This window comes from Plectropomus leopardus, chromosome 9 (assembly GCF_008729295.1).
Source record: "Plectropomus leopardus isolate mb chromosome 9, YSFRI_Pleo_2.0, whole genome shotgun sequence".
Classification (NCBI taxonomy): Eukaryota; Metazoa; Chordata; class Actinopteri; order Perciformes; family Serranidae; genus Plectropomus; species Plectropomus leopardus.
This window is the reverse complement of record NC_056471.1, coordinates 28,689,145-28,827,172: the sequence shown is the minus strand read 5'-3', so window position 1 is coordinate 28,827,172 and position 138,028 is coordinate 28,689,145. Positions and strand designations below refer to the sequence as shown.

The window sequence follows — 138,028 nt, the reverse complement described above, 5'->3', positions numbered from 1 at the left end:
CAATTTGCAGAGGTTTTAAAGGGTTAAAATGACTCAGTCAAACATGAGCTTTCATGTAACACGATGATTATTATTCTTTTTGTCTACAAGTGATCTTTTTTCCTGCTGTTGCACCATGAGAGAGACCAACACAGAGATTCTGTGATACTCACCACAGTGTTTGAGTGTCCACGGCTCTTTTCCTCTGAAGATCCAGTAGAAGACTCCCGTGTAGACCATGCCACCGTACAGGCCAAAGTAATTGTGGAAGGACGGCCTGATGTTTCTTACTGCGTGCAGCTCTTTCCACACCCACGAATTCTTCAAGCTCTCAGCGTATTCAGGTACATGGAGTCCTGAGAGGATTTAAAAAATAAATAAACAAATTCAAGGATTTCATTTCTGCTCTGCTGCTGTCATGTTTACGTTTCTACACATTTGTAGCACAAAGCCTTGATTGATTTTGCCCTTGCCGAGTAAAAATTTGAAAAAGAATGACTGTATTTTGTCATATTTGTACAGGTATGAAGGTTAAGTTTTGACGTTAGATTTCTGTGAGGCAGCTCGATTAAAGCAGAATATTTCATTCAATAAATACATGTTGTGAATTTTGGAAATGATAACATCTATCTTTTTTTCAAGATTTTTTCAGTTTTGCACTTGAAAATGCTCTGAAGTTACTGGAAATGTTTGAATAACACAAGTGATCAATGCGTCACAGTCAACACTGGAATAAAATTCTATAAATAGTATAACACTAATAGTATTAGTCTGGCCTAATCTTTATCTGCAGCTGTGCAGAAATACCTGAATTAAACAGAACGTACAGTCGTGCAAAAGTTACAAAAGGTTAAAAAAGAAAAGAAAAAAACATGCTGCACAGAATTTGAATATCTGTCTAGAATTAATGTCAACATTATGAATTAAACTTCAAAGCTTCAACAACTATTTGGTACAGATCTACAACTAAGAGTAATGAAGTCATTTGGGTGAAGTCAACTATACCTGAAAGAATTTAATATTTGTAATATTTAATATTTTGTTTCCCAACTACTGACAATTTGTATTTAAAAAGTCTATTCTTGTTCTAAAAAAATTATTAAAAAGATTTCATAAATAAGTCACTGCAGTGCCACAAAGACCATAGATCCTTTGGTCATGACTCTTGAGATTGTTCTCAATGACGATTTTATGACACAGTAACAGTTTTTTATTGATATGACTGCCAGAATTTGTCCCCTTTGTTAAGTTTTCTAAGGTTGCTTTAAAAAAACTCATATGAAAAGAGTTTATTACTTCATTTTTTATGGCTGACAAAAGTTACAACATCTGACATTCGACCTCTTATAGCTTTTTTTGCAGAGTTTGATCTTACATAACTTCAGAGTTAATGTCATTTTCCCTGTGAGATGTTACCAGCATGTTATTTACTTCCTGTATAGCATGGTTTCTAAATTTCACTGACCATAACAAGCTGCAACCCATCATGCAGTATCTGGAATGAAATACATACATGGTGGTACTATGATGAACACTACTGGGTCTTAAATTCGGTACCTGCTGTCTCTGACTGCGGGTCCTCGGCTGTGACTTTGGGGAAAATGGCCTCAGCAGCCAGCATGCCGCTCTTCATGGCTGTGTGGGTGCCTTTGATCTTTGGCACGTTCATGAAACCGGGGCTGCAGCCGATCAGCAGCCCTCCAGGGAACGTCAGCTTTGGGATGGACTGGAGAGGAAGAGGAGAGAGTTCGTGCCCATTTGCAATTTTTTTTGCCATCAGCTTGCTGAGATCTTAAACTTTTACAGTGAAAAATTCTTCTGAGTGACCTCCTGTTAGTCCTTCATCCATTTTCTTGTCACATTTTTTCCTAATATAACAGCACTTCATTAGTCTGAGGAGAAAATTACTCTATATTTTAAACAGCTGATATTACTTGGCTGTGAATTATGTTGATAAGGAGAAAAACATTCTAGTTTAATCATTTTTGAAATCATATTCCAATCTGAAATCTTTGTCCAATAAGAGTGATATCACTTATAGATAGAAATTACTGATTACACTTACTGATAGATCAAAAGACGTTATCGGTCCTTGCCTTAAGATTTTCAGAATAAAAATGCACTAATAACTAAAATTACTGCCTCTGCCAACCACACACCACTGCAGCACAGAAGATCTATACAACAGGTGAGTAATGGCCAAAAAAAGTGTTTTTTGCAGAGCACTACAATGTCACAGTGAAGGTGACCTTTGACCTTTTGGAAATAAAATGTCATAATTTACTCATTTCGTCCTCTTAGACATTTGTGTGCAATTTTGTCAGAATTCATGTATAATTTCTTTAATTGTGGTCAAAACATGTTTTGTGAGGTCACAGTGACCTTTGACTTCAAAATTCTTATCAGTTCATTTCTGAGTGCAAGTGAACGTTTGTGCCAAATTTTAAGAAACTTCTTCAAGGCTGTCTTGAGATATTATGTTCACAAGAATGAAATGGATAAAAGGTCGCAGTAACCTTGACCTCTGTCCACCAAAATCAAATCAGTTCATTGTTAAATCCAAGTGGACTGTTGTGCCAAATTTTTAAGAAATTCCTTCAAGGTGTTTTTAAGATTCTGTATTCTTCTGGGACCCTCAAGACATCAGGAGCCGTCCCAACACTGAGGACAAAACATGGTGAAGCAGCATTTTGTTATCATGCAGCACAAACCTGGAATAACCTGCCAGTTAATGCTAGAAAAGCCTCGACTCTGACCGGTTTTAGGTCAAAGCTAAACATTTTTTACACGGCCTACTCCACCAAACGAATGACTGCAAACTTTTTTTAATCTTGAGTTTAAATCATTTTAAATAATCTTTTTAGCTTTGCACCTCTTGTTTGCACTTTTAATAGGGATTTTGATTTTTAATAATTCAGTAATATCTTCTCTTTTATTGCAATTCTGTATCCTTTATTATGCTTTTATATTTTTATTGCTCTGTAGAGCACTTTGAATAGCCCTGCTGTATGAAATATAACTATACAAATAAAGCTGCCTTTCCTTTGCTTTGCCATTCACAAGAATGTGACAGATGAGGTCACAGTGACCTTGACCTTTGACCCATGACCACCAAAATTTAATCAGTTCATTGTTAAGTCCAAGTCTCTAATCTGTGGCTTTTGATGATTCCTCCATCTGCATCAGGCTGTCCATCACATTCTTGTGAAGGCAATATCTTGAAAGTGATGGACAGCCTGATGCAGACGGAGGAATCATCAAAAGCCACAGATTAGAGAAATCAAACCGACCACTTCAAATACTCAAAGATGCTTTTGATGTAAATAATAACTAAACCAAACACTCAGTAATCTATCAGTGGTAGCAAAAACATTTCAATAAACAGATCTAATTAGCAGCTTGTTTCAACATTGATTTGCTTGCTGAGTAAATTAGATTCTAAATGACTTCTGCTGATGAATTTTTGAACATCCCTGTAGAGAAATTGCCTACTTTAATGGAGTCACACGCAACAGTTTTCCCCGTATTACACAAAAATATTCTTCCAGTACGTCTGTCGGTTTCTTCAGTGACATAGCTGCTCTCACATTCAATCTTTTGACATTTAGATTCAGTCAGTTTTAGGGTTTGAGCTAGTTAACAGGTACATGTGATGATCAGGTTTTCTGCCAGTATGCTTATTGATAATGATAATGATAATGATAATGATAATATCTAACACAGACATATTACCTGTAATCCTCCCTCGTTCAGTGCCCTGGCTCCGTATGCAATCCTGGTGCCTCCCTCCAGTGTGGGAGCTACAGAGGGATGATGCTTCCAGCGCTGAAACTCCCTGAAGGGGCTCAGGTAAGGGTTGGTGTAGTCCAGACCAACCTGGAGTGGATAAAAGTGCCAGTCATTAAAATAATAGTAATAATAGTAATATAACAAACACAGCAGACAAATATGGGTGAAAGGTTAATCATTTTCTCAATCTAATGTTGCTTGGAAATTAATTCAAATTCAATACATTTTTTCATATCTTGTGTTTGTGTTGCATCTTTGCCGTCAATCTAGAACAATGTTTCTCAACCTCGTGTCAAGGATTCCCAAAGTGATACACATTAGGTCACGGACCCCCATTTGATAAGATTTTTGCTACAGGGACCTCCATCTGAGAAGAGTTTGGTTATTAGACATAATTAAGACCATATTTCTATAGGAAATATTTGTAGAGGAAGTGAAACTTGTCACTCAGTCTTTTGATTCTTATTCACATTTGGCTCACTTCTATAATTAATCTTTTTTAAATGTTTTTTTGGGGGGGATTTTTGCCTTTATTGGGACAGGCCAGCTTAAGTGTGAAAGGGGGAGATAGAGGGGATTGTGATAAATAATTTAATAGTGACAATAAACATTTCCCCATTTTTCTAAGGAACCCTTCGAACTCCCTCAAGGATCCCTGAGGGTCTTTTTCTTTTAATCAACTTCAATGCCCCTAAAAAACTGGCTTCCTACTGGTCCAAACACATGGTCCTGATTTATCTTTAGTCATTAGTTCAATCTCCACAAATTGTAAATAACCACATATTCAAATTTATTTAACAAAATATAAAATGTTGATCTAAAACACATAGAAATAAAACTTTTTGCAAGAATAAACAAAAACGGCAATTCAATGTACCTACAAAATACTGTGTTTTTTTGTATCACTTGACATGTTCACAGTCACAGGTCCATTCAGAATGGACCCACTTTAGGACCGCGAGCCAACAATTTTGGAACCACTGCCCTCGAACAAATTTAAGTTACAGGATATAATCTTGAGAGGCATGACTTGTCTTTATATAGCTAACAAAGTTCACGATGCACGTCAGTGGATGAAACAGACAAGGTCAAAAACCTCTGACGTCCTCTTAATTTATCTTGTGATGAGTCTGAAATCGCAGGAAGCAGGGGAAAGCTTTTAGTGGCAGGAACTGGAGGACTGGTTGGTCAGGATACTAAAACACAGCTGAGAATATGGGCCTTTAAAAAATTGTCTGGCAAAGCTCAAGAGGATCTGTAACAGTGGAAGCAACTTTCTCAGTCCATGAGTGCAGAATGGCAGAGGTATACATAATAATTTAAGCTTTTATTTTTGTTATGAGGGGTATTGCAAGTAAACAAATGCTAAATGTGTAACCTATTTGAAATGAACCACTTGAAGCCTGAGTAAGTTGCAAATAGTCAAGAAAAAATGCTTTAAAATTGTAATAATTCTGTTAAATAATTTTAAATTAATAATTATGATCAATATAAGCATACTTTAGTTTAAAACAGTGTCCCTAGCTTTTTTTTTTAAATTCCTCTTTTTTTTTATACAAATTGCAGGACATTTCAAGTTGATCATTGCCTTTTCCCCATGTTTTCAAGACAATAAACCACCACAACTCAGCACAAGAAAGCGATGTTGTTCCAGGTTTTAAAGGGTCAAACATATAACAGATTAAAGGGTTTGGATACTGTAGGCACACACACATACATTTTGTGCTGTATTCTAATATGATAATCTAATGTACATTTACACACTAGATTTCACAGTTAAATGTAAAGGATCAAGTCAAGGTTTTATTTGTCTTTCCTCTGCAGGATAAAATACAAACAAGTGATAATGTAAAGCTGCCAACGGCATGACTGTTTATTCAAAAGCTCAAGCTGCAGTTATTTGCTGCCGGTGTGACTTTCAGCTGTTATGTGTGTTAACATCATTTGTCAGAATGTATTCAAAGCTGCTCACCACAAAGCCCAGCGCCACCAGTGGCTCTCCCTCATTCAGGTGATACAAAAAGGATCCTCCATATGTGTTTCTGTCCAGGGGCCAGCCCACTGAATGCTCCACTCTGCCCGGCCTCCACTTCTTCTCATCAATCGTCCACACCTTTAAAAAAAATTAAAAATAAAATATCCATGTCTGTGAAAACGAGGACGCTTCACACGTCCTCCTCCCGGCAGCTCAAAAGATCTCTAAAATCAGCAGTTTCAATTCAGTATCTGACTAAATGTCTCCCATTCTCTTTTGCCGAGTTATGATGCTGAGTAAGGGCCAGAAAATGTTTTGTGAGGTTGCAGCAACCCCGACTTTTGACCGTCAACCACCAAATTTTAAACAGATCATTCCTCAAGTCCAAGTGGATGTTTGTGCTAAATTTGAGGAAATTCCCCCAAGTGTTTTTCACCACGATAATGAAAAGGATTCAGGATCACCTTGATATCTGACCACCAAAATCTTTTTAGTTCACCCTTGAATCCAGGTGAACGTTTGTGCCAAATTTGAATACAATTTCTCAAGGTGTTCTTGAGATATCACGTTCACAGCGACCCTTATCCTTGACCTTTGATCACTGAAAACCAATCAGTTCATACATAAGTCCAAGTGGGTATTTGTGCCAAATTTGAAGAAACTCCCTGAGGGTGCTCATGAGATATTGCATTCAGGATAATGGGACAGACGGAGAGAACACACAAAAACATAATGCCTCCAGTCACGCCGATCATGCGCAGAGGGTCAAACAGCGAATAAAAGTTATTGACTCCTTTAAATTCGTCCATTCAAACTTTCCAACTCTGCTGTACAAGGGCGAGCATGCCATTTTAATTTTTGGAACTGTTTTTTAGTGTGACTTGACGCATGAATTCACACCAGATATTAAACGCAGTGTTAAATCTCCAGTGTCGAAACAAAATTACCTCAACAACCCTTTGATCGTCTCCTCAGGACAGACTTTACTCATTAGGAACATCAGTCAAACCAGATTAAGGGGAAACTAAATTAAGGCCACAAGCAAAGTGACTGATTACTCTCTCCAGCATTAGCCTTCTGTGTGTGGTACATGATTTTTACCTCCTTCAGGCCGATGGCGTACGTCTGAGGTTCACAGTTCTCACGCAGGTTGAATTGCTTGTAAAGCTGCTTGGCCAAGTGTCCGTGACAGCCTTCTCCAAACAACGTGACTTTAGCATGGAGCTCCATTCCTCTCTCAAAAACATCCTGAAACAAGGACACATATTTTAGATTGGGTAATTTATTTAGAAACTTTTATTTGTTCTTAGTTTATATTCCTCTTTTTTCTGTAAATAATAATGTAAAATTATTGATGTTTGATTTTGGGTATGTGGGTGTACGCATATATGTTTATATATTTAAAATAATTGGGAAGCTGTTGATTAAAATTCAGTTTATGGAGAAGGGGTTAAATATGTTTGTACTTCTTCTCACTCCTTTTTGACTGTGTAAACCAAGTCATCATGTGTTTGACCATTTATTTTGCTTTATGTTTTTCATTGTCTGCAAATATTACTTTTCTTTTTTTGTCTGTGTGCTTGTTTACATAATCATTTCTCTATTTTCTCGTACATGCTTGAAATTAAATCAAATCAAATTAAAAAAAGCTACATAAAAAAGATACATGTACAAAAACATAAAATCCTACTTTCCTAAAGAAAGTTTCTAAATGGAAATGCTAATTTACTGAATGATGTACACAACATAATACTGCCCTAGTATACAATAAACTGCTACATGTAACAACATACTGCATTATACACTATTGTTATATGACTGAATACATTTTTTTTTTTTTTTTAAAGATGGTGCCCCTTTGAAGGATAGTTTCAAGGAGGTCAGTATATAGACATGCTTAAGTGATGTGTCAAAACAAGTTCTTGTGCTCTTACTGGTTTATTTCTCCTTTATGTACTTTTTCATAGATGTTTCTGATGTATGGGAGCTTTCTTATGTGGGATCAGCTGGACTGAATTATTAAACTAATTTGTTCTGTTCTGCACAATACCTTCGGTGAGCCGTCTTTGGCGATGCCTACGTCGTTGGTGGCGATTCCTTTTACACTTCCGTCTTCGTGAAACAAAACCTTAACAGAAGCAATATAGATACAACACTTTGAACTGTGAATGTGTTAATTAAAATGACACAAACCGGAGCGCTGATTATATTGTTATACGCTCGACAAATGACGTGCACTGATATAGCTCAACCTATAATAGTTGATACAATCATTATTTAAAAATTCAAGTGTTTGTCTGTAAATGATTATGGTCTTTTAGATCTTTTGTGACCATGCATATTTTTTTAACTGGTTAACCATTTGTCCTCTTTGCATTAATTATGGTGGGGGACAAGAATATGAGGTAGCCCAATTGTTGTGTTAGCATTAAATAACACATCTGTATCTATTCACAGAGATAATCACATGCATTACAAATGTGCATAAATCTACATTTAAATAGTGACATGGAATGAAACACAAAAAAACGTCTTAATTATACAGATGAGGAACGTTTACTCAGGGGAACCCAGGATAACCACATTAGTGTGATATGCCCAGCTGAAACTTTTAAACAAAATTAAATTGCACAGTATTCAAAATAATTTTCCAACCTCCACCCCTGCCCACCAATCAGTGTATTTGTTGTGTAAGGTATAAAATTAGAATTGGATCTATATGTTATATTAATTTTATTCATATTTTGTTTATTTCTTTATTTTACCTTTTATATTTTATTTGTGGTTTTATTATTTTCATTGCCTCTGCTGTCGTTTTTATATTGATATTTTACATCCTGCATCTTGCATTATTTGTCCTCAACTCAAGCCTACTTTCATCTCACTTGTGTTCAATAGGACTGTTTTGCTTTCTATTGTTGTATTGCCATTTATGTATGCCATTTCTGCTTTGCTTTGTTTGTCAAAGCTCTTTGTAAATGCAAAGGTGCTATATAAACTAAGGTTTTTATCATTATTATTTACCCCCTTTTTCCCCCTTAAATAACAATACAGACCATAGATAGAAGTGCTTCTTATGGGTTTTTGTATACTGCGATTTGCATCGATGCAATAAGCATTGATTAACTAATATGAATATAAGAACATAACCATAGCATAGGTTTTGTCAATTGTCGCATTCATAACATTTCTTAACTAAAGGAAAAATGTGTTTAAGGGTTTGGGATTTGTATCACAAACTGTCATACAGTGCATCAAAGAAATTCAGAGGAGGTCTCACCTCAGCTGCAGCGTATCCTGGGTACAGCTCCACTCCGAGCTCCTCGGCCTGCTCCCCCAGCCAACGCACAAAGTTCCCCAGCCTCACTATGTAGTTACCATGATTCACCATGGGCAGACCTGCAGGCAACAAGATAAATCTCAGCCCAAAACCACTGACTGTAATGTTTCCACCTTTTTTGTCAAGACACACTTTTCTTGATAGAAAGTTTCCTCAGTTTAAAATTTTAGTGGTTTGGCATCCGCTATGATTATATTCAGACTGCGCCTTTGAATAATGTTGCATCTTTCTCTCGTATTTATTCAGAAATATAATATGTCTGCACACTCTAAACACCAGCACTGAAATCTAGATGCATCCACTCTGTTCGTTTAAATTGCCCTGCTCTGTTTGGAGCACAGTCATTTTTGGAAATGTCACAAAATCAGCGAAGCTCATCTCAGACCAAAGAAGTGCAACAGGATGAGTTGAAAGCTTTCAGCCACTTGCAATGTGTCGATCTGCAGCGTTCTGACAACCTGCCAGTTTATATCAATCTCACTAGACGATACAGTGTATTGTCTCCATAGCAACAAGTCTGTACTTCTGACTTCCAGCTTTTCAGGCTTATTTTCCTCCAACCATTGTTTATTCTGAATAAACTGACTTGGCATTAAGCTGTTTTACAGAAAAGCCCTGAATTCACATTCAGTGGATTAAACGGACATGTATCATTTGATAGCAATCGCAATAAAACAACAGAGTCCATAAAAACAAATAACCAACGGCAATGCCTGCCAAGAGGCATAAATAGCAATAAAAACAGTAAAAAGATGATTAAGTGAATTAATGAATGAATGATACATAACAACAACAGCAAAAAAACAACAAAAGACAATAAAAAAAACTATCATGTCTGTGAATTAATCAGAGCAGGAGCACTGTACAATAATAATATCATCTAGCGTACACTTAAAATGATCTACTGACACATACCTGTCTAATTTCATTATCTCCTGTATCATCTTCCATTTATTTGGTGACCCCCCCCCCAATAAATATCAGTTTATCAAGCTCAGTAGTGAACTGAGGAATTTCAAGTAATAAAAATTCCTGTGAATGTGTGTGATGAGAAATGGATTTGATTTTTAAAAAGACAGGTGAGGTAAACAGAAGCTCCCCTTATTCAAAGGTGATGAATGGCAAAAAAGCTCTACAGACCACCGATGTAGGTCACAAAGTGAGAGAGCAGTTCAACATTTTTCTTTCAATTTAAATAGAATAAACAGGATTTTACCTGGCAGAATGGGGATGGGGATTCTGTGTTTCTTCGTTAAAATGCTGAACACATCTTCTGTCACTGGAGTGTTCAGGGGTGCCTGAGGTAAAAGCGCAGTGTGTTTTGTTGAGAGTTTGACTTATCAGGAATTTGTGAGTACATGCTGTGTTCCAGTTAGTACAGTATGTGTAGCTTTGTTAAATATAGCACTGCTGACGAACAGACGAAGACAATAACATGGAGCATCTGAGGTAACCATCTAATGAAAGGTAAGGCACACACCAACTCTCACTGTTGAATAAGACACTCACCCCTCGTTCCTTCCAATCAGGAAAGAGTTCGTTGAGGGCGGTGGGCTCCAGACAGGCACCTGACAGGGTGTGTGCTCCAATCTGAGACGCCTTCTCCACAAGGCACACTCGCAGCTCCTTCTCGTGTTCGTTAGCTAGCTGTTTCAGACGGATGGCTGCTGAAAGACCAGCAGGGCCCCCGCCTACTATCACCACATCGGCCTCGTCTGCAAACCTCTCCATTTCGACCCCTGGAAAAGGGACATAAGAGAGAAATGCTGAGGAACAAGAAAGGCACTGCATTCTCATTTAGCTTGTAATATTTCAAAATGATAAGTAGAGCTGCATGTGGCACAAAACTTGACAGGATAAGTGAGGGTTCATTTTATGGTGGGGAGATAATGACAAAAATTGTGAATTTAAGAGTTATCAAGCTTTAAAAAAATATTACATTAAATTAATTTTCTACTTTCATTGAGTTATTTTTTTTTTCAGCATCAGTACTAATCAGGAATATCAAATATTCATTAATTTTCAGAATTTTAACGCTTTAAATGAAAGGTTTTTATCATGATGCCACTATGTTTTATATGAAAAAAAGAACACATACACAAAAAATAATTTTTTTCAATTTATCACATACAAAGTAAATTATTTTTATTTTCACAGCCTGGTATATGTCAATGATTTGCAGCAACATTGATTTTGACATTGCACTTCTCATGGCATGTATTTTCTTCATAAGCCAAACATGGTTAAAAAAAGACGTCATCAGGTAGAAAATAGTAAAAAATACAAAAACCCAGAAATAATACAGTGCATGTTTTTATGCTTTGATGGCTTTGGGATCAAAAATTGCAGTTTGAATGGGGTTCAACAACACTTTTTTTTTTAACCTTATGAATGCCACAATTTTGTTTACACAGTGTATTTTAGGCTTATTGGGGCTGAGCTGGAAATTCCAAGATTAAACAAAATACACAGTCATACAAATGTTTATGCCATATGCATGAACACAGCCAAAATGATCAAAAAGTAAAGAATGAAAAGGGCGTTAAGTGCGCCAAACGGTCTAAGGGTTAAAACAGGCAAAGAAAAAAAGACTTCTAAAATCCTAAATCCTAAAAGTGGTGTTCATTTGTGAAAATGAACATTTGTTTTCCACAGAGCTTATTTGCTACAGTCATCAAACATCCAACGAGGAAACCAGGGCAAAACTAACTTCTGTGTCAGCCTACAGTAAAACGCAATCTCCGGGGCACTCTGTCATACAAAATGATATAGGCCAAAATTTAAATTTTAAAAGGAAATCATCAAATGAAGGGCATAAAAAAGGTTATATTTTATTAATGCTTCAGTTGTCGAGCATGTCTAACTGGCATGAGCACTTTCATTAGATGCATATCATAAGTTAAAAGCAAACTATAAGCTTTATTGTGCTGCAGAAAAATAGACAAACATATAATCAATAGCCCTGTCCACATACAACTCAGAACTCTGGCTAATGGATCATCCTATTATATGAAGACAAGGTTACTTTTACTTAATGTAAACACCGTATCCCATGTATGGGCAAGAACAAGACTATTTTCATGACAGTGACATGGGAGTGTGCATAAAGATGTTTTTGTGTCTAGGTGATCAATTAGGTTTTGAAACTGGTGAAGTATTTAGAGAGTGCAAAGAAAGTGGTTGTTATGTAATCACTTGAGGCATTTAGGCTACGTCAATATACGCCCACTTAAGTTGCTTGTTTTTTAACAAATAGGCTCAGATTATTATTCATGGTGTCTGACAACATTAGGGAAAGGATCCCTACAGAGAAAGACCTTTTTGTTAAAGAGTAAGATCATTTTTGTTTAACCAGGATCAGCCACAAAATCACCATGGCCAAAGCTACTGCACTTCATTTATATAAAAAGTAATTTTAGTGTGTATAGAGGCAGCACATTTTTACATCTAACTGGGTGAATTATGGGTTTATCTCAACCAAACCAGAGTTGGTGATAGTTGGAACAGTGGAAAGACGAACAAAGACGTTTTTTAGATGGTTTTTACTGTTTGTGTCAAGTACTGATTATTTGAATGGAGTCTGCTGGGTTTGGCAATTGCAATCTGTGGGGGAGTTTCTGATTAAACAAAAAGGATCTTACTCTTTCTCAAATATCTCTTAAATAATGTTGGCAAATATTTATGATAACAATCTGAGCCTGTCAGTGGCAAAAACTAGCACTTTTAGTGGACAGACATTGATGAATTGCAGCCTATTTTGCAGCTGCAGCACTCTTTCTAAATAGATCACATAAGACACAAAAACATGGGTAAATAGGGTCCAAGTTGGAAAAAAACATTAAACCCTTTAATGACAGGACTCAAAGAAGATCAAGCTGCAAAGAGTTTTATTGGATGTTTCAATCACCACAATGGCCAGAAGAAGCCTTGATTTTAAAGCTACTTTAGGTAGTGCAGGGTCTTACCTTCCCATCTTGAGTCTTTGTCTCTAGGATGGATAGTGTAGTGTGTAGTGATGCGGGTTGTTGACACTGAGGAGCACGTCCGCCTGTTTAATGCTGTGTACATCTGAGGGGCAGCATGATCTGTCTGTACAGTCTTCAGTGCCCTGATGCACCTGTGGGCTGCAAGAGAGAAAACAGCACCCAGTCAAAACCAGCTGAAACTGGTGGGCAGCATGTGTCTGTATACCATAAAGATAGTGTGCTCACTGGTTTGGTTAACCCTTATCTGGTTACTAAATAATACACATTGAATAATGACAAATAAATGCAAGCATTAACAGTGTAGGTGGCACAATGTAGCAAGGGGAGTTGTGAGAACATGACACCTAAACAAGATCAAGAAACAGCTGTAGATGTGGCTAATTAAGTGAAAATGGTAAGCAGCTGTGACACCAGCAGCAGTAGCACCATGCTAGCTAGTTTTTTTTAGACCACCGCTAAGCTATAGTCAAAGTGACCAAACATCTTTTTTAGGAAGCAAAACACTTCCCATAACTCCCAAAACAATGATTGTCGACTAACAACAGCAGTACATTTCTGAAACAGCGTAATTTAGACGTAAAACTACAGACAAGGGCACTGTTCAAGTGACCTATATATTGGTTCAACTTTAACCTACATTTTAGCTTAATGCTAACACATAAATGCAGCACTGTTTGGCCACGCTAGCGTTTGTTAAAAGCCTCAAAACATATTAAGGTACGTATAAAAATAATTTCCACTATCTATAACAGACTGTAGTAAGCATATCAATGTGTAGCGACATCTGTCAACACTGTCGGTTCAAAAAGTTACTAGCTTCGTCCACGTCAAACACAGCAGGCTCTCAGTGTTAGCTAACTAGCCGTTAGCAGACCTACCTTTACTTGTATATCTGCTAGCGGGAAACATAGTGTGTCAGCTCGTGCACGCTCACGAGACACCAGCGGTTTTTCCTTTTTTAAATGAGCAGAGTTGGAGTCGTGGTGTCGTCGCCTCGTAGCCAGTGAACAAGCTTGTGTAACCCGCCTGCTGGGCAAACAAATGTTGAGCGGAGACACCTTACAAAATACGTCTCATAACACAGACACTCAGGAGCGTCAAAAGCTGCGCTGCTGCTGCTGCGCAGAGAGGCAACTGCGCAAGCGTAGATCTCTATACGCCTCTCTGTCTGAGCTCAGGTAAATGTGAGCTGCTGATGTTTAGGAATCTGGTATTGTCTAAAGTCATCCCAGGACAATGTCTAGTAGACAGTGTCTACCCGTTGACCATGCCTAACTCAGAGATTAGCAGGGACACTTAATTTGCTTTGCTTGGGGGCCACGCTTGCAAAATGACTGGAGGCCAGGGGCCTCTCAAAGCAGCCCCATACATTTTTTTATTGATTTTGAACATTTCAAGGATTTTAGCATAATTCTAGGATTTTAGAGTGTTTTTTGAATGTTAAGATATTCCTAAGATTTTAGGTAATTTGCAGAATTTAAGATATTCCTTGGATTCAGATGTTTCTAGGATTTTAGGACTCTACTAGGATTGAAGGACGTTTCTAGGATTTTAGCAAGTTTCTGGGAATTTAGGACATTTTGACGACTTTTGGAAATATCTCTGACTTTTAGATATTTCCAGGACTTCAGTCACAGCAGCCTCACATGTGTTTCTAAGGTTTTCGGACATTTCTAGGAATTTTCCAATAGTAATGTATGCAACTATTTTATCTGACCGCTCTTTAAGAAATGGGAGATTTTTTAAAGGAAAAAGCACACATATTACATAATTTATTATAGCCAGAAACTGTAAAAACAGAAATTATCTCTGGATTTTTAAAATTTCAGACATCCTTGAGCACATTATATGTGACGAACGCTTCTGTCAGTAAAAAAAACATGACTACATCTAAACTCAAAATAGTGGTATTTCATCCAAATGCTTTATTTCGCATGTCTCATTAAATAGGGCCAAAAATAAACTGTTTGCACAAACTAGCCAGCATGCACAGCAGGAGAGGAAAAGCGGGGCTTTTTTCAGTTTTGTCCTAAACTCTTAACTTTCAAACATCGAAAGGTAAGTTTTTAAAATCTAATAACTAATTTTTGGTGGTGGAAGGGTCATGCCAAGGGTCAAAATATTTGTAGCCTCAGAAGAATAAAAAAAGAAAACAGAAAAAAAACAAACTGAACTTTTTTACATGTATTTTTTTAATTATCACTTTGACTTATTCAATATTTTTTAATTTGTCAGTTATTATTTAATTTGTTTTATTTTTTAACTAATAAGATAAATAACCAATAAAATGTAATAAATAAGTCAACAAGCCGATTTGGGGCACAGATATATTTACTGTCCACAATTCAAGAAAAACAAAAATACAATAAATATTGTAAGACACAAGTCAATACAACAAATTAAATAACATGTTTAAGAACATTTCCCTCCCATCAATATATAAAGCCTGCAGACATTATCGATATATCAAGAAAACCACTGGCTTCTTTTTCTTTTCAGCGTGAACGGGGATGTAAACACAAATGGCATGTACAATGTATTCACATGCCATAGATGTAACTCATTTATTCTCTTATGGCACATTTGCTGTACATTCATACATTTACAGTGTCTGAAAAGGTTAATTTCCACAGGAATCAGTAGTTATTTGAATAAAGTATGCACAGACGAGTTTATGATGTCCTCACTGTACAGATCTGAGTGTAAAAAATGTGTCCTGTAGCGTAGCGGTCGACTGAGTCCAGGTTCAAACCCCCAGACCAGCTGGAGGATTTTCTTCTGCCCAAGTGAAGTACATTCTTGGTTGAACATACTGAACACATCTCATACATTACATTCAATATTTCCATAAGATATTTTTTGGTGGCACAGGCAACACAGAAACACTTTTAATGGACTAAAGACCAAACACAGAATAAAAAAGTAGGCATTTAATTCCTCCTCAGCAGACTGAATAAATGCTAAAATTCAAATTACCTTGATTTAAACATGTTCTTTGCAGCAAATACGGTACAGGAGATTGAAGTGGCACAGTGCAACATAAAATGTATTCTGAAGTGCCTATTCACTTGAAAAGTGAAAGGCATAAAACAGGGCTGAATCACCCCATCAAGTTCTTCATTAGAAGTGTCTATAATGATTTAAGTGTAAAAAAATAACAAACTTGAATATAATCTTCATTCTGTTCATGTATTATTTTCTGTCAAATTGCTCACAGTTACCTGAATTCTGATGCTTCAGAGACTTTAGTTGCGCATTTTTGAGTTATGGCTGAGTGTCCCCATAAGACAGGCCAGAGTAAGACAATCAAAACTACTATGAACTTACTGCAAAGTTCAAAACAAATGCAAGTTGTGGTCCTTTTCTGATTAACGTCAGATAAATTGTGAGCAGCATAATGAGCTACGTTAAGTGCATGTTTAGCATGATAACACTCTGTAGTTTAATTTAGCCACTTGTTGGCAGCCGCCTTTATTAAGACACGTAAAGGCTTCAAAATTTACGAGTGCTGTATTTACCGAAGTATTTTATGTCATAGAGCAAAATGTGAAAGTATCTGTTAACCACAGACTTCATTTTAGGCCTCTAACCAAAAACCCATTCAAAAAACCCAGTGATTTTGAGATTGGTGCTAAAATACTAACTAATTTCCATGTTTTAAGACTCTTTCCTGCAGCACTCTATAGGAGCTGAAGTTATTGGATTCCAACATATTATCTTGTCTTATCATTGTTTGAAATTATACATTTTTTCCTTGCCAATAATATAGTAGATTAATATTCAGCTCAGAATATGGACAGAAATCCGATCTTTCAGAAAGACGCCCTCTTACACTGACATTAAGTCTTCATTAGAGGAGCTGTACTGCTGCATAAGGGATTTTTGCAGCAACTTCATCCATTGCCGTGATGGCTGCTGCTTGGCCAAGACATGCACACGGTGGGATTTTCAAAAAAACTAATGAATTTTTACCCACAAAGGAGAAATCTGGGGAAGGTCAAGGACTGTCCCTTTGAAAAGTGTTGGCAGAGATGAATGAGCCTGGATCACATGTAATCTGCTGAGATGCCTCTTTGATGAAAACACAAAGAGATCATTTGTTTGTGCATGTGTGGGAGGTTGTTTGTTTCTTTGAGCACACCGACAGCGCTAAATGTTGCTTCTGTAGCTGCTGTGTGGACGAGTTAATGTCATTGTATCCCTCGTTGGTATTTTCCACAGGGGTGAGCTTCGCTATCGTGCCTGTTGCTTGCGGTGGATGCCCCGCGGCGAGGCCGTGGCTGTTCTCCTGCAGGGGCCACATTTCCTGCCAGGTAAGTGACCTATGATGAGCTGGGTGACCGCTGAGCAGAGGCCGCCTCTGCCTGTAGTTGGCCCATACCTGCAGAATGGTCTCTTTAAAAGGCCGTGTGGTCAGCGTGTAGAGGATGGGGTTAAGGGCGCTGTTAATGGGGAGAATAAATATGACCACCCAGGAGCTGATGGTGCCTGCAGAGAGAGAAAAGACACAGAGATGCAGACATAAAACAACAGCTAATCTAAATGTTACATTGTTGAACATCATGAGTTGGAAGAATACTTCAGCATAAAATCCCTTTATTAAATCCATTTAATAATTTATGAAAGTGGTTTTTATCCCACCAGGGGAGCTAATTAGGGGGACTACAGCTCACCAGATTGTGCCTATAATAGAATCTACACAACACTAAGGGGTCATTTGGGTATCCAGTGCAAACTAAGGTGACTACAATTCAATGACCTTTATACAGTAATGAATACCTTTTGAAAAACTGTTTCAACCTCTATGGAAATATCTGCTAGACTACACTGAAATTTAATAGCATACAATGCAAAACTTTAAGGGTATGCTATGCAGGATTTTCCTAAAACAGTTCTAGGGGCTCCCTGACAGGGTGCTCCCCCAATAACCACATACTTTGTAGAGCTTTATTTAGTAGAAATGCTAAAGCAGAGTAGTGTAAGCCAGCCGTTGGTTGGTATAGAAGTCACTCACACTTTGACAGGGCAAAATAATGCTGTATTCCCACTGTTGCATATAAGCTCAGCAATGCATGGACTTAGCTGTCTTTTTTTTGGTCTTTTTTGTCCATGTTTTCTTCAGTTTTTGTTCCTATTGTTTACATGTCAATGCGTGCCTCCACGAACCATCCAAATCGTGCTTGTATAGCATGAAATCTTGAGTTTTTGATTTTTGGTTTTATCTAATGATTTTATGATTTTAAGCGCTTAATTTGAGTTTTAAACAGTTTTTAAATATCCTTTCATGCTGAATTGCCTTACTGTCCTAATTGATGCTCATTCTGTCTGTTCTCATGTAAAGCACTTTGTGCTGCATTTCATGCATGAAAGGTGCTATATAAATAAAATTTATTATCATTAATATTATTATTATTATTATTATTATTGTTTGCACACACCTGACCACACCCTCTGTTCCCGATTTCTGACATTAAATGATGACCAGAAAAGTGTTTTTACAGAACACTGTGGTGTCGCAGTTAAATTGACCATTTGGATATAAAATGTCATTTTATTCACTATTTTCTGTTTTTATTAAAAATATTTTAATTAGAAATTTTGTGAAATGTTGCCACAATTTGTGCATGAATTCTAAATTCTTCTCCTTGAGTCCATGAGTTGAAGTGGACGTCTGCAGAAAATTTGAAGAAATTTCCTTGAGGTGTTCTTGAGATATTGCGTTTACAAGAATGAGACACATGAAAGATCACAGTGATCTTGACCTTTGACCTCTGACCACTAAATTCTAATCTGTTCATTGCTGAGTCCCAGTGAATGTTTGTGCCAAATTTGAAGAAATTTCCTCAAGGCATTCCTGAGATATTGCGTTCAGGAGAATGGGACTTACGGAAATAGAAGGACAACCAGAAACCTGAGTAAGACTGAATCTGAGGTTGGCTTTCCCTTTCTCTTTGGCTGGCAATACTGTTTACAAACAGTAACTGATAATTTATGCATAGTTTACCTTTTAAGAAACACTCTTGAGCACTCATCTCCCTGTAAGCGTGGAAGTTTGCTGTAAACGTAAATATCTGTCGCTGTGGAATTCAGCAGCTTTGAATTTCATCACCCTACAGCTGCAGTTCCTGTGCAAAAGAGCAAGCTGCAAATTTTTAAGAACCACACTGCTTGCCTACTAACTGGTCATATTTGATACTCAAAATATAGACTTTCAGAGGAATATTCCTTTAAATGGTTATAGCACTTCTACTGTACCGGGAATCTCCACCTGCAGCAGCGACAGGATCTTGAGGATGAAAATGGGGATCCAGCAGAGGGAGTCGGTGATGACGATGGAGAAGAACCTTTTGGCGATGGTCACCTCTTTCTTGATGTGGTTGCTGTATTTGGTGGTCTGAGTCCCTGTTCTCTGGATGTTATAGAACATGCTGGCATAGGATAAGACAATGATGAGGAATGCCACCAAGTTCAGACCTGCAGAGAGATATCTGGTTAATTTGTGGACTGAAATGCAGTTGCAATAGCTCATACTGTGGAAGTGCGATTGTAACAAAGCTATGCATCAAAATGCAAAAAAAAAAAGTAAACCATAGACTGCATTAAGGACCATGGTTAACTATGATAATTCTAATGCTAATTTTTGCTACCAAGAAAACCCTTAAAACCAATAAACAAAGTGTAAATGTAAAATGTATGTACTCGAAAAATTTAACACAGGACTTCTTAGTACAACCAGGTGAACAAGAAAGTTTTTGGAGACTAAAATGTTAGATTTAACTTTCATGAACTGAAACTAGCCTACCCCGAAGTAGCAATGCTACGCCTATACTTTGTGAATCTGGCAGTACACCATAGACTGTATGCAAAGGAAGACGGCGTCACAGCTCCAAAAAACTGAAGTCAAAACATCTCGATCATCTCCTGTTGCAGTATAGGTCATAAACCCCACCCCCTTCATGTTAGCAAATGGGACTAAAAACTCAAAGCACACATCAAATACATTTTTTTCTACAAACATAGTTTCTGTGATTTAAGGTGGTTCTTATTAACCTGATGTATGATCAAGTGTTCATTTTTCTTTTAAGTTTTTCATTTTTAATTTCTTATATGCTGCTATAAAAAGGGGATGTGTCTTCATGATTGACAGCTTTTTGTACCAGGCTACAAAGTTTGTCATTATAATATATAGCAATCTATGAAAATTGACTTGCTTTTGGAACCAGCCTCTAGTTGTGATTCGAGGAACTGCAGTTTTTGGTGACCCAAAAGTTGCAGCTGTAAATAAATACGAATATGCTCTAAATAATGAGACTGCTTTCACAGCTAATGTTAAAGAGTAAGTGACTGTAGAAAACAACAAGAAAACACAAGAAATGACTGTAGCAAGAACAAATACCTACCCAGGAAAATGACGATGGAGTAAACATGAGCCCAAAGTGTCTCTGGCTGCTCTGAGTGCAGCGGGAAACAAACTCCATTGGTCCCATAGAAGTTGCGAAATAATCCCTTGCAGGCCAGTGGCAGAAGGGCCACAATGAAGCCGAACACCCATATCCCGAGGAGGATGGTGACAGTTCGTCGCCAGCCAGGCGTCAAGTACTTAAAGGGATAGACGATGCAGATGTATTTCTCCAGTGTGAGGTAAGTGAGGAGAAGGACAGATACCTCCGTGGACAGCATGGCCAAAGAGCCAATGACCTGACACTGACTGCTGTCCATCCAGGCCTGAGCGTGCCGGTTGTACTCGCCGCGGAACTTCAGATCATACGCGCCGATCATGAAGAGGTAGATGCCCATCAGTCCGTCTGCACCTGCAGGGAAGGAGAGCTGTAGTTTACAACATGTTCATTAGATTTATTTATTTGAACATCTAATAAAAACAACACTCCTGTTTAATAAAGCAGGTCTTCTTTGAGGAGAAAAGTGTCACATTTAGGCAGATTTGGTGGCGTCTAGTGTTGGGGATTGCAGATTGCAATTACCTGAAACTTCCCCCTGTTAGGATTCCTACAGTGTTCATTGTTAAGGAGGTTTTTACTGGGAGACAAATGATCTGCAGAAGTCTCTTTCACTCAAAAACAAACAAACCCAGGGATTTAAAACAGTGAAAACTTAGAGGCAGTTTCATGTTATAGATCAGTATTTCTTTGACGATGTTTGGCATTGACAGGTGGCTTGTCCATCATGTGTTTTTGTGAACTTTTTTTTGATCTAGACATTCAAGGAGTTTTGACCAAGACCCGAAATATCTGCAGAGATCTCCCCACATCTCCACAACAGACCCTCTTGATTATTTAGACCAGCAAAAACACTGAATAAAGTGGTTTCACGTCACAAATCAGCGTTTCTCCAACACTGTTTGGCATGTTGGTGCAGGTAGCTTGTAATCACCTGCTAACCATGTTTATCTGATAACTAAGATCCAGATGTTACAGAAGTTTTCTACTGGCAGTTCTCGCAAATGCTAGATGTGCCAGCCACCACAAAGACCATCACCAGCAATGTCAGGAAAAAATAAGAATAAAAATTGTAGGTTAGACCAGCCAGCTGTGGCCCATTTGATGTTGGGACAGCCCATCTGATCAGCAGTTACACGTTCCCAAAACTGTCTATGGCCTATTATAAAGCAGGTGCAGTTGTACTGGCAGTCGTCACCTCCCCCCGCCCCTTCAAGAGGATCGGCCCATCGTGTAATGTCAGAAGCCGAGCAGAAGAGGTCAAATAGGAAATAAATAAAATCAAGACAGTGAGAGCAGAGTAACAGGATGTAAATACAGATTAGACGGATGAAGGAGGTAAAAAAGAAAAGGTGAAGCAGGAAATTTCAGAAACAAAAAGAAAAAGCACCCAAGGCTGATGCAGCAAAGTGTCTCTAACAGCAGCGGCAACGATAACGCCACAGCATTAACTGAAGAGGAGGAAAGAAGGAAAATGCCAGGGGTGAATTTTGTTCCCAGTCTGACCCCACACACTGCACCTTTGAAGCAGTTCTCAAAGGGAGCCGCAATGCCAAGTCTGAGAATGAATACAGAATGAAACCAGAAAAAGATATGGCCCTATATGTGAAGCCTGCTGTCTATGATATGGAAATGTTTGATAATAAGCAGCAGACAGATGCCACTCAGCCCTCCATTTCCGTTATTTCACTGTTGCGATCAATATACTGTGCTTTGTTGTCAAGAAAGACGCAAAGAAAATATGCACAAGACCTAAACATAACTCTGGTCTAGAACGCCTCTTTACATTCTGAATATAGAAAATATAGCTGCATATGAAATAGGCATGACACCATCATTTCAATTTTGGTTCGGCTGAAGTAATTCTGGTCTTTTATTTACAGAAGTTAATTCTGTTTGCCATCATTTGATGATTTCCAACTGGAAGTCCTGCTAAAATATATAAGACTGAAATCATGCTGTGGGCAGGCGACCAGAGAGCCTAGTTGATTATGACATTTTTAAAATATTTTTTAAAAACATTTTCAATGATGTGATATGTTATTATTTACCTGAGACAGCTTGTGTTTATTACAAGCGGCACATGTGGGTATGTTGCCCAAATCATGTGAAAATGAAACATGATTTGCTTTCCATCATATTTATTTTGCCCTGTGGATTGTGTGGACCAAAACATCGCTCCTTAAGGACGCTGGTATTAGCTGACTGCAGGGAGATGGAGAGACATCGACTGCTGAGTGAACTAGATGGACTTTTAACAAGAGACAGCGGAGCACAAGCTTGTCTAAACAGCAATGGTCTTTCATTTCAAGGCAATATAGAGGCAATCAAGTCAGGCAGGAGATTTTCAGCTCTGCCACCCGTTTTGCCTCCTATGTTTTATGGATTCTATTCATCTCAATAGGAAATGCATTCACAGCTATGAAATTAGATAGTGACTCCATCTGCATCCTAAACTGATGTGATACAACTCCGTTCTAACTCTTTTAAGGTATTTTAAAATTGATGCTTGATATGCCATGGCAATTACTGAATTTAGCTCTCACCGCCACTATCAAGTAGATTTTTTATAACCCTTTAACGAGTGGACCGTCATCAGTTTTCTTGTGCTTCATTCAGACGCCTTTCAAAAGCTTGAAAACCTCTGAAACCTGAAACAAAATATTGGTTTCTTTTCAAAACACCTGGGGGAAAAAGGCAATGAGCAACATCGCATAAGGTGCCCTGCAAACTGCAAGAAATTGGGAAAAGATGTGAAGAAAATGACCTAACAATCTGTTGTTTGTTCATTTGTTGGTTTTTTTTGTGTTTTAAAAAATATAGGGGGCATTTTCAGAAAAGTGATACTACTATTTACATGTTTAGAATCATTTCATGGAAATATGTACATGTTTTTGTATATTCGCACTTTTTTCAGCTCATTCCTTTTCATTTTATTCTTGTTTTTTTTTTTATCTATTTGTGCTAATTTTCAGGTTGATTTATACACTTATTTATTTTACAAATTTCATGCTAATTTTGAAAAATTTCTTGTCAAGTTGCTCATTTCTCTCTCCCAAAGTTTTTTAATCAATTAATTAATTTATTTATTTTTAACAATAACAATTTGCTCAGCTTTTAAAGGGTTAAATAGTGTTTTTGGTCATTATATTCTTCTGAACAACCTTTGGACTGTGATGTTACACGTAACAGGCCTGGGCCAACAATGACCTTTCAATGACCGATTAATCCAGACTTAACACATGATAGTAGCGAAGCAAAGTTAGTTTTTTACTATTTTAGAAAGGGAGGCCTTTTTATATTTATTATGTATTTAAATGTTGACTTTAATATATTTTTTATCATTATCTTTTTATTTGTGCTTTAGAAAATAAAAGATACAAAAATGATACTTCCCCATGGAAGCATACAAGAAAAACAATGTTGCCTTCATAAATTCATTGTAACAAGGAGTGAATAATTGATATGTAAGTATTCCTTTAAATCCTGTTCTGGTTCAAACTTCATTTGCATGTCACTAAGACCTCCTTTCCCCTCATTTAATAACTGGATTAAAAGCAACATTCAGACACATTAAGCTTGCACAGTGAGACATAGTCCATTGTTGTTAAAAAAACTAATTAAACTATTTTGATGGCGTTAATTAAGTTCTGTTTTTGTCTGGATCTCAGCCACCAGGAATTAATGTACTACTGAAAATAGTCCCCACAGATATTCTAGTAATAAACTTTTTAAAAGGTTGACACATTAAATACGAAAGTCCCACAATGAGATAATGAATAACATCTGCCATCCTCCGCTTGGATGTCATCCTGGATGTAGCAGGAAGGACAGAGCAGTCATTAAATGTAACACCGCTCTGTATTTCTGAGCTGTTTCATCTCAGCTGCTTTGGGACTTAAAGTAAATCTCAGAGGATCCTTTGGACTTATAAGTTGCCTATATGTTTTGTGGATTTATGTTTTTTTCTCTCTGTGTATTTGGATTAAATTTTACACTACCTGGTTTTTATAGCTACACGATGCATTTAGTGACTTCCAATACCTCTAATTTCCTTTAAAGATAGCTTTTGTTTGCTTTATATTCTCTCCAACAACATATAGTCATGATTCAGTTTCCCCCTGTGACCAATAACATCACTGTGAGACCCAGGCTGTATGTGAAGGAAAATGCATTCGATTTTTAGCAGATGTGACTGTAGCTTTTTTTCAGACCTTGACCTGTGCAGTGTCAGTGCTATCGCTCTTCTTCAGATAATTAACTGTCTTTTCATGCGGACCCACATATCTATCCTAATCTCAAATGCGATACTCCGTGGACAGATAGGATTTATTACCGTTTAACCGTCCATTTAAACCATTGAGCTTCTGTATCTCCTCTAAATTCTGCTTTATTTCCCCTAAGAACAGTCTCCCTGCCGTCACACATGTAAGCTGTAGGACAGCTTACATATCCAAACACTACTCATAGATTTTTACTACAAGCAAATTCATGCACTTTATGTATGGAAGATGAAAAATTACTAAGTTTCAGTCAATAAATAATGGAAATAATTTCATATTTCTTCTTGTATTTCTTTAAACATTTATTTGAATTATTTATACATTCATTTTTCTACAGTATTATTTACTTATTCCTTTTTTTATCTACTTTTTTATATTTATTGATACTCATGTCATTTTTCATCCTCCACAGTTAAGACATTTTGTGTGTACACCACAAAAATAGCATTTGACATTAAAAATACTGTACATGAATATCTATGCATATCTTTTATTATCTTGGTAGATGAGTCAGCAAAAGTACTATAATCAACCGCTGACTGCAATCCTTGAGCAGTTTTTATAAATTATGTCACTTGTCTTGGAGTGAGTAAATCTTTATATCACATTTTGGAATATTCCCAAATTATGGAATATTCCCCCCAATTTGGCTTATTCATGAGGGTGTCTAACATTGCGTGTAATATGAAATCATCACACTTGGAACCAATTTCAAAATTCCTACTCAGTTTGGAGGCCTGTTTACTTCACAAGCAGAAAATTAAAGTATTTTGCAGAATTTGACACTACTGCAATTGTATCTGGCATAAATCCAAAGATTACAGTCAGGTCTATAAACATATTTAAAATGGTAAAAATCAATCTGGGTAAACTGTGGACTTTTGCTCAGGAGGCAAACAACCACCAATTTATCATAATTTCACAAATGTGTGTTTTGAGGCAGCATATACCACTCCCTCTTTACCTTAGACTTACAAAAAAAGAATAATTGTTGTCATGTATTATATTGTAAGTAATGTTTTTTGAAGGATATTCTATAAATAAAAAGTTAGTATCACTCTTGCCTTTAAATAGGGTGTAACTTACAGCAGAGGGAGATGATGCACATAGCATGGAGTTTGTTCTCAGATCGGATGTACGAGCGCATGCAGATGACGAAGATGTTGCCGAAGCAGGTGGTGGCAGAGACCACCCACACGAAGACCCTCAGCACGATGTTAGCTAGCAGGTCCTCAAAAGACGAGATGCCGTCAGTGTTGGGTTTGCAGCTGCGCACGTGAGGGGCGTAGCCGCAGTACTGGAACTTCTTGAAGTAGCTGCAATATCAGATTCAAAAAGAAAGTAAGTTAAGCAAAATATAAGGGAGCCTTTTTATTTACCTCTGCAAAGTTGGTTTTGTTTTCAACAGCCAAGCACACATACCACCCTCTTTCACATGGTTGTTCTTTTTTTGAAGTGAGGAACAAAGCTGAAACTCTGACTAAAAGCATCTCCAAAAACAAAAGAAAAGTTTGAGTGATTTTGACAGAGGATTTTTAAACTAAGGGCAGCATCTGGTCTGGGGCTTTGGAGGCAGTGAGCTATATCCAAAAAGCTGTTTGGAATAAAATGGAATCATTTCCTCTCTCAAAACTCTTATTCGCCCATTGTTTTGAGATATCTGAGATAAGTGATATTGATTTAAATGCCATTTATGGTGCTCACAGCATCTTAAGGGAAACGCTGCAAATTTTCAACCACCTTTGTGTCATCGAAGTGTGTGAAGTTTGTGCGAATAAACAATGTTCGGCTCCTCCCCTGCGCATCTTATATTACATTATTACCAGCAGCGTTTCAACTTGGCGCTGTTTAGCAGCTTATCATGCTGCTGCGGCGTACCTTAACACTGCGGATGGTTTTGTCCGGGCTTATTCTCAGCTGACATCACCCAGTGGCAAATCATACAGCCGTGAAAGGTGCCGATATCACTGCAAAAGTGGCGGTAATTGACGACTTAAGAATGACAAGGGGCTGCAACATTTATGGCAATCCATCCAAAAGCTGAAGAGATATTTGGGACTACTATCTTTGTGAACCAATCAACCAAGAGGCACATTTCTACCATCTGTAGAGCCACGTCGCCACCTGAAGAGCACCATGTTTCTCCTGGAACACTGTTTCAGTTACTCTGTTGACTTCACACGGCTCAAAGTAAACAGTTTTCTGGAAGTAGTTCTGATGAAAACATTTTACAACTCAATCTGTGTATAATGCACAATGACAGTAACAGGGACAGTGTTTCTGTGAACAGATGTTGCTTTTCAAAAAATGTCAATATCCCTTTTCATCGCTCTGAGACACAATGAATGAATTGTGATCATTGTGTCGGCACAGGAACAGAAACAGACTCAAGATCGGAGGCTGAGTGAGAAATTATGTCTTTTGTAGTTGAGGCGAACTGCCCAATTTAGACTCAAGACATTTTAGATGAGAAAAACAAATGGCATCTTTCTCAAACCCGATAGAAACTCTGCAGAATAAAGAGCTTCGAAGAGATTCAGCGATTGTATTCAAGGCTGACAGGGCAGTCATTTTCTTTTTGTTGCATCTTTTCCAAGAACTGCATGGGTGTATCTTGAGCTGTTTTACCCACAGAGAAGATGGATTAGACTGAGCTTGATTTAATCATCTCCCAGTTGGAAGTGAAGCCTGAGCCTCGATAAGATTAGCTCTGGATTGACCACTACAAAAACATGTGAAAGACCCACAGTCAACATGACGGTCCAGACCAAATGACACGGATTAACAGGACAAGCACAGACACTGGAGTACTTACATATGAGTCAAGTACTTGAGAGGTTCAAACATCCTCCGCTGTATGTTTCCAATTTCAATTCCTTCTATGCTCCTGGAGAATATAAAGACATATTGATTAAGTCGTAGTCATCTGCCACACACTCGCACAGAGACACATGACATTGTATTGATTCACACCTCTCCTACAAAAGGTCCCCAAAAGCACAATAGCTGTTTTCACAAAGGTTTTCCTCACCAAAAAGATTTTTAAGGACAACATGAGAAACATTTTTACCAGCGCAGGACATTTTCTTTCATTTTTTAAAAACAGATTTTGACTTTTGTGTGAGCTCATGTGTGTCTCAAAAAAGAGCACATAACACAATATCTGAATAAAATTGAAAAACCATCATTTAGCACATGCTGAGAGAATAATAAACTTGTCCTAGCTTATCAAGGCACCCCAGTTTTATTATCCAGGTTCATCACTCACTGCGTGTGTGTTTGCTGCTCTTCTGTACCTTCAAGCATATAACAGGAGAGCTCGAATGTCTCTCAACACAAAACAAGCCGAGTTTTCAATTTGCAGGAGTCAGTCAGTGTGCAGCAGGGTATACTTACAATGACTTCAATTTATAGAGCTTGTCAAAGTGGTCAACTTGGAGCTCCATGATGGGGTTGTATGATATATTCCTAGAAGATAAAAATGAGATATTCTCACTTTGACAACATTTAAGTGAATTCAATTTATTATTTACATCATTCTGTGTGTCAAAATGTTATATGCATGTTTCCTTCAACTCCCACAACTGTCTTGTATGACCCTCTGTTGCTTGTCTTAAAGATGTGCCCTTGCAATATTCCTCTTTAACTGACATCTTGTGCCTACTACTTAAAAATTATAATCCTTTAGATTTTCATGAAATCTGACCTTATTTTTAATAATATTTTTGGTCTGCCGTTTGACCTGAAAAAGTCAAATAATGTATTTTCAAGCAGTTATTATAAATTTAAATATTCATTTTTATAGGTGGTGGTTGAGTCTGCCAGTCCTGCATTGGATTAAGATGAATTACCAAAAGCCTGATTAATGGTTTGGTGCTTGTCTCGTTTGCTGGTGTCGCTCCACAGAAATGACGTATTTTCTGAGAAAAAGCGTCGCACAAATTGCACATTTGTGATGTCACAAACAACACCATATTTTGTCCTGCAGTGTGACTGGTCATATTGCTGTCAACACCATGGCGAAAGACGTTTTCAGTCCACACCAACTCAAACCTGCAGCCAATGTCTTTATCCAACACGTTCTCACTCCGAACTCGTCACATGGTGACACTCTGTCAGTGACCTTCTGCGTCAACTTGTGACATTTTAGGTATCCTTGTGTGTCAGCTGTTTACGCATTGGGATGCTGCTATGGTGATGTCAACAAATGCACATGGTGGGATGAAGGTGCGATGGGATTAGGCACCAAAGTCACAAATGGTTAGGTTTAGGCAAAATAGGCACATGGAAGGCACATGGAAAAAAAAACACACACACACACACACACACACACACACACACACACACACACACACGCACACACGCACACACACACACACACACACACGGTAGCGAACTCTTGACTCCCACACAAAAGTCAGTTGTTTGTGGGACCCATCCACCTCCCTGTCCATTAGCCTGATATGAGCACTCATGCTCCCTATCTAACGTGGTTCCTTTTTTACCTGACGCTGTCCTTCAGCCTTTCAGGGGCACACAACCAGTTTCGTTTGGCTGTGTTATCATCTGTCGCAGAAGGTGGCTTTTAGCATCACACTCCTGTGCGAAAGGTCACTGACCAAGCTTCATGGGAGGAGTTCAGAATGAGAACTGGCTGATGTGTCCACAGAAGCAGCCGTCTATCAGCAGCAGCTCCTGAGGAGCTGAGTGGACAGCAGCCGGTCAAACTGCCTTCATTAGCCTGACTGAAAGCTGAACCAAAACACTTTTCATTTCAAAAACTCGTGAAGAAATCAACAGTGTTTGTATTTAATGATTGCTTGATGGCATTTCCCAGCCCACCGTAGTGACTGAGGGGAATCTGCTGCGTACAGTCAGACTGGAAGCAGATCAATCAATATAGATATGGTTAGTTGATTAAAAACATATACATTAGGATAATTGTTTGATTTAAAAAGCTGTTTGTGCAGATCACTTTTCACTAAATGCAACAGAAATTGACTTGGACTGTAAAAAAACTTGTTTTTATCATGGAGATGACTGAAACCTCTCGCTGAAGCATACATTGAAAATGTTGCACTGCTCTATCATTTCTGTGAAGCGAAAGTCACTGTTCAAACTCTTCCCAACATATTAAGTTACCGCTAAGACAAACACAACATCCTCCTGCTGCTTCACATAAAGTGTTCAACTGGGAAAAAACAAGGTGGCTTTTACTGTGAGGCAGCCGCAAGAAAATGCACTCCGATGGTCACAGTGTTTAATCTGGATGAGTGTATTTTCAAAGATAAACCCTGTTATATATTCATGGAATAGTTATTATTGTTTATAGAATTGGACATCTCGATGTGTTTCTGTAAACAGAACTCACAGTTGGAGCAAATCCCCCAGCAAGACGAAGAGATTGGGAGGGATTGCCACCAGTCTGTTGTTGGACAGATCTCTGCGCGCCGGGACAAATCCACATCGGTTCGCCAAAACACAAAAAACAAACACATTTTGATGACTTGGTATCTGACAGATGCAAAGTAGAAAGTAAAAAAAATCTCTTTGATTATTTTAAAGTACAGGAGACAGAATGTATATCATACACACTGAAAAGATAAATTAAATACCTTTGTTTATATGTTTAAAATGTAGTTCACCTTTCTGATGCACCCACATTAGTCACAACATTCAGAGAGCTTTCCAGGAGACAATTTTTCAACCACGCAGCTAAAAACACTGACATCCTATAGAATCTGTTTCTATGTCTTTCACTTTATAATTTATATATATATTTACATAAACATGTTATACCAGCTCCCTGAGAGGAATTCATTTATTTTGACTGTCAGTATGTTTATAAAATTACTCTGAAAGTAATTCAAACTTTATCCTTCTCCACTGTTTTTGTCATGGCTGTGTGGACTCCACCATTTACTTGAGTTAGAACAATTTTTAAAATAACAGTGTTTGCTTGTTATCAAGTTTTTAATTGTTCTTGGATAATAATGGAGCTCTATGGCACATAGAGCCTGATACATCCGGATTTGGCTGCACCTGTTAGTTGGATCAATTGATTGTTGGTTTTGTTCTTTTTACTTTTTTTTGGCATAAAAAATACAGACCATTGCACAAAACTTTAAATTTTCATTTATAAGACAAAGAAATTGCTCCCTAAGTGTGATCTAACACTCATCTGCGTCATTTTAAAAGATAAACAGTTACACTTCTTCATGTGTTTCTTGAGGACAGGTTCAGCGTTCACTGCCTTGCTTTGAAAAGTATGTGAGCTTCTAATACACAGAACATGTGCTTTTATAAAAACGTGGTGTCTGTCTTAAAAACCTTCCCAGACTGTCCTTCAAAGATCCACTGAGGCAAAAAATTCAAAATCAATAAAGAGTTCAGAAGAGACTCATGAGGCTTTTATCAGCTACTAAAGTGTCTGAAAAGAATCCAACAGAAGTGCAGAAAATGAAAGAAACACAGCACTTTGCAAAGATCACAGACATTGTGCAATGCTCAGGAGTGTGACAACGACCTCAAAGTAAAGATCTGCAGCTTCCAACTCTTAACCTTATAAGTCAGTAAAAAGGAACAAGGTCTGCTGAAGTATTCCACAAAGCAAAGCACTGATACGAGCATTGATGTAAAGTTTAGATTACACCTGGATGTCTCACATTTCTACCATAGCAATGCTTTTTTCTGATACGAAGCCAACCATTCACGTAAATTATCTAAGGAATGAGACTGAGGGGAAAATCTGTAAAGATTACAACATTTTGGTCAGTTTGCTTCTTTTTTTCCAATTGTCTCTGACCTGAAAGAGCTTGAGTGTCAGCAATTATAACAGCAACAGCAAAAAAAACTCTGTAGATAAGTTCAGAATCTCACTAATTCCTCATTTGTCAAAAAATTTAAACGAATAATAGAAATTCAGTGAAGCGTTTATTTTAAATGTGAGACCATTAGACTCATGTTGAATCTTGAACATGGGGTTAGTTTTTGCTTGCAGCTTTTTGAAATTTTTATGGCCTAGAAATAAGGTTCCTGCGTCTTAAAGCTCACACTCTTTAATAAGTAGGGCTGGCAATACGCTATTATTATCTCGATACTGTGATATTCAACTATATTGTGTTAGATATCCCTGCTGAGTCATTATGTCCACATTACTGATGATTCATTGAAAAAAAAAAGCCAACTGTAAGATATTGCTAATCGATCATCAGTTTGAACTGTTTGAGAAGTAAACTGAATTTTCGTTTAAAGGCGCAATTCAGTCTTAAACGTCAAAGGCTGTTAAGAGTTGCATCTAGCCTGGATAATCTTAAACTGATACAGCTGTTGAAAAGACACACAGGCTGATTTATTTAAATTCTTTTGGCACTTTAATTTTGTTGACAGTTTATGCTTGCTATTGTACTTTTGGAGGAACAATTTCTTTCATAAATATTATGAATATATCATAAATTTCTAATTTCTTTCATAAATTATAACATATTATTATAACAAACATTATAACAATTATAACATAAATTACTACATTTGTGTAGCATCACTCTGTGTTGTTGTGATTGTGGGGTCCATTTATCTTTTAAATTAAAATATAAACAGGGATGTAAGACACTGCAATGTTAGCAGCTGAAGTAGGTTTGTGTAGTGGGGACAAAAATGTTATATTAAAGCTCTGCTGACGCATGTGCCCGCAGCAGTCCTCGTACCTCATGCCACCACTTCATAAGCCAGTGTCCCATTCGGGCCACCACGTTTAAAAAAAGTCTGGACTCACCAGTTTTAAAAAGCCCATTATCACAAATCACAATTTACCTCAGAGGGCCTCACAGCATTCGACATCCCTCTGCCCTTGGATCCTCACAGCAGATAAGGACAAACTCCCCAAAAAACCCTTTAATGGGAGCGAAAACCCAACAGCTAAACTATATTAAAATAATCCAAGTCTCACATCTCCACTCCCAAACATGTTGCATTACCTTGCCTTCAGCCCTGTCTGAAGGGGACTGAGAGTGAAAGCACAGATAAGCTTCACTTCTGGTTTTCTTAATGAAAAAGTAAGTAGTTAAAGTGAACGTGACATAAATAACTGGTATATAAACTGTCATTTTGTGGGTGAAATATTCCATGTGTCTGCAAGTGTAACAAATCTTCAAAATGATCCACCTTTAAAAAGCATCACTTCAGCTTCTTTTTGGCACAGTCCTAAAGTTTGTAATATTTTCCACACATTGTTTGCACAATCAAACAAAATGAACTTACAATTCTCCAAGCTTCTGCAGGACTGAGAAAGCCTGTTCGTGTATGTGGCTGATCCTGTTCTGCTGCAAAACACTGGAGAAAGGAGGCAAATAAAATATATACACACAACTTCTTTACTTTTTGACTTTCTTAATCACACCTAATAAACTGCCAGCACTGATTTCATGCGCAAGCTAATAATATGTTGAGAAACTGAGGCTCATTTGGATGCATCACGAAAATAAAGTCAAAATTTAAGAGCGAAAACTTTTTCTTTGCCATGGATTCAATTATGTAAATGTATACTCACAGGACTGTCAGCATAGTGCATGAGCAGAATGAGACATTTCCAATAGTTTCAATTAGATTTCCCTCCAAATCTCTGCAAGACCACATTACAAAATGCACACACAAAGAGGAGATATCAGTCACACACCACACAAACACACACCCACACACACAGACAGGAGAAACTCATCAAAAGAAATGTCGCATTTATTACAAGACAGCTTCTGATTTCCTGACATCCTACTTACAGCCAGTTCAATCTTGGCATTTCCCGGCAGATGTCATCCAGCTTTGTCAAAGAGTTGTTCAACAAAACCCTGTCAATCAGCGAGACACAATAAAACAAAATGTAGTGCATTTTCATCAAGTGCTCAAAGCAAAAACACTTCTTCAGTTTGAGGATTTCAACAAAAGATCTTAAAACCACAACATTTGATGTTTTGAGAAGACATTGCATCAAAGGAAAACAGGAAATGAGCTCTGGCCGATGCAGCTTCAAGTATAAAATAAAAACTCACAGCAAAACGAGAGAGTTCAGTCCTGAGAAGGTCATGGGGGATATTTGATGGATATTGTTATTTTCTAGGATCCTACAACAGAGAACAGAATACAGTTTCAGCGTTATTTGCAGAATATGAGCGCAGAGAAAACTTACGAGATATGTATGATTTATTAGCAATTAAAACAATGCAAGTAAAAGAGAACAAATTTATTTATCACACAGCTGGACTTCTCTGTAAAGGGCAAATCAATATCTACAGAGAGTAAAACTAAACCTAATCTACTATGCATGAAGGCTTTTATATTTTATCTTTCATTTCATCTGCTGCAGAATTTTCGGTCAGTAGAGAATAGACATACAACCACTCCAGCTTGTGCAGATCCTGGAACACCCCCGGCATCAGCACTGATATCTTGTTATAGCTCAGATATCTAAGAGAGGAAAGAAGGTTACCTGAAGAGGATGTTGGATAAACTAAGAGGAAAACTTGAAACATTCTGTTTTTATTGCATAGTTAAGTAGTATACAGTAAATTTCTAGTATCATAATTGCATTTTATAGTTTATACTTCTCCTATAATGTATGTGCATAATAAATCAAGCTTCTTCTATTATTTTTGTTGCATTAGATGCAATACAGTTATACTTACATTTATTTTCAGTGATTATATATGAAACTATCCTGTTTATACTGAATATCTAAAAATCTTTTCATATAATATTAAGCCAATACATACTGAAATATTACATATAGTAATGCAGCGGGAAGGTTGTTGTTGGCTCATTAAACGGGCTCACAGGCTCCAAGGGTAGGTTTCCATGGTGAATTATTTTTGAAAATAAGATTGATTTATTAAAACTTTGGCATCTTAAAGGGGGCATATTATTCTTATTTTCTTTCATTTATATCATGAGTTATAGTGTCGGATATTGAGTTTCAAATAATTAAGTAAATTTACATGGAGGTAATCCACATGAGCAAAAACCTTGGACTTTAGACCAATCTGTTTACACTATGTAGTCCACACTGCTACATCTAGCTACATGCTAACGTTGGGAAAACATATTATCTTGGTTGCCAACGTTGTAAATTTGATTGCGGATCATATTCCTGCTGGAACATGTCCAGCTGTGTTTAGAAGCTTTTGTTGGTGATCTTTAGCTACAGAAATCGCCACTATACTCCATTACAGTCATTTTCCCATTACAAGTACGCTGCTATATGTAGCTACATGCTAACTCACGAAAAAAATGTAAAATTGGTTGCCAACATCGTAAATTTCTCCCCGATTTCGGATCATATTCCTCCTGGAATGTGTGTATGGCTTTTACTGGTGATTTTTCACGGCAAAAAGTGGCACTATTTTCTGTTTCAGTCATTCCCTGGCTGAAACAGAGTACCCCAGGAACGAGCACCAGAACCCAGAAATAACATTTTTCCAATCCTAGTTCCCTTATCTTAAAGTCAACCGTTTTGTAAAATGGGTTTTTGGTTGGGTGCCTTACATTTTTCCCTACCATGTAAAATAAGTCATTTAATACCTCAAATGTGAGTTCTGAGGCATTTATACATCTTAAAAAAACTATTAAAACAAATTTAGTGTCATTAAGAACATCTTCCCCAATTCACTGTCAATGGAGCCGCTCCAGACTTAAAAAGTTGGTGACATCACAAATTTAGGAGTCGTTCATCTTTAATAATATTTCAGAATACTTGTTTCTATGGTAAAACATTCAGCTCTGACATTTTAAAGAAATTTATTGTACATATTTTTTGTATTCTATGTCTATTGACTTTTGTAGCTCTTTTTATATATTTACTCTTACTGTGTTTATTTCTTGCAGCTACACACCAAAGTAATTTTCTTGTATGTTAAAACCTACTTGACAATAAACTGGATTCTGATTCTGTGACACCACTAAGTACAGCCTATACAAGTGCTTCATTACTTATTGGTGTGTGTTAAAAAACTGAGAAAACTTACAGTCTTGTTAGATTATACAGCCCTCTGAATGCACCAGGACTGACATCTTGAATTCTGTTGTGCTGGAGATATCTATACAAAAAAAGCACAAAATAATTTGTGAAAATTTTTTATTCAAAATGAACAGCAAGAGAGACAATAAATAACCTTCGAGCCTGTCAGTTTAAAGAAAAAAAAAAATGATTGGTTGTTAAAGTGAGGAATAAAACTTTGTTTACATGAAAAAAATATTTATAATTAGGGATTTAAGTTTGTTTTAAAAAAAAAAAATTCAGTGTCTGAAATCATCCAATCATGGTCTGCCTAACACCTGGCATCTGTTATGGGACACAGTGAGCTCAACAAGCCTCTACTGACAGCTGTGTTTTGTCTCTGTGTGTATTTTACACACCTGGCAAGTCACTCTAATGTTTATTCATGCATATCTCAGGGAAGTTTTCAATCAGGTCAAACCCTCAGAGCAGCAGGAAGTTGACAGTCTGACACAGCCAAAAGGTTCCTGGCGGAGGTTCAGACCTAATTCTCCAGCCGCCACAGTCAGGGGGACTGTGCGAGGCTGATAAACAACGCGAGCTGGCCTTCAATGAATCAGTTCAGAAGAGTTGAATCAGAGGAGAACAATTGCTTCTGACAGCATTCCCAGCAGCTTTATAGACTTATCAGCTTTGTAGTTGTGAGACTCGTTTGTTGTATTTGTCACTCAAAGGCTGGTCATTATCCCGGCTCTTTGGTGTCTCATGAAGGCATTATGTTTTACTTAATGAACAGCTTAGGCACACATGCCAATAACACTGATTTATCACATATGGGACTTTTCAAAAGCAAGAATGAAGAGTGGATAAAGGACAACTCAACAAAGAAAGAAAAATAAGGTTTGAGGTCATTAAAATGTGGCATAATACTGTTATGTAACAACATAGGGTAAAATAATATGTAACTAATATGCAGTCAATAAGAAGACTCACAGTTTCTGAAGGCTCTGGTAATTGAAGAATGCCTTTGCTTTCAGCTTAAGAAGATGGTTCCTTTGTAGAGACCTGAAGAAGAAAAAGAGGACGAATATAGAGCGAGGTTATCGCCATGAACAATGCTCATCAAGATTCAGTGCTGCTGCATTTCAGCATGTGCATCATTTTCAAATCACATTACATTTTTGTCACTGGCTGTTCTCATTTCATGTTTTTAAATGTTTAAAATACCAACAATATGTACTTTTTCACTTGTAATTATACTTCCAGCGACCTAGTCATTACAGACTGGCCATCTTGGATCCAGAAGTAACACCCTTTTACCCCTGAATGTTGTAGCATATAAAGAACCTTTAAGGTACCAAAAAAAGCAAAGCACAGCAAAGAAAAAAAAAACAAAATTACCTAAAATCAACATAAAAAACACCCTCTTTGCGCTCAGTCAATTATCAGAAAGTTTAATCCGTCGTACGTCGTATTGTCTCAAACAGAGAAACAGTTGAATCAGCTGTTGATTGCAAAGCTTTTAATGGATTAAAGGCTGATTAAAGGCTCAGACGCTCACGTCATGTTGTGCACTTGGAAAAGGTCGGTTTTGGGACACATTAAGATTTTTCTCCAACATTACATCCTATGAAACACTTAAGGTGCTCTGAGGAGTAAACAAACAAGCTTTCTGAACGGATCACACAGCGCCTCATGCAGGAACATTTTGATATAATTATCTTAAATCTCATGGAAATCACTTATTTCAGTCAATAAATGCCGCCTGTTCATGAGCAGATTCAAATTCATGAGATCTGATCTAATCAATGTCCCTTAAATTGCAATCCGCGACTTCCTGCTCCATATCATTTATTCACAAAAAATGTTACCAAAGAGTAAAGCAGAGGACTTTCACACAGTGTGCTTCAAGTCCTATTAGAGAACTAGTCTATTAGAGAACCTGAAACAATCAGAAAGTATTATTAAAAGTTCAGCTGCCAATGATGTATCATCACAGCAGCGCTGCACTGTGACAGAAATAAAGAGTAATTAATTTAACACGAGGTTCAGTGCTTAACAACATCTTTCTAAAGCAGTGTCCATCACTCGTGTGAGTCATGTAACAGTCATAATAGACAAGTCACCCTTGTAGCCGACACTACAGTGTTGATGCTGCACCGTCGGGTGCAGCAAAGGATGATATGTCTGGTGTCCACAGGTATTAGACACTTACATTTGAAGCTTTTAAGACCTATTAGATTATTTTTAAAAAAATCTAAGAATGATTTTTGGAAAAATATAAAGGGGAAGTATAAAATAAATTCCACTAAGTGGAAGAAAATAAAACGACACAATGAGGTTCAGTTGTAGGATTCTAAGTCAACTTTCACACAAAATATATTGACTCATTTTGACAATAAATAAACAAATAAATATATAAATAAAAGATTGATAAGTGGAATTACACAGAATGTTTATGGCAATTAAAACCTCAGACATTCAAATGTAAGACTATTAATGACTTTTAATGCCTAATATTTAAAAGAATTAATTTAAGACATTTTAAGACTTTTTCCTGACCTGACAGTGAGGGAGCACATTGACACGAGTCACATCACAACACGTGTCTTAGTCATGTATTGTATTTTAATTAATGTCAGTACATATTTAAACACATTTAGACACGGTAAATGCATAATGATTTCAGTCAAAGTACTTCTTTTTTCCTCTGTGAAGAGAGGCAAACCTCTTGTTCATTAGGAAAATTTTAAATATGAAAAAATTGGTGAATGCTGAAAAAAAAATGCAAAAAAATGTTTTTTTTAATGGCTCGTACCATTGGTTCTTGAATGAGGCCCATTATGTGTGCCCTTAAGGCCAAATATTCATATTCCTTAAAAGCTTTGGGAATGTTTTAAACCTGCATTTTTCCTTGACCATCCTTTTTCTCTCTCTCTTTTTTTTTATCGGTGCATTGCTGCCACCTTTAATCTGTATACTGCATGAAACTGAGGGACATCAGCTGAAGTAGTCTCTTTCAGTTGTGAAATGGACAGTCTTAAAGAAGACCAAAACACCTATTTTATTTCCCAACACATCAGACGATCCAACTTCAGCAGTCAGCCTGCAGACAGATAGTCATTAAGTAGCAGCATTAAGGCTACCAAAAACCCTGAATACAAAACAGGCTCACTCTGAATTCATGGATCCTCTCAAACAGAACAGCATCTATCATGAGTAGCTATGAAAATGTCCTTAAATACACTTTTCAAACATTACTTTCAAACAATCAGCCTCATTTTTGGTCCGTTTCCCACCAGCTGAGTTAATCTAATCTCAGTCGGGATGCAGAAATGCTGAAAGTTCACACAGAGCAGAGCGGGTGAATAGCTGTTGGGGAACTGACTTTTAAAACTTACCACCCACTTAGTGTTTATTATTGCTTTATTTGTCTTTTCTTTCTTTTTTTTCTATTTCACATAACACAGTAATCTAACATTACATTCTAACATAACATTAGTTTGACTTCATTTCAGCCTGAACTAAAGTGGTGGATGCACCGACAGACCTACAAATTGATTCTTAAATGGATTGGCATGAAATTTGGTGTGGACATTAATGTTTCCATGAGGAAAAAACCTTGATGTTATTAGTGACTCTATAACTTTCTCCCATTATGCCACAATCAGGCCAGACTTTCAAATTTCATATCCTCTGGCTGAACACTCATACTGACATTACACTTCCTGCTCTTAAAAGGAAGGAAGAAAAGAACAACCCTTTTTCGGACGCCATCACCAGTCCCTCTTGACCACCATCAGGGAACAAATTGTTGACTTTTATGCATCTATTCTGTCATCTACCCAGAGCCATGTTGCCTGTAAAAGGAACAAATGAGTATGGCGTTTACCAGCCTGTGGTGAGAGTGCTCTTTTATCCTAAATTGAAACATAGATGAATCAAAAGTCTCTTGTTTTGGTCAGCTGCACTTTAATCTCACAGAAAGAGAGAGAGACCGGCTCTTTGAAAATTTTAAGGCAGTGAGGTTCTGAGGGAGGAAAAAGTGAGCTGACTCCAAAATATTATACAAGCCAAATATGCAGTGAAGCAAATGATGCAGTGCAAATGACAAAGCCTGGTAACGGTCTTTAATTTGGGGTTGTAGGTAGTGAAGGTTGTAGGGTAGTTTTCTGGAAAAGGCAAAAATAAAGGCAGAATTTAAAAAATACACTTTCTTCTTGCAGCTCTCCGCACTTTGTCCTGAGCCCCTCCCACCAGGCGACCATGGGTATATGCAAGCACTTTACACTGTCACCTGTTGTTTCCAATGCACTGATTCTTTTTTAATTTTATTTTGTTGTAGAGATGCGCGCAACACATTCGCTCAGCCTCACTCTCTCTCGATCTCTATCAGGCCACAAATGACAAAAGAATCAGCTGCCAACCATTACACAGCCATTTTAGGCGTGGGAATCACCCGAGACCCACAATACAATATTATCACGATACTGTCGCCACTTTACAATATTATTGCAAATTTAAATGTTTTGCAACATGCTTGTGATAACATATATTGTGATATATGTGTTTATTGCATTTTTTCACAATTTTTTTCAACATGTATTCATATTTTTTAGACTGTACAACTTTAAAGTGGGGCCGTCAAATGATTATTTTTTTAAATTGCAGATAATCACTGAATTTCAAAATTTAATCATGTTTTTATAATTACATTATATTTCAGGCTACCAAAAGTTTCATTTTTATTTTAAATAATCATGACTTTGCATAATAAAAAAAATCAAAACTTGGTGTCCCTGAATTTATACTATATTGCCACACAAAATATTAAGAATGAGTATATAATAGCAATCATATACATAATATAAATGAGTGTGTGAACAGATGAGGGCTGACTGTGTTGTAAAGTGCTCTGAATGGTCGCTTAGAGTAGAAAAGTACTCTTAAAGTGCATTATGTTTACTAAAATCTCTCAGAATATTAAACCTTAAATTAAAGACGTTTAGATTTTTGACTCCTCAAAAGTTAGAAACAAAGTGAGGGATGCTCTTACGAGACTTTCAGGGACAAACACGACCCATCAGCCGATTGTGAAGAGGTTACATAAGTGATTCATCTGTAAATATGGCTTCTCGCATGTTGTGACAGTCACAGCCGGAGGCTTCTTCGGGATTGACTGAGCTTTAGATAATGAAAAAGGGGTTATTTCTGACTCACATCATGGTGACATTCATCGCCACCACTGGGATGTCTCGAAGCTGTGCGCCGTCACAGTCCAGCTCCAGGTCTCGGCACTGGCAGAGCTCAGGAACGACACCCAGCACTGGAGAGAGTGAGGGGAGAGGGAAGCGACATCAGAGGGTACGCCAATCAACTGGTCACGCAGCGCCACAGTGTCAAGACTGGAGCTGTTTGGAAAATAGAAACTAGTACTGCTGGAAGAGGAAAACCCTGAGATTAGAGCAGCGGTGAAAACCTGTAAGAAAAATGTATGAGATTATTATTAGAGGATAAACACCGGTGCCAATAGCTAATTACAATAATCAGATTTCTCCAGATTTCTTATTGAATATTCCTGGGTTAAGCCAGCTTTGATTATCTATAATTAAATGCAAGATGATGAGAATTGGAGCAGATTGTTTAACCGGGCCTTTTTGGCTCCAGTGAGAGCAAATTATGTTTGAGGACATCAGAATTAGACACAGGCAGAAATTATTGAAATGCTCTTCTTTTATGGACAGAACTATTTTCATTAATGGACGTTTGCATGTTCAACTCCTCTCATAGCTAACTGCATGTTTTCAGAGTGACTAATGATGGAAGGCAGCAAACAAATAAAATCAAAAATACTGGATAAATTGGAATATCCTGAGGTGGGGAGATAAAAAATCCTATATTCACTGAGTGATAGGTATTTATTTTATCAAACACAATTAATTATGAATCCTATTTATCTGCTTCAGTTTTGCCTACGGTCAAATACACTCAATTTGTACCCCATTAAAACACTGTGTGTCATCACAGTGTAATGACACACAAAGTTGTTAGTCACTATGTCATCTACTTTAACCTCACAAGTATTAAATCCTTTGAACCTTGAGCAACCTTGTTTCTTTCAAAAACATGGGAAAAAGTCAATGAGAAGCAAAATATTAAATATTCCACATATTACAAAAAAATAGTGAATTTAGAAATGTATGTTTTTAAATCCTTGATGTAAAAAAGTGTTACAGAACTATTATAATCTTTTAAGCACGTTTTCCAAATCCTGTTGAATTTTTGGGTAATTTAATTTATTTTTTATAAATAAATAATTTCCTGCTATTTTTGGTACATTTCTTTTGTTGCTATTGCCCTCTTTTTTTTTTTTTCCATGTTTATGAAAGAAAAGTGTTTTGCTCATGTTTAGGATGAAAAAAAGGACCACAGAATTAGTCCAAGTTTACCCTCACCGAAGCCAAATGCTAAAAACTGTTATTAACCCTGTCAAACATGGATTCACATCAGTTTTCTTGTGCTGTGTTCAGACACCGTCCACAAGCTATTTAACTCTTTGAAACCAGAGAAAACTTCTTGGGGATTAAAAAAACATGCAAAAAATGAAAATGACCAACTTGGCAAGTAACATCCCACAAACTGCAAGAAATTAGTAAATGGTGGCCTTTTCTTCTTTTTTTTTTCCTTCTTATTTTCAGGTAATTTACTTGTTTTTAATACTGTTAGTAGTAATGTTTTAACTTACTTCTAAGTTTTGGGCTCATTGCATTCTCACCATGTTTTTGAAAGAAACTGAACCAATTTTCTCAGGTTTTACTGGGTTAATTTCATACCAGAATATTCTTTTGAGATGCCTTTGGGCTCAGTTCCTTGATGGTATTCAACATGGCTCTTGTCATAAAGCAGCTCTATTTTAAGGATGCTTCTAACAGAAAGGGCATTTCATCTGGGGGTCACATGTCAACAAGAACCAAAAAAAACCCCAGTCAAACTGTATTAATGTGTCTTGAGTTCTGCGTTGTGTATCTGCTAACGTGAGCAAGGCTTTGCTATACCAAACCTGAATGAGTGCATGAGAATACACCATGACATTTAGACATTACTTTCATCATCCCAGTGGACAGAAATGCTTACGTCTGGCAGTTTTATTGTAAGGTATGACTGTGAAAAAGCTCCAACATCAGCATTCAACACAATAATATAAGAGTTCCTGGAAATAAAGAACAGTGGATGTCTTTGTGGCTACATAAGCCAGTCTGAAGTCATTTAAAATGCTGCAAATGAACTTATTCTTAGGCTCTCATACAGCTGCCGTGCAATGCGCTCCCATGTTTTGCACATCTATTCTAGGTTTCCAGAAAATGACAAAAAGGTAGAGAAGGAATGTTGAACATGTGTTTTGTACAAATCTTGCAAATCCCACTACCATGAAAGCAAATCCCTGCAGTATGTATTTTACATAATTATGGACCTTTCAAGCTTGAAAGAGACTGATGAACGGGAAAAAAAGAGAACAAATTATGATTTGAAAGTCATTCCTAGAATCACGGATTCACAGCTATGAATCCCACATTGACCAGTGTGGTAATGCATAGGGTGACTATATCTGTTTTTTGTAAGAGATGATCACTGCGAATGTGCTCTGAATACAGAACGTCTTTATTAAGGGACAGAAAGAATAAAAGAACAAAACACTGGCTATCTCTCTGGAATTATGTGGCGTCAACACAAGCAACTGTCACACCAACAGAGCTTCTTTCAAAAAAGACAATTAACAGCCCTGATTGAGACTCAGTGTCACCAATTTCACACTGTGGAAAGAATTCTTAAACAAGAACAGACTAATCTCTTAAAGTGCAGATCTCAATCCCTGAATTAAATATTATCATCACAAATAATGTCACACCAGAGAACAATTGTAAGGACTACCACACAAAAAGTGTAGCTATATAGTGTGAAATAAATAATGAAATGTATGGGGTCTCAATTAGTTTTGAGTTTTCATCAAAAAAATGACATTTTGGACAAAAAGCTGAGAAAATTACATTTTTGTAAAAGAAAGTCATTTCAGAAAATAATATTCTCTTTGAGTTAAAGTGGAACTATAGAGTGGGACATTCCTAAAAATGTCAAGAAGCGCCACAGCTACAGAGCAGTCCCTAAGTAAGGGCTTTATCGCGACCTATGCACATTAACACGTTGTTCTGCTTGATATCACTTTTTTTTGAGTTTGCTTATCTAGACAGTGCATGTCCTGTGGAACATGTGTGTGGATGCTTAAAGCTGAACTCAATTTAAAACCATGGTGGAAAATGCAGAAATACATAGCTGAAATTGCAGGAATATATTACAAATTTCCATAAATATCTGAAAAACTGGCAAAAGTTCATGTTAACTGAAAAATGTTAAAAAGAAGTGTTTAATATTTTGAGGCATGCAGAAGCATCCAAACTAATTATTTGGGGGAATAGTAAAACAAAAAGCTGGGTATCTGAGTGCAAATTGACCAAAAACTATCTTTAAATGTGAAGTTTTAACAGAGTACTCACAGCAAACGTTGGACTTGGTCCCAGTGTTGTAGCTGGGCGTTCCAAAATACTTGTCGAAAAGATGCGGCCATCCATTATTATCCCCTGGAAGAGAAAATATGACAAAGACAGCAATTAAAACTCATCCACTGTCCTTCAAAACCAACATCTGTCATTAGGGTAACATTCAAGGTCTTTAGACCAAACAGCACACAGTTCCTTCTGCTCCTCGCTCTTTTGTGATAGTCCCATTTGTTGCTGTGAGCAAGATGAAGGTCATCCTGTTGCTTTATGTTGGCTAAAGGTACATTCAGTATCAAACATGAAGTTTGACCTTAAACATAATAAAAGCAGTTGGGGGCGCATAACTTAAAAAAATACACCTCATATAATGTTTATATGTTGTCACACAACAAATATGTCCGACAGAGCCATGACTACAAAATGAAAGGTTGTTTCACAGCCTCTGGCAGCAGCTTTTTGTAATGTTACTTAATGCATGACATTGCAATGTGAATCCAACAACATAATTTGAATTTTACTGTTTTATGTGAACTGCATATATTCTAATCCTCACTTGCAGAAAAAAAAATTGCAGAGCATTGTTCTCTAGCCTGTTCTTTTTTGTTCTAAAATTTCACTATGCAACCCTGTCCTGTGGGTGATAAATTCAGTCCAGACTTCCCTCTGTATCACGGGTGATGAGGAAATACAGTGAGTGCTGCTGGGCCGAGCAGTAAGGAACAACAACCTTACCCACATTTAAGAGTTCTTTCCGTGGTTCCAATCTAACTATACCAAAACATTTTGGTGGAAATACAGCTCAAATGTGACAAGTGGTGCTCTGCTGTAGGATTACTCTCACATCTTTTCTTTTTTCCCTATATTGTACAACTTTTGGACTGAAGTTTTTGAGTGTCTGACATTTCATAGTTTTTTTATAATCATTTTCCTTAACGTGGAAAACACTTTATATAAACTGTGAAAAAACAAAAAACTATGCACATTTCAAACTCGAAGTGTGCTACTTCCCGGGGAGAGTACAGAAGGGACTCAGCTTCCACTTCAATCCTTTTGAGACTTTGATGCAGCATTTGAGGTGGTATAAAAATCCTTAATCCTCCTCAGCCAGACTTGCCACATATATGAGCCCAGGTTCCAGATTAAATTTCTAATGCATAATTTTCCATCTACCTATCAATCTTCTTAAAACTCTGGTCATTTTTTTTAGCAAAGAACTAATCCTTAAGCCACACTGCTGCGCCTGTGTCTCAGGTAACTGTCATTTCATCTTTATGGGCTAGCTGTTTCCTAAATCCAAAAAGCGTCTACTGTTACTGTCACAGTTTTGCCTTCCTGGTCACTGGCTCTTTTCTGCATGCCCAGTCACACACATTTCAGTCAGTCATTTTCCATTCACCCTGGTTTTCCCACTCCTCAGCACTAGCTACGCTCACCTCATAAAGGCAACTCAGTTCACCTGTTCCTTATTACTCATAGCCAACATATAAAAACCCTCTTAGGGAAGACGTCACGATGATGTCATGGTATTAACTGGAGGCAAAAAAGGAGGGAAACAAGAATCTCCACCACAGGGTTGTAGGCTAGGGTTTGACAGATTATTGGCCTGGCTGATTATTTGGGCTAATATTTGGCATTTTCCTGATTAACTGTATCTGCGTTTCATTTTAATTATTGCCGATAAAATAAATAAATAAATTCATTAAAAAGTACAAAGAAAGTATCAGCATTGCAGGCATTTAAACAAAGGTTTGTGTTGGAGTTTGCTATATTCCAAATTCTAAATATTCACATTTAGTTTTTCATTTTTATTCTAAATTCACTATGGTTCCAAATAATGGTTTCTGGTCTCACTAACAACTAATAATCTGTAGTGACCCTGAAAAACCAATATCCATCAACCCCTATTGTAGGCTACATAGGAGTCATAAAATGTTGTCTTACTATGTTGTTGCACTCCAGAATAGTTTCGCAAACACCTTGTGGTATGACTTGGACACATCTTCTGTGATATTTTGTTCGGTGCTAGCATTAAAGAAGACAATTTTAATGCATATCAGCTGCCATGGCTCATCCACAAAAAACAAGACAACTACAGTTAAATGTGTTAAATGAAAGGACTGGATGGCAATCATCAGAACAGACAGATACACATGTACATCTTGAAGGGTTTCCTCTGTTTTGTTTTGCTAACAAAGCTAATGGTAGCTGATATATTAAAACATTGGCATTATGGAAAAATTCAATATTCATCTTAATGTCCTTTCTTGTTTTGCCTTCAGCTAACCCCGGCCACAAAAAAAAAAACAAACAAAAAAAAAACTATCACACTGGTTAATAACATTGAAAGAGTCTATTCTCCAGCCACACAGTCACTCGATGTTCTTCTCCACTTATGCAACACTCTCCAGCACTTTATTCCGAATTGATTTTGCATCGTTGACCCTGCCTGCCTCTGATCTGCTTAATCTGATTCTCGGTACACTTTCCAGCCATCTATACCTAACTATGAAACCTGCTTACACATCCTAGGTTCCTATTTGCCTGTGACTGCTTTGCGTTTCCCTCCGATGATGATGATGCTACAGTGTGAGTGTTATCACACTGCTTTCCTGTGTTTTCCTGCAGTTCAGAGACTATCACCGTGTTGCCACACTCATCATTGTATGTGTCATGTGAGTACTTACCTACTGGCTTCTTGACCCCCTGTCTGGCCTGGACCTACTTACTGCCTGTCCCCTACTGATTTGTCTGCTTGGAGTGTGTGCTAACCTGGTTCCACATCTTCTGCCGATTCGACTATGTTCTCTGCCTGTTCCATGATACCATTGCCATTACCATCGTTTTTGGTTTCCTGTGTGCTGCATTTGGGCCTTAATGCCACCTGTTAAAATTATGTATCACAAGTATTACCATTAGATGGTGGAAATGAATGTGTGAGAAAAATCTGAAATACTGCACTTGCTCATAATATTCGAGCAGATGTTTCTGCAAGTAGTTAACGACAACGTCAATAATGACAGTAATCTTACAACACTAACCACACTCTATTGCGTGGTCTACAGGAGGGGCTTCACTTTTTTTAATAATACGGACTCTTGGACCATTAACTGGTGTGATGAATACTCTATAATATTAATTTCATCACTACATTTTCAGTTCTTGCAGTCATTACTGTTAGTTAAATTAATCATTCAGATTCAGTGCTCTTGGTGAAATAGAAAGAAAGTACCTCAACAATCACTAGAAATAACCTCAAAGTCCAGCAGGTGATGGAGAGTCCACATAGTCTGCATGCACATTCAATGGTATCTGCATTCAATAGACTGCATGGAGTGCACATTGAAATGCAGATCATGTGGACTAAACTGTGTGACCATGGAGTGGAAAATGTTCCCCACACCAATCAATGACTGGGCCTTTAAAATCCCATTAAAAAATATTGCATGACTGACAATGCCTTTAGTCTGCATTGACATTCAACATAGTCACATGAAATGTTAACAATTTAACATAGTTCATGGCGAGTGAAATTGACGGCTTAAAGAATTTTTCACACCCTTTGTATTATGGAGGATAATGTGAATTCTCTGTACGTGACATTACATTATAATTAAGTCTTCAAGTGTCCGTTAAGGGATGGAGATTGCCTTGTTTGTGAGGTCCATCAGGTTAATTGGTGTTTTTTATTGTCTGAAAAGGACTTATCACCAACGCCAAGGAGGTCATGTATTTGGCTCGGTTTGTGTGCTTTTGTGTCAGCTAGATTAAAATAAAAATAATGTTATGGGTTATGTTTGGACCCAAATGCAGCACACAGGGAACCAAGAATGCCTGGTGATGACTTAAAACCCAAAATTCAGTAAGGACAGGGCAGGGCAGTTCATCAGCATGTAGTTCAGTTATATAACAGGCAACAGTACCATGTATGAGCATGCAGGAGATATAGTTGTAGGGGCTGAAGATCTGGAACCAGGTAAGTATACAGTCCAGGCAGACAAACCAGTAGGGTACAGGCAGAAGGTAGGTCAAAGCCAGGCAGAGAGTCGAGAAACCAGCAGGTAAGTGCTCACAGGACACACAAAAGCAAGTGTGGCAACACTAAGCAAACTGGAGCACTCACACTGGAGCGTCATTGTTGGATGATAATGAAAAGCAGTTACTGGCAATCAGGAACCAAGGACACGGAAACAGGTCTCGTGACAGAAGGCTGGTTCGTTAACTGAGAATCAGATGATGCAGGCAGGTCGGAGGCAGGCAGGATCAACAATCAGTGTGGAATAAAGTGCTGGAGAGTCTTGCATGAGTGGCGAAGAACAATCTGGCAGAGAGACTGTGAGACTGGGGTATATATGCTGTCTGATAGTAATGAGGATCAGGTGAACTAAGTATCTTTGGTATTTGGTGCAGACACTCATGGTCCCCAGTGGTCATCTTATAGAAACTTAAATACCCTGATCTAGCGCCATCATCAAGTCATAGTTTTTGGTGTGTTGATACTTTGGTTTATGATAAAATAACTGCAAAATAAATGATATTCTCAGCCTCAGCTGTTCTTTTTGTTTAGTATGTAAATGTTAACAAGCTAACATACAATACAAAAAAATGTTTATTATCATTTAAACAAACATGGTAGCATGATCATTGTGAGCATGTTGGCTCAAAGAACCACAGTGCCTAAGAACAGCTTTACAGAGCTGCTAACATGGCTGTTTACTCTTATTCTAATATTAATGATAATCAATTGACCAGTCATGTATTTGTTACATGGACTTCAGTGAAACGTGATCTCGTCAGCTCCTTCAACATGGATTGCACTTTAGTCCTCTTTGCAAATTGTTACATTGTTGACTGTTGCTTTAATATTGTCAGTATTTTCAAATGGTTCTGGTTGTGGACTGATTTAACTGTCAGCACATCCTGACTTCAATAAGATGCCCGTATGGTCACCTCTTCTGAACACAGGAAGTGCCACACTGCAGCCGCCCATGAATGGCATATTGAATGGCATATTGCAGTGATCGACAGCAGGAATGGGACAGCACCTCACATTTCCACAGACACACTAGTCCTTATTCACTGTAAAGCACAAAGCTTCTCTCCATCTCTTGCCAGAGTCATCTGCTCTGTCAGACAGGGCATATAGAAAAAGAGTTACCTGGTTAAATGGTGCTGTCCAGGATTCAGTCAAGTTTTGGTGAATCAAAGTAAATTGCAGTTCCTGATCTCCTGTTGGAAACTGATGCAATACAAGGTCATAAGGCTAATTTTCATGAGCTTGTACAACGTCTAGCAGGACGCTAGTTCAGCTGTTGCTCATTCTCTTCATCATTTCCTCGATGTTTACATTTGTAAACCTCGACTCGGCTTACTGGCAGCTAACTTGCTAGCAATCAGCTGAGTTGAATTCCTTATCCTGATATGTGACTGACAGCTATATGCCACCATCTTACAAAGCCAACAACCTAAAAGCACCACCAAGACTTTCAAAATAAACACAAGAGGCACATTTAGCACAAATTTAGTGGAGCGGACAGATGCAACGGGAAAATTTCAGCTTCTAAGGGCTATAAAGCTGTGGCAAACAAAGAATGGGAGTTTTTGTGAAACAACCCATCGACAGACAGAGCAAGCTATAGAGCTGCTGGTTGCAGAAAAAAAATGTTCATGTATAGCCTATGAATACATAACCGGAGACCAAACACCAATCTGTGAAACTGTTTATGAACAGTATTCATTATAAAGCACTCTAATTATATGCAGCAGTGCTTCACAATTCTAGAGGCTTGTCATCAAAGCCACATTCCTAAGAGTGCTGGGGCAGTGAAACCTTTTCCTCCCTCTTTTCATTTATTGTACATGTATATATGGCAGTCTACAATACAGTAAACAACAGTGCTTCCAAAAGGCAGCAGCAATGGGTCTCACACATTCATTACAGTGTAGGAGTGCAATGTAAATCTCACAAAGCCCAGCTGCTATGAATACTGTACTCCATCAGCCATGATAAAAGCAGCCATGTTATAAAATGACAGTTTTCCTGGCACCAGTTGATAAGCTTCCCATTGATGTGCGCTTGGATATCGAACACACAAGTTTCTAACACTGAGCAAAGGCAGAGATAAAGAGGAACTCTTTATAGTTAATGATAATGGAAAATGCAGAAACATGTTTTCTGTTATCAAAGACTCTATGTACAAAAGCACAGCAAAGCATATAACATAAATAACAGAGTTGCAGGTAAGCATGAATACTTGCCTCTGTCTCTTTGTGTGTCTGCTAAAAAGCACAGATTGTTCACTCTTTAGAAGGAGTAATGATGTAATTTGTAATGCTGTGACCTGTTTGCCCCTTTCAAAGCACAAGCCTGAAAATGAACACTAGAGTATGTATGCTATTGATTATTGAGAACATGTTACTCTGCCCTTTTCTTCCTCCCCTGATGAGCTGGGTTTTGATCATGTAAGCTTTTATAATGTAGTCATGGCTAACTGGACTCACCTATTTCCTGAGTGATGATGTCTTTGAAGCACCTCTCCCTTAAAAGATTAGCTCTGCTTTGATTATATGACCGCTCCCTGGACCTAGAATTGATTTTCATATTGAGTGTCATTCTCATTAAAGACATTTATCTCTGCACCTTTATACAGTTGCATTACTTAATGCTATAATCTTGGCTGTGCCTGGATTGTGGTGATGGCTGTGCTCGTGCTGTGGCTGCACTGATGCTATACCTCTGGCTCAGCATGGATCTCGTTTAGGGTTTTGCTGTTGCTGTGGTCCTGTCTGAGGCTGTGCGTGTGTTGTGGGCCTTGGTTGCGCTTATGCAGTGATCCTGCTCGACGCCACCTTCTACTGCCATTATTATGAGTCATGCCTCCACTATTAATATACACATGGGACTGTTATCAACACTTAAAATATTTGCATGTAACATCACATGCTATCATAAATTGCATTTAATTATTTTATGTCTTTCACTATTGTAATATATCTTGCTGTTACCATTATTGCTGTGCATCTCTCCCCCTCTCTCTCTCTCTTTCCTTTATATCATTACTGTAATTTAATTGTTATTTACGACATCTTTTGCATGTCTGTCTGTCCTGGAAGAGGGATCCCTCCTCAGTCGCTCTTCCTGAGGTTTCTACAATTTTTTTTCCCCCCATGACAGGGATTTTTTGGGGGAGTTTTTCCTTAGTCAATGTGAGGGTCTGAGGACAGAGGGATGTCGTATGCTGTAAAGCCCTGTGAGGCAAACTGTGATTTGTGATAATGGGCTCAACTTATCAGGCAGTTCTATTTTTTTAATACTTGCCTCCACCCATCCAGTCATTATATCTGCATTCCTGTAGTATAGTCACATCAAAGAGGGAATTTGGGAAAAGAAAATGTGTAATGTTTGTTCCTGCCTCCCAGTTAAAGCATTAATGAAATGCTTTTAAGGAGATTTTAAAATGTTGAGATATAGTAAAAAAAGTATTGCATAGAATTTTCAGCAGATAAAGTCAAGCCCTAACGTACACCACCTGTTCAGACCCAAACAACAGACCCTATCTGGAGAACACAGTGGAGCATTAAGAGTGAGATATTTCCCTCAGAAATAGGCGGAGTCAGCGGTGATGCGGGCCTTGTGCCAGTTCGTTGTGGTGAAGAAAAAGCCAAATTGGAAGGCAAAACTCTCAATGTACCAGTCCATCTATGCCCTGACTTTCACCTATGGTCACAAGCTTTTGGTGGCGACCGAAAGAATGAGATTGCATATGCAAGCGGCTGAAATTAGTTTCCTCTGCAGGAGAGCTGGGCTCAGTCCTTTTCCAAGGGAGCTCAGAGTAGAGCAACTCTTCTTTAAAAAGGACCAGCTTGGGTGATTCAGGCATCTAATCAGAATGCCTCCAGGGTGCCACCCGTTAGAGATTTTCTGGGCATACCCAACTCCGAGCAGGCCTTGGGGTCGACCCAGAACACGCTGGACGGATTATATAGCTCATCTGGCCTGGAAACACAGAGTAAAATGTTGCTGGGCAGAATGGTGTTTGGAAAGCTTTGGTTAGCCTGTGGCTCCCGTGGCTCTGCTCCAGATCCAGATACAGGAGTTCCAACACTGCATTGGTCAGTTGTTGGAGAACTGAAAGAAGCATTGGGCAGAAGCCAAAGGATGCACGATGCTCAAGTGTCCAATGAGTTACTGAACTTTAAAAATCAAAATCTCCTTGTTGTCCCTTTGGAGTGGCTCATCACTAAAATCACATCAGTCATCCTCTTATGTTTCATCTCTGTTATCCTGGTTCTGTCACCTGCAAGGTTAAGTAGGATTTACTGTCCACGAGGATTCTTCGTACTGAATCAGACAAGAGTAGACAGCCAGAAAAGTACCATTTAATCCTAGGTGTGTTACTGAGACCTCTGTCTTGTAAGACTCACTGAGTTCACCTGTGTGCTGGTAAAGCTCCAATGTGATCCTATATCGTTTCTTCCTTTATTATATTTCTTGTTGAAACAGGACAGTGATGGATCAACTGTAGCTGTAAAAAACATTGTTCACATTACAGTTTGGGGCATTTTGAGTTTATGCAAATTGGACTATTTAAATTGGACAATAAGTACTGAAATGTGACTGACACCTCTGTCATGATCACACCTCTTCCAGCCAGGAAGAGCAAGCCCTCATGAATCAACCCAGTGGACACATACATCAAGTTAAACATGAGACGAAACAAAAGCGGACAGAGTGGGTTATTTTTAGTGCACACACAGGAATAGAAGCCTTGCTATCTAAGTTGACAGGACTATGAGTCACACCAATCACTGCCAAATATAAACTGAGGGTTACTGGAGCCCTTCATTGTTGTGCAAAGAATGCACCAACATGCATGGATGCAAAACAAAAATGAGCAACACTTCAAGGAAAGGTCACCGCCGATCACAGTGGACAATAAGGTACACCTGAGAAATAACAAACAAGTGGAGGGAAACAGAGAAAACCATGAAATCCAGTAACTAATCCACCCTAGGGATTTTCCAAATCCCCCGAAAATAGATGTTGTCTCTAATGCAATGAGACTGCATGGCCCTGAACCCGAGCTGGCTTACTTATTGTGCCTTTGCTCCATAAGATCAATAGCACTGCATGTAGCTACACAGTATACATCATAGCCTATCTACTGTACAAAGACTGGACAAAAAAACACACCGTACTAATAAAAATTATGCTTTTTGACATTATTATGGCATGAGGATGTTGAGTGGAAATGAATCATCAAGCATGAAAGAAACAGCATTTTTCTTTTGTTGCCTAATCCTATGAAAGGGAAACATCAGACTTATTCTGTTCCAACATAACCTTGCTTGTATGCTTAGCTTAAAAGCATTGTTTGCCTATTTTTAACCAGCTTTGTATCACAACAGTGTAGGAGTGTAAATGAAGTAATATGTGTAAATAAACTGTTGTAAGCTTCCTTCAATCTTACGAGCAGCAAGATCTCCCTGCTTATCTCCAAATTAAGACTTTAGCTGGCGCTAGTGCTGTTGATTGAACTACAGACTTTACTTCCTTTGACTATCATAGACACAAAAAGTATAGAAGCAAATCAAGAGAGAGGAGCCTCTCTCTCTCTAACTCAGACCAAAGTCATATGAAACTGATAAACTAATCAGTGCTGATCAAATATAAACCAAGATTCTGTAACTGCGATTTCAATTTTAGAAAGACATTTGAGTTTACTTTAACAATGAAATCAGATAATTTGTTAAGCTACCAACCAGTGGCCATATTGTCCTTTGGACAAGCAAGTCCAAAGAATCAGCAGTTCCTTGTCCACTGCGGTGCTTTTAAAGTGAGCAACAGGAATAAAAAGATACAGGGTGTCCAGTAAAAGTTTACATCAAATCAACAGCTGCATCGGCTTTAAATCCAGTGCACTCTGGTAGGTTTCTATCTCTTCAGCAGAGGCCACAGCCCTTTTATTCTGTTTCTAGTTGTCATGTGTGCCACCAGTTTCTTAAGTATTTGCGTCTTTCTACAGCATAGACCCAGCTTTATGAAAAGACCATCTTCCATGAGCAATAATGAAATATTTGTACTTATTTTTTTATTATTTAATACGGTAGGTTCTTGTCTTTTATGTTACAAGAAACTAGGCTTTGTAAGGTAAATACTAATGTATTTGACAAGAGTAATGCTATCTGGGTTGGTAAACTTGCTTCTGGTAAACTTCCTCAAATCTAATGAGAAGTATTACAACGTGCTTAAGCTAGCCTAAACTCTAATGGTGCTTAGTTATAGCAGCTAAGCTTGGTAAGACAATCACTTTTTGGGGGACAGGTTAAACTAGCGGTCAGTTGCAATAAAGAAAGCAAAAGACTAAATATGCTAAAAGTTTTGCTATCTTAAATTTTCAGAAGTTGTCAGAAGAAAATAATCTCAGTTGAGAAAAGCGATGCATGGTTAAGACTCCACACAGAGGAAATCTACCCTTTTACAATTGGTCTCAGGCACACCAAGCATGCAATATAATAATTTAATTTATATTATTTTCAGTCAACAGAGTAATAGGGGGTGAAGAAAGCATGGGTGTGATTCAACAGTTTGATAACCCATGGAAGTGTAATTTTCAAAATTTCCATTGAGTCACTTTGAACTTTGGCTTCAAAGGCAGATTAGTTTGTGACTCATTGTGACTCTGTTATATTAGAATGATACGCATGAGTTCAATAACAGAGACAGACTGATGCTCAATGAAACCAATAATTGAAAAACTGACAGCATCTATGTGGTTCATGTATCAAGGGCCACAGTGATACAAAGGGAGGCGTCAGTGGAGGGACGTTGTATGCTGCCCGCGCAGTAGTTGAAGTGAAGCTCAAAGTGGTACACAAAACATGCCTGCACACACACATACAGGAAAGCAATTAATTTTCTCTCTGTCTGATAACAACTCCCACTTTCAACCATCTGTCAGCGACTTACACAAGGTAGAATTAGGCATTCTCACTCCTCTGTGGGCTGGAACATTTTGTTGTGAATGTGAACTATAGATCAATCAAAAGAATACAGAAAGATGATCCCAAACAAGAGGTCTAAGAGGTCTTTAGGACAGGGCTGGTGTAAAAATGTTCAAACCTGCTTGATATTAAGCCAGTAGTGAGTAGCCCATCAGCGATGGTCATCTAGTTGACCAGAAACTTTCAGCTCCCCAGTGATCTTACTGATCTTTCTGATTTTACTGATCACTTTCAAAGCTTGTCTGGGTCGGACCCCAAACTACATATCAGAAATGTCGACCCCTTACAAGCCAGTCCATGGCCTCCAATCTTCAGGTGGGGCCCTTCTGGCCGTTCCAAAGTGAATGTTTAAAACTAAAGGTGACTGTGTTTTTGCCATCAGGGCTCCTCGGCTTTAAAACAACCTGCCTGAGGAGACAAGGCTGGCAGAATCCTTTGACTAGTTTCTAAATCAGTCCCTTCTTGATTCCTAGTGAAAATTTGTACCAAATATGAGGAAACTCCCTGAAGGGCATTTTTAGGTATTGAATTCATGAGAATGAGACAAACAAATGGTCATCATGAGCTTGATCTTTGAATGCCAAATTGTAATCAGCTCATTTTTTAGTCTATTTGGATGTTTGTGCCAAATCGTAAGAAATTCTGGGCTTGGCTATCACCGCAATAGAGGCACAAAAACATATTTTAACCACATTGTGATATTGCTTATTACTAATGCAATATAAGTTGGATTTAGCACCTTGACCGTGTCAGCACAGGTTGCTGATGAAAGCTATTTTTTAATTTACCAGAACATGCCATAAAACTAATACCAGTTTAGCTACTTTGCATAATATCACACCACTTTAACCCGAGATCGACCCAACTCTAGGTCTTATTCAAGACACTGAATCAGGCACTACCTGGGATGACGAGTAAATGTAATTAGATAGCTGGTAGAAGAGAACAGCAGCAGCACCCCTGTAGGTGTCCCAGGGGTAGAACTGACAACTACTGCTACAGAAGAAGCGTGTTAGCATGTTTTATCATAATTGCACAGTTTTAACATCTAAGATCCAGAGAGAGTTCTGGCTTTCTGCAGCCGCAGCACAAACGGATGATACATGCGGCATTAAAGACAAACATGTCGAGGTTTATTCTGTATGGTCGGTGCTTTGAAGCAGCCATAGGGAATACAACTTGCAGTGCCAGGGATTTGAACAGCTTGTCTTTTGGGGCGAAGTGGGAGCAATTACAATTTTGATTACCAAGACACTTCAAACTGTATCTGGGAAGAGGCTTCCCTTTTTTTCGTACTTTATTGTATAACATGCAAATTGTTTTTGGAAGCAGATGGAGAGATCAGTTCTTTGAAAACATGTGATCTGCTTTGATGTTGGATTCAAAATTATCACCACTGCACAATGGACTCGAAATGACGCAACTGTGTGCAATCATCAAAACTGAAAGCGTTATCTCTATGTGGCTTTTTTCATTCTTTACAGAACCTGTATGTCAAGGTCATGTTTTCACTGGAGGTGAAATAACAAAAACTGGATGTGTCTTTATGATACATTCATGAAACAACGCTCTGAAACTACTGTCTCAAGAACACTCTGAACTGGGGTGGCATCATTTCCATAGCATTTGACTGAAGCAGTAAAAAATCAGCAACCTGCAAATTATTCATGTGTTACAAAATATATTAAAACAATCGCAATGTTTGACAAAAAATGTAAAGGGCTAAGACAATAACGTAGTAAATAATAATCTCTGAATAACTCTGGTATCATGAAATACTGTCGCCTGACTGCAACAGGGCTGAACCAAATGCTTCAAAGCTTCAGCTGTTGTCATGATAGATGACATCTGAACGAGAATTCAAATGCTTTGTTTTTTGCTTTGTTTTTCACCAGTAAACTGGTGGAAGAACATTGAAAGGAGGTGGCAAGTTTCAGACATGAATAGGGCTGCAGCTATCGAATATTTTAGTAATCGAGTATTCTACTGAAAATTCCATCGATTAATCGAGTAATCGGATAAAATATATTTCTGTTTAGTTAAAGAGCAATTATAAATATAAATGAGACAATAAGACATTTCACCTAACAATGAACCATTGGTTTCCTTTTTTAACTACCCAGTTAGCTTTATTATGTTTTTATTTTCCACCCTCATCACTCTACAGCGCTGTGTTTTTACAGATTAAATAAAGCCTGTATGAAAGGCACGTTAGCCATGCATCGACAGTAGTCATAATTAATAGAAACCTATCTGTTAGCAAGGTACAGTAACGTTAATCTCATTAATTAGCGCTACGTTAACTTAATTTTGCCTTGTCTCGGGTGACGGTCCTCCACTCTCGGAGTAAACAGGGGGCCTTCGGTGGAGATGCTGCAGCATTGAAGACGTACTGTTGTGGTATGCAAGCGCTGTCTTACAGTGAATACACGCAGCAGTGTTCGCCTTGGTGTCCAGCTTGAAATGCTCCCACACTTTTGACATTTTCTGCCTTTTCTTTGTGCCTTTCTCTTCGCTTTCGTCGCCTTCTTCGTCGTTACCTCTACATCAATGGTTAAAACCAAACATATCCGCCGCCTCTTTCTTCTTCCTTCACGTGCGTGACGTCAGCGCGTTGTGCCGCATTAGAAGTAGTCCGGGCGAAATACCATGCTTTGAGCTGGCAAAATTAAACGATTCCTCGAGGCAGAGAAAATTCCTCGATTATTTTTTGTAATCGAGTTACTCGAATTATTCGAGGAATCGTTTCAGCCCTAGACACGAATGAGGCCAGTGTCCTCAGTGCAATCATTGGCCAAAGAAAAGGAACAGGTGAGATGGAAATACAGATATCTGCAGCTGGCATCTGTAGTCAGGCAACTGCTTTGCATAAAGTCATGCAGCCCAACCTGCGGTTTAACGGTTATTCAGTTATTAATAACTAACTGAAACATTTTGTGCTATAGTCCACCTGCCACCCTCTTTTTACTCTCTCTATCCTTTGGGTTGGGTTAAAGAGATTAAGTAGCATGCATGAATATATTACACTGCTGGGTGCAGGTAGAATTTGGTACTGGTGTTTAACACAGTCACTCTTACCAGCCATTTTGGTGAGTGGCAAATATACAGCACATGGACGCAGTCACATCCAAAATGCACACAGTGTTTAGAACGATGCACGTAATGTGGAACCAAAGTTCACAAACCCAAGTTTTGTCCGCAAACTTTTACCTGTGTGTTGTTAGATATGTGCTGAGGGCAACACAGCAAGCAGCTGATTGGTGTTCAAGTCAGCCACACCACAGTGATGCCTGCAAGTGGGCAATAAAAAACGCTGAGTGGCTCGGGAATTTGGGAAAACCATGCATTTGGCTGGTGAGCAAAAGAGAGGTAAACAAAGACCTTTAATTAACTCATCAACAATCACAGAAACCGAGTTACACTGTGTTCTATGACAGAAGTGACTGAGGGGGATTTTATTTTCATTTTTCAGCATGTGTCATCTTGAAAATAATAATTTCATTATTTACAAATCAGTGCTGTTTTCAACTGGCACTACAATAACATCTCATATCAACTCAACATTAGATCACACTGCTCAAACCATTATTTAGAGACTGGGTGTTTAAAGGGCCCCATCAAGTGCAATCACAGACTGCTCTCCATTAACATGGGGTAAACGAGTTCATGAGATTTGAAAGTACCAAATTCAAATGCTGTTTTGTTTGCATCATTGGCCTTTCATTGTTTGAAAGCACACTTAATGAACAGTAACAACAGAAACGGCTTTGATTAAAACGCTATTGAGCATTTATGATGTTACGCTGCAGGGGGAATGAAACTCTAACATGAAAAAAATACATGCTACAGGGACCAACAGGCCCCTTTAACTGATCAGTGGCCTCATGACTGTTTGTTATGTAATTGTAAAGCAGTTTAAGAAATTCAGAGTATGCACTTCTAATATGGGAGCTTATTTCTGTCCATATTCTTGCAATATACCCTGGCACTGATGAAGAGGCTCTATGCTGGATCAGTCAGTCCCTCCAGGATTGTTGCAGCATGAACTACATGATTTCACCTCATGTTGCGACGATTATAGGTTGCGATGTTTATAGGTTGGTTTTTTTTTTTGCAATTAAACTGTCACAACACGTCAAAATTGCAAAATTGTTCTGATGTGATCAAAGATTTCGATTCAAACTGGGTTGATTTCCCGGCAATGGGAAACCAGCAATGACCAACTTGGAGGGAAATGTTCCACAAATTCCAAAAAAAAAAAATGTAAAAGTTGATAAGAAAAACAAACTGAAAATGTGTTTTTTAGAAAGGGAGAGGTTATTAGAAAATATTAAAAAAAAACTATATTGTTAATTACCATACTTTTCTACTTAAAAGTATGTTACATACTTAAAAGTATGTTCATTTTCAGCACTTTTACGGGTCATTTTCTTGTTTTGTGTAATGCTTTTCTTTTCTTTTTTTCACTAACTTTCGGGTAATTTCAGACATTTTTTTGTTTGTTTATTTTTACTAATTTCTTGTAAATTTTTAGGCCAATTCTTGTTAAGTTCCTCATTGCCTTTTTGCCATGTTTTTGAAAGAAACCAACGAAGGTTTCAAAAAGTTAAACAATGCCGTTACCAGGTATATCTGACATACATATATCTATATATATATATATATATATATATAGATATATCTATATATATATAATCATCACTGTGTCAGACTCTGAGACTGAGCTGCCTTCTTCCTGCTTTCTCCAACAGTTTAGCACAAGCTTTTGCCTGTCTTAATTAGTCAAATTAGCTGTAAAGTTGTGTTGATTAACAACAATGTAAGGTCACAGAATTCTTGGGGATAAGCTGAATTTGTGTTATTTGTTGTGATCGCAGCATTGCGACAACTTGAAAGGACTGCTCATTATCATGTGTTTTGTATTATAATAGTGCGGTACCTGATGAGCGAATGGGAGCTTAGTGTTTCTCAAGAGCACTCAGACAGAGAACATTGTGTCTGCTGCAGCCAACCTGGACTTTTTAAACAACACGTTCTCTCTGACCATCACATCATCCTCCGAGGCGTTTTTTCAGCTATGCTTCCCTCTCTTTGACAATGCATGAGACAGCAACAAACTTGTTTCATCGTCCTCAGTTTGAGACCATGTGAAGTGCTCTTTGCTCAGCAATTCTCCACGTAAAAACAACCTCTCATCTTTCAGATGTCTGAATCACATTTCTGAATCTTGTGGCTTTGATGTCTTGCACGTAGCTGATGCTGATAGAGTGCTGAAAACCCTCTCAAATCCATTTCAAACCTGAGCAAATTGGTTTGATTTCTTTTAAAAATATGGTGAGAAGGCAATAGCAAGCTAACAAAAACTAAACTAGCAAGAAGTTAATAAAAGAGTTACAATAAAATTACCTGAAAATAAGCAAAATGATAACCAACAACAACAACAACAACAATAATAATAATAATAATAACAACAATATAAAAAACATAAAAAACAAGAAATTGACCAAAAAAAAATGCTAAACAAAAACAAAATTTTAAATAACAAAAATATCATGTTTAAAAATATATATTTTTTCTGGACATTTTTAAATATTATTATATATATATTTTAAATATATATTTCTAATAACCTTCCCCTGAAAAATAATTTTCAGGTCAATTTCGTTTTTTACTAATTTTTGTGACATTTCTTGCAAAGTTGGTTGCCTTTTTCCCAAAGAAATCAGGTTTGAAAGGGTTAAGAAATAATGTAAAGGGCATCTAAATGCAGCTAAAAAAACAACTGATGTCAATCCAGGTTTCAAAGGGTTAATAAAATGGGAGTAAAACATCAGTCTTAAGTTTCTGATATTGATAGTGACAAAGCTAAATTTACAAAACCATGCAGCCATACATTGAAATTTCAGAGCACATTCGGGCGACATTAAATCATAATGTCATGTAAACCCACAGGGCGGGACGTGGTCGACCCATACATGTTGCTGTCATTCAGTGTTTGTCAGTGCCTTTATGATTAATTCACGTTTTCTAAAAAAAAATATCTTGACCTTAAGCAATTTTTTCTGGGACCTGCATAGTTATTAACTATGTTTTCATTACCTTGCTTTGGGGCGTGTGCAGTGTTTCTTGCAGATAAGCAAAAGTATAGAGTTATAAAAAAATACCTTATTACAAACCACACAAACTCACAGCTAACATTAATCACATACAGAAGAGTATTCCAAGAAAAGGCACCAGTGAAAGCAAAAAACAAAAGGTCTTTGGAAATAAAACACATTAATCATGAAAAGGAGAGTTGTAAAATTGATCTAACAAGGCCAGTAAGCAAGTTTATACATGAAAGTACAGTAGAGTTGTGTCGGTAGTATTGAAAGTACAGGAGAGAAGTTATAGAAAAACTGCATAAAACACATGCCGTCCTTCATAAAGTTACACAACACTTTGCAAAGAACTTGAAGACTACTGGAAGGATTCAGTGCAAAACCTCATCAGACTAATGACTGCAGAGATTTAGATTTTAGAAATGTCACCATACTGCTCCGGCCTTTTGTGCCGCTTGCATCAGTTGGACTGTAGGAAAAAGAAAAGCTTATGTTGGCATAAACAGGGCTTATGCGTCAGCCCTGTGGTAGTCCGGTGAGCTGTCCTGGGTGTAGCCCTGATCTCGCCCAATGTCAGCTGGGATAAGCTGTGCCAGGATAAACGGATACGGACAATGAATGAATATTTTTTGTAATCGGGTAACAAATTCCTTCAGTCCAGTTTGATACAACTTTGCCACTGTACTTTAAATCTCTGGAGAGAAGCTCCAGATCAGGCTGACCTAAATGAGCATGCTCACCAGCTGTAGCTCCCTGGTAGAGTGTGCACCTCATAAAGGCTGAGTCCTTTGCCACAATTGAGGTCTGTGGCTCTTTGCGGCACCTCATTTCCTGTTTCTCCCCACTTTCCAGTCACCTTCCAGCTGCACTACAATAAAGCTAAAAGTCCTAAATAATAAACTTGAAAAGATAAGCATGCTCTGACATGCAGTTAGAGGGAAACTTCACAGATTTTCAACCAGTTTTGTAACAAACCAATATGGTTAGAATATGTGAAAGAATTGTGGTAATCTGATCAAATATTAATCAATGTTACGTTACTGCACTGCCTATTTCTCACCTAAAATGTTTATAGAAAAGCCTTCATGGCGAGAGCTTGTTGCAAGGCAGCTTTATTTGTATAGCACGTTTCATACACCAGGGCAATTCAAAGTGCTTTACAGAGCCATAAAATATGAAAACATGAGAAAAGACAAAGATTTACAATAAAAGAGATAAGGGATAAGATATAAAAGGCAAAATCAATTCAAGTCACAGAGTGATTCATAGACAAACAGCGAGATTTTAAAATCAATTCTCTGAGTGACGGGTAGCCAGTGTGATGTCGATCTTATCTCTCTTACGCGGGAGAAAAATTGTCTAGTTTTTTAGTGTGGCGAGGATAAATCCCATTCATCAATTAAAAAGCAAATTCAGATGCACTACGTGGAGTGTTTATCCTTGAGGCTTAACAAATGTGTTGAATGCAGTCCTTTTTTTTTTTTTTTTTTTTGCAGCCATACAGCGTGATCTCTGATTAAAAACAGCCTGTGTGTTACAGAACCTTTTGTACTGCTGACTTGCTCAGAATAAGTCTATCATCTCAAAGACTTTGCTTTTTTAAAATCCCATTTTCCCCATTATTGTCTTGATGTGTACCATTTAGGGAAAGCTTTGACACAAACCTACTTACACTGCTGTCATCTACAGTACATGGCTCTCTGAAGTGGGAATTAAACCAGCAACAATGGCATCCGCTACCTACCAGGCTGTATGGGGATCATCGTGATGTGTATACACCACATGGAGGAAAGATAAAAGGTGTGTTATTGGAAATGTGTTCAGCTACGCTATTTTTGCACAGTCTAGTAATTGATTGTGAAGGGTGTCACTGCTGCCTTACTTACAGGAGTTTAGCTCTTTGCTATAAATAACATAGATTTATTTCTGTTGTCTTTGATATTTCTGAAGACAAATAAAAAGCCCAGAAGCGGTCAAGGATCAATAGTTTATTGACCAGATGATGATGTATAAGGCAGAGAAGGTAATGGAGTTATTACAAGGCATTTCAGAGAGCGTGTCAGATCGTGTTTGTAGTGTTTGAGCTGTGTGGCTCCTCTAAACATTGAGCCCATCAGAAACAGGAGAAGAGGAGCAATTTTAACAATATCAAAACAGAAGATAATGCTCTCTGTATCCGCTGGCCTCACAGCCAGGCTCACAGTTTAGCCCTCTGTTAACCGGAGACAAAGGATCACGATTGCGGCTTCAAGTTCACTTTTATTTAGCAAATGTTAGCAAGACCCACAAATCACAGTGTGTCTTTCACCTCGGTCGACACCGCAACAACCACCTCACTGGGAGAAGAGCGGGCAGCAGCTCTGTAGACGGACCCCTGTAACACCTGCCAATGTAAAAGCCCACAAACGTAATAAACCACAAACGTAATGCCGCTCTGCAGTGGACTTCATCTACATATTACGAGTTAGGTATCCTTCTGTGTCTGAATGGGGGTTGTAGCATCCCCCAGTGTAATAACAGCCTACAAACATAACACAAACATTAAGCTTTTAATCTAACAATTCCACAAACGTAATAGCGGGTACCAACATGTAACAGCTATTACATTTGCTGGGATTTGTTACATTTATAGGAAGGTGAAAACCTTCAGCTTTCAAAATTGCAACAACTTCCCACAAATGTACTATGAAAATGAAAAATTGTTGTTTGTATATTTACTTATACAGCTGCCAATGGGTTCGAGTCAGCTCATTATAAAATATCAGGGGTTTGGGCAGAGCGGGTGAAAAGTGTCAAAGCAGCGCTCTGAGTAACTTAGAAATAACGTTTTGTGCGATAAAGGCTGTGCATTAACAAGTCCACCTTCTACCTTAACATTTCCCTTCTCTGTCATTCTCTCTCTTATTCTCAAGCACGTATGCAGCTTTATCATTCCTGGCCAGTGCACAGGATTGTTTTGAGGCATGTAAATAAATAGATTTATGTTCTGCATAAGCAGACACCTCTGTAATGATGATCTCTCTGCAGCAGGTTCATCCGTGTTTCAGTAGCATACCAGTTCAGCACCACGGACAGCGCAAGAACAGGTCGCCCTGCCGAGACCCTGACAGGCTGAAAGGTCTCTCAAGAACGTCACACACTCTTAAGAACATTCAGTTCAAGTTTGGGTGGGTGGGGGTTTCAAAAATTTCTAATATTCGTGGGATTATTACATTAAAAGCTTCATATTTGTATTACATTTGTGGGCTGTTATTATGTTATAGAATACCAAACTCAGAATATATAGACAGAAGTCCGCTGACAAAGCAGCAACATGTGACGAGTTGGCATGAGAACGTGTCGGATGTGAGCTGAGCTCAACACTGTGGCTTGCATAAAATAACACTCTGCTAAATGTTTGCCTTTTCCCAATTTTCTGCCTCCCCCAGCTTCAAACAGTTCCTTTCTGCCCAAAAACTGCTTCCCTCAGGGGTCGAGGAGTCACTTATACCCATAACAGCCTCTTATCTTTTGGTACCAACTGTGCAAATGTGAGTGGAGAAAAGGAAGGAATGGTCGAGCTAACCAGTGAGGAGGAAAGTTCAAGAGGACAACAAACGAAAAATGTCCACTGAGGCGCTCATGCCACAGCTCATCTGAAACTGCAGCGCTGCTGAAGCTGACTGATAAACGGGCAGACCACAGCTGGAGCATGAAAGCTTTAATCTCCAGTCTGATCTATTTTCGTGCAGGAAAGTGCAGGAAAAAAAACACTGATTTCTAGAAGTTGTAAGACTATGAATGGGAAATTGTACTTTCTGCATGATGATGGAAAAAGAGGTTCAGAAATACTATTAATTCTACGCCTGAACATCAGTCAGGCAAAACTCTGCACTGATGTTCCTGCAAGTAATTTCCTCCATCCAATGTGCTGTCAACATGACTGAGCAGCCGCTTCCCTTTAAAATGACGGCACCCCTTTATCCAGTACACCACAGAAACCTGATCTTTTCTTTTGGCTGTCAGCAGAGGAAAAGACCAATCCTGTGAAAGATCACATCAATCTGCTGCCAACAACAGTCAAGAGAGCTGCTAGGTTTGATCAAGCCTCAGACAGCAAGAATTCAACAATGTAAAAACTTTTTTACCTCTCTTCACTTCGCTAACAAGCAGCTAGAGAGAAACAGAAACTCAAACTCCTGCCGTCTCTGCATGAGAGCGCGGAGCCGCTCAGCAACGAGAGACTTTCTGTCAGTGTGGCTCTCTCCTCCGTCAGCGCAGTGAAAGGCACACTGACAGAGAGCCAAACAACAGCTGCACAGATTGTCAGTCTGCAGAGGTCAGCAGGCAGAGAAGAAGAGTTACATATTCCACCTCTGCAGCGGGGAGAAAGGCGAGGAGGAGGTGCTTGCTGAGAGGTGGCAGGCGGTAACGGGGATTGTTGCAGTATTTTATAGGTGTCTGTGCCTGGTGGAATCTGTGTTTTAATGCTATTTATTTTTCCAACACAAAGGCTGAACAGGGAAAAAACACCTGTGAGGGACACAGTCGTTCATGAGGTAATCAAATAAGGCTTCGCTTAACAAATAATAAACTTTCCACTGTGTAAAATCAGGTTCACAAAGGCACTCGAGATCAACTCCGCAGGCTTTCTAAAGCTCAAGCAGGTTAGCTTAAGACTTTTACGAATTTTTTAATGCCACTTAACTTATTTTACAATAACCAAAACTTAAAATGAATTTGAACCAACATCAATTGCTTAGAGTTAGGAATGTCAATTCAATATAACATGATTAATTATTACTATTATTTCATTTTTGTACGAATTAAAAAGTTAGGTAATTTCAAACTTTCTGAAATGTAAAACAATGTAATTATGTTATCATAAAAATATCCATTTCTTGGTTTTATGTTTTGTTTTTTTCATTTGATTTGTTTGTTGTAAATGTATATGAGTGTTGTTGGTTCTTCTACCCTGATGTGATTGATGTTTAATTCAGTAAATTATATATATATTAAAATAGATATTACAAGTTATTTTTAGATTTTACAATGAAACATCTAAAAAAAAGTGGTGCATAATATCCTACTTCACATCTGAGCATTTTTAAGACTTTTGAAAGACTGATTTAAGACAATTTAATACAAATTAAGGCCTTATATATAGATTAATTAATTTATTGCCTTTTAAGATTTTTTAAGGATCTGTGGGAAACCTGCTTGAGTGAGTTATCCATAAAAACCCTTAGAATCAGAGGGGTCACGTGGAAGAAAACAAGACTCGGCGAGACTATACTTGGGTGCAGCCATCTGCACTAACAGTGTATCCTTGATCAAGACATTTCATATTCAGTGTAACTGGCACAGGGAGCTCTGAATTAATGAGTTTTGGTTATTTGAAGCTTTCACAAAGTCACAGAGGAAGATGAATGTTCCCTACAAAAATGCTGATATTTGGAAGGATTAAAACAATTATTTTATCAAACTCCACTGGAACAGTACTATGTTTTTTACAGGAGAAATACACCATACAGAAACATGGGTTACTCTGTGCATGACAGTTTTCACCTGGACGTTGCTACAATAAAAACATTTTTTCTGCCTCCAATAGCTGTCGGCATAGAGTTTTCGTGTTGTCTGTCCATCTATCAGTCCCATTTTCATGAATGTGAAATTCCCCCTGCAGGGAATCCAATCCAGCTCCATGCTGATTTCACTTTCAAGAGTCCTTTTAAGTAATTATAAAAAAAACTGGACAGTGAAAAGCCAGATAAGGACGAGCTCCTGCTGATGCAAATCTGCTTCATTATTTTTTTCACTGAGGTTACTCAAATGAATACTCAAGTTTACCCACAAAATAACCATTTATATATCAATTACTCATGCTGCTTTTGTGAGGAAAGGTTTTTCTCGCATGCCTCCAATCAAACAAAGAATTAATAAAACAGCAAACAATTACTGTTTCCTCCTCACTGGGGTTATAACTTCGATTAACTGAAGTTACTAAAGACCACATTTAACAACAACAATAAATTATCGGTTTAAAAACTCTCAAATAACTTGTGCAGCGCAATCAAGTCTCATGTCGAGTCATATGATCAGTATTTGATTAAGGAAATAAAAACTTCCTGCAAGACATCCGTTTAAGGTGCTTAAAACTACACATGCCATAGCTTATTTTCTTCTTTCTTCTTGCAGTTTTATTCAAATCTCCACCTCTCGCTGCCTTTTTCTGCATCCGACCAGCTTCGAGGTCGCATGGCTCTCAGTTATTTATCAGTTGGCGGTCTGCCAAATGGAACAGTGAATACAGCCAGGATTCAAGCTAATCCAAGGACCTCAGTGAGCGAAGCAGCAGACATTAATAATGGGATGCTTTTAGATGTGCTTTACACCATTACATGAGTCATTTCAATAAAAGCAATTTAGAGTAGCTGAGAATTTGAGTTTTTTTAAAAATAGTGAATTATTGTAGATGAGTCGCTTCATTTGTTTATTTCTACTTGTTTGGCAAAGTTGTGGGTAGTAAACAAAGATTACTGCTCTCTCGTTAAAACCTAATTGGTGACACTGATATGATATCTGGCAAGTCTTGGATTTTAAACGTAGTACGTTTTTTCAGATGTGTCGACAGCCTGCACACCAGTAATTATGCCTCAGGTTCCAATTAGATAAACAAACCAACAAACAAATGTTACACTTGATCGGCCACTGCTGTGATTAAATGATCAGCTTCTCTTCTTTTGCAAACACGGAGGAGAGAAAAACATTACATATATATACAAATAATGCCGAAATATCTCCCAGATGACCGGCAGTACCAATGCATCAACCTTATTTCTGAAAAATAATGATTTGTCCGTGATTTTGGAGGAGTGAATCAGAGCAGTAGCTACTTTATGTCACTTTGTGTCTTTTGCAAACCATGTGGTTATGTCGCTGAATTCTACCAAAATTGAACTCGAATTCAAAAGTGAACTCATTGGAGTTACAGTTTGTTAAATCTGTTTCTTCAACAGTATGATTTCTAGTTACTGCCCGCCTTTAGCAGCGCAGGCGGCACTGAATTTTAAGCTTGGCGATTGGATATTTCTCACCAAAATGCAACTGGCTTGCTTAGTTCCTGTGTGCACAAGCTCGTACTGTTGACTTATAATCAAAGATATTTTGGGAGTGGAAGAGGCAGACAGCATGTTTCGGGCTGCCTCGCTGAACACAGAAGCACTGAGAGGGTTACATTTAACACAGTTTGAGATTTTATTTTCTAAATGTAATAGCATCGTGTGGTTTAAAAAAAAAAACCCAAAGCCCCCCAGCCTCACACTAGGACTGCCTTCTTTACAAAAACCACCAAAAACCTTGGCTTCTAACCAGGGTTTAATCAACACCTTCTAAATAAAAATTTAACATGAATGAACTGAACAAAGACGGTGAGTTTTTCAGGGTCCCTGTATTGGATTGTATCACAATGTGAAGGAATGGTTTGACTACCTCTTGAAAGGTAACCTCGAAGTCAGTCTCTTACTGAAAAAGCTCATTTTCCCTGTTGTGGACAGAATAGAAACAGTATTACACTGACTCTTTGAGTAAAAGTGCACCTTGTAGGTTTTCTGAAGGCAAGGTTTTCTATACAGCAGCAGAGAATATAACAACATTTCTGTTCGACACATAAAACACAATTTACTGAACACTACTTCTCATTGCTAACCTGCTTCTATATGCCTGATGTAAGAATACATACCTACTCTGACATGTGCAATAATGGAAATGATTCAATATCCACAAGCATTTCCAAACAGTTTATAACGTAGTTTACCCCATTTGTCGAGTCAGGGATAAGTATTATGGGAGGGGTAAAATGCCACCAGTTCAACAAACTGAAGCTGTAGAGCAGGTTACTGCACCACGGCAGTGGACAGCTCTTTTACTTCAGTAAATGTAGCAATACACCACATTATAATAATACTCCAAGACAATTTTTAGTCATGCATTTACACTTTTCCTAAACTGACATTACCGCCTCATATTTGTATGCCCCCACGGACCAATCAAGTTGTAGTCACAGTTTACATCCATGTCTGTCCAGCTATGTAGACAATGCTTCAAATATCAACACGGTCTATCTCCAAAGTCGTCCTCCCTGAAATTGTCCAGCAAGAAGGCATGTCAGACTGAACACTGGAGAAAAAAACAAATTGGTGATTCAGTGTGAACATCAGGCTGTCTTATCGCACCCTGCTGCACTTGTGCTTGTTCTGTCTGAACGCTTAATCACATGCATGCTGTGGAGTCCTCAAGTGGGACAAGAGTTTTTGGCTTCTCACTCCCCCGAGGCAGGCGGCTATTTTCAGCTGGAGTTTATGACTGGTCTATGACAGAGTGAGAAATCTGCATCTCACTCTGAAGTTATGGAATCATGAAACCATTAAATTCTTCCGGGAAAAGCCAATAATGACGGAATAATGCTCTAGCTGTTTTCATTAAATCTGCTGGCTCAGTCAGACACCACAGTGTAGCTTGAGAAGATGGAGCAAAAATAAATAAATAAACATCTTTCATTAATTTTCTGTTCTGTGGCTTCAAGAATTTAAGTGATTTGGCATTTTGCACTATGCCTCCTTAAAGAGATGCACTTAACCTGAACTCTTATCCAGAGGAAATAAGGGGCTCGGTGTCTTGCTCAAGAATGCTTGACAGTCAAACTGCCTTTTTATCAGTGTCCCTAAAACTCAAAGATGAACAATGTGAATCCCCTAAAAAGAGTTATATACAAAAGGTCTGGTGTGAATAGCCTCCTTGCAAATACAGAGGAAGAGGAAGTTTCCTTCATGGTTAGAGATACATTTATTCATGCCCGATAACTAATTTCAAGAGATGTTTCTGACATTTGTTTGTCGTCATTAAATTTTCATTTAAAAATTTGCGAGATTAACTTTTAAAAACAATAAGCAAACTTTGCTTCTGCAGATGAATAAATTAAACATAAGTAATGAAATGAATTAAATTTAAACAAAAGCATAAGTCTGATTTTCAGGCGTGTTGTGTGATGAAAAACATGCTGTTTAGAGCCAACCTATGCAGCTGAAAAGTGTATCACTTATATTATTAACTGTTTTGTGTTGTGATTTTTAAGGTTTTTTCCAGGGATATTTCTGCTAAATCTATTCTAAAGGTCAGAGTTAGATGTGCACTATGAAAATGTGAATTTAAGGGTTATGTTCATTAAATCTGCAGTAATTGCTTTTTTTGTGGCCACTGGGCAACTTCAACAAGCTGCAAACACAACAATGATAATTAACCAAACTAAGGGTGGGTGATACATCAGATATACCCTATGTTTCTTGGGATGTATAAATTAACTATACTACGAACATTGAGTGTAAATTCTCACTTCATTTTTTTTTTTAGCCACCGGCATGAGACAATTTAGATGTATTTTGCAACTATGGAGCATCAGCATGACTTGAAAATATTATTAATATATAAACTGGAGAGCTGTTAGTTTGTTTCCAACTCACAGTGAACAAAAATTGTTGGAGGCACTGTGGTAAAAGTTTAGCTTTCCACTCACTGCTTACATCCAACCCTTGACAAGAAAATTCAAGTTCACAGCAAAAACATCAACATCTCTGACCCGAGATGAGCTGGGTCAGTGGAACCAGTGTTGGTGCTACCACTGGTCTCTATTTGTTGGGAGGGTGCAAGTGGGGAGGGGGGGGGGGGGGGGGGGTGACATGCAGCAAAGGGCCGAGGTCGGACTCAAACCCCCGGCCGCTGCGGCGAGGACAGAGCCTCTACACATGGGGGGCCTGCTCTATAATCTTATTTTATTTCACTTTATTATTTAACAGTAGCTGCTTTAACACATTTAATGATTTTGGATGTTAGTAGTCTACAGTCGTTTAGAGGAAATTTCAAAATATCTATATATATATTGTGTATCGCGATATAGCCTAAATAGATCCTATTTTAGTTTTCAAGCCATATCGCCCAGCTCGATAACAAACTGTTGCTTCTTTTCTATGTAGAGATATGAAGAAACATTAACATTCACATGCTAGTTACCAACTTTGTCCACCACCTTTCCAGCACCAAACAGCAGACAATGTGTTATTAGGGCTGCCTTCAACTAGAAATGAGGTAGATGAAAGAACTGAGTTTCCCTTTTTACATTACACTAACAGTGGTGAACCTAAGGTCAAAAATCACTGTTTAATGTCAGTGCATTATCTGTTTTCAGCCTTTATGTTTTATTCATATCGTTTTGGTCACAGTCAAATTTCCTCCCAGTGTTGACTGTTTTGCTACAGCCAGCTGCAGCACCTCGATTTCATCCACTGATTTATTCTGTTCTGTTTGATCTACAAGAGATTTGCTGCCATTCAGTGTGATTCTGTCGAGGCAAGCAATTTCACAGGCCGACGTTTAACTCGGAGAACATTAAATGGGTTAAGGATTCATGCTAGAGATTGCACCTACATCAATGGATGTTGACGTGGATGTTGCTCCTGCTGCATGGGACCAGATTTTTTTACTAATAGAGTGAAGAACTGTGTTTAAATCAATCAGCACCCAGCTAGGTATACTTCTGAGTGGGACAAGAGGACCGTTAACAGCTGTGTCAATTTCTGTAATCCTGAGCTGTAATTGCCAACAATGAACTTGTTTCGAATTTGAATTTGGCATATTGCTAAATATAGCTGGAGACAGGAAAACACATTTTCCATAAACCATAGACTTCATAAGCCACCAGCACTTAGTGGACACAGAGCTGACATCAGCTCACAATCCTCCCTGAGGGACAAGAAAATCGAGCCTGGGGAACAGACAGAAGTCAGGGGAATTCAGGGCTGTCATTTATTATAATTTGACAGCTGTTTTATAAGCTGCACCTGTTCCAGCACCGGCGTCATGATTGATTATCGTCTCCTCGAGTCAAATTCAGAAAATCAGTCATGTGTGAGCCTTTTTTTCTGATGATCAGCAAAGGTGAGGAGGCTTCGGCATTAAAAAGTTTACATTATAAAACTATCGGCTTTCCTTAGATTGAAAGTGCGTTTAACTTTTATCATCGGCTAAATGTCTTTCTAAGTCATGCAGCTGCAGTGTCAGTGTACTTACAGAATGATATATTACTGGACATGCTTCATCCTCTTTTCAACAATTCAACATCAAAGTCTTCAGAGGATTGGTACTCAACTTTCAACCTGCAGGCCATATCTGGCCCCAAGATGGGGTGCCTGTTGGCCCCCAAACCATTTTCTAAAAGTAAAGTGATTCACACTCCGGTGCCAGAGTACATACTGCAACAAAATAGATCTTTTTTACCAAAAAAAGTGCCAGTGGAGGATCCCCCCGAACCCTGACAGAGGTCCTATCTAAGCCAATAATGTGCTAAAATATGAGAAATGTCCTAAAATCCCAGAAATGTTTTAAAATCAGAGAAAAGTCCTAAAATCCTAGAAATGTTTTAAAATCAGAGAAATGTCCAAAAATCTGAGAAACATTCTCAAGTCCTAGAAATGTCCTAAAATCTGAGAAATGTCCTAAAATCCTAGAAATGTCCTGAGACACTATACGGGGCTGCTGCAAGTAGGCCCTGGCCTCCTGCCATTTTGCCAAAGTGGCCCCCAAGCAAAGCAAGTCCCTGCTTAAGACGTACACTAGACTCCTGCAGCGGGTGTGGAACTCGCAAACCCACAAATAGTGTGCATAACAGGTGAAAATACATTTTTGGTATCGGTAAAAAAATTAATTAGAAGGGCTGTGGATGCAATCTTCGATATTCATCTTCACAGGCATAATTTAACTGCTTTTGGAGCAGCTCACCAGCACATAATTTAAAAAATGTACAGCTGCTGTTTAATGCTGGTGCTGTGGCACGATTAATGAGGGTGCCAGCTGTGCAAAAAATACCTATGATTTTGGAGGTGTGAGTGTGACTAATGAGCTGTAATGCGTTGTTGACAAGGTGGAAACATTCATCCCAAGAAAACCTCTAACTTCCTGCTCCCAGGAAGCATCCTGATGGGATGCCTGAACCACCTCAACTGGCCTCTTTTGACGCAAAGGGACAGAAGCCCTCCTCCAAGCTCCCTCTGGATTTCTGAGCTCCTTACCCAATCTCTAAGGCTGAGCCCAGAGAAAACACATTTTGCCCACTAGAATGCGATCTTATTCTTTTGCTTACTACCAAAAGCTCATGACCATATGTGAGGGTTGAGATGTAGATGGTACAGTAAATCAAGAGCTTTGCCTTTTGGCTCAGCTTCCTCTTCACCCCGATAGTCTGTTGCAGTCCGTGCATCAAGTCACCTGACGCTGGATGTCAGGATCCTTGTTTGAGGATATGTTGTCTATCTAAAGCCTCATTCCCATTGCTCAAAAAACCCGCCAATACCCACTAATATCTGGCTTTTTAATATGATTACGTACAATCGGCATTCACACTGAGGTCAAATGACTCTGCAGAAGACACAAGTTTTTATCGGCATTGATGGAAATACATCATCTGGGCAGCACGCTAATTTCAGCTCCTAAACTAAATAGACACAATGACGCACTGTCACTCAGTACTGTCTGTCTCCTCCTAAGCAGCGCTAAAACACTGATCCAAATGAGTCTGCACCGAGTTTGAAAGAGAGATTGAATAAGTAAGAGATGTAGAAAGAGAAAAGACCACTGAAACGTTTTCAAAGACCTCTGTTCCTGCTGCTGTCTGCTGTTCACCTGCGTGTTCATGACGTCACAGGGACACACCAACAAGACATCACACACTAACACACGCCTGCTGACAGAAAGGCACTCGCTCTCCAGCAGTGAATTCAGTGGCAGTGGGAATAAAGCCAAACACTCATATTTAGCAGGTTTACCCGTGTTTAAAAAACCTGTGTGCACACACTGATTTTGGTGGGAAAGGGGTAAGTGCCCAACAGAGCTGGTAAACTGCAGATTTTGGCATGAGGTCAAACAGCGCATGGTCTTATAAAAGCTTGTAAAAGTAGAAACAATGAATTACCACAGTTCTCCTCGTCCGCCTGATTTCCACAGTCATCGATGCCATTGCAATGCAGGAGCTGAGGGAGACACACGGTCAGGTTGCCACAGGGGAAATATCCAAGGGGACACGATGCCTTCTCCTCTGTGACATTGAGTGCTGTAAACAAAGCAGAATATTCAAGAATATGATTATGCATGTACCTTTTCTGCCACTTGTCTTCTTTAGAGATGTATTGAAAGCCCTTGTCAAAGATTTTAGTTAACAAGTGGAGTATGTGCATCTCATTAAGGAAACTTTTCAAATCCCATGTTAAAGGGCTCCATCAGTGCTTCAGGGAGCTTTTGTGCGATCCATGATGAGTTCGCTCAACAGTGTTGTATGGCTACTGTTGTACTCTATGACACGTGTAAATCATGCAGATACAAAAACAAACAGCACAGAGTGACAAATGTGGGGAAACTAAGACAGACCACATATGAAGACGGAGGATGAAATTTTTCATTTCCTCATCTCACGCTGTCTTGATTATTAACATTCCTTATTCATGTGCTGTACTGAGTCTGCCTTATCATGCCTCTGGTCAGGAGACAGGACAATGACGAGACAGCTGCAAATTACACCTTAGACTTATCTGGAGTCCCTGCACTGGAATTTGGGATTCTGCTCATTATCTAGGCAGCACTGAACGGTCTGGCTTCAAGCTACATTTTTGATTTATTATGTCATTATGTCTCAACAAGACCTCTTGCATTTTCTCACCTTCTGTCCCTAATTAAGAACCAAAGGCAACCGTGTCTTCTCCTTATCAAAATGAAGTCAGTGGAAAAAAACTTAGCTAGTTCATTGAAGGACCACTCGAAGCTGGCTCCAAAGCAGAGTAAATCCACTATGATCATAGCAGCATAGGATGAGTGGCCTGACAGAGCAGAAGCTTAGTTTGCGGAGGAGATGAATTCTTCTGGTTTTGCACTCTGCTAACTTGAATGAGGAAAAAAACGACATATTCTTGCAACTCCTCTGGACTTTCCAAATGTTATTGGATCGAATGGATCAAATTCTGGCAGGGAAACACTTTTGCTGTGGTTGTGGCGCTCAAAACATGCATCCACTGATTTACAGATGTCTCTTTTGCCATGTAAGTCCATGGGTCTTTTTTGGCTGCCGAGCATCATAATTACACTTTTACACTTCCTAGGGGCTTGGCAGTCCACAAATCAATTTACATCATGGTATCTACATCCAATGTTCGTATATACTATGGTCTTATCCCATGGCCCTTTGCTTTAAAATGAATTTTTCATCTTTGTAAACTCTGTTTTATGTGTTTGATAAGAGTAAATATGATGATTACTTTCTGAAAATACACCAAACATACCACTTCATATACATGCATTTGGCTTTCAAGCATATTGAAGTGGCATTGAGAAGCTCAGGATGCTTCAGTACACACAGAGCTAGTTAATGACATATTTTCAAGTTAATTACATTACACTGATAATTGTAATTATAATTATACCACCTCATCATTTCATGAGCACCAGTCTCTGATTAGAAGGCTTACATCTGTCTGTCTATAGAGTCTATAGTCTCTGTCTATAGTGGAACATCAGATTAAACTGTGTAAAGAAAAAGTGTTGCTGGTTTTATTATGAGTTTGACTCCTAGTATTTTGCACAAACAAATATTTTAACTTTGTATACAAAATTTATTCAAAGATAATAAACAATTCATCTCTTTTTCTGGTGAATAAATTCCTGTCGAATAATCAGGGTTCCCACACAGCCCACGTTTCATGGGCAAATTGACTTTTCAAGGGCCGATAAGAAAATATAATGATCACTCACAACAAATAACAAAATTCACAACTGTATGGTATACTTTACTCTCAGTGTTAATTATTGTGCAAACATTAAGCAGAAACTTTTTCCCATCTCTAATAGTTGGTTATGTTTATTGAAATATGTGGAAGGCTATCCTTGGAAGAGTATTGTAACAATAATTTCATTTAATGCAACAAATTTCCTTGACTTTTTTCAACCATTTCAATATTTTTTGCTAATTCCATGAATTCTGAAGGCATGAAAAAAGACTTCATGACTATTCCAAGTTTTCCATGACCACAGGAACTCTTGATAATTCAAGAATTCAGTGTCCCATTAAATCACAATCCTGTTTTTTGTAGTGTTTACTTGTGCCTCCAGTTATGCTATTTTATGCTTGACAGAGTGCCACAGGAAGTTAGCATCACCCTGGTTCCCTCGTCAAAAAGTCTATAGGATTTTTCCATTGGATTCTGGATTCTCACAACTTAACGTTGCTACCACAATGAGACCGTAAAGCGACGCAGTGTGATGACGTTCTGCAGTCTCTTTTAGTCATTTGTTAACAACCATTTTTTCAAGACACATAAAAGCTTAAGTTCAAGAGTGGTGTATTTAATTTTTCAATGTTTTATATCATACAACAAAAGTTCCTTAAGCTTGTTTTAACAACAGACTTCATTCAGGCGAAAAAAGGGAACCAGAGGTGCTGAAATGCAAAGTTATTTCCGGGTTTTAGGACTCCGTCTTGTATACACAGTTTACATGCATTAATAAATGCATTGACAAATCCTCAGTGGCTTCAGCTTGTGCAGAATGCAGTTGCTCAAATTTTAATTGGGACAAATTGTAGGTCACATATCACCCCAATTTCCGCAGCTCTCTACTAGTTGTCAGTTAACTATGGGACTGATTTTTAGAGTCTTGCAATAACTTTTAAGGCCTAATATAGTTTGGGCCCCAGTTAACCGAGCTTCTCACTCCCTGTGCTCCAAGTTGTAACCTGAGATCCTCAACCTTCGCTAGTTGTCCCTATAGGTCACGGCTGGTAACCAAACACGTGCGACTCTGGAATTCTCTGCCTGAGGAGATCACGATTATTATTTCTTTGTTGCCTGATTTGTAACTTTTGAGTTTAATTGCTTTTGTACTGTTTTGCCTCTTTGCCCGGTATTTGTCTTAGTTTGTAGCACACTTTGTTTATATAAGTGCTTTAGAATACAGTTATTTATATCATACTACTATAAAGCTTTGTAAAAGCATTTATAAAGCACCAGCATTTGGTCAATCTGTTCTTTTTTTGCCATGTTTAAAACAAAGCTTTATTTTTCGGCAAAATCTGAGACAATGATTGCCTTGAATACTGTCTGTCGAACTGATTTTTATACTGATGGATTTTGATGCATTGAGTTGATTTTTGTGATTTAATGTTCACATCACGGGTCTTTTATGTATTGTGTTTTTTTATGTGGTGAAATGTTTACATTTATGGACTTTTATGTATTTTTCTGTTTTAGGTAGTTTAGGCTACTTACTGTTCTGTCTTTTTTGTTTTGTTTTGTTTGTTTGTTTACCTGGCCAGGGACAACAGATGTAAATAAGCTGCTGGCTAACTCTTGTGCAATTGCTTTTCATTGCGCCCTGTCCCTGTGGAAAAAAAATAAATAAATAAAATTGTCTGTCAAAAACATTGCATTTTGGCGTATTTCCATACTAATATTAATATTGCATCTTGCGTTTGTAGGCAATCATACAGATTAGATGCAACAACATCACTAATTTTAGGCAACCAACAGCCACCATCATTTTAGTCTTTCAAAATGAAGTCTGCCAGTTTGAACATCTTGTTTACTGGAAAACACATGAAACACTGACAAATCGTTTTACACTTTTGTTTATTTGAGAGAGAGCTTTTGGTGATACCCTCGTGTTTCTGAGTTCCTACTAATAACAGATCAAATATTTGTTGTTATATCAACACCAGATACTTTCAGCAACATCACCGAATAATTTAAAGATTTTGGGGGGCATTTCAAGCCCTCAAGGCAGTGGAGAAATGACATTCAACAAAAGGTCCCTGACTAGACTCAAACTGAGGATGCTGCTGTTAAAACCACGAGTATCCTTGGGTAAACTACAACATTTGCTCTTTTTAAAAAAATTTTGTTGTCAAAAACATCGATTTCTTTCTGAAGGCAATCTCTCAGTATCAAGACCCAAAGACTTTTTACTACATAAACTGTGATATAAGCAGAGAAACGACACATGTCTTCAGACACACTTCATTTTGGATTATTGTAGCATGTTGGCTCACAGTCATTTCAGCTGATTATATTTATCATTCATCCATGTGTTGAACAGCACAGTCATCACTTCAGCTGTGCTACATAATGAACACTCAGCATGATCACGCATGACTCAAAGCAAAATAGATGATTACATGAAGAAAGAAAATACTTTCTGCTTTATTATCTATCCTGTCCAAGGAAAGCAGTGTTACTGTTTTGATTTACTTATTATTGGTTTGGGAATACTGAACTTCTTCAGTCTAAAGTAGATGGTACAGTGTTGATGATTTTAAAATAACTTGCAAGTTTGCAAAAATAAAGTGCAAACAGCAGATCTGAAAGTCCATATTTACAAATCTGAAAATCTGCTTTAGCCACTGCAGCTACATCTACGAGTTTTGTGATTATGTTACATTTTTCATGAACAGTCCTTCTTGATTGACAGCCAGAAATGAAAACTGTCACTACTGATGTCCTCACCTACAGTTAAAAAGTGGAATGGACCTCATATGACTTTGGATATCTGGCATATGCTTGGGCTGTATCCTCCTGACAGTATTTTTGTAAGATGTGAGCTGCTTGTGATAGAAGAAATGTACCTTATTGTTTATGTACCGTATTGTTTTTCTATGTCAATAACGTACTTAGAATAATAAATAGACATGAAATCAGCTATTCGAGTACTTGCTTCTTGGGTAGATATTTGGTTTTCAATTTAGACATTTGGATATTCTTTTTTTTTTGTGTTTTTGCCGAGGACGAATGACGATTCAGTGTTTGTAATACTGCTGTTGCACCTGTCACAAACACAGTGATAGGAATTATCATTTTACCCAAAAGTTCTTTATGGGTTTATTGGCTGAGTCCAGCCATTTCTGTGTCGGCGTGAGCAGCACGAGAATGTAAACACCCCGCAGCACACTGCGAACGGAGCTCTGTCCTGCAGCACAGAGCAGCTGAATTGCAATATCTTCCATAATGTGGACGCTTATCATTTTAGAGGCACACACGCGCGCGCACACACACACACACACACACACACACACACACACACACACACACACACACACACACACACACACACACACACACAAACACACAAATACTAACTAATTGTTGACTGGAAGCTTTAAGTTCACAAAAAAACATCAAGACTTCCGGTCTGAGACGAGCTGCGTGCCTCAAAATAAAAGCACCAGTGGTTCTATTTTGACTTGTGTCATTATCACAATACTTTATTTATCTTCATTATAACATCATTTTATTTAACTTTATTATAACAATATTTTACTGTATGAGAGAGGCTGCTTTATTTGACTTTACAGTAACTGTACTGTAGTTATTAAATGTTGTATTTTAGTAGTTAACAGTATTTTAGATGAGATTTAAAAATAATGAGATATATTTCATGTATCACGATATAGCCTCAAAATATTACAACATTTTAGCACCCAGCTCAGGCACACTGTAATACCTTGTTACTGTCCAAGCCTAATTTAGGGAGAAATTGGTCCCTGCTTACAGTAAGTGGTAAAGCAGAGTTATAACTTCAATATTGTGATAACTTGAAGATGAACAACTATTTACAACTAGTTTTAATGCCTGAGAACCTATTTTTGGTATTAACAACAAGTTTTCTGTATTTTGAATTTGAAGTCACATAACACCAATTTTTAGTAAAAATAGTAATAATAAACACCATTTCTCTTTCTTACAAAGAAAATTTACAACTAACCAAGGCAGAAAAATAACTGTACATTTTTATGTAGATAAGCTTTATTTGTTTGTATGTGCACTGAACACTTATATGATGTTTTATTAAAACACGAGAGATTTTCATCCATTATTGGCTTAGTTTTGCAGCTGATGCATCATAATACAGCGATGAGGTTTCAGTTAAGTGCTGCCACTTAACTGTGAAAATCCAACATGTCATACACAAGAGGCGCACTAATAAATTACACCATGGCAACTCTGTCTGCGAGCTAGATGGAGAGGATGTTTCAAAATGTCTGTTTTCCAAAACAAATCACAAAGAAATCATAACTCCCAGGGGAATAAATATGTAAATTAATGGCAAATATGAAATTGGTTTAGAGCCACACATCCTCTGATCTGTGCGATGTATGATGGATGCCTGTCCCTACATCACCAGGAGAAATGATTTCAGTCGAAAGAACTCCATCTCAGAGTATGATTCTTCATGTTTCAAATAATACACAAGGAAACAGTTGACATTTTTCTAATTAATGAAGAGAGGTAGCAAAAATCAACAGCTCTGACAAAAATATTTCATCATTAACAAAACAGTTTGCAGCTGACAAGAAATAATGAAGAGGGTCCAACAGTGTGATATGAATCATCTCCCTGGGTCCCAATTGTAACACATCCTTAATCAAGCTTGTCAATCAAAGTTTAACATTTACAGCATAACAGTGTCAGGAAATACTGACAAAGAAATCCACTCTCAACCACCCACTGGGCTTTGCCAGACTTAAAGAAGATGGCCTTTAATACAACTAGGCTGTCTCTGCTGTAGAAAGAAGCAAATACTTTTGAATTGGTGCTACATGACCAGAGAAAATGGAGAAAAAGGATGCTTTTGCACTAGAGGTAGAAAACCTACAACTACCGAAATGTAATGCACCACAGAAGACCAATAAAGGCTCCTCCTGGCAGGTGACGTAATGCAAACTCGTACATTTGGGGAGCAATGGGGAGCGGGCTGGCAAGAAACGGTCTTGTATTAACAGGAAGCCAAAACACATTTCTCACAACACTTGAGGCAAGAAATATGCAACTTAGTAACAGAATTGTGTATTTGATCAGCGCTGCTTAGTTCAGGGTTACAGTAACATCATTTTTATTTTCATTCCATCAGCACTGCCTACTTTTACCATGATTGAATTTGAGAGACAGAGAGGGCTGAGCCTTTCTCTTGATGCATTTCTATACATTTTATGCTACACTCATGACGTACTTTGCATCCATTTGTGTTATCTGAGTTTTGCCAGGAGAGGAGGACGGATATTTAGGCACTAGTTAGATTGAGGAAAGTTTACTGCAGTTCATTTAAACATACTACTCACATTGTTTTGATACAAAGCCGGTTATAAATCAGTGAAATATCCCTTTTAGGGAGACACAAGAGAACATGAAGCTATTAGATGAGACATATTAGTCTTGCATCACTGTGCAGCGTTTCACAGTTCTAGTTTTACACACAAATGAAAAATGTTCTAGTAAGTCCAGTACAGATTACACGTACATACACGTTACACGTTTTTTTTCATCAGTTACACCGTGTCAGTGTTACTATGACAATGTTACACATGTACTGTAGAGATTTATATGCTATTTGCAGTTCAATATTATTTAAATTTTATGTAAGGTCAACCCGATCTTGTTCCGAGGTTGTCAAATACTGACGCATTGTTGTGCCCCTCAGCGTGGGATATCAGCCTGCTCTCACCCAAAACTCGTCAAATAGCGCTGCTATGTCAGTGCTGTCAGCGTATGAACTTGACGCCAAAAGCCACCTTCCACGTCCAACCAGAATGCAGCTGGATGGACTCAGATGATGAATGCTTGCCTATAGAACCATTAGCATTGTTATATGCTCGCGGATGGCTGATGGCCCCAGGCGCGTCCACATGCAATGCCCACGGGATAGCGTCAGGTGATAATGCTGCCGGTATCCACATAATATAAAAACTGTGACTGTGCTTACTGGAAAAACGGGGAGGAGGACGGGTCCCACAGGCAACTGACTTTGGTGCGGGCCTCCGGAGGAACTGCAGTTTCGAACACTTCCGTGTTGGCTTTATTTTTTCAGCAACACAGGTTTAGAAACACTAAGGGGTGCCCTGTGCATCACTATAAGATGCTGAGGGGTGTCACAAAGCATCTGTATTTGACAACTTGGGAATTAAAATGGGCTGCAGACAGACGTATTATGTCCAGACAGGAAAAGTCCAATATATATTTAAAATAAACCGCCTGACACACCAAGCTGACATCTGACTATCGGGTGCTGTTAGGCCATTGGCTTCATGTTTCAGGTCTTGTACTGTTGGGTCTATGCCGTTATAGAAATCTTATTGAATGCTTTAGGTCTTTGGTAAAATATTGCACTTAAACACACTGCAAAGACCACAGCTGAAGGACAGCTAACTGCTTACAGGCATTTATATTGTCCACCTGTATAAGAGGAAACATGTACACATTATCTGTATTCATAGAAAAAAAAAAAAAAAAAAAATTAAAGCATAAAGGACAAACAACTCTTCTGCTACACGTCATTGTCCTCATGGAAAAACTTTCTTGGCCTTCATCACATTGAGGATCAGCCATAAATATTTAACATTTTTATGCCACCGGTTATCTAACGTTAATAGAATATGAAATAAGAATCTGTCTGATAAAAAAACTCAGTCTGTCACTGTAAGGTTAGATTGTCTATTGTCTAAAATTATGGGAGGAAGCACACAAAATCAGTGTAAAGAATGATTTGTTGGGCTGGACAGCTAAGGTTTGCCCTCTCTCACTGACTGCTTCAGTACACTGAGTCAACCAAACAGGAGCTGATAAGGACTGACTAGAGCAGAGGTGTCAAACTCATTTTAGTTCATGGACCGCATACAGCCCGATATGATCTCAAGTGGGCTGTACCAGTAAAACATTACATAATAACTTATAAATAGCACCTCAGAAATGTTCCCTTTCTTTCAGTGTAAAGAAGTACAGATATATTCTGAAAACATTCATCCATTTACATCAAAGATGAAAAACAGTCAGATGTCTTAAAGGGATAGTTAACATAAAAATGAAAATTCAGTCATTACCTACTCGCCCTCATGCTGATGGAAAGTCAGGTGAAGTTTTTTAGTCCACAAAACACAGCTGGAGGTTCAAGGCAAAAAGGTATTGCACTCATCTCCTAAATAAGTGAAGCAAATGGTGACCAGAATTCAAGAGTTTAAAAAAAATACATAATAAAACCACAAAATGTCTCAATACTGCTTGTAATCCAAGTGTCCTGAAGCCCCAACATGCCAAATTGTTTTGAAAAATGTCACTGGAGTCATGTTTTTAGCCTTGTTGTAACCTGTAGCTCCAAGTGTGGGACACCATTTTTTTTAAACATTTGAATCCTGGTCACCATTTACTTCGACTATTTGGGAGATGAGTGCGACACCTTTTCCCCGTGAAACTCCGACAGTGTATTATGGACAATAAAACTTCACTCAACTTTCCATTGACATGAGGGTGAGTAGATGATGACTGAATTTTCATGTATAGGTTAACTATCCCTTAAAGAAAAATAAGTGCAATTTCAACATTAATGTCTCAGTTTTTCCACAGTCAGACAGTCTGCTACTCACTGTCATTACATGTACATTTTTCAGTACATCTCCACTCCTGTGTAGTAATCCTGGCTTCACCACACTTAACTAAAGCAGAAGCTACTGAGGAAGCAGGTTAAGTTATCCCCTGCCTAACAAACAGTTTACAAATTAAAAATTTAGGATAGGATTCGATCACATTGTTTAAGATAGAAGTCTGATCCAGATTCTTTTGTACTCGAGCTGCTGGTTGAAAATATTTTGCAGAATGTTCAGCATCTTAAACTATGACCACAGTAATATTGATTGTTTTTCAGAGAACTGTATTGTGGTCAGAGTAAAAAGCCTCTGAGGCAACATTTCACAGTTTAACCTGCTGAAACTTGGCACCTCTTAGCATTCACAAGTGCGTCAATATTAGATGTGAAAAGGCATCAAGTGGGCCAAAGTGGACCCTTTTGTAGGCTAACTGGTTGTATGTTTGACCGTAAGTTGAATTTAGAGACTTTTTAAAGACCTTTTTAATACCATTTTTAATGAAATTTAAGACCAAACTAATATATATACAATAAACAATATATATACACACCAAAAGAAAAAAAATATTGCACTAGCTTTACAAATAGCACAGTGATGTCAGTTCAAAATGAACAGTAAGGTAGAATGACAATGATGATACTCACTGTGTTTACCGCTTTACGCCCAAAAAAATAAACTAATGATGGCTAAAGTAATGCCTCAGCTTAATGATTCAGACTCATTGCATGACTGAAGTGTGTAAAAGGGGCAGAAATAGGGGCATTTTGAGCATACAGGTGTTGCATCAAAGTGTCCAAAAGTGTTTCTCTCCTTTTAAAATGCTGTTTCCTGCAGCGTAAATGCCAGCAATTCTTGTGGTGACCCATCCAATCTGAATTTATGATATTATTTTTTCTTTTTCTCTTCTTATTGATTTTACACCAGTATTATGGACAATTAACAATGACATACCTAAGATGTCAGAGTGCACCGGTCTCCAATTGGCATACAAACATTAAGAACATGCCAAATCTTCTGACTTGTACACTTATCTCGAAGTCTATAAACCCATACCAACCCTTTCCAAATCCTACCTGCTAATTACAGGAAAAAAAGAAAGAAGTAATCATTAGGAATTAGTAAAAAAATGAAGAAGAAAAACAAATATGTTTGACAGGATGTAGGATTTCCTTTCGGTGGCTATTGTGTGAAGGGGAAAGAGTGCTTTCACATGAAAGATCTCGGTAATAGAGTTGTAAAGGCCAGAAGAGGGCACTTTATCAAAGGGCAGGTCAGTGCTGCAGGCGGTGGAGACACCACACATCAGGTGAATTTGAACAGGACCAGAACATATGAGTATGATTAGCGGGCAACTGTATGGACCCATTACAAATATCACTGGTATCTGGAAAAAAAATGAGAACCTTGACTTTAAGATGATATAATAGTTTTAAAGGACATGCAGCCACGCTGTTGACCCCCCCCCCTGGAATAGATCAAAAAGGTGATGGTTAGCCAGAGAGACTAAATGATGGGGTACTGAGTGTAAAGAGTCCAAGAGATCTTCAGGGCATTACTCTGAGGAGTGGCCTTGACTGTGACAACTTAAAAGAAACTCCTTCACATTCAGTTTTCACATGGCAGCAGCACAAAGCAAGGTGATTTTTAAAAACTTTTTCTACACAGATTTTGGTTGCATGGTTCTAGCTAATGCAAGCAGTCGTAAAACAGATTCCTGCCTTGACCTTGCAGCACTATCATTAGTGCATAAGAAGAATGCACAAAGCTGCAGTGGTCTGCAGTCAAACTGAAGCATGCCCTTATCACTTAAGATCTGATCAGGCTCTAATGTTCCAAAAAAAAAACATTGGTAAACCATGATTCATCTTTGTGCAAGATTTGAAACCATATCCTTTGTTTTCAAATAGTAGATCTTTCTATGGAGTTGTGCACATTTTAGTGTTACTTTGGAGAAAAAGCCCCTGTAGGATACTAGAGAAATACAATTTACTGAGCTTTAGGAATTTTATATTATTTTCATATAATATAATATTATTACACTCACTACACTACAATTACTACACTCTGCGACTTTGTCTATACTCACTCAGTAAGTTCTATTACATCCTCTAAATTATCTTCAGTGCGAGAGTGTAACACACCACTTCGTCACAATGCATTTAGGCTTTTTCTGTAAAAGCTATAAATCAGTGGAACACTACCAGACGGTGTGAGGAGCTGCAGCTCTATCAGGATGTTCAAAACCACCTTAAAAAGACAAGCATTTGCTTGTAACATGCTATTGTGTGTAGCTTTTTATTCTGCTTTGTGAGTGATGTGCTTTTTGTGTAGCTTTATTGTCTATCATGTGTCTTCAACGTTGTGTCACTTTATATAATGCGCTATTGTGTGCATTGTTTTTCTTTTGTGTGTCTTTGTTTTTATTCTTCTTATATAACTTTATATTACCATCAACGTGCTGTGTATTTGTTCTGACTTGCTGCAGATGCGAATTAGCTCAAAAGATATTATCTGGTACGGTGCATCAAATGGTAACATTTATATTTTACTGCTCATGGTCTCTTTTAAATAAAATAATTTAAAAAAAAAAACAGTTAAAATGCCAAAGCTTGATTGATGAGGGCAAAAAGCACACACAACTGCTCCTCTGAACTAAAGGCAATAGTGTGAACTGACAAGCTCTTGGTAAGGCTCCCGACCAGCAAGCATAACGCTGTCAGTTTGGATTCAGTGTGTGGAAACCTGTAGCCCCCCAGGCTTCATACTGACCTGCAACCAATGCAGGATGCACACAGAGCTACTGGTCAGTGACTGATAACAGCTCACACATTTACTGCTACAATAGTGATGAATGCAGCATTTAAATGCTCATGCAGTGGCTTTGAAAAAGGCTTCTGAGAGGCAAGAAATCTGCTACTGATATGAGATCCACCACACCACCAAGCAAACTTAAAAACGGGGGAAAGACACAAAATTGCATTTAAATCCACGGGAACAATAACTGATAATATCTCATATCTTTGCATCGTGTGAGGTGCCTCCCACTGATATCTATTCAACCCTCTCCATTTCCATATAATTCAACTATATCCAGTCAGTTATCGCATAGTGGGTGGCAAAACTGCTGCAGCTCCCTGATGTTTTAAAACCAATACAAAGGAACATACATCAGAAATGTGATTCAGAGATGTCCTGCTGACAGTGACATCCACTTCAACACAAAAAAAATCTTTATCAATCAATCCTAAACTCATTCTTAAAGTAAACATCCGCTCTTTCTCTCACACACCGGTGCAGATTTCAAAAACTCGCTACTTCTTTGGAACCAACTGGTTAGAAATTGTGTGCAATCTGAGCACATTTCACCGAGGATAGCTCAGATGGTGAAAGCCAAAGATCGAAGCTTCTACGACTTCCTAAATCCATCAAAAAAGTGAAGTGTCTGAACTTACCCGACACTCCATACGCGAAGATCACAGCCACATAAACCTGCATGGTCTCTCTTGGAAGTTTTTGTGAAAATCGCGCCGGTGTAGTTATACAGGAAGCAGCGATATTATCCAAGTTGGGAACCTGCGCGTGAAAAATCACCAAAAGTTTATGCGCGTGCTGATGTGTGACAAAAACATGCAGAGGAGAAGCTAGAGTGACTGCAATCGCTTGGCAAGGTCGAGTCGCTCTGAAGCCAGTCCGACAGTGAGAGGGAGATTTAATGAATCAGTTGCCATCGTGTGACGCACGAGCAGCGGCAGCACAGGTGCAGCGCGCGCAGAGGGGCGGGAGTAAGAGAGAGAGAGAGAGAGAGAGAGAGGGGGGGGGGGGCGAAAGACAATGGGATTCTGCAAAAAACAGACGTCAAGGCTCTGAAGAACACATGTTGAAACTGCAGTTCATCAGTTGCTCTGCGGATTTGCATTCATTACGTGCCTCTTGTCTCCAGGTGCACGTGATATATAAAAGCACGCCTCCCTCTGTGGGCCTGTGATGGGGGTCAAAGGACTGATGCATTCCAGAGCATGCCAAACAGTCTCTTCAATTGCCTGAGACAAAGAGTAAAACAAACCTGGCATGATTACCTGAGAGATTCCCTTCTGGGCTTTTCATTTTTAATCATCAGCAGAGAAAAGTCCAGAGGATTTCGTCTGTTTGTGTTCACATAAAAGACTTGCTTGCAGGCAGGAGTTTTGTTTGACAGTCAGGGGGAATCATGCCTGAAATCTGATTCCTAGTGCTTGTTGCCTCATCTTATCTATTTTTTCTGTGCGCACATCTATCCTCTCAGCCACCATATAAAGCCTAAAGTCAATTTAAGTGCATTCCAGCAGAAGAAAGTGAAGATTTCTGTGTGAAGAGTTTTAAAGCTGCATCAATAGTACCAGTGGGTCAAAAGATCCCTCTATAGTGCATTTTTTGTTTTGGTTTTACAACGTGCAACTTCATTGTCTTGGTTCACTCTCTCTACTGTAATGTCATTTCCAGATGCAGTAAGCAGCTGTTTTCAATAAAAAGCAGTGCCTAAACTAGGCTTGGGCAGTGTCATGGTTTTACAATACACCAGGGTATTTAGAAATCCAGAAGGTATGTTTTTCAATATCATCATAATTACAGGTGCTCCTCTTTCTATTAAACTCATTGTATATAGTGCACAGCATGCACCACCAGAGCTCAGTCTGAGGTCTCTACTGGTGGAACAAGAAGCTGAGCTGAAAGACACCGAGACACCTAGTGGTGGAGGGAGAAGTAACAGGACTGTATACAGCTGGCGGCCAGCAGGCAGAGAGAGACCGTGAGGAATAACTGCATGTTTTTTTTACATCAATAACTTGGTGAATTTGGGATTTATTTCAACCAAACCGGAGCTAGTGATTGTTGGAACAGAGGACTCACTAACTAGATAACTAGCTGAGTAACCAAGGCAGTTTGGGTGAATTTAATTTTGTTTCTGTTGAGTTTGAATACAGTGTGTTAGTTAATGACTTAACCAGGCCAGTAAGCCTAATAAGTCTTCTGTGACGGAGAGAAAGTTGAATTCAAAAGGTTTACAGTTGTATTTCTTTGTTTTATAAGAAAAATAGATGTGAGAATATTAGGTTTCTTAACATTTTGTGGGTTTCTATTGTGTATTCATTAGTCAGGAAAACTGAAAATAAGAAGTGCACTCACCTTCAGGGAGCACACTTATATAGTGCTGCAAGAATGACGGTTTTCTGTAGGCCAGACCTGAAGCTAATGTTGGCCTGGTCCTCTCGTAAAAAAAAAAGTCTATGGTATTTTTCTGTTGGATTTTGGATTATTGCAGAAAACAAGCTCTGTGATAAAAAAAACAAAACAAAACGTTATGATACTTACAAGTTTTGTTCAGCAAGATAATCTTCACAAATTGGTTCACAGTTTTTAGGATTTTTGAGGCCTATATGCAATCACAGGAAGAAAAAAACTATTGCTAGGCTAAAACAAAACTATACTATGAAGTTTTAAAGTTGTGCTCTGCTTGATGACGCTCTGTAGTATCATTAACCACTTGTTAGCAACTGTCTTTTTTAAGACACATAAAAGCTTCAAAATTTTCAAGTGGGGTATTTACTGACATATTTTATGTTGTAGATCAAAACATGAAAGTCTTTTAAGCTTCTGTTTACCACTGACCTTAGGCTTCTAATTAAAAACCTATTTAAAAAAAAAAGGCATTGACTTTAAGCTGAAGAAACTGGAGGTACTAAAATTTTTTTTATTTATATTTATTTATGGGTTTTAGGACTCACTACTGGGGATCTGTATATCATCATATACCAAATACCCCAGTGAAATTTTAGGAAAGTATGAAGGTATGAAATATTACATAATGCCTAAGCCCAGCCCAAACAGCACACACAATTAATGACAAACTGTTGATATTAATGAGGCATCTAGCAGCTAAATAGTTGTAAATGGACCTGCACATGTATAGCATCTTTATAGTCTTCTGACGACCCAAAGCGCTTTAACACCGCATGTCACATTCGCCCATACTTTCACACAATGATGGCCAAGGTTGCTGTACAAGCTTCCACCTGCTATTCAGCTTTAACATCCACACCCACTCACACAGCCATCAAGAGCAATTTGAGGTACAACATCTTGCCAAAGGATACTTTGAAAATGCGGACAAGAGGGGAATGAAATGCCGACCTTCTAATTAGTGGGCAACCCACTCTATCTCCTGTGCCACAGCCGAAGCCAAAGAGGCTGATATTTCCGTAAGGAGTTGGTGGAGACTGTCACTAAGCCAGAGACATGAGTCCAAATAAATTGCTACATGTCTACTGGATGTGTGAAAAGTTTGCATGTCAGCCACAATAACACTGTGAGACTATATGTAAATGATGTGTTTACGACTTGTTCTGCTGCCCCAGAGTGGCTTAGAAAATGAAAGAAATTCACTGCTGTTTTAAAGGAGTCATTCTATGAAGGTTACAATACAATGTACAATAGATAGAATTTAAACTTTAATTTTATTTGTAATGGGATTATTCCTGCACAAGTGGCAACCTCTGAGGCTTAAAAATGAAGCCAATGCGGGGGTACGAAAAAATGTACTTCCTTTAAAGGCCACTTGAGGCTGGCTCCAAAACAGATGAAATTCCATAGACACCCATATTAAAGTGGCCCACTTAAAAGCAGAAACAAACGTGTTTACAGCCTGGTACATAAACAGGTTTAGTCGCTATAGCTAATTTTAACATTCGTGGCGGCCGTACGGGGGTGAGTTTTTATAAAACATACCTGTTTATATTTCATTAAGGACCAAAGTTACGCATATATTTAAAGGCAGGGCCACTTGAGTGACAGACTCTCTGCGAGGCATCATGACAGTCTGTGAGTCAAATCCACCTCTCACTCCACCACAGCTGCACCCTCTCCAAAAACAATAACTTTTGGTTCTAGAAAAACAAGATGGCAAAGGCCAAAATGCCAACAGCAAACCCCAAACCAATAGGTGACATCACAGTAGCCACATCCCTTATTTTACAGCCTAAAGCCCATCTTCAAACAGCGATGCATCTGCAACTTCAAACTAATGTGGGCCAGCGGCGTAAAGTGTGTTGGGGGGCCTTTCCCCACTAAATTTCTAAAGTTTAGTCACTACATCTGGCATAGTTAGGATGCTATTGTGGTGATAAAAACTTTCTACAGACAAACATACTGTACAAACACCTGAAACAATACTCAAAGAAACTTTTGTGGTAGTTCCTGCTACAATACCTGGAGCGTATTTTGCCATGATCTCTCTCTCTCTCTCTCTCTCTCTCTCTCTCACACACACACACACACACACACACATACACACACACCACGTGCTTGAATGCACATAGGTCCTGTATATCAGACCATCAACATAAAATCCATTTTCTTTTTCCAAAGAAATACACAGGGCAATTAATATTATGTGCTGGCTCCCTTAAATTGGCACGTCTTGCATACTGAGTGCAATGGAAATGAAAAAGAATCAATACAATTTACACACATAACATATGCAACATGTATTCTGTGAACTGGAAAAATAACACAAACTCCCAGCATCTCCTAGCAGCAGTTGCCCTAAACCTTTTCTGCAAAAACAAAAGGACATTTTGATTCTGATTCTGCGGTGGACCTTTGGACAGCTATTATCTGAAACGTAGGTTGAAACAGCTCAAGAGCTTTTATGAGATGGAAAATACTAAAACACTTGGCTACAAATCAGTAAAAGTGTTTGTGTTTTTTTTGTGTGGCTTGGAGTCACTGACAAGCTTCAGATTGTTAGATCATTAGATACAAACAAGCCCTGTGGGTGCTTAGCAATCTGCTTTGGCTTGCAATGTTTTGGCAGTCAGTGAATTACTTGAATTACACTACTGAAGACAGCCTCAAATACAGCTTCACATCTTTTCTCTGTTCTTGTAAAAAGGAGATTTCATATTTATTTTTGTCTTTTGCTGCTTTAGTATGCAAAGTGTCTCTCAGTTGCTTTTTGGGAGTGCGTGTTAGAGCTCTGATTTAACAGATTAAAATAAACACAGATAAATAAGGAGAAAACACAAGCACGACCATCAAGAGCTCAGATCTCATTACAACACAGGGAGGACCACAAACATGAAATTTTCATGAGAGTATTTTCTAGAGGAATTATCAATGATATCACCAATATAGATTATAATACCTGCTGTAACAGACACAGCAATTCATAGAGGCTTAAAATGCATATATTATATCAATTAATCAATTTTAGGCCATCACTATAAATATTTACCTATTTTACACAGCTTTACACACATCTACATATGCAGCACCATTCAACCATGCACATGATGAGCAATAATATTAAATCAGAATGTGAGGTTTAAATTTGCTGCCTTCATGAACAGCTTCTCATGTGGGCCTGCTGTGGAATTTCAGTGAAATCAATATTAAATCAATAAGTGTGTGAGTGTTGATTGAGAGCAGCAGTGTTGATGAATGTGACATCACATTTCTGACGTAATCTGAGGTAACTTTTATGTTTCTCTCTTCGTTCTGTCTGTTTTTGCTTATGTTCTCTTTCTTCTCATTTCTTTTGTTTAATCTGCCATGCACTTAAAAAAAGACTTTTGTAATTGAATGTACTTAATATAAATAAAGCTTGAAAGAAATATATGGGAATGTCATTTTATTCCACTGGCTTTGCTGTTGAATGAAAAATATCTTTGTATTGTATTCCCTGAAATACAGAAACACTCTGAGTTTCTATAATTGATGATACTCAACTTGCACATCCAGTGCTCATCTCTGTTATGCAGCACAAAAACACAAGGCACAACGCTTTTAGCCCTAAAAGGCATTGTGTTAAGACCGCAGATCTTTTCTTGGCACGGTTATTATTCAGAATTCATAACAAAAACCCAGAGACACTGACACAAAGAAAAAGCACATTTACTGACTGAAAAAATAACTGTTTGTCAACCGTATGACCAATGTATGCCATGCCAGGTATCCTGGTATTAGCCAGGTTATTACTGATGTGGTAAACAGCATTCCCATCTTATTTCATTAGCTGTGACAAACGTGACACTTATGAAAATAAAAGATAGCCCACAGTATACAGTTTCACTGGCTTACTGGTGTAGATAATGCTAGTTGTCATTAATATTAGCTAAGCAACTTACAAAAATATGTCATCTTTAAAAACTGAGGTAAAAATGGAAGCCCTGAGAGGCAAGGTATTTTTTTTCCCTTTCTCCATCTTTTTTGTGCAGGCAATGTTGACCAGACCTAAGATGTTAACTCCTTTGTAGGAAATATGACATCCTGTAAGTAGGAGATAAAATGCTCTACCATCTTGTATGTAGGAGATGTAGCGGATGGTGTGTCCTGTGTGGTAGATATCCCATCCTGTATGTAGGAGATAATATTTCATACCTAGGAGATAACATCACATATGTAGGAGATAATGTCTCATATGTAGGAGATAGTATGCCTTATGGAAGAAATAATTTCTCGTATATATAAGATAATATGCCTTATGGAGGCTTCCCAAATATCTCTAACATTTGGGAAATAATATCCCAAATGTTAGAGATAATTTCTCACATATGGGAGATAATATCTTGTATGTTGGAGATAATATCTGGTATGTAGGAGATAATATCCTGTATGTAGGAGATAATGTCTGGTACATAGGACGTAACATCCTGTATATAATAGGTAATGTCTCCTGTCTAGGAGATAATATCCCGTATGTAGTTATGTCATGCATAGGAGATGACATCTTGTATGTAGGAGATAACATAAAAGATATCCCACATAAAGGTGTTTTTTTTTTGCCAATAATGCATCGAATGTTAAACCTAGATTTTATCCTGGTTTTTGAGATCTGATTTAATTTGAATCAAAGGTATATCACACTCTTTTATGCCTATTTCTGTTTTATTGATAGAACCTTGAACATTTTAATGTTTTAATGTTTTAATGTTTTACCTTTGTTTATGACATGTTTGCTTAATTTTTCAGGGGATGAGTTGGAGGGTGGGGTGGGCTCTTATGTCCCAGGAGGTTTTAAATAACCTTTAGTTTTGTTTCCTGTTTGTTTTGTTCTCTGGCCTACGTTCTGAAATGGACGCTGTAACCTCACTTGACTGCAAAACAAATCTACCTACGGCTACAAATAAAGTAACCTGAACCTGAACCTTGCCCACAAAAAATCACCCTGCCTCTCAGAACTTGCTAGAGAAGACATTTTCATGGACCTGCTTTTACATTACTACAGTCAGCTGCTTCATCTGTATGAATTATGTTAACATTTTAGGGAGTTTGACATTTTCAGTTGACAATCTTAATCTAACTGAAATGATTCGATCTATTGCTGTGTTACCTTATGCTGAATAATGCCGAAGGGAGCATTGACAGGATTCCAGCTGGCTGCCACATCTAATAACCCGATCGGTGATAACCTGCTGAAAATATATGATCAATACATGATGCAGCTCTGTCACACTTGTGTGTGCTAGACAGTCTTGCATGGATCAAAATCAATACTAACACTACCCACAGTTTGGGGTTTGATTCTCATAGACCATGTACAGATACAGACACTTGCAATGGTCTTCCAGATGAAAGACGACAGTAAGCAGGTGGGTGTTCACTAGTGTTTATAGCTCCAGATTTTTATCTACGTATCTGTGCGAGCTCTGCAAAAGTGCTTTGTAATGTAAATAGAACTAATATGAATTGATGAACGAAAACATTAGTGTGCAAAAATAGAGAGGATGATGATTTAACTGGACCAATCTAATAAATTAGAAAACCAAGTTGTGCTCACTTCATCCAAAACACCACTCAGTGTTTAAAAGCTATACACAACACATCCTAACAACTTTAACAGCATGTCACAATTCAAAGAGGGCAGGCATAACTTTCAATGGTATTTTTTAATTTATATTTTTGTGAGTTTATGATGTTTTCTGCAACAGACAGTGAGAGGGGATTTCCCCTCAGGGTTATTAATGACAAAAGCTTAATATTCATTAAAACTGCACTGCTGGAGAAAATGGCTCAACAGCAAATAATCCATCATGCATGGAAGCAAAACAGCTTGATTAATGCAAATTAACTGAACACACTAAATACTGCTGAATATATAATTTACATGCACTTGTTAATGCAACCACTTGACTATATTGCTTTTAAATCAGAAATCTTACTAACCTGTTTAAAGCAACTCCTCATGATCATTTCCTTAACACAACTGAGGTGCTTATCCACAGATGATAATAGGGGCGACTGCTCTGTGTACACAGAATATTTATGTATCCCTTATACAGCAGCAGCCACACCTGTTAACAGTTGCGCAGGATTATCCACTTGCTTAGATGAGAGCGATTGTGAAATTAAACAAACAAAACAATTAACACCTGTTCTTGCACCTCAGTGATATATATTTTTATTAACTATCTTGAACGTTTTAATTAAATTCATTCATTCATTAAATTGCAAATTGCCTTCTCTTTATATTTTTTAAAGAAATCAAACCAACTTGCACAGGTTTCAAAGGGTTAACTGGTTTACATGATCGCGTGAGGTGACAACTCCTCATTATCAGTTCTTTAACACAACTGAAGAACTCCAGCAGCACTAACCTGATTATCCAGAGACAAATAAAACAGGAAACAGGATATTCATGCATCCTTTATGCAGCAGCCTGTTAAAACTGTGCAGGATTATCCACAAGGGAAGAGAAGTAGTAAGATGAAGTAAAATACCAACATTATTCATCAAATTAAATTTCCTCTATTGAACTACAGGTAAATTATTGTAGTTTTACTCCTGAAAGTCTAAGAGTGCTTAGAGTGTGTCCTTAAACTCGGTCTTATTTTTGTGCAAAATTTGTCATTTTCTGGAGGTGTACGAATCAGAAAAGGAGCATGACATATTGAAAAACAGACAGTTGCTGCATCGTGTGGCACATAGAGACAAGCATCCAATTAGATACAACCACCAACACTTTTTATTCTGAGCTATTGTAACCCGTCACATTTGTGTTGTTGCTTTGCAGAGCTCGAGAAATCGGCACTAAAAACAGGTCCAGCCACATTAAACCGGCTACCTGATGGTGAGTTCTCTGTGCAGTAATTTTCAGCATCAGTCAGTTTATGTTTGAGTTGCTGTGAGACTTCTATACTATCCAGATGGAGGTCTCTTAACTATCCAGATGGAGGTCTCTCCATGGAAACATGGAGCAACATCAGTTTTCTTGTGCTGCTCTCAGCTGCCTTTCACATGTATTTAACCCTATGAACTCTGAGCAAATCGATTTGATTTCAAAAGTGAGGGAGAAAATAATTATCAATATCGCGTGTTAAATGTTATGTTACAAAATAATTAGAATTTTAAAGCACTTCTTCCAGGTCATTACCTTGTTTTTAAAATGTTTGTTTTTAAAATATTTGACTACTTTTCAGGGTATTTTATTTATTTATTTATTTATTTTACTTTTAAAACAAATTTCTTGCTACTTTTTTGGTCATTTCTTCTTTTGATGCCCTTGTTTTAGAATTAACTGAGCCAATTTGCTCAGGTTTCAAAGGGTTACTTGTAGTCTGACGTTTATATTACTGATGGGTATCAGTAATCACATGAAAACCTGTACCACAGTTTGGTCACCAACAGTCTGCATCCCATCAGTCACCTCATCCTGTTCCTGACAGCCAAGCTGCACGGGACTCCAGCTAAGGTCTGTGTTGATAGTGTGATGTCACTTTGGCTGTGTGGATACATTTAAGGTGTGTCAGGCATAAATCAAGCATCACTATCCTCATTTCTAACATTATCATGATGGAGCTCAGAGTAAGTTCAGTCAGGAAGATCTTCTGCTTCATTCATTCACAATTCTCTCGCAGTCTCTCTCTCCCACTGCTCCCTCCAATCAGCTGATCATGGGTGTTTGCTCTCGTAGTTAATCAAACTTCACCACGATCTTTATCAGCCAATTATATCGCTACTGTCAAACTTTAAATCTGTTCTCCTCTCTGCTGATGCCAGCTGTCATTTTAATCAACCACAGCTTCACCACCCGCCTAAAACTTGTGTCTTCACAATGGGCTCTAATCGGCAAATACCTTTCACATTCCTCTTTTGTGCACATGTGAATTACTATTGTTTTTATTCTTTTCTTTTCCTTTTTCAGAACCAGTCTCTCCTATATGACATAAAAATGTCACATCAGACAAACATTCTGAATAACACCATGTTTTGACTTGCACTGCTGTCTCCTTGGGATCCCAGTGAATAGATTAATATAGTGCACAGCACAAAGTACACTTCTGACTAATCAAAGCCCTTTTTTTCCCCAAAATCATAGCTAGAGATAGTTCACACAGCTTGAGACAATTGAAACAATTGGAGAGGAAAAAAGGAGGAAAAAGTCCCAAAGCAGTACTGTTAGATGTGCGGCGTGTTTCTCACAGCCTCTGCCACTCTAGTTCCCTCTTTTTCCTCTCATGAAGCTTAATCTCTTTGGGGTGCTTCACTCCTACAGAGGAAGACAATTTGAGGGGGAGAGAGAGAGAGAGTACAACAAAGCACACCCACAACCCACAAGCGGTTGCTACACATAATGCCTCCCATCAGCATCCTTTATTGATTGAATGGTTTCCTTATTGGAATGTGTGAGTCCTTTGACTGAAAAATTGGGCTCTGAATAAAAGATGGCGAGTTAGTCTCTACTCACCAGATGAATTGCCTGAAACATGTGTGACATTTCCCTCAGTAATGTTAGATATGGATTTCACACAGCTCCAGGCTGATGTTTCCACTCCTGTATCACCAGTCTGCAGTCAGTTTGATAAGCGCTCTCTCAGTCCTCTGGATGTTTTGCAATTCTGTCGTTTTTTCTTCTGACCTCACCTGCAGGTATGAATTTAGCATAATTTTGTGAGATGAATCTGTAAAGAACACATAGAAATGGGCACAATTGTAGTAGGCGCACATTCTCCAGGTTTAGACTGTATGCACTGTGCCATACCAGAACAACAAACGCTCCCTTGGTGGGTGACGTATTGCGACCTCATCTATCCAATACAAAGGTGGCTGGCTGGTATCAAATGATACAGTCCGATTTCATTCTGAAGTTGTCAAATATTGCTGCTATGTCAGTGAATTTGGCAAAAGATATCAATGCCAAAAGTCAAATGGGTTCAGTTTGTAACATGGCTGGATGGAACCTTTCGCGGTGTTATGATACGCTGCCAGTTGGCCTGACGGCTCCCAGTTCAGTCCTATGATACGCAGGTAATGCGGCCATATGGAACCTGTTGTGGCTGTGTGATACGCCGCTGGATAGGGTCAGGTTGCAATTTTGCTTGGAAAGTTATTTACCCTGGCAATCATATTTTATTAGCAGCAGTCTCTGTCATGAGCTTAAAAGAATATTTTGGATCTTTTGAAGTGGTTTTGCTACTCCAAACTGGAGGCCACCATCCACTGTATGCAGTACACTGACTTGCGATAAGCACCACACACAGCCCCTCTTCAAAAGATACCAACTATTCCTTTAAACTCTGGCTTATGCAGGTTCTCCTAGTTGTGTAGAATAACTATAACTGCTATTATAAACCCGTTACTGACAGTTAAAGTTCTGCTTTAGAAAGACCTGGTGGCACAAGAGATTTGGTCCACTAACAGGTTGTGGGGATTCAGGCAGATGATGGACAAACTTACTTCTAGCATTCCTCGTAGCCCAGCATGCCACCGTAAATAATTTTTCATCCCACATCAAAGATTCCTTTGCTACATTAATCTCATGCTTTCACACATTTTTGTTTGAATACTTTACATTTTCCTATAAAATATTGAGGAAGACTGTAGAGTGTTAGGAGAATTTAAAAACTGTTGAACCTTATTCTCTTCTTCCTCCTCTCTTTTCAGTCTAAAAAAGGCTCCTGCACTGCTCTTCATCTGTAAATAGCCTTTGACAACTTTGGGTTTATAAAAATACCCTTTTAACCATAATGATTAAGAGGTTATCTTAAATGGAGAAGAAGCTTTGCTTGTATTGTGAGACACTCAAAATCTTTTGCGCCCATGCCCATTGGAAATGTTGTAAAAAATTAGCTTTAGAAAAAATGAACTATCTAACCAGTACAGACTGTATTGTCAAACCAGGATGCCATTTGGTTGATAAATAAGTTTAATTTAATTAACACACACAGTCCATGTCCTGAGACTCACAGACTCACACCAAAATGATCACAGGTATCTGGTGGCACACGCTCGCCTCACATGGTAGGCTGCGTGTCCATGTGACACACATCTCTCACACAGGTGCATGCTCAAGATGGTGAATAATACAACTCATCAGACTTCACATGTTGTGACAATCAAATACAGCATTAGAAAAAGGTGTCAGAAAAAAAGGTAGACACGCGTGATGGACAGCAATAATGAACAAGCTGAGAGCAATGAAGTGTCCTGTGGGGACATTGTTATTTGGCTTTCACGTAGACATGTCATGTACTGTGGCTGCACCGTTATGTCGCAACCAGCAGCACTGTTCATCATCGAAAGCCGTAATGTTCTTTGGAAGTATAAGTGGGAGTAACACCGTAAGTTTTTATAAGGGGTGATTTATCCTTCACTCAAAGTGGAAAGCGGTGGCAACACTACTTTATAATTAGAAAGGCTTTTGCCAGGGCAACTGTCTCCCATGTTTTCTCCCCAAACATTGAACATCAGCTTTAAGGGCTGTTTACACGGTGATGGTTTTTGCATGAAACGTCAAACTGTTGCTGCGGTTTGGCCTTTTGTTAACACAATAACAGCGTTTTGGGGGCCTGAAAATGCAAACTTTTGAAACCGGGTTCCACAGTGTAATCTCTTGAAAAAGCAACCCCTTCTGTCGGCGTATGTAAATTGGCAGCATGTCAAAAGTGACGTCACTGCCACACTTTGCCCATGTGTGATGTTTACCTATGGTGAGTCATTACAAAATTACACCGCCAGCTTCTGGCCTGACATGCATACTACAGCATTTTTGGCTGTTTTTGCAGACATGAGGATCATTTTCACGATGTTGTCATATGCATATTTTTTCAGGAACACAAAGGAAAGACTTTTCCATTTTTAGTAGGGCCGTTCCCATCTAAACATGGCTTTTGTGTCCACTAGTAATGAAAACATAGGGAAAATCAGTGTTGAATGCATCAGGCTGGATTTTTCTTTGTATTTTTGAAGGGAAGCAGTTTAAAATGTTTCGAGGTGTCTTTATGCAAGCAGGTGAGAATAGTCACAGTGTAACTAAACTGCTGTTTACATCCATCCCTTAGACGTGCTGTTATGGATCACGCTGTGTGCTGTGATTGGCTAGTGCTCGTCTCATTGACGTTTCAAGGTTGGAAGCAGTAAGAGTAATAGCAAAGGGGTCATGGTTAGGATTATATCGAAGGTATCCTGTGAAATTTAAGTGGCGTATTTATGAGAAATATCTGACAAATGCACAGCAAGAAAGTCAGGACCTGTGTGAACCTAGACTGGCTTATCATTTTTAGAGTTAGTTGACTTGTTATGTGCATTTTTAGGATGTATAAAGCTGCTGAATGCATACTAGAGCTAAATAAACTAATTTGTGTTGATGTCATATGGCAATGTTGTAAGAAGGCACAGGAGGGCCACTGTCCTTGTATAAGAAGCTACATCATCTATTCCAGGTACAAAAAGCAATTGCCTAAATATTTTGGGTTGGATTTTTTCCTTGTATGGCTGTTATTAAAGTAAAACTTGCTCCCACTTACACAAAGAAATAATCAGCTTGCATCAGCTTCTCTGCAAACACTCTAAACTTCACAATAATTTAGAAGCAAATGTGTTTTGGAAATAATGACACAAAATAGTCAGAAGAGAAAACTCTCTGATTTCTGTTCATTTTTCCAATGAAAAGTTTTGTTTCAAAAAACTACAATTTTCTAGTGCCTGTTCTACCCTTATGCACCAGTAACTCTTCACTTCAGATTTTGTCCAAGCATTTATCAGCAGGAAGGCAGCTCTGTCTGTTGTGAGATGTGAATTGTATAGGACAGTAAAGAGGGAAACAATTGAACATGGTACATCTTCCTCTTCTCTTGTTAATGCATATGTGATACTGTTGAAGCTGAATAAAAATGTTTTATAAAAAATGTGAGAAAACGTGATTTATCTCAGTGCAGACCAGCTTCATTTCCACATAGATATTACAGTTACTGCAGCACATATAAACCTGTACTCTGATTTTTTGATTTGTGCACAAAAACACCATCATGACTCACAGCGTGGATAAAAAAACCAACCATGCAAACCGTTTGAGTATAATGTCGGATGATGTGGAATTACTGAACAATCCAACCATTATCAAAGCAGCATGAACCTGGATCACTAGATGCATGTGTGCAACATAGAGGTATCAAAATGAAATACTTACATATGCCCAGAAAAAAAAAAAAAAAAGATTTGTATCTCCTTCAGATATTACAGCCCAGGAAGAAAATTCTTTAGGCAAAATTGAAACCCATCACAGAGAAAAATATAGATTATACCTGACTGGGACACAAAGTATAAGATGATGAAAGGGAGATGTATCAAAATTTCATTATATCTGCTATTTCATTAGGAAACAATCTAAGTTTGAATTGTGGTGTGCATATAATGTAATTTTTCACTCAGTTTCTGCTACTGACAATGACAGCTAATGTTCTGATGCATATAAAAGACGGCTCTGCAGAATAATGTGCATGTTATTGCCATTGGTTCCAGTATTTAATGAGAAGCTGTGGTTGTGTGAATAGAAAAGATCTTCTGTCTGACTGCTCTAAACAATAATCATTTGTGGGAATCTGAAAATTTGATGAAAAGAACGCTGCTGACTGCAGATGATTTGCCTCTTTCTTTCTCTTCTTTAGCTGCTCAGTGGGTAAACTGAAAAAGGAGTCATCTGAATGATAGAAAGACACAAATCAGTTGGAATTAGTGCTCCTAACTCGCACTGACCTTGGAATTGTCATGCATGGCCATTTCCTTTCTTAGAGTCACCCTTTTTGAAGCTGCAGAGACCTTGAGGAAAACAGTCACGACTGGATGAAATGAAGGACCTGTTCATCTTGGAAAGCGTCACTGTGTACCCAGAACAAATGTTTTGCAAATTAAAGGACCAACCAAAAAGGAGATGCGTTGTACAGTAAGTATGTTGTGTTCAGTCTGTAGGATTTAGGGGGATACTGGCAGAAAGTCTGGATTTTTGTGATCCACAACACAACTTGGGACTGCTTCCTTGTTTACTCCCATCAGCACATTGGTTAGGTGATTGCAGCCTTCCAAGATACGTGGAATATCTACTAATTTGATTACATTACTTGTGAAAAATGTACAAACAGTTTTTGGAAACAACCTGTTTGAATGGGTAAAACCAATGAATCCTTGGAGTTTGTCACATAGCAAAGCCACGTTTCTTTGTCCAAAAATGTGAAACTACTTTATTATTTTATTCGTTTACTTGGAGCTGCTGTTTTTATTATTATATTTTTAAAGGTTTGTATTCCAGTCAGCTACATCGATATGGCATAAATGATTGAATCTTCAATCTTTACTCATTGGCTTTACAGATTTAAACAGGCAGTTCTAACAAACTTTTATGTGACGTTCTGGGGGGAAAAACAACTTCCACTACATTTACTTCACTGTTTATCAGCACAGTTATGTGTTTTAATTGTTAGTTTGATCAAATGTCTCTTCTTCCAACAACACTAACACTCAAATGATCTTCCAACACTAAACACCAATAAAACACACATGCTTTATATTTCCTAAACTTACTAAAAATCAGTTTTACTTCATTGTGTAGAGAAATAAGAAGCTATGACACTAAAAACAGAGTTGGTGCCTGAATGAATACAACTGACAGCGGAAACACTGAGTTTTTTAATTAACTCTGGATCGGTGATGCCGTCTTGGATACCAGATCAGTTTAATGAAGTCTGGATAAACGGCATGACCAATTCAGCTCGGATCACTACATCTCTTTGTATGACTCAAGGTAAGAACTAATAGTAACTAACTAAAAGTGGCAAAGCAATCAGAAGGCTTCAATAGTTGATCAAAGTGTGTTTTAAAATGATATTCTCTCATACACTTCGAAGATTCTCCTTCACTGACCTTTAGTCAGTGAAGCAACCAAGGGAAAGCACTCATGCAAGGACATATAGACCCTGGAGTCTGAAAAGATGATAACCCAACCCATTCACATGCAAATAAGGAGAAATGTGCTTTGTGTCCTATTTTATCTTTTTCTCATTCTCTCTTTAAATGTTCACTGTAGAATTAATGCTAACTTACTGCAACTATTGATAATTAGCCCACACAGATATTTTTTTTTTTACCTCTCAGTGTATGATACGGTGCTTAGGTCTAATTCTCTTTATTTCGAAATTTCTGAAACTTTAACTCTTTGAAACCTGGATCGCCATCATTCTGGGCAAAAAAAGCAATGAGCAACTTGGCCAACTTGGCAAGAAAATAATATATTTGGAAGATTTTTCTTAAAGCTTACAGCTTATTTTTACTTAAAGCTTTATTATAGTAAATTATTAGAATTATATATTTTAAAATTATTTTGTTGAATTATTGTTATTTTTTAAACCACCCCAACCTCCCCCCACCCTGTAAATTTTTTAAAGGCTATATAATAATAATAATAATAATGATGATAATAATAATAATAATAATAATAATAATAATAATAATAATAATAATAATAATAATAATAATAATGATGATGATGATGATGATGATGATGATGATAATAATAATAATAATGATGATTTTATATTCAATTATTAAAATTTTCATTTTTTTTAAACAAGTAATTCCCTTGTTTGAATTCAGGAATCCCCATCCCACCCCACACCCCATCCTTTTTTCTTTTGATAATTTTCAGGTAATTTTCTTGTCTGTCAGTTGTCTGGTCAGTTCTTCTTTAGCTGCTCCTTGCCTTTTTACCATGTTTTTGAAAGAAGTCAAGCCAGTTTGCTTTGGTTTTAAAGGATTAAAACAACATTATTAAATCAGATTAGCTGCATGTACGTACTATGCTAAATGAAAAGTTCAAGCATGACCTGTCCAGTTAAAAAATAATAACATGCCTGAAGGTAACATAACAACCAGCGGGCCATTATGTTACATTTTCATATCTGTTCCTGTGCACAGATCACCTCTCTGCACACATTTATGGATGAATCATTTGTTGCACTGCAGCATAAACACAGGTGGAACATGAATGTTTAAGCACTGTCACTGCAAATGCTGCAGAGAGGCAGCGGGGACGTGATCAGCAAAATAATCTTAACCTTTTCATTCGTGCATTTATTTTTAGGCAGTCATCTGTAGCTTTGCAGCGGGGCGGGCTGAAAGATTACATGAACATAATGGTGCTTTTAATTCTGAAAGTTCATAAAGGATGATACAGAATGTACTCCATAACCACAACTGGCGTTTTGGTTATTATTCAGTGGATCTGGGAAAAGACAGATTTTAATATATACCCACATTCATGCTGCTTTTTGATTTTTTGCAATTTCAGACCACATGTCTAAGCATGATAGAACAGGAAGACTAAATAGCCATACCTGCACAATTTAAGGGCTCACCCAAAAGCTTTGTGGCCTTTATCATTGCCAAGGTAATCAATGTCCAAACCAGTATTTGAATGCTTTGTTTTATGCCTATACTCTGGTAATGGCCAAAGCCAGAGGCATTATTTTGTGGGTTGTCTCCAGGTCTGTCCGTTCTTGTGAACACAATATCTCAGTATCTTGAGGTTTTTTTTTTCTTTTACAAATTAAGCACGAATGTCAACTTGTACTCAAGCATGAAATGATTAGATTTTGATTGTGAACTTGCATCCATTTCATTCTCGTGAATGTGAGATCTCAAGAAACACCTTAAAGGAGTTTTTCAAATTTTACACAAACTTTGACTCAAAGATGAAGTGATTCGATTTTCATAGTCATAGGTCAAACGTCAAAGTCACTATGACCCTATCTGTCTCTCATTCTTGTAAACACGATATCTCTTTCTTAGACTCAGTGATGAAGTCATTATAATTTAATGATCTAAGGTCAAAGGTCAAGGTCACCATGACCTCACAATACATGTTTTTGGCCGTAACTCAAGAATTTAGAAACTAGTTATGACTAAATTTACACAAATGTCTAATTTTACACAAATGTCTAATTTTGTCTAATTCCAGCCATTATTCAATGTCATAACTCAGGAACAAAAGGGGAGAGGATGGATACTGAATTGGTGACACTGATCTTAAGTGTCCACCTTGAAACTGCAGATTGTTTAGATCCTCTGTGCTGCCGGGGGGGAGATGTTTGTGAAGCATCCATGTTTTTACAAATGTGGATGTAAACTGTAAGTGTACTTGACTGGTGTGAGGAGACAAACACTCACATGGCGGTTGTTCTAGTTTATTTTGATTAGATTTTTAACCAGTAAACTGCTGGAGGAAACTGAAAGAAGATGGCAATGGTCAGACACGAATGAGGCCTGTGTCTACAATGCAGTCATTTATGTCGAGTCAAGCAATTAAATTGGCTGTCTGACAAGGAAAAGGAACAGGTGAGATGAAATGATGCCTGACCTGTGGCCCTTCAAGTTATTAAAAGGTAACACAATCATTGTAAGCAATAATCCAAATTCCACTTTTTCTTTTCTCTATCTGCTACTCTCCATTCACACAATCAACTGTTCTAAGTCCTACTAGAATTGGGTTGGGGTCCACTGGTCCCATCAAGTCACATCAAATCTTCAAACATTCGTAGGTAATTGTCATTAAAGCTTTAAAGCCCCCCAGATGGTTTTTGGGTAAACCCTATGGATATATTTATATCAAGTGTGAGAAATCCACTATTTGGAGACACTGCTGTCATTAAAACCTGCTCCCGTTCTAATTGTGTAGGGAAAATTGTCTGAAGGCAGACATTTAATGAAGCTGGATATTTGTGGCATTTGTCAAATCTAAGTAGAGACTATTTGTTTCTTGCTGTTGTATAATGCAGTTTTTGGAGCTTGTCCAGCTTTGCAATGTAGTGCACTTCCCTCTAGCACCCTGTTGCAGGGGCAAAAACGCAAAGCATGAACACTACTGATGCAACGTCATGTAACACAACTGCGTCAGAGGTAGAGTAAAAAAGGGCAAAAATGAAATGTTTAGAAATACAATCAGCTGATCAAGTTTTCTCTTTCAAGTAATATTGTAATAGATGACTTAAACTTCTACCAATATCATATTCTGTTGAGATTTCAGTACTTTTCTCCAGTGTGGCTTTCATGTACTTCATTCACCACTGAATGAGACAGTGTGTGTGGTATAATTTGAATACAAACTGTACTGTAGAAGCCAAACATCTAGTAGCAGATTTTAACAGGAAGGGAAAACCCAATAAATCCCAAAATGCACCTTAACTGCTTACATAAGATTCTGTTCTGAGATGATAAAAGATGTTCCAAAAGAGGTCTGACAATGCAAGCCGGCATGAAAAGGAAACAACAAGCAGACTGTAATGTTCTGCTTCAATAAAGCTGCTGAACAGCCGGATACAGGAGGGGAGAGGGAGAGCTGCATTTTTTTGTTTAAATATTGTTTGTTGTGCGTTATGTAAAATACTGTAAAATGCCTTTGAGAGGCACTGAGGCATGCTGGCCCCAAATTTTTAAAATGCTTCCCAGAGCATCAAAACAAATGAGTGCAAATGAGAGAGAAACAAGCCCTGAGCAACTGACCTCCATTTTACCCCTGGTACCACTGCAGGGTCTTGGATGGTGACAAAAGGTGCCAACTAAACTGAGTCGGGGTTTCTTTTAAATTTATTTTATTTTATTTTTTAGATTTATTTATTTGTTTTTAATTCCTCTAAATTATTTTTTATAATAACAATAACAATGGTATAATTATTATTTATAGTATGCTCTTTTCTCCTATTATTTGCTCAGTCCTTTTCTTTCCTATCTCTTCTTTATTAGCTACAAGTATAAAAATACTCATGCACGAGTGCCGTACTGTACATAACTGCTCTTAGTACAAAACCTAAATCAAATGATATCAAATCAAGTTTTATTCATGAGCACATTTAAAACAACCAGAATTGTCCAAAGTGCTGCACAAGCTGGCACATAAACAGAAGTTAAAATTTAAATAACAATTACAACAATAGATGGCAGTAAAAATTACGAAGCAATATCGTATGTACACAAATCTAAAACAAAATAAAACTGGAAACACCTATTACATAAATAAAAACTATAAGATACCAACATTTTTGAAAATATAAAAGCATTAAGAATGCCCAAAGCCATTGGAAATTTGATTTTTCTTTTTAAAATCTAATTTAATTTTTTATTTTATGTATTTTATGTATATATTTATATGTATATATTTTTTTGTCTTGTTTTTTCTACATACCAATTTTCACTGCCTCCACGCAGGCCTGTGTTTTTGTGCCACTATCTTGATTTCATGCCCTTTACAGCAATAAAAAATTAAACAAAAATAAAAATTCAAAAATTAATTTATTTTATGATATAGCACTTAGAATTTTGTCTTTGCTTTATTTCCCTCTTAAAAAAATCTGAATTAGGTACAATAAGTATAAAACTGAAACAGTCTTAACATAATAACTGAAGTAGATAAAACTAATTGAAAATATCAATCCCCAATAGCATAGAAAATTAAACAAAACTAAACTGAGATTAGAAATGAAATGAAATAATAGCATATATTATGGAGAGCGAAACTAAGAAGGAGTAAAATAATCTTGATTTGCATTTATGTAGTCAGTAAAGTGTTGGGCTATCAAACAATATCAATTATGTCCAGAGAGATATATATGTGAAGTATTAGATGAAGGAGCCAGTAGGAAAGCAAGGACAAATTAAACAGATGTTCTTAATTAAAAAATGCTTGGATTTACTATGGATCAATGAAAAAATAAACTTCTTTTCTTTAAATGTGCACCCAGTGCTTTTTTTTTCTAATGAATGAGCAGAATTATGTAATCTTTGTGATGGTTCTCATGTGTCTGAGCATCTTCAAATGCCATGAATAATCTTTGTAACCGTTTGTGTATACATTATTAGGAAACGTCATGTTTCTTCTTTGGCAAATGTCATAATGTGTAAGAAACACAGAAGGAAAAACTGATTTCTTTTTTATGTATATAAAATATAACAATGATGCAATAATATATTCATACAAGTGTTACTGCTCTCATGTTTACACGCTGAATTGTTCTTCATGCATTTTTATGTTTGCATACAAGACTGGTTAGATTTTAAACACAGTCTGCACTATTTCATGTACGCTGACATGGTGCAAGACATAGGAGAAATGCGTTGGCACAAATGCAGTGGAATGCATACAAAACATTTTGCATGTGAACAGAATATTTTGGTCTGCAAAACTTTATAGTTTTGTAGAGAAGGACTTTGTTATTACGAGATATTTTAATGACTCCCTCTGTGGTTTACCAAATCAGAAAATGTAAATTGTTTTATTTGTATGTGCATATTTCTTTTTTACTGTCTAGAGTAAAAAAAACATTTTACACTAAAATTTGTCAAATTATTCCTCAGAGGGGCTCTGCTACAACTTTTAAATTTTAATATAATGCACAGAGGAGCAATGTGCCTCCACATCAGTGCCTACATGATAATGTGGCCAGCTTTTCATTACTTTAAAGCTCATGGGAGTTTTTTTTTTTTAAAAAAAAAACCCAAACATTTACTCGCTGTTTCAGCTCTGTTTTCTCCCAAAGAAATTCATGGAAATTTCCAGTAACAGGAGCAGATAGCAGGAGAGTAAGAAACAAAGTGAATGGATATATATCGCTCCTGACAGATATGCTATTCCTGATTTCATACTTCAGGTTTTTATATGCAAATAAATAAAGCATTCACATTTTTGAGAACACCCTTTTAAAAAGCGATACTCTGAGGTTGCTGGAATTGTCATTAGTAATCTTACTAATTTATTTTTTCTCTCTTTGCAAACTACAACCTCTTTTGTAAAGTTGGTACTAATGCTTTTGGAAGTTTCAAAAAATCCACTGATAATAAATTGGCCAATATTAATCCTCTTTACACAGCTAATGACATAAATCAACAATTTTTAAAAGGTTTTCTACATTTTTTGTAACAGTTTTGACCATAAAATTCACAGATCCTGACATTTTACAGTTAATCAACAAACTCACTCTGGGTACAGATGGGGCAGTAGAATGTCAGGTGCACCGAAAGTGAAAGGTAGCCTTTTATTCTGCAAGGTCTGAGCGGACTGGCTGATCAATTACATACCCCGCGAGTCACAAACTGCTGCTGAGGGAAGAAAGACCTTATGGAGAGCTCTGCCTGCACTGTGTTCATGGGTCCGCAAATGTCCTCTGAATTTAGAGAGGGAACACAGGATTACACCAAGGGACACGTCTTTAAAGAAAAAAAAAAGCTTGCTGTTGTCACCCCCCCCTCCCCCCATCATCAGTCCTTAGCTGCCAATGCCAACTGTTTGGTCCATACCTCATGTTTAAACAGATTTTAGAAATTTGTTAAAGTCTGAAACAGACATGTGCTTTGTTGTTCTGGATTCCTTTTGCTTTTTCCGTCTGCAATGAACTTGTTTGATCAGTTAAAAAGTTACATCAGAAGCAGTCACCTGCTGATGCACGCTTAGATGTTCTTTTCCGAGGCTGTGTTTTTAAAATTGGAGCTTTGGTGTCTCTTCTTATCTCCCCTGGTGTTTGCTGCATTATCTGTTAGTTCAAGGCTTTCAAATAAATGAAATGAGACAGGGATTGCTGGGAGCGACCGGTGTCAGGTCTGTCACCCAGCAAAGGCTCAAAAGTGTTGAACTTTGTGTCTGTCAAAACAGATGAAAATCTGATGGAGACAGTTGTGTCATTATTGCCATCAGACCAGGGGAACTACATTGAAATGAATGTCAACAGACAAGCACAATACATCACTGTGGCCACCTACTAACACTTAACTCACAGTGCTTTTGCCACGGGATAAACAGCATTCAGTTATTATCTATAAGATGCATCAAACTTGAAAGACACTAATATCTGATCAACTGTCTGCTGTACTTTTTGTCTGAGAGCTTATATGTTTTTGAATAAAGGATGATCCTCTTGAACCAAATATGCTAATCTGACTCCTTTGAGCCTTCACGGGACTGGCAGCAGTTGGTGACTGCTTTATGTTTACAGAGGGATTCCTTTATTAAAACTGAGGGGGACAGATCTTCCTCCATATCAAAGTCCATCCTTTCAAGAGTGTCTAGCCGTCTGTGTGATTAGCTACACTGGACAGGCCGTCCATCTCTCTTACTGCCCATCGTTATCTGCCTCCTCTCCTTCTGTCAGCTCGAGATGAGGAAGCCTTTAGGAGTGCTTCCCTTCTGGGAGCGGAGCTGACTTTGGTGCAAAAGCGGAACAAGCTGTCTCTTTGTTGAAGATCAAGTTCAAGGACTCAAAGTAGTGTGTGAAAAATAGGGAGGAATGTGGGCAGCAACACAGTCTGCCACCAGGACGGTGTTACAGTGCACGGTACAGAGCGGCTGAGGAGAAAAAACGGCTGGGCAATGAGCATGATTCCACATAACATGTCTGGCTGTTTTGTTGGCTCTCAGCAAAGCCAACTTAAAATTAAATCAAAGTCAAGACATTTACATTGCAAATTTTGCCACCTCTAAGGGAAGGCGCTTTGAAATGCAATACTAAAGGTCATTGAGACAGCGGCACGTTGGACTAAAAGGAAAGGCCTCTTGCATGTCACATCTGTTTTTTCTTAAAAACAAGTTTATTTGTTATCAGTTAATGGTTGCCGGCCTAAAAAGGAAACATCAGTGTGTAACTTAAAATAACACACACACTGATCTCCTGGGGGGAAAGTCCTGTGTTTGTTTGACCCAGCCAACAACGTGCCTCTAGTGTCAGCCCGTTCTCACTCTAAAGTCATCATACTGTTAGTGCTTTTGGCGTATGAGCATGACACCAAAAGCCACCCTTCGCATCCAACAGGAATGGGACTGGACGACGTCAGATAAGCATGTGCTCAGACAGAACTGGTGGCATTGTTATCATATGCTGGAGGACAGCTGCAGATCACCGGGCATGTCCACATGCAACACGCATTGTCGTCATCACTTTAGAACGTGGACAAGGACAGCGTCAGGTGATAACGTTGCCACTAACTGTGTAATATAAGGAGCCCCACAAACAACTGACTTTTTTGCGGTATTCTGTAGCTCACTTCCTGTGTGGATGTGTGTTGTTTTTTTTCTACACATCTCTAGAGCCTCTTTTACCTAAACCTAACCATCTGTGAATGTTTTGCCTACTCCCAACCACAGTGACATCTTACCACTTATTATGCAATAATATTCATAGGCTATAATTCTATATTTCTACAGTAAATACACTACAGACCGCGTGTGTCCATGTGTAATTATCAATCCTGAACATACAGTATCTGTATAAATAAAAGTTGTAAGTAGTATATATATATTAGGTTTCATATTTTATATTACTTTTTATATTACTACATTTTTATTTTATCTAATTTGTATTCTGTAATGTTGTTATCCTGTTTTTGCACTCATATATATATATATATATTTTTAATTTTGTCTCTTTATGACTCTTGAATTTGCTGTAATATGTGAATTTTCCCGGTGTGGGATTAATAAAGTCTTATCTCTTATCTTATCGTACACAGACATTTGATCTTTATAGTATTTTTTTCTTTACTTTCATCAGTGCATGTGCATCAAAGGTCGCACAAACATTACTGGTTAAGGATTAACCACATAGTTTATATACAAATTCTGAGGCAAATCTTTTTCATAGGTATACGTACTAACAGTGCATGAGCACACACTGCGTGTTTTTACTTCATTTGTCAAATACAATCGATCCCATGATAAGTGATGTCCTTTCACCAGAGATGACAGAAAAAATAGATGTCAAGTACATTGTCAAAATGGCAGACCTCCATTATGTGTTCCCAAAGAGTAACAACATTTTTTGTCCCTTACATTGAAGAGAAAATTGCCTTTTAACCGTTGTAGAAATTAGTTTTGAGTCAGGTAAGAGTTTGGCTTGTGTCAAAATGACGAACTGCCGGAGACATTTCAATGGTGAACTGAGGCTGCATACGGTTGAAAAAAGTCAAAACCTACAAAGTAGAGAGCTTTTTACTGAGGCATTCAGACCAAGTCAAACATGTTTGATAGTATAACCATTTATCAAAGAAGTCAAGTCTTTTCAAAAACAGGACCTCTGCATCAACATGGTTTGTATAATTTAGACATAAATAAAAGTTTAAATTTGCCACTACATGCTATTTTATGGGCTACCGACTCTCCCATGAGGACAGGAGAAATATTTGCTGATACAATGATGTAAATATTAACCTTTGCACTTTTTCCCAAGAGGATGAATGTGATTAATAGGTTTAAAAAGTATAGGCCTGAACAACACACCTGTCCAGTTAAAAAGGTGGAAACTGGCTTGATGTGTTTCACTAACACTGGAAAAAGGCAATTGGTAACCAAAGAAAAAGTGCTCAAAAAAATAGCAAGAAATTAATGAAAAGTAGAAGAAAATTACCTTAAATTTGACATATAAAAAGACTTGAAAAAAGTGCTTAAATATTCAAAATAATTTTGGGACATAAATTCAAATAATGAATTATGGTAAATACAAATATAGTTTTTCCCTGGTTTTTTTCATTTCCCCTAGACATTTTTCCCTAGCTTTCTAAAAATAATTTTCTAATTCTACTTATTTATATTTATTTATTCACAGATTTATTATCAAAATGCTCATTACCTTATTCCTGTGTTTCTGAAAGAAATCACACCATTATCCTCAAGATTAAAAGGTTTGAAATACTTGTGAAAAGCAAGAAAGAAGCACCTAAGGAAAGTGATGTCGCTCCAGGGTTTAAAGGGTTAAACTGCTTTACGTTCAGTGTACCTCACCCATTTTTTTGTTTATTGGGTGTTAGCAGTTGGTGAGGAACCCACTTGTTGGACACGAGGTAATAAAGCAAAACTTGAGAATAAAATAGATAATTCATAGCAGCATGTAAAAGTCTCTCGCTGTTTTCTCACCAGCTCCATCCACACCAACAAGCAATTATGGATCCAAAATGTGAAGCTTTACAGGATTTCTGGGTACCGCAGCCCTCAAAATTCAAACATTTCATACTTTCTGGCTTTTGAAGCCACCAACGTGTGAAATTACCCAGAGGAGCTTTAATGCTAAAATGCATGGGATCTTTATACGTCCCAATAACCGGATAAAAGATACAGTGACAGCCTGGCAACAATGGTGGAGAGACGTATAACATACAGCAGATGAGACTCCAAATGCTGCAACATAACAGCATTAATGGCTGATTCCCTACATCCACTCCACCTGCTCTTTCAGCTTGGCGGTGGCTTCTTCAGTGCTGTCTGCCTCACCCTCCGCTCATCAAGATGACTAACAAGTGCTCAGGTTTGAGATGGATGAGCTGAGGTGAGGGAGTGCAGGACTAACAAGGCAGTATAAATCAGAAAATACATGGAAACACGTCACCACATATTTCAGTGGGCTGCTGAAGGAGTTCAGGAGGAAGTTACATTATCTCTCTGTATAATACAGTTGGTAACTTTTTATAAAAGAACTTTTTGTCACATTTGCTGAAACTGTCATTTCATCCAAACATAGGTAAATGAAACAGATGAGCCCATAGTTCCTCGACTCGAGCACCCGCAAAGAAGGCCCAGCACACATGTGCACCAGCGTACTGTAGGGGGCATTGAAAGCACTGTCAGATTATTGCCAATGTGTAGGCTTTGTTCCACTCTGTCCCACCCTACTGACTAGCCAATCATACCATGGGTCTTTTACTGGTCTATGTACCTTTTACTTTGACTTTTATATCTTGTTTATCACCGCCTGTCTTTTGTTGTCTTATCTTGTTTTTTTTTCTGTTTGTGTTGCTTTTTTTATTGTGTAGCACATTGAGTTGCATCCCATTTATGAAAAAAGCTCTATAAATAATGTATTATTATTATTATTACTTTTATTATAAGCACCTGTGCGAGATAAAAAATGTGCAGCAACAACCCGAGCCGAGGAGTCTCTAAAGCAGCTGGCAATCACTTTGTTGGTGCATTGCCAATTTCTCATCTCAAATGTTTTCAGAGCATATTTTAGTGAACTGTTTAGCTGTAAAATGAGAAACTTTGCTGCAGTCAGTGGGTGACGCTCAGATTTTGGCTTGACTTTTTCCATCATGTCAGCTGGGTTACAAACTTTCTATTCTCGCCAATGCTGCACCATTCACCATGCCCTCAGTCTCCCGATAACAAAGTCAGATCATAATATCATACATATGAAATTTGTAAATGTAACATATTCATGGTTTGCAGAATCACTGACAACATCATCCTCTGTGGACTGGACTGGGCTGATATAACAGAATACAACTCAACATCACCACAAACTGACATCTGACATCTGATCCTTTTAGCTCGAGACATCTCTACGTACAGATACAAATAACAAAAAATCTGATTAAAAGAGGAGTTCTCAGAGCCTAAACACCAAATCCTGCTTTTCATTGTGATAAATATTTGTCTGTATAATTCATAAAAACACTCCTTGTGCTTCTTCATCTCCTTTGAGACCTGGTGTGATATTATATTTTAGCTTTGAAGTGTGAACTTTGACTGTTGTAAAGTATGCACACAGTTAGCGTCTCTTGCTGTCTTGGGAAAGTCATAACATCACACACTATGAGATGGAGAGAACTGAGCTATAAAGCCATGAACAGAGAGAGCATTTCATTTTCAGTTTTGTATGAAATACAAGTGTGAAAAAAAACACCTAGTACTATCTCCAGTCACAAACTGGAAATCCAATGTCCCACACAATTTCCAGCAAAAAAACAGAAATGGCAATTTCAAACCCCTATTTCAGTATTTCTTAACCACCCTTTTCTAACTATTTGTACTGAAATTCTCTGTAACATTTCAGAGAGGGTTGGTCTGGTTGTTAGGACACGGAGAAAAAGCATTTTTTCTCAAAAGAGAAGGCACACAGTGTAAAGATGATAAATTGGCGGTAAGCGCTCAGCCCCTTTTTAATATTTGAGTCAATTAAGCTGAGGTGCAGTTGTGGCAGCAGCACAAGTAAACTTCTGGTGGAGGCTGAAAAGCTGTTCATATATGGTGAAAAATGTATGAATAGGAGAAAAAAAATCAGGAAATAATTGTGCTCCCTCACTCTTTGAAGCATAATGACATGCAATAGCTTTTGTTCTCTAAATGTTCTGAGCTTTTCAGTCTAATAATTAAATCAGGGCTGCAGCTAATGATTATTTTAGTCACAGATTATTCTGATGATTATTTTTTGCAATGAATCTGTGAATTGTTTGGCTAATGAAGTGTCAGAAATGGTGAAAAAATCCAGTCACTATTTTTTTTAAGTCCAAGCTAATGTTGAATTGTTGGTTTTCTTCAACCAACAGTCCAGCACCTTAAAATTTTCCATTACAGTCAGAAACATTACACACGTGTAATAACCTATGAATTGTGTACATTAGAGGTCTAATGTGCAGCATCAACAGCATATGTATTTATACAAACACGTATTCTTTCACATATTCTTTCATGGTCCTGGCTACCCCCCCCCCCTTATTTGTTCAGTTTTGTTGTTCTTGTTTCTAATACATTGAGAGAATTACAAAAAAGTCAAATTTCTTGTATGTGTACACATACGTACATGACTAATGAAGGTGACTCTGACTCTGGTCATTGGTGGAAATAAACACCCACTCCGACTGCAGCTCTCACCAACCATCAAGTATCAGTGGGTGATTTCCGCCTACTCATGACCCATCATGGTCCGACGCACGTCAACAAGGCCGGGAAGCTGCTGAAATAGACAAGTGACACAAAGATGGGAAGCAAGACGCTGAGAATTTTGAATGTAGAAGCAGGAGAACCACGGAGAAAAGAAAGCAAATGAAAAGAAAATGAAAGTGGACTCACCGAGTCACAGTGAACAGGTCATAGAGGCATACATGGTGGGAATAAAGAATTGGGGTTTGAGAGAGGGCAGGATGCACAGCTTTGTCTGAGGAGGCGCTGTGATGAGTTTAATCAAGAACAAAGTGAAAGAAGTCAAGCTGGTCAAAGTCAAATGATCCGCTTTGATAGACATGGAGTGCATGTCAAAGAGACAGCTGGAGAAGGCACTGAAAATCAGAGTTCTGTGGGCTGCAATGAATTTGTATCCAGTGACATGTTTTCCAGCTGAACAAGAAAGCTCCCATCAAAGGTGTTGTTGATGGGAGTCTCACACAGAGTGGAAGCAAAGAAACCTAAAGAGTGTAAAGGCATAACAGACAGCTTCAGAATTAAGTGGTTTGAAAAACAACTTCTGAAAAGTTTGAGGCTAAGTCCGTCATGCTTCACTTTGAAAATTTGGGGATTTGGAAGTCTTTTTCTTAATTAATGCAGAACGAGATAATGCTGCAATATAAGTGCTGTCATATTCTGAAGGTTCGCTAATTGTCACTGTACAACACATGGTTACACAAAAAAAATGTACCCCCTGTCCAGCTGTCATGAATGTTGAAATAAGCGATAAAGCCCAAAACTGTTTTTTGTATCAGGCTTTTAACATGTTTATTTCTGCTGTAAAGTTGAGCATTTTGACATCTGGGTCTGTAAGGATTTACTCTGTTTTGGAGCCAGCCCCAAGTGGCAGTATGAGGAACTGCAGCTTTTTGCACTTCCATATTGACTTTATTTTTTGGCCTCGAAGGTTGCCACTTGCTCAAAACGCAAAGTTCAGTTGAAGCAGATTGTAATGTCGTTAGTTTTGCATGTATTCGGTCATAAGTTAAAGCACTGAACAAATTCAAAGTTGACCAGACATAATTGCACTTGAGGAGTAGTCTGAGGATCGCCAAAATTATTCCTCTCAATGCAAATAAAAGAAAAACACTACACGAATGCACTGCTGTTTTTATTTATTATTTGTTTTAATTTAGGTGCAGGAGGGGTGGAGAGGTGTCAGTATCCTGGATATTTTAGCCTCACTTAAGCAAAATGGGGGTAAGTGGGGGCGCATTTGCTATCTTTACATACAGCCTATGATGCAGACACCCATCAAACCAGGAACGCGATCTACATTTCTTTATCTATAGGTATACCCCATACACCCAGGTATACCCTCCACTACACAACTGGTTATGATGAATACTCAAAAGTCTCCTTACATATGATATAATATAGCCTTCAACAAAACAAAAGTTAGTATATAAATCAAAAAGTTTGAGAAACTGTGAGCATAAAACTAATCCTAATGGGCCTGCTCATGCTAATTTCTGTCTGACAAGCTAAGAACTCCTCCAGACCTGTCCAGCAACATACTGAGTCAATTAGTGGGCAGGTTTAAAAAACTTCCCAAAACAAATTATCCTTTTGCTGTCCAGAAATAAGCACAAACAGAGCCTGGAGCAAAACGAGAAAACAAACTGGCTATCTGTGTTAAAACCTGTCAGTCTGAGCTTTCTAACAACTCTCAAACACAGCGTTACTTTGTAGGATGAATTAGTATGGCTCACATACTGTACTATGCCCAGAGCACTACTGTGCACAGCTGGGTCATGTACAAGAACGTAACATCAGCAGCATACTGATCATTTATATTCAAAATTATGTCCCCGAGGACATAGGAGCATACCACAGATAGTGTGGTGCGGGCGGGATGAGCAACGATCACGTTCATTTCCCCTCAGTTCATAACTAAGTCCACAAAAAAGAGTCCTGCAGTGAGAACAAAACCTGGCTGCACTGTTAGCAGTCACAGAGAAAAGGACATACAACATAACATGGTTGGAGCAAAGTTAAATCAGTGCAGATTTATTGTTATTCATATATTTTGCTAACATTATACCCTGTTTTACTGGCTTTGCCTTATATGATAAAAAAAAATCACTTCATGTTTTTTAGAACTGCTGGTTTTACAGGGATAAAAGATGTCCAAAAAAGTTAAGTTGGGCGTTTTTTATATGATGGAACTTTTGTGTGAAGAGTGTATAACACCTTATGTTTTAGCATTACATTTGAGTTTAATCAAAAACACAAACTGTGACTAGATGGACCTTATCTGTAGTCAACACACCTCCATCCGTTGAAGGAAAAATCATGTGAATACATTTATTTACATGAAAGACTCCACAGCTAAACTTTAAATAACAGGGTAAAGGCACCATTTCAAGTCTGCAAAGCCACATCTCCATATGCTTTCCATACAAAACTGATTTCCTGAATGGCTAATGTATTTAGCCCCTGTCTGACTGCAATCACCTCATATTGCTTCATGCACCTCACTGGTTCCACGCTCACCATCCAAAAAGCATTTGATTATTGGCAGCAAGCAGGGTGGGAAGTTTGCATCAGTCCAAGTAAGCAAACAATACATCAGACTTACATTTAAATGGCTTTAAAATGCACAAAGCAGTTATGACCCCAATTACAAATGGTGCAGATGAATGCTGTGATTGCACATTCTGCCAAGTTTCAATGCTGGCACAGGCTGCCATATCAGCTCTTTAAATACAAGATTTTTTGCCAAAATGTATCTGTCTATCTCCCTGTCTAGAGAGATAACAAACATCAGCAGATGGATGTGCTATGATGTATGATATGAAATTCAGTTGGTGCCCACATCACAAAGGTGAATTCAAGCATCAAAAGAATCTGAGAAATTCACCTGAGAGCCTCACTTTTCATCCAAAAACACTCAGTTCTGGTGTTTTGTAACATGTCCTGAAGGCTAAAGCTTTACATCAGTTGTCATCGTTTCTTTTGTCAGTATCAGATGGAACGTAAATGCTGAGGGCTGTGGTCTTTTTTTAATGTATGCATTCTAACTACATATTAATACATCTAATGCATAAAACATTTGCAGTAAGATGTGTCATTCAGTGACAGCTTGCAGAGCAGATTGAAGCATTACAATCTTTCCTCAGAAAATGAGCTGCTCTGGAGGCTGAAGAGCCTAATTGACTTTTCCCATTATCTCTGCCAGAGAGTAGCTCTGCCTAATATGTTGCCTAAAACTATATGCAGTGCAGCAAAAGATCTTGAAAACACATGTTTGTGCAGATAAGACTAAGTGAAGGTGCACATTCAGTGTTGCCATTGTTTGCCTGTGGAAATGCAGCTATATGCACATCCCCCAAAAGATGTCTTGGTTGGCTTGTGTGTATATTTTAGATAATCTTCCAGCTGCATTGTCCCAAAAATTTGGGCACCATTTAGGCTGTGACTTCTACACTAACAATCAAATTACATTTTTGACCTTGGAGACAGCAGTTCAGAAAAACGACAAAGTCCATTTAGTAGCTGCTCTGGAGGTTTTGATTATTATTCTTATCAACTGATATGAAATTGTTTATTAAAATATTGCAAATGATCTTTTGACCTGATATAACGTTGCAAATGAAGATCATGTGATGTAAGCAAAGGCTCTAAAACAGCTACTAAATGGTAGGATTATTCCAACCTCAAGAGCAATTTTGAAACTCAGCTTTTCAGCTAAAATGGACGACGTATCCTTAAAGTTTGCAAAAGCAAATCTGAACATCTGCCATTCTCTGACAAACTCAATCTGCTGACAGAAAAAAGTAACATGATGGCCTGATCTCACTCACAGGGTGTCAAAAAATGCTGCTTGGAAAGTGGCCCTTGGCATCAGATACAGATGCACATTCCACCCTTTTGTATCTACATGAGTCACATGAGTCGCCTTTCAGTCAACTCCAGTGTAAACACATCTGCATCACTAGTTAGACGGTCAGAGCAATTAATGTGGTATAAAGAGTGAGAAAGAAAGTCTGCTTAGGGCGGATGGAAGGGGAGGTAAAGGGGGTCCAACAAGCACAGGACTTTGACCCACCAGACTGGCGTTTGTGTCCATAGATGTATCAAAATTATTGGATACAGTTAAGAGGCAGGGCCTCATTCATTGCTATGAAAGTTGTCCAGTGGCACATAAAGCCAAAAAAGTTCAACTGCTGGGGATTGCCCAGATGATCAGCACTGCTTCCTAAATGTGTGGCCAGCTAACTTCTGGTTTAGCCCTCTGATAACTTAAATGGGACTAACTAATTAAATCATGTGGGTCTTCTAGACTTACAAAATGCTATTGGACTAAATGGATCAAATCTGATAGACAAGAGTCATTCCATGACAGTTGTAAAGCTCCAAAATGTATCCACTGATCAATATACGTCTCTTTTGCCATGGGAATCTTTGGGGTAAAGTATTTTTGGGCCACAGGGCAAAACATTGAAGATGTAATGCCACTGTTTAGCCATAAGATACATTGGCTTTAACGCCCAGGACACTTCCTGTGGGCATGTTTTTGTCGCATTTTCGCATTTCGCATTTTTTGCATATTTTGTCTTGTGAGTTGTTAGTCACATGATTTGTGTTTCCAGTCTCTAACCAGACAGTTTTGTTGCCTAAACCTAATCGTAGACCCACTGCGACAAAATACAATGCAAAAGCATAAATCTTTGACCAAAGCATCAGAATGTGACACAAAGGGTCTAGATCAAGCTGGATATGATCAAAAGCTCAAAAAAGCAATTTAATAAAAATAATTGAGGTTATTTTCTCACCAACTCATATGATGTGAGCAGCTGTAAGAGGTTTAACGGTGCAATAATCACCTTAGATAATATTGCGGTTACATTCAAACGGATTAAAAATGGAAGGGGTTTCTGAGTTAAACAAAAGTTTTATGAGTATAATCCAAACTTGAAGCTGATTCTTTGATGGAAGTATGTGTAAACAGTCTTCCTTTTGAAAATGAATAATAGGTGAGAATTTCTGTCCAGTTGTGTTTTTTCTCAATACTGTGGTGAAACAAATGTACACAGTATGATAACTGTTGCTTTTCATCTTAAAACTGGCATACTGCTGGAACTGTGAACACCTTCAGCTGCACTTAAAGCTTTAGAAGAAAAGACAAAGCAGCCCAAGCAGTTGTTGTTTTACAAATAGTCTAACGCAAGGTTTGGTATAAGGTTTTGTTCAGGAAAATAAAAGACTTGCAGAGAAAGTCTCTGTTATATTCTCTGTGGTTTCTTATTCAAACCACAAATGGAAAAGTTGTTATCACTGTGCTAACAGCTGGTGCTATTATGTACAGGAGGGTTAAGCTCTGTAACAAACAATTTTCTTAGCTCTATTACTTTTAGGCAAATATCCCATCTCTCTTTTTCTGTAGTCTAATATCGTCATGCTGGGAGCATTTCCCTGGAAACAGAGATTAGATAAAGTCTGTTCATGACTGAAAATACCACTCTCCTTGTCCTGATTTATACAAAAGCATTTTATAAGTACTGCAGTCCAATTACACTGAGCAATGACACATTGCCCTCTTCCTGCAGGTCCAATGTCCCAGAGAGGCTCGATGAAATGTTGATATTAAGACAGTTTTGACCAAGGTCATCCAGTTAGTGTTTCTCACAATGTTACCTGCTGATACTTTCCAAATATGGAAAAATAAAATTGCATTTCTTTGTGAGCAGGACTCTAATTATTTCTACTCTAAACCATAAAAGGATCTAGGGAAATGGCCCTGCACTTAGTATCATCCTGATAACACAAAATGACCCACCAGACTATGTGCTGAGCAAATATAAGTCCACATGGATCCACAAACGAAAACTCCAGTTTCAGACATAATATCCTATCCACATAATGGGCCTAATATGAAGCTGTTAAGAACCTCTACAGGGGCAAAATTAGGGAAGAGAGCATGATGTGATGGGAGAGAAATAGAACAATAACGATTTAATGAAACCCTCTGTATCGTTTCCATCGAGGCATCCTCAGCAGTAGATTTAGCAGCATCTTGAAGTCCTGTGGTGACCTGAAAAGAATGGCTAGCATTTCCCACAAAGGGGAACACTCCCTGTGGGTATAATTAACCACTGGCAATATGTATGCTAAAAGGGCTGTAAAATCACAAAGGTCATAATATAGTGAATATTAAAAGCTTGAAGGTAATGCAGGGGCAGGTAATGTGCTCTTTAATTAAGACTCTGAAAATATCAATGGAAATGCAATTGCTTTCTTCCTTTAAACAGGAAGCTTCTGCAGCTTTTTGGAGTTTTCCCGCAGGTGATCTACCAAGAGGCTCAGTGTGATGTGTTATTTACAGAGTGCAGCACAGAGCTGGCCTTGCATGTCAATGTCCTTATTGAAGTCAAATTACTGCTGCACTGCAATTATCATGAATGACGCACACAATGTATGAGCATGACCCAGCTGGTGATGAGAAAACAATGTTTATTTCCATCAGGTTAACCACGGACAGGGGAGCCACGGACTGTGTCTACTTATGATATTTAGGGTGTCCTATTGTGTCAGTGTTCGCGCTCAGGGATGCCATTCGTCATGGTGGTGTGACAACAAATGCACATGGTGGGATTAAGCAGCATCGTCCTTATGTATACACAACAGCACATGGCAACCGACACGGGCTGTTCAGTTTACTTCAGTTCTTAGCTTTGTTTGTCACTCAAAGGGAAATTTGACCTGCAGTTAGCAATACAAAACAATTTAAAAATACAATAAACAGGCATAAAGGACATCATAGCAACACACAGCCAAACTTGATTAAAAGCAATCCCAATCAACTGTAAAAGTATCAATGAAAATAAGCTTCGTCAACAATTAGAAAAGTAATTCAAATAGAGAAATGTCAATAAATGGAGTGATCACAGTCATTTATAATCATTAACAGAGCACTAAAAATTGTGCATGTTTATTACGATTGTCACGATGGTTAGGATTAGGCAACAAAGTCATGATTAGTTAGGTTTAGGCAAAAAAGGCACATGACAAGGTGTAGGAACAAAACATCACTTCCACATGGAAAGCAAACTCTGAAATCCTGCCACCGAAACTGGTTTTTTGCTGGACCCACCTGCCCTATAAGCGCATACTACTCTTACTTTACCGGCAGCATTGTTATCTGACGCTGTCCTCCAATGTTTGCGTTCTCATCTGAAGCTCTCCAGCCGCATTTCGGTTGGACTTTGAAGGTGGCTTATGCCGTCATGCTCATACCCTGAATGCACTGACAGACCGGATGTATTTGACAAGTTTGGCGTGAGAATGAGCTAACTTTAACCATACAACCATTTTATTTAGTGTGCCAGAAAAAGAATTAGTATGTCCATACTATGTACATTAGTATGTACATAGTATGCCAAGTGCAGAATACCAGAAATACCAGGATGTATGTACTATTTCCAGTCACATTTTGCAGTATACAAACCAGCATGACTTTCGTGCTATTCTGACCAACAAAATAGAGCTTCTAATAGAATAAAAAGAGAGATAATTTGCATCACTGAAAAGACGATGGCAGTTTTAGCTGCATTTTCATTTTGACGAAACTATTTTATCACTTCAGTGATGGCTGATATGTCCCTGTGATTCATCACTGCATTTAGAGCAACATAAGACACCTGTGTGATGAGAACTGGAATTAAAGACCAAAGATTATCTTTCATTAGAAAAATAATCCACTCTGTTCACTGGTTTCCATGATGATAATTGCAAAACATTTTGGTCAGATACACCTCAACAGTTGTTAACTATGTTTCCAGTCTTTACTTCAATATCAGAAACAATGAAAGCAGCCATTTAAACACTGATAGAAACACTAGACAAGACAAGATTTTCCACAGTTGCACAACTATCACAGCTTTAAACTGGCTTAGATGACTATATTACAATATTTGGATCATGATGGTGTTACAGACTCCTACACATCATTACATTTGGAGAAATATTGATAATGGAGGCTTTAGTTTCTATAGCTTTACAGCTTACGGTTTCAGACACACTGAATGAATGGATAGTGCCACGTCAAATGTCATTCAAATGTCATGGCTTTTCATCTTAACTCAATGGGTCGCTGTTATTTCATTTTGTCCTGTGTAGCCTACAGAGGCTCGGGGGTCGGGGATTTTTGGGTGTCAGCATAGCCATTCATAATAATAAAACTCTGATCCTTTCATCTTTTAAAACCACTCCACTAAAATTAAACCTTTGGTCTGATGCAGCTTTAAGCCTTTGAAGACATTTTGTCAAAGGTAGACTGGTTTATCTGGACACTGAGACCCATGAGGTTTAAATGAATGACATCTAAATCCTGAGCTCAAGTTTCTCATACAGTAAACCTGCCTATCGCCGTGATGGATTTATTTTAGCCGTAAATCTGCAGTTTACTTTATATCAGATACCAAGTAGTAATCCATGTGATAGAAGAGCAGAAGTGAAACTCCGAACATACTTTCCAGTATTATATGGTATAAAATAGGTTCAAGCTGACTGACCTTGATAGACAGACAATGTATGTTAAAATGTTCCTACACATGCTGTACCAAGGTGTGTTTTAAGAGTTTAACCCTTTGAAACCTGAATCACTTTCCTTTTGCTGCATTCAGATGCCTTTCACAAGTATTTGATTCTTTGAAATCTGACCCCCCCCCTTTTTAAAAACATGGGGGAAAAAGGCAATGAGCTTTGGCAAGAAATATACTGCAAAGATTAAAAAGATTAAAAAAAATTCAGAACATTTTTTTTAAGTTAGGGAAATTTCAAAAGAACCATATTTCGAATGAACATAATTATATATTTAAAATTATTTTAGAGAATTGATTTAATTTAAGCATTTTTTTAGCTAATTTCCATATTTGTATGTTCTACTTTCCCATTTTTTTGTTACTTTTTACTTATTTATTGATACTTTTTGGGTAATTTCTTTGAAAGTTGCACATTACTTTCTTCCAGTGTTTCTGAAAGATATCAAGCCAATTTGCCCTGGTTTGAATGTTTTTTTTGTTTGTTTGTTTTCAGAAACTATTATTTTTTTAAATGCTTAGATAACGATGTGGTTCTATAACAGCCCTTGACACGTAGTCTGTATCAACACAAGCTATGAAATTTATGACTTTCCGTTAACATTTGATTTCTTAACAGCCGCTTTATGTGGTTATGTGGCTTTATTTGATTTTTTAAATGCCAGAGGACGAAACACTACCACGCTGTCAGTCCAGGTTTCTTCTTCCTTGCAAAGCTATTGTTGCATCCCTGAACTCCTTTTACTTCTGCTGCGCTGGTGGACATGACAGATGCACAAAAGCAAGATTAGATTGTGCCCTCCACTCCTAATAATGTTCTTTGTAAATGAATGATCATTGACTCCAATTGGAGCGAAGCCTTGGACCAGTCATTAGTTGACAAATGAAATGTCAAGATAATAAGACTCTGAGAGAGAAAATGTGCACCACACAGAAAGGTATAAATGAGGTTCTTTCTAATGTCCCCAGAATTTTTTTGGAGACAAAAACACAATTCTGTTCAAATTCAAGTGGATAATTTAACCACACAAAGACAGAACATTTTGTGTTGAAGGCATAATGAGACATTTTATGCATTCAGGCTGTTCTCACACATATAGTTGTTTATTTTCATGCAAAAGCAACGTACCAAAATTCGTACATGTACAAAGTACTTAAGTAAAAGTACTAATACCATCCTGTTGGATTACTCTGTTACAAGTAAAAATCCTGTGTTGAAATTGTACTTAAGTAAAAAGCAATAAAAAAAAACAATGCACAAAAAAAGATGTTTTTCCTCTAAATATGTATCTAGATATATTTCAGAAAAAAAGAAGTGTTAAACATGTTTTTAAAATGACCTTAATACACAGTTAAGTGCAGGCAGGGCAGTTTTTTTAAAGTTGCATTTTAATGTAAAACTGAATTTATTTTTTTAATTAATTTATATTTTTCTTTTTAGTATGATTATTTTTTCAGGTACCCAAACTGCTGATTTTAAAACATCAAAGCCAAAATTGTTCCCTGTTGCACCTCCAACATCTGCTCCATCTTGCATCATACATACACTGCACGTCTAATGTGTGTATAAAAACGAAGGTGCCTTAACAAGCCGACAAAACCTTTTACTGCCACTGTGTGAATCCAAGATTAACATCACTAAAAGGATAGGATTCTGTCCGTGTGATAATCCTGCTGTAGAGGATAGCACCATTATGGTAAATTTTCTTTTCAACTTAAAGTGCTTCACTAAAAAGTCACGGAGCATGACAAACACTGCTCCAGTTCTTACTTAGCGAGTGTGTTTTCATTTCATGCCTCAGGAGGAGCACAATTTGGCTTTAACGTTGAATGGACCTCAAAAGTGAAGGTGAGGCATTAGATATCACACTTGACAAAAACTTTAGAAATTCCAGGTCCTGACATATTTTGATCATAAAGCCTGAGAAAATTTTTCAATCAAAGAGGGATTTTAAAGTAAAGTCCGATTTCCCACTTCATATTTTGCACTTTCACCTTACTTGCAAATTTCAATTATCCACTGAACAGTTGAGGAGAGTCAGGTCAGTCAGTCAGTCAGTCAGTCCCTTATGAAGATTAAAAAGTGTTTTGTAATGAATTACACAAGCTGCCTGGAACATCTTCATGGGTTCATTTGGATTCTAGATTGAATTCGATGAATGGAAATAACGATAACAGCCCTGAACTCACAAGTCCTCATCTGCAGAAATTAAACTTTTTTTGAGATGTGCACTCTCTCAGCTGCAGTTCAGACGACTGTTTCTTTTCAACCTAATTGGCAGAATGATGATTAGCACTACCCGTTTCTGCAAACCAGAAAGAGGAAAAATGTATATATCTTGGATATATTTAAATTGTACGTTTCAACTACACCATGGTTAAAATGTGGTTATGTTTTAGCACAAAAACAACCTAGTTATGGTTAAGAAAAGATCATGTTTTGGCTTAAAATACCTGGTTTTTGGTGCAAAAATCACATCTGGAAATGCAGATGATGTGTCTGGAAAAATTTACATGAACAGCCTCTCATGCTGGAAAAACTACTTCATTCTAAGATAATTTTATAACACCAGTTGCCGACTTGATGTCATGCATAACATGGCAGGCAAAAGTCAATGCTTGGTCAATAGTAAGAGACCTTTTTTATTAATTCATGTATTAAATATAAATTTTTAAAGAGGGCATATCTAATATCTCCTGCTGTTTTTAATAGGCATACGTTTTCGTGAATGAAATACATATCTTTTAAATCATGGCTCGCCTTTTCCTTTACTCTTTGTGGTCGTGAGAAAACTGGAAACAGCCATCAATGTCTTGTTTAAATGCTCTTAGCATTAAAATGCAACCCATCTCTGTAGCTTCCATGTTGTTCCCATTTCACGACTTCAAAGCACATGAACACAACAACATCTGAAGAAAGACTTCCCAACATGGAAACTAAGACTTTTTGACATCATAGCTCATATACACGTAATCTATAGCGATATGTCACTTTAGAAAAATTACTATGATACGTATGAACCGTACAAATGTAATACATCCGTGGTTTGCATAAACCTACACTGCCAACATTTCCTTCAGTGACATGATATTAGAAGGACGTTTGACTCTGACTCCAACATCATAACATTTTGCAGAAGTAGGGCTTTGGCTCTCCATTACTTAGAACTGAATGTTGTTACATATCAAGATGACGTTGGCATGAGACATTTGGATTGTGGTTACTTAGCAACACAACTTAAAACTAACAAAATATTAATCTCTCATCAATATTCTATGTCAAACTGATGCTGGCATTAGACTTAATCTTGACATTAAACCCAACGTCACAGCCGGAATTTAACCAAATATCAATGTCTAATGACACTGGTGGCGAGTTAGAATGACTGTGCTTCTTCTTGTTTAAAACACAGCTGGCGGCCAAGTTCAACACAGTTATGGTGATACAGTAATGGTTCACAAATGGTAAACTGATTTTTTAACGTGATTTGATGTTCTACAACTGTGACTGCTCCAACTCCCACTAATGATCTTAAGGCAGCACTAAATACTTTTTGTAATGCTAAACATCCTAGAAGTTTGCACTAAATTAAACAAAAAACTTTGACCGTGGTTCCATTTATTGGAGCCATGTTAAAAAACAAAGAAATAGAGCCTCAGGTTTTATTCTTTAATTCAGGATAGGCATCAGGGATCAAAATGTTCTTCTGGGCCCATTCACTACAGAAATTGTATCTTCTGCCTCGAGCAAAGAAGGAGCATCTCTAAAGTTTTGGAAAATAAAGAATAATGAAAGAGACAAACAAAGGCATAATGTTTAGGGAAAATGTTGAGCTAAATGTCACCTCCGCCTGTGGAAACCTGTCTTATCCAGGCAACTTGTGTCATCTCACATTTTTATTATGTCTGTCTCTTTTCACTGTGACCTCTCTACTGAAGCATAAATGCCAAAATGTAGTCTATAAAAAGGGCAATTGCTCAGAAATGCTGGGTCAATATGAGGGCAAAAGTAGTTCCAGTAGTTTCCCAAATTTAGATTCCCATTGCAAGGTCTTAAAAACCATTCATAGCCATTCAGGTTATTAATATTGCTTTCACAAAACCTTTAGGCTACATAACTTCCACTTTCATTACCAGATTGTGATATTCCATCCCTGTGTGAACAGTTTAACAGAGCTAACATGCCAAGTTGCTGAAAGACGACACATTCTGAAATATAAGATGATTAATAATTTAATAATTTGGCTTTTCATTAAAAAAAAAAAAAAGGCCAATAATTATGACAAAAGTAACCACAAGTCAACCTCATTTACAATTTTGGCATTTGCCAAAATTTTAGGAGGGTCCCCATTTGCCAAAATTGTAGGAGGGTCCCCAGAACAGAGCCATACCTCCAAATACTAATAACTGCAATAAGCTAAATCTAAAAGCTGCTAAGAAGTCCTGAATGAATGTACTTTATACATGACATTGTGCAGTTACAAGTCTCTAAACTAAAGTTCTCATCATCTTTAAGAAGTATTTCACTGCTGAAAAGATGGTCTTTTTTATAAAATTGGGATTTCTCTGCAGTATAAAGACTCTATTATAATATATAAATACTTTTGAAATCTGCTCAACGGGTAGAAAACCTACAACTAACAGAATGCACTGCACCAGACCACTAAATGCTCCTACTGGTGGGCGAGGTGATGAAACTTTTTTCTTCAGGGACCAATATGGTGGCCAGTCGGTAACAAACAATATTGAATTAAACGGCAAATTAAAATATGCTCCTAAAAAACATTTTAGGCAAAAAATGGATGCATTTTTGATCAGCACTGTTAAGTTTCACTATTTGTTTTCAATATTTTCTCCATTTTTACAATACAGGAAAAAGTATGGTGCCAACTTCCTGTTCACAAATTCTCGTACTACAGCTTAAAAATATATTTCTTAAAACATTTTATGCAAAAAATAGGAAATACAATAAAAGAACCTTGGGTTATATTTTAACAGCAGGTCTAGTTTTACTGTTTGATTGGAGTGAGTTTGTGAAATGCATCATTGAGCAGATTTTTGCGGGGAAATCTGGCCGCTGATAAGATGGAGTGAACTTTATCACAGTTCATTTACACTACTCATACTACTCACACTGTTAAAATACAAAGATGGTTAAAAATCAGCAAAGTATCCCTCCAACACTTTGATCTCAGCCATTGAACAATATCCAGAACACACCATTTATCTGAGCTGTGTGAATTTCTATCAGAGAGACTATCAAGTTCTACAGAGTGGCTTTTCTGTTACAACATAAATCTGACCTATGCATTGCTTCAGCTGTAATAAATTAAATATGAATGTGAGTTATTCAATCAGCAGTGGCATCTCTTAATTATTCAGGTCTTTTTCCGTCTGTGAAGACTGAGGCCTATAAGCTTTGGTTTTCAAAGTGCTGTCATGAACATCAGATCAATAAACACTCCGGCTGATGGGTGACATCAAACACAGACTGGTCCAAGTAAAACAATGGCAGCCGGCGATCTTGCATTCAGTTTAACGGTAAGCTAAAACATATTTCTGAAAACCTATGAGGCAAAAACTAGACAAATCAGTAGCAGAATATTGGTTTATATTTGATCAGCTCTCTTTAGTATTACAGTTTTTTCACTGTTTCACAGTTTTCACTGTGCAGAAACCAGGATGGTGCCCTGCACTTCCTGTCTGCAAACTACTATAACTAAACATATTGTAAAAATATATTTCTGAAAACAATTCAAAAGAGAAATTGGCAGTGCAGTAACAATCTTGATTTCTATTCGATCAGCACTGCCTAGTTTTAGCATTTGATCGGATTTCGGTCCGAGTTTGAGAGCACGCCAGAGAGGGAGGTATGTCTCTTGATCCAGCTCTTTGTTTGCAGTGGCAGCATAGGTGGTGGCTAATATGAAAATGCAAAAGTACAACTTTTAGGACAAACAACCGCCTGAGAGCCAGCAAAACACTGCCATATGCCGTACATTACTTTATTTAGCTGTGTGCCAGTGACATAAATTATGACATTTGGGGGTGGGGGCATGTTAGACACTACTAAGAGGTTTACCACAGTTCATTCTCACATGCTAATCACATTGTTTTGATACAAAGCTAGTTAAAAATTGGTGAAGTATCCCTTCAATAACCATTTTAAAGAATGTTTTCTGTAATATTTAGTCCTACTTGTGTAACATACAGTAACAAAACCTCCTCCACCTCCTACATATTTAAAATTAACTCCACATATTTATTCAGAGAGGACACTTCTATGCCATCTATTTTCATTCATTAGCAAACACAGAAATCAATTATTCAAGAGAAAACTGCTTTAATGTCACAACACTACACACAAAGTGAGCTCCACAGGGATACCAGACATGAGCTGCATGAAAATCACCTGTATTGAGCAAAATACATAAATGTATAGATTCCTGTATGTGGCAAATAAATATCATTTTTTAAGCAGCATGGGTTCATAAGTATGTGTCAGTATTGTGCATTTTTTGATAGCAACATGTGTGAAGTGACTCATATTGTCATACTTTCCACAAAGAAAAAAAACAGTGACAAACAACCACCATGTCAGTAATAAATAATAATGTGCATTATCTTGGTAGGACAGGCTCTCTAAAACAAATGCTGGCTTGTGAGCAATGTGTAAACATGTCATGTGGGTATTGGGTGAGTAGCAACTGAACAAAAGACAAAATGTGACAAAACTTGTTTAACAGCAAATACATTTTAAACAACATACATAGTTCAACAGCAAACTTCCCCTTTGAACCTACCAGAAAGCATGAGGGTCATTCCTGGAAGACACTGCCACCAAATGTTTGAGTACAAACACTGCTGCTTCAAAATGACACTTTCCCAGATTTAACAAGGAAAACTTCACATTCAGCTCAACCATCATGTAATCTGGTTTATTTAAATGTGGGTTCAAAGAGTTTTATAAAACCAAGGACATTTTTTAGTAGATATGTGTATATTATCATTAATTACTAGATGTTTTCACTCAGCCTTCTGCATTTTTATAGCTTTGAGATGGCAGTCAGCAAGGACCCGGTCACCACGACGCAGGAGGCCAAGAAGAAGATTAAGCAGTTGCCCAACCCCTGATGAAGAGAAACAAAAACAAGTGTTTAACATCAGCTATGCTTATGCTCAAAATGTCAGGGCAGGCAAGGGCAAACATGCCACCAAGGCCCAAAAAATTTCCATTAGGAGAAATGTGCTGCAGCTTCAAAGGGAATGCCAATTTAAAAATGTAAAACAACACAACGGGGACATACTGTAAATGCCAAATGCTGCAGAATTCAAATACATTAACCAGCAAATAAGGAAACAATACAGAGTTAATTCCTCAAAACCAATGTGTTCAAGGCCTACAACCTCACGCAACTGTCACCTCAGCAAACATGTAGCTTTTAATTACTTTTCAGGTTTGTATTTTTCTCTTTTTGTATGTTGTTTAGTTTTGTTTTTTTATTATGTAAAATGTCCCTGGGTCTAATCAAAGAAACTACTACTGCATTGCTGTAGATTCTATTATTGTTATTATTATTTATAATAATAAAAAAAACACAAATCACTAAATATGCCATTATAAATATATGTAGCATGTTATCCAGTCAACATAATGGAAGTGCTCCAAGCTTAGGTGGAAGTAGAACCATGCTAATGCTAGCTATGTTAATCTGTTTGTTAAAGAAATAGTCAACTGTAAAAAGATTACGTACCTTTAAATGTTTTCTCTTTACTCCACTTTTCTTTCCACCTCAAAAAAAGGGAAAAACAGTCGTCTCTCGCTGCGAAAAATCGCGCTGTTCCTCGTAGCGCTCCCCCCGAGAAGCCTGGAGAACTTCTGTTTTGTTGACTGGATATGCAGTATTGAATTTGATTTTAAGGTTTGTGTTATTTATACTTCACATTGTTTAAGAAGCTGCAGCAGTGTCTGTTTTTGCAGTATGTTTGTTAATGTGTTTGTTTCAGCTTTCTGCAGCACTCTTTTTCTTTTGTAGCATGACTCTGTTGTACTGGTTTTGCATTTACATATACATTTTTGAGTTGGCATCATTTGCAGCATGTCTCTTAATTTAAATGTTTTGGGCTGTTATAGCCCGTTTGCTCTTGTTACAATCAGTGTCGTTCTCCTTACCTTAATCTCTTTGAACACCAAAGATCCCCACAGTGCTGCAACCAGACCATATCCCTACAGAGAAAAAGAACAAAAAGTAAATTGTGACTTTTAAATCTTACACATTACTTATTGATACTCAATTTTTATTTATTTATTTATTTTTTTTACATTTGCCAATGAGCTAAGATCCAAAAATGGGCTAACGTGACTGCAAGTTGAGTTTTTTTTTGTTGTTTTTTTTCAGTTGCGCTTTACACACACATGACCTACATTCTAATGTGCATTCATTGATAGTTCGAATTGTTATCTGTTAACTGTCTATATTGTCCTAACAGCCATTAATAGATCTTTTTCTTTGAGTCTGTCCAATACCTTTTATTGGGACAGTTTTAGACTGTATTTGCATTGCTTTTGTGAGGGATTAGGATAACAAGGAAAACATCTAAAGCTCCTCTGGGGGCTCATATAAACAGTCATGTTAGATTAAAGTTGTAGTTGGTAACTTTTATGATAAAATAACTTTTCATATTTGCTGTCACATTATTCACAACACTGCAGAGGGAGCAAAGAGAAATCTGTGGAAAAAATCATGTTCCTCTGCTTACTCTATTGCCTTTACACTTCTAATGGATTTACTGCATGTGAAGGAAAATGATTGCAATCTGCATCTAATCAGACCCTGATCAGGTATTTTTTGCCATTAAAGGCTGGAGGTCGAGGAGGAAGGACATCTTTTTTTTTTTTTTTTATACTTTTTCAGACTATAGTGACAATTTTAGCAAATATGATACAAAGTCATTTCATAAGAGTTGCCATAGGTAGCTCTGATATTTAATAGTGTTTGCCTGAACCACACTACATTCTTTCTATTATCAGGCCCTTTTAAAACATGAAAAAGCATTCGTGAAAACATAACAGTGTGAGGGAATATGAGATGCAAGATGGGACTTCAACCCACCCAGGTCCATGAGCTGCTTTATCCATCAGACAATAAGTCCGGCTACACTTCCATTAAATATGGGAAATATTAGAATAGTATTGGACTATTGATTATTTTTAATTACCTCCTGCTTTGAATCTCAACAGAAAAATCATGCTTGTATCACTGGATAACAATATGTTAGATGTGAAAAATAATGTCTGAACTGACCCAGTAATCAAGCTTAGGTCTGCTGCTGGAGTTCTGAGTGTCTCTAATGAGTTTCATCAGCCTATTCAGGGATAATGACATGTTAAACATAATTAAAATCTCTGAAAAAGACTAATGATTGAGTGTTTGTACTTGATTTAAACTGATCAGCACACTGCTCAGTCCAGAGGCCAACAAATGGTGACAGTCCCACTAAGTTGCACTTACTGCAGTGACAATAGGAAAAGTGATGACTGCACTCAGGTAGTTATTGGCCAGGAACCAGCTGTATGTGCCCAGTGCCCACATGGTTCCAGCAAATAGACCTGTGGAGTAAGCGGAGAGTGCATGTGCTTGAGTCAAATATAGTGCAGATGAAAAACAGGATAAAAAGTAGAGTTCACAACAAATGTATGTATAGCAGAAAAACAAGAGGTGACAGGAACTAAATTTAGGCATTTTTTTTTAGGTTTTACATATGCACAGTAAGGGTCGACTGAGATTGTTTTTTTCAGGGTTGATACCGATTATTAGTAGTTAATGAGACCAATATTTGGCACTGATATGCATTTACAATAAAAACAAAAATCTTTGTGTCACTTTATTATTTGGCATATGACAAACTCCAGTACAAAACAGTTTAAATGCCTTTAGTAAATGTTTAATCAAAACTGAAACTCTCATCATCAAATAGAGCAAGTTCCCTGCAATTTTTTTTTTATAAAGTCAAGTTAAAATTCAAATAAAAAACAAATAAAAAAAGAAATCTCCCTGAGGTTTTAGAAATTAAAAGTTTCTCCCAGACTGACACTTTCTTTGCACTTTACAAGTAATATCATTATCTACCACTAAAATAAAACGTTGATAAAAATGCCAAATATTGGCCCCAGTAATCGTCCGACCAATAATCTGTCAACCCCTTGCACACAATTAGGCAGGGTTAGGCAAACCAATGACAAATTTAAGATTTTGTGGATGCAATGGTCAAGCTTCCCATCACATTACGAAATTAAGGTCCACTCTTCAGCTTACCCACCAAGCTGTAACCCAAATATAAGATCTTTATTCAGAAACCACACTGCATGCCAAATTTTGAGCTGCAGAGGACAAGTTTGCCCCCGGTAGTTTTCCATTAATCAACACTTCCAAGCATCCCCTGGATGGATGTGTCTGCACATGCAGCCTGGCGTAAGACACTGCTGCATTTCATTCTCTCCTTCCTGGTTTGGTTGGAGTCAAACTGCAGCTATTATTAGATGTTCGGGTGGCCCCTGGTGCATGACGGTTCAGTGGTCACACTGTAACCAGGTCTCTCAGTTTTTAGACTCCCTGTCTGAGCTGAACAGTGTGATAGACAAGATGCCAGCTCTGAGGCAGCGGCTTGTGGTTTCTGTAGATGTGTTTAAAGCCCTTTGAGGCAAATTCGTGATAATGGGTTATATAAAAGATTTTATAACTTGGCTTGCATTAACTTGTATCTGCAACACCCTGTGTCACAGGGCTCCCAGCCTCTTTGACTTCTGGTTTGTTATGCCTCATTCACAAGTTGAAGTCTGAGTTTGAACTAACACTAATTCCTTTTTAAACAGTTCATTTCGTGTCCTAATGTAGTATAAAGTATCCAGCATTTGACAAGCAAAAAAAGCACAGCTTTGTGAAATGTAAGAAATATTCTTTCATATTTCCCTGATCATCACTGGCATGAATCATTCTTATCAAGTTATTTCTGTATGTAAATGAATAGCCAAGCCTTATTTTCTTTGTCATGTTCTGTATTTTTTTAAGTTAAAAATGGTGTCAGGTTACTGCTCTTGAATAAACTTTTTTCAAAAGAATATTTACACAAATGGCAGATTGTCTGCCTGTCTGTACCGTTCTCATGAATGCGATATCTCAAGAAGGCCTTGAAGGAATTTCCTCAAATCTGGCACAAACCTCCACCTGGACTAATCAATGAGCTGTTCAGATTTTAGAGGTCAAAGGTTGAAATGCAAGGTCACTGTGACCTCAAGTTGGTCTTGCTCTCATCAATACAATCTCAAAAATGCCTTGAGGCAGTTTCCTCAAATTTGGCACATATATCTACTTGGACTCAATGAGGATGCTTGGATGCACAAAATACTATGGTTTTTGCTTTTATACCAAAAAAAGATACTGTTTCCATTTCCCCAATGCTCCCATTGCTCCCGCAGCTTGTAATTTTTCTTCTTTGCATATGTACAGGATGCTTTTACAGTTTCCTTCTGGTGGTGGACTTGTTGAAAGAAAACCTGATAATATCCAAGTCTTCTAAAATGTTTAAGGGTACATGTGTTTCTTCTTCCAACCAGAAATGTGAGCTATTCTGCATGCATTTTTTTCACAGTTTTGCAAACCACTGTTGAGTTAGTTTGCGTACAATGTATTCATGACAACACACAGCTGACCATAAACAAACAAAAGAGGCCATATGTTACAAACTGCAATAAAATCCAAAGTTGAGACGCATATGTCCAAATAATGCCATTAAAACCTGAATAATACCAGCATATCCCAGGTCTTAATTGGAAAAAACTCAATTTGGAAAAAGGCTTAATACGGAATACTTAACGAAAATATGCTGTTTACTTGATCCTCATTAAATTCAGAACATTGTCTTATTCAGAATAATCTGGGAAAATTGGTGTGAGTGTAACCACAGCCATTGATGGACTGTCCAGATTTTAGTGGTCAAAGGTTAAATTTCAAGGTCACTGTGACCTGAAGTACGTCTCATTTTTGTGAACCCGATAACAAGAACTTTGAGAACAAGAAATTTGGCACAAACATCCAAATGGACTCAAGGAAGACCTATTTACATTTTAGTGGTCAAAGATTAAAAGGTCCCTGTGACCTCAGAAAATATTCTTTAGGCCACAATGCAAGAACTTATACGCTAATTACAACTAATTTTCAATGTCATTTAATGTTGATGAAATAATAATGTTCTGCAAAAGCACTTTTTGGAACACTATACAATGCCATACTTTGGGAGCATAAGGGTGGAGATTTGGTTAATAAATAATACTTTAAGGATTCTTGGTAAGAGGAAACTTCTTGCAGCGATCTTGTGACCTCTCAGATCTACTTTGGGATCCTTTCAGGGGTCCTGACTGGGAACCAGTAGTATGACTGACTATCCGAGGACTTATAGGGTGAAATGGCTCAAAAAGTCCTAGAGTTAAATAACCACCTCATTGACCTTCATCAGTGCTGAATACATTAGATTGCACAGGTGCACCTAATACAGTGGTATCTCTGTAAGGCAGTTTTAGTTTAAATTAATAATGACTCCAAAGATCATGAATATGTCACAAAACTGTCTGATAAAGTGTGCGTTACCTGGCAGGATGACTCTGGAGTAGACTCTGGGCCTGTTGTTCATGGCAGCGCAGTAGATGGCAAAGTACACTGTGCTTGCTATAAAAATGCCAGAGCACTGGGCAAAAACATAGTCGAGGTCTGTGGAGAAGTTGAAACAAGAAAAGAAGTTGAAACAACAATTTGTGTTGATTCCTGTTGGTTTGCAATAAAAAAGTTTAAATAAATTGCTTTTCTTTGGTTTTACGGGCGTTGGTCAATAAAACCAATATGAACGTAAGAGCTGAAGCGATACAAAGGAGAAAAGAGAATTTTTTATTAATCCCTGAGCTACCCAGGAGTCTCTCAGGAAACTGGATATTAAGACTGGTTCACTGCAACATCCAGAGATATTTATATACGAACAGTGTGACACTTTTTTTAAACCTGAGAGGATTTTTTTATTTACTTTTTCTTCTTCAAGTTAAAGTAAGTACCTTAAAGTTAAAATAAATGCAGTTATCAAACACAACCATACCATAGACACTGGCTCCATGGAACATGCTGTCATGGCAGGACGAATGGCTCTTAATGTAGAAGACGGGTGCAAAGGAGGAGCCGTACAGCACACCGGACAGAACAGCAAGCACGCAGCCTCTGAGAAGATAAGGAGACACTGCATGATAGATGGAATTTAAACATCTTCTGACACACTGTTAGATTTGTAACACAAGGTTTGGTCATTGCAAGATTGATACTTATGTAAATTAAATATTGCATTATATGTGCATTTTATTTCGAGCAGAGAATTTAAGGGTGGACAATAGGGACTGTGCATTCCTTATATAGATGAAACTAAGTTCTGAATGCTTAATTCATTCATGATTTTCTCTCACACACCCTGTTTCTTCCTAATCAGGCTGATTATGGGCTTTAGCTTTTCCAGTTAAACCTATCACATTGTCAGGATATATC

The 138,028-nt window shown here is 37.8% G+C and overlaps 3 protein-coding genes across 3 annotated transcripts in view; all 3 read right to left on the bottom strand.

The window, feature by feature from the left end:
* The window catches only part of etfdh (electron transfer flavoprotein dehydrogenase), a 26,326-nt gene extending 12,157 nt beyond the window's left edge, over nt 1-14,169 (bottom strand). The window contains exons 1-11 of the mRNA XM_042492765.1: nt 13,948-14,169; nt 13,049-13,207; nt 10,593-10,822; nt 10,300-10,381; nt 9,024-9,142; nt 7,794-7,871; nt 6,845-6,991; nt 5,741-5,881; nt 3,712-3,855; nt 1,537-1,705; nt 153-335 (exon numbers count right to left, since the gene is read on the bottom strand). Coding sequence (XP_042348699.1) covers nt 153-335; nt 1,537-1,705; nt 3,712-3,855; nt 5,741-5,881; nt 6,845-6,991; nt 7,794-7,871; nt 9,024-9,142; nt 10,300-10,381; nt 10,593-10,822; nt 13,049-13,207; nt 13,948-13,978 — 1,483 coding nt within the window. The 5' untranslated portion in view covers nt 13,979-14,169. The remainder of the gene's footprint in view (nt 1-152; nt 336-1,536; nt 1,706-3,711; nt 3,856-5,740; nt 5,882-6,844; nt 6,992-7,793; nt 7,872-9,023; nt 9,143-10,299; nt 10,382-10,592; nt 10,823-13,048; nt 13,208-13,947) is intronic.
* Nucleotides 14,170-16,977: 2,808 nt separating this feature from the next.
* rxfp1 (relaxin family peptide receptor 1) lies at nt 16,978-88,022 on the bottom strand. Its single transcript, XM_042492897.1, has 19 exons — nt 87,982-88,022; nt 87,371-87,597; nt 74,445-74,582; nt 44,343-44,426; nt 41,014-41,119; nt 36,787-36,858; nt 35,822-35,893; nt 34,197-34,268; nt 33,854-33,925; nt 33,584-33,652; nt 33,358-33,429; nt 33,069-33,140; nt 30,181-30,252; nt 28,206-28,277; nt 27,625-27,696; nt 25,896-26,125; nt 20,470-20,880; nt 19,325-19,543; nt 16,978-17,557 (listed from the first exon to the last, which is right to left on the bottom strand). The coding sequence occupies exons 1-19, from the start codon at nt 88,020-88,022 to the stop codon at nt 17,163-17,165; spliced, it is 2,568 nt and encodes an 855-aa protein (XP_042348831.1). The 3' UTR covers nt 16,978-17,162.
* A 42,426-nt stretch (nt 88,023-130,448) lies between these two features.
* Nucleotides 130,449-138,028, bottom strand: part of tmem144b (transmembrane protein 144b) — a 12,307-nt gene continuing 4,727 nt past the window's right edge. Inside the window, exons 8-12 of the mRNA XM_042493681.1 lie at nt 137,592-137,710; nt 137,096-137,215; nt 133,964-134,061; nt 132,625-132,678; nt 130,449-131,581 (exon numbers count right to left, since the gene is read on the bottom strand). Of these exons, the coding sequence (XP_042349615.1) occupies nt 131,498-131,581; nt 132,625-132,678; nt 133,964-134,061; nt 137,096-137,215; nt 137,592-137,710 (475 nt within the window). The 3' untranslated portion in view covers nt 130,449-131,497. The remainder of the gene's footprint in view (nt 131,582-132,624; nt 132,679-133,963; nt 134,062-137,095; nt 137,216-137,591; nt 137,711-138,028) is intronic.

Bases quoted from the DNA above. Each gene is read 5' to 3' on its own strand.
- rxfp1 (XM_042492897.1), bottom strand. From the start codon at position 88,022: ATGAAAAGCCCAGAAGGGAATCTCTCAGGTAATCATGCCAG. The intron at 87,598-87,981 runs GTTTGTTTTACT...GACTGGCTTCAG, and splicing joins CTCTCAGGTAATCATGCCAG to AGCGACTCGACCTTGCCAAG. The intron at 41,120-44,342 runs GTGAGTACTCTG...CACTCTCTCCAG, and splicing joins GACCAAGTCCAACGTTTGCT to TGCTGGGTGTCGTTCCTGAG.